Raw genomic sequence first — 144,179 nt, forward strand, 5'->3', positions numbered from 1 at the left:
AGAAGTCACCTGTATTTATATACTACTCAAAAGAAGATAAGGATCACCTGATTCTTTCATATTGGTAATGTTAATCTGTCATGGCATGAGAGATTAACTATTTTAATATGGAAGAATCAGGTGATCCTTAACTTCTTTTGAGTAGTATATGACCAACATGTTGGTAGCAGTATGGTGAGTCTTGACAGTCACACGAAGTAAAATTTACATCATGAGCGGCAAAGTCCTCATTCCTAAACTTCAACAACTCGACCGAAATGGTGTTCGTATATGAAAATAAAACTGTTTGTGGTTCTTGAAATTTTAAATATTGTGGGACATTTTGGGAAACTGATTTTTATCTCATAATGTTACTTAAATTTACGGCATCAATTTCAAATTCAAAGACATGCAGTCTTTGTATGATTTACTGGAGTCTGTTTCTGGTTTGGACAGACGTCTCAAACCAATATCAAGAAAACAATACTCTCAGGTCGATACTTTGGGGTCTTACTGTTTGTAAACCCATCCATTAACAAAGGTTGCTTTCAACGACACAAAGTATAGTATTGTTCTTAATCCTGTACAGTCCATGTGGTTCCTGAAGGACAGGCATTACATCTCCCAAAGGAAAAGTAACATTTGACCTTCGTCCTTTCTTGATACCATGACAGCTAGGACAACTTTGGGATGCCGGATACACGCTCAATACATTGACGTTGGCAGTTCGACTTGGCATACACAATAGGAAACATTTCTCTTGATGCCTGATCTATACATGTCATGTACGTAGGTGGAATTGTTGTCTGCTGCACATCGTTGTACAGAGTTCAATGTTTAACATACCAGGATGCAGAGTAAGGAGTTGATAAAATGGTCTTCACGCGTGGGCTGTGGGTTAGGAGTGTGGAGTGCGGAGTTTGGAGCATGGGGTTGGAGTGTGGAGTGTGGAGCGTGGAGCATGGGGTGTGGAGTGTGGAGCATGGGGTGTGGAGTGTGGAGCATGGGGTGTGGAGCATGGGGTGTGGAGCATGGAGTGTGGAGCATGGGGTGTGGAGCATGGGGTGTGGAGCATGGAGTGTGGAGCATGGGGTGTGGAGTGTGGAGCATGGAGTGTGGAGCATGGAGTGTGGAGCATGGGGTGTGGAGCATGGTGTGTGGAGCATGGAGTGTGGAGCATGGAGAGTGGAGCATGGGGTGTGGAGCATGGGGTGTGGAGTGTGGAGCATGGAGCGTGGAGCATGGGGTGTGGAGCATGGGGTGTGGAGCATGGAGCGTGGAGCATGGAGTGTGGAGCATGGGGTGTGGAGCATGGAGCGTGGAGCATGGAGTGTGGAGCATGGAGTGTGGAGCATGGGGTGTGGAGCATGGGGTGTGGAGCATGGGGTGTGGAGTGTGGAGCATGGGGTGTGGAGCATGGGGTGTGGAGTGTGGAGCATGGGGTGTGGAGCATGGGGTGTGGAGCATGGGGTGTGGAGCATGGGGTGTGGAGTGTGGAGCATGGCGTGTGGTGCATGGAGCATGGAGTGTGGAGCATGGGGTGTGGAGCATGGGGTGTGGAGTGTGGAGCATGGGGTGTGAAGCATGGGGTGTGGAGCATGGAGCGTGGAGCATGGGGTGTGGAGTGTGGTGCATGGAGCGTGGAGCATGGAGTGTGGAGCATGGGGTGTGGAGTGTGGAGCATGGGGTGTGGAGCATGGGGTGTGGAGCATGGGGTGTGGAGCGTGGAGCATGGCGTGTGGAGCATGGAGCATGGAGTGTGGAGCATGGCATGTGGAGCATGGGGTGTGGAGTGTGGAGCATGGGGTGTGAAGCATGGGGTGTGGAGCATGGAGTGTGGAGCATGGGGTGTGGAGTGTGGAGCATGGGGTGTGGAGTGTGGAGCATGGCATGTGGAGCATGGGGTGTGGAGCATGGGGTGTGGAGCATGGCGTGTGGAGCATGGGGTGTGGAGCATGGAGTGTGGAGCATGGGGTGTGGAGCATGGCGTGTGGAGCATGGGGTGTGGAGTGTTGAGCATGGCATGTGGAGCATGGCATGTGGAGCATGGAGTGTGGAGCATGGGGTGTGGAGCATGGGGTGTGGAGCATGGAGTGTGGAGCATGGCGTGTGGAGCATGGAGTGTGGAGCATGGCATGTGGAGCATGGAGTGTGGAGCATGGGGTGTGGAGCATGGGGTGTGGAGTGTGGAGCATGGCATGTGGAGCATGGGGTGTGGAGCATGGGGTGTGGAGCATGGGGTGTGGAGCATGGGGTGCGGAGTGTGGAGCATGGGGTGTGGAGTGTGGAGCATGGGGTGTGGAGCATGGGGTGTGGAGTGTGGAGCATGGGGTGTGGAGCATGGAGTGTGGAGCATGGCGTGTGGAGCATGGGGTGTGGAGCATGGGGTGTGGAGCATGGGGTGTGGAGTGTGGAGCATGGCATGTGGAGCATGGGGTGTGGAGCATGGGGTGTGGAGCATGGGGTGTGGAGCATGGCGTGTGGAGCATGGCGTGTGGAGCATGGGGTGTGGAGTGTGGAGCATGGGGTGTGGAGCATGGAGTGTTGAGCATGGCGTGTGAAGCATGGGGTGTGGAGCATGGGGTGTGGAGCATGGGGTGTGGAGTGTGGAGCATGGCGTGTGGAGCATGGGGTGTGGAGCATGGCGTGTGGAGCATGGGGTGTGGAGTGTGGAGCATGGCGTGTGGAGCATGGGGTGTGGAGTGTGGAGCATGGCGTGTGGAGCATGGGGTGTGGAGCATGGGGTGTGGAGCATGGGGTGTGGAGTGTGGAGCATGGCATGTGGAGCATGGGGTGTGGAGCATGGGGTGTGGAGCATGGGGTGTGGAGCATGGCGTGTGGAGCATGGGGTGTGGAGTGTGGAGCATGGAGTGTGGAGCATGGGGTGTGGAGCATGGGGTGTGGAGTGTGGAGCATGGGGTGTGGAGCATGGGGTGTGGAGCATGGGGTGTGGAGTGTGGAGCATGGAGTGTGGAGCATGGGGTGTGGAGCATGGGGTGTGGAGCATGGGGTGTGGAGTGTGGAGCATGGCGTGTGGTGCATGGAGCATGGAGTGTGGAGCATGGGGTGTGGAGCATGGGGTGTGGAGTGTGGAGCATGGGGTGTGAAGCATGGGGTGTGGAGCATGGAGTGTGGAGCATGGGGTGTGGAGTGTGGTGCATGGAGCGTGGAGCATGGAGTGTGGAGCATGGGGTGTGGAGTGTGGAGCATGGGGTGTGGAGCATTGGGTGTGGAGCATGGGGTGTGGAGCGTGGAGCATGGCGTGTGGAGCATGGAGCATGGAGTGTGGAGCATGGCATGTGGAGCATGGGGTGTGGAGTGTGGAGCATGGGGTGTGAAGCATGGGGTGTGGAGCATGGAGTGTGGAGCATGGGGTGTGGAGTGTGGAGCATGGGGTGTGGAGTGTGGAGCATGGCATGTGGAGCATGGGGTGTGGAGCATTGGGTGTGGAGCATGGTTTGTGGAGCATGGGGTGTGGAGCATGGAGTGTGGAGCATGGGGTGTGGAGTGTGGAGCATGGGGTGTGGAGTGTTGAGCATGGCATGTGGAGCATGGAGTGTGGAGCATGGGGTGTGGAGCATGGGGTGTGGAGCATGGGGTGTGGAGCATGGAGTGTGGAACATGGCGTGTGGAGCATGGAGTGTGGAGCATGGCATGTGGAGCATGGAGTGTGGAGCATGGGGTGTGGAGCATGGGGTGTGGAGCATGGGGTGTGGAGTGTGGAGCATGGCATGTGGAGCATGGGGTGTGGAGCATGGGGTGTGGAGCATGGGGTATGGAGCATGGGGTGCGGAGTGTGGAGCATGGGGTGTGGAGCGTGGAGCATGGGGTGTGGAGCATGGGGTGTGGAGTGTGGAGCATGGGGTGTGGAGCATGGAGTGTGGAGCATGGGGTGTGGAGTGTGGAGCATGGGGTGTGGAGCATGGGGTGTGGAGCATGGGGTGTGGAGCGTGGAGCATGGCGTGTGGAGCATGGAGCATGGAGTGTGGAGCATGGCATGTGGAGCATGGGGTGTGGAGTGTGGAGCATGGGGTGTGAAGCATGGGGTGTGGAGCATGGAGTGTGGAGCATGGGGTGTGGAGGGTGGAGCATGGGGTGTGGAGTGTGGAGCATGGCATGTGGAGCATGGGGTGTGGAGCATGGGGTGTGGAGCATGGCGTGTGGAGCATGGGGTGTGGAGCATGGAGTGTGGAGCATGGGGTGTGGAGTGTGGAGCATGGGGTGTGGAGTGTTGAGCATGGCATGTGGAGCATGGAGTGTGGAGCATGGGGTGTGGAGCATGGGGTGTGGAGCATGGGGTGTGGAGCATGGAGTGTGGAGCATGGAGTGTGGAGCATGGCATGTGGAGCATGGAGTGTGGAGCATGGGGTGTCGAGCATGGGGTGTGGAGCATGGGGTGTGGAGTGTGGAGCATGGCATGTGGAGCATGGGGTGTGGAGCATGGGGTGTGGAGCATGGGGTGCGGAGTGTGGAGCATGGGGTGTGGAGTGTGGAGCATGGGGTGTGGAGCATGGCGTGTGGAGCATGGGGTGTGGAGTGTGGAGCATGGGGTGTGGAGCATGGAGTGTGGAGCATGGCGTGTGGAGCATGGGGTGTGGAGCATGGGGTGTGGAGCATGGCGTGTGGAGCATGGGGTGTGGAGCATGGAGTGTGGAGCATGGGGTGTGGAGTGTGGAGCATGGGGTGTGGAGTGTTGAGCATGGCATGTGGAGCATGGAGTGTGGAGCATGGGGTGTGGAGCATGGGGTGTGGAGCATGGAGTGTGGAGCATGGCGTGTGGAGCATGGAGTGTGGAGCATGGCATGTGGAGCATGGAGTGTGGAGCATGGGGTGTGGAGCATGGGGTGTGGAGCATGGGGTGTGGAGTGTGGAGCATGGCATGTGGAGCATGGGGTGTGGAGCATGGGGTGTGGAGCATGGGGTGTGGAGCATGGGGTGCGGAGTGTGGAGCATGGGGTGTGGAGTGTGGAGCATGGGGTGTGGAGCATGGCGTGTGGAGCATGGGGTGTGGAGTGTGGAGCATGGGGTGTGGAGCATGGAGTGTGGAGCATGGCGTGTGGAGCATGGGGTGTGGAGCATGGGGTGTGGAGCATGGGGTGTGGAGCGTGGAGCATGGGGTGTGGAGCATGGGGTGTGGAGCATGGGGTGTGGAGCATGGCGTGTGGAGCATGGGGTGTGGAGTGTGGAGCATGGGGTGTGGAGCATGGAGTGTGGAGCATGGCGTGTGGAGCATGGGGTGTGGAGCATGGGGTGTGGAGCATGGGGTGTGGAGTGTGGAGCATGGCGTGTGGAGCATGGGGTGTGGAGCATGGCGTGTGGAGCATGGGGTGGTGAGTGTGGAGCATGGCGTGTGGAGCATGGGGTGTGGAGCATGGCGTGTGGAGCATGGGGTGTGGAGTGTGGAGCATGGGGTGTGGAGCATGGAGTGTGGAGCATGGCGTGTGGAGCATGGGGTGTGGAGCATGGGGTGTGGAGCATGGGGTGTGGAGTGTGGAGCATGGCGTGTGGAGCATGGGGTGTGGAGCATGGGGTGTGGAGCATGGGGTGTGGAGAGTGGAGCATGGCATGTGGAGCATGGGGTGTGGAGCATGGGGTGTGGAGCATGGGGTGTGGAGCATGGCGTGTGGAGCATGGGGTGTGGAGTGTGGAGCATGGGGTGTGGAGCATGGAGTGTTGAGCATGGCGTGTGGAGCATGGGGTGTGGAGCATGGGGTGTGGAGCATGGGGTGTGGAGTGTGGAGCATGGCGTGTGGAGCATGGGGTGTGGAGTGTGGAGCATGGCGTGTGGAGCATGGGGTTGGAGTGTGGAGTGTGGAGCATGGCATGTGGAGTGCAGTGTTCATGTCCTGAAAGTACCCCTACCATAAGTAAAAGTATAAACATATAAAATCCATCCACAAATGACAAAGGATTAATCCTTTTATTTGCTATTTTCCAGAAGTACAGCAAAGACATTCAATACAATGTGAAGCATAATTCATTATGTCAACATAGCATGATAATAATATTAGTTAGATATATCTCTGCGGTCAGGTCATCTGGTTTGCAAGTATGCACATATTTCAGTATGTAGCAGTATTAGCATTGTAATAATAAATGTCAAAGAAGTTTGATCTCAATGGGTAACACTATCAACATCTACAAAAGGTAAATGCCAGTGGACGAGGCCTCGGATGAACCTAAAACAACATAGTCATTGTCACACATGCAAAGTTTTAACTTTCTTTCATGTTGATTTTCAACCATAGCACTCTGAATAAACCTGCCGCCTCCTATGGTAATACTGATTTACACATAGCCTTAAGGTTAAATCTTAAATATACAAATTAAGAATGACATAAACTAATATTGCCCTTGGCAAATAAACTCATTTTTCTTTGCACATATCAAAAGATTTGTAAGTGGAGCCATGATATTCACACTCTTGAATCCATGTTTTTTAAGCAATTAACAAGCAAAAACAGACAATGTAGCATCAACATCAATGCATCAATCATTCAACTTAGATAAAAAATGACTCAAGACAAAGCTCACATAGAATCAGTTTTGCATGTTTATCAGTAATGCTATTTGTTAAACAAAGCAAATTAAACCTATTTCTGTTTCTAATTCTTAAACTTGGTTCTAAAACTAGTATTGAACATCAAGTCTTCATTAATCACAAAAGGGAAGTCCCAAATACTAGTACAAAGAAGAAGAAAGCTGGTGCTTGATGGAGAAGATGGAGACATTGGACTCTAATTGTAATTTGTAAAGTAATTTGTAGTGAGAACAATGTCTGCATGGCTGTATGGTGTGTGAACCATGCAGATGATTGGTGACATTCAACAACAGCGCTATTGGCCTAAGACCTGGGAACGATGCCCACATGACAACATGTGCAGGTCCTTAGTGTCCCGCATTGTGATATGCCTGGATATTGTTTGTTTGTTTATTGATTAACGCCACACTCGGCAATATAGTGCAGCTACATGACGGCAGTCTGTAAATAATCGAGTCTGGACCAGACAATCCAGTGATTGACATCATGAGCATCAATCCCCACAATTGGGATCGATGACATGCATCAACCAAGACAGCTAGCCTGACCACCCGATCCGGTTAGTCGCCTCTTACGACAAGCATAGTCGCCTTTTACTGCAAGCATGGGTTGCTGAAGACCTATTCTACCCCATGCATTGATCTATGTATTGTTTATTGTTTAATGCCACACTCAGCAATATTCCAGCTATATGATGGCAGTCTGTAAACAATCTAGCATATGGGATACAATGAAATGCATCAACCAAGTCTGTGGGTCTGACCATCCAATCCCGGACTGGATATTGAGAGCTGCATTGGACCATGACGTGTTGCAAATTGAATGTGGTGTTTAATAATATAAGTGGAGTCGAAGGTTGTAGGTACAACAATAGTTATAGGTCATAGTACAGAATACACACATTATCATATTTTGAAGTGATGGATAATCATATAATCATAAAAATAAAACATCAACATAAGATAAGAACCAGTCTCGATTATCTTCCTAAACAGATTCCACTAGGTGGGGCACATCACACAAACGCACAACTGGAAATCAGCTGACACCCAGGAAAGTTAATCAAATTTAACATATAATAACAGACATTCTGATCAGAACAAAAGAAAGACAACACTACCAACAATTTGTCACATTTTCAGTGACATTATGTAAAAATGTAAAGACTGTGTCAGTGCATCCAGAAAAAAGCAAGAGAAATAAAAAACTAATTATATTACAAAAAATCAGTCCATTGTTTTTAAAAACAATTATTTTCTCTCAAGCATATATATTTTAATTAAATATTTATATTTAAAAAATGATCAAAGAGGAATCTCACATACCTGTAGGTAGATTTATATTTGGTGAAAGAAGCAAAGCTATCTTACATTTGCTATACTTTGTTTTTGAGTCATCAAATAGGGGGTCACGTCACTCATCTGCAGCTCCGATTCATCTGGATCTTACAATCTTCGACAAAATAACTCACATTATCAAGGAACAAATTCAATCAACTTGATAGCAGTTTTCTGACAGTCTATTTCCTTCAGTGATAAAATCAAATCTCTCAAAGTAAAGAAAGGCTTTCTCTGCAGTAGATCATTGATGACTCGCATGCAGTAATCATAGTCGTCTTGTCCCTTGTTCATCTTGTATTCCAATTTCAAATCTCTAAGTTTTTCGCCTTTCATTTCCACCTCTACAGCCAAATCCATCCACTTCGGACCAATGTCATCAGCGATCAAGTTAACATGGTCAAAATCTATCTCTTCCCCTCTCCCTACTGAAACATAAGAATTATAAGGAGAACATTAGAACATCATATTACATGTATTACATATTGAATATATTACACATGTATTACATATTGAATATATTACACATGTATTACATATTGAATATATTACACATGTATTACATATTGAATATATTACACATGTATTACATATTGTTTGTTTGTTTGTTGTTTAACGCCACACTCAGCAATATTCCAGCTATATGACGGTGGTCTGTAAAATAATCGAGTCTGGACCAGACAATCAAGTGATTGACATCATGAGCATCGATCCACGCAATTGGGATCGATGACATGTATCAACCAAGTCAGCGAGCCTGACCACCCGATCCCGTTAGTCGCCTTTTACGACAAGCAAAGTCGCCTTTTACGGAAAGTATTGGTTGCTGTAGACCTATTCTAACCCGGAAACTTCACGGGTCGTATTACATATTGAATATATTACACATGTATTACATATTGAATATATTACACATGTATTACATATTGAATATATTACACATGTATTCCATATTGAATATATTACACATGTATTACATACTGAATATATTACACATGTATTACATACTGAATATATTACACATGTATTACATATTGAATATATTACACATGTATTACATACTGAATATATTACACATGTATTACATACTGAATATATTACACATGTATTACATACTGAAAATATTACACATGTATTACATATTGAATAACAAATCTATTTTTGTACATGCCATTTAATCATCAAACTAAAAGCATAATACTTTCAACAAGGGCACAGAGGCTTGTATGTTGGATAGGTCTCATGGAGATTACTGGTATTTATATTTGTTTCAAGATGATTTGCTAAAAGCTGTATGTTCGGTGCATTTCATCCTGTGAGACACTCCCCTCACCAATGAATCATATCCGAGCAGTATAACTATAACTGAAAAGTATGTCATCTGTTGTTGATGACGTCTCAGATAACTGGACGTTGTTATAATAAATATTGTTTTTAATATAAGACTCTTTATTTATGGGTGAACCTTCATTTTTTCATATTTTATAACAAAGAGATACAATGGTTACAAAAAAGAATAAACATCTTGGAATACAGGATTAAAGATTATCTCAACCTCAAGAATTAATGTTGAAAGTACCAAAAATACACCAAAATACCTAAATTGATGAACTAGGCTAAAGCTATTAAACAATATTTGAACGTACTAGTTTAGCTTTTCCATGGAGATTCATTTTCGATCTTGTGGACCTACAAGATAAATTTTTCTTTTGAGTTACATTCAATCATATAGAAACCAAATTGAGGGTATATGAGTCCAGAGCATGCGAGTCAGCCATGACTACTTATTAATGGACTTATGATCAGTTGAGAGTACATCTAATTCATGTTCATAGCAATGACTTGGAGTTTCACTGTTCTTTGATTATGTACACAGAAATGAAACTAAATGTGTAAAACGAAATAATGGAGTCACAGGCCCTGTAGCTCACCTGGTTCAAACTACATATATGACAGAAAGTCAGCTCAGGAGGCATTTTCAGAAGAGATAACATTTACAGAGTCAAAAATGCATTTTGGGAGTGTTTAGGAGACCACTACTAACTACATACATACTGAAGCTGATTTCCGTTTGAATTTTTGTTGTCTGAATAAAATGGATAATGGCCAAAAACATTTTGCTAAATGTGGCTGCCAGGGTGGCCATTTTAAAAATCAGCCCATAAAGTCCAAAAAGGAGAATAAAGAGTGAGTGAGTAAGAGTGAGTGATGGAGTGAGTGAGTGAGTTTTCAACACTGCTTTGAACAGTATTCCAGTTCTGTTACGGCATGTCAGCTTAATGTGGGAAGGAAAGCCTGAAGTGATGTAGGTCTTAGACGTTTAACACTTTTGTGAGACCCACGAGCACGGGTATGGTGCTGACAAACCTAGAAACATACCGTAATCGGGGAACTGTGATTTAAACCCATGATCATAGGTTTCAGGGCGTACCCAAGACGACTGGGCCCCATTTCAGTTGAGTCTAACGATTCAGTCGAGTCCAACAAATCAGTCGATTCGAACAATTCAGTCAAGTCTAACAATTCAGTCGAGTCTAACAATTCAGACGAGTCTAACAATTCAGACTATTTGAACAATTCAGTTGATTCGAACAAATCAGTCGAGTCTCACAATTCAGTCGAGTCTAACAATTCAGTCGATTCTAACAATTCAGTGGATTCGAACAATTCAGTGGATTCGAACAATTCAGTCGAGTCGAACAATTCAGTCAAGTCTAACAATTCAGTCAATTCGAACAATTATTAAAATACATGACAACAACCAAACTTACAAACACTTCTATGTTTCTTTGACATTTTCTTGAACTTTGACCTGTAATCCGTGGACCTCTTGCGGGTACTCCCAGCACCACTGATGTCATTGCGACTCACATTGCCGTCGTCATCACAGTTCAATACCATCACATTGTTCTCTCCGAACTGAACCCCCGCCGGGAGAGACAGGGGGTTGAAGTCGCCCGACATCGAACCATCAGCATCTACAGGTTACAATAACATCTGTACCTCTAGGAGAATACTCAAAGTTCAAGTTTACTTGAAACATTTTCTTAAAGTAAACAAAAAGTAAACAAAATGATTATTTATGTTGAAAGTAATGTAAATGTGTTTGTTGAACAACAAAGTACCAGGGTTGCATGGTTTTAAGCCCTGGGATTAATTACAGATTTTTTAATTTTAATTGAGTAACATTTTATCCAAATTTAAGCCCCGTGCTTAAAAATGAAAAAAGGACAAATACATGATACGATGAATGAATATCCCAAGTTTAATGAAACAAAACTCACAAATGGAATGAGAGAGCAACATTCTTAACATTCGAAATGATTTTCTTTTTCAAACTGAAATTATAAGTCAAGAACACCTTTAAATTGAAATGACAGCTGTCCAAAAAGTGACAACGAACTAATATCGAAGTTATGCAGGTCTGTCATATGTGTTTAAATTGTCACACTGAGTATCAATAATATCACCTATGTTAGGGGTCCAGTGTGTCTTGTAAATGAGCACCATTGGTGCTAATTGGCCATGTAGAAGCATGATACAAGATGTGATAAAGAACTTCCGATGAAGGAGATCACTAAGTCTATCAGTGCCATGACAGTGTTTAGGGGAGGGTAAGCTGTACTTTGGTGGATATGACAAGTGGAAACTAATTTATTTTCCTATGAATTAAAATTGGGGGGAGTGGAGTGGAGGTTCAGCTACATCTGCAGAACCAAATATTTTTTCAAATAAAACTACGAGCCTAGTGATAAGCATCTTGCAACAATGTATTTTTTTGTGGCTGACAATTTCTTTCTTTTTTCAACAGTCTCAAGCATACTGATTTTTTCATTCCTCAATATTTTCCAATGGGATTACACACATATAATGCTCAACCAGCAAAGGACTATATTCCAGCAAAATATATAAACATACAATATTTGGCTTATATTCAAATATCATATTCAAGTAGCAGATAGCGTTTATATACGTAACATATATATATGTAACAAGAATATATTTATATGTATATACAAAAGAATTATAGTTAACACTTGTTACAATGAATGCTATATACTTACTGAGTTCTACATGGATGGAGGTTGGATCATTAAAATTCTGAAAAAAGAAATTGTGAGAAGTTAATTCTGGAAGTCATACCAATATTTCTGACTGGTAGATAGTCATATCTGTTCAGGTAAAAGTTGAACATTAATTTCCATAGGCAACAGCTAGTTTATTATGAACCATTATCACTCTATATTGTCTAATATGCTGAACAAAAAATAAGGGGGTACTGAATATTATTTGGGGATACTTTTATGAAATTGTGTGCTCAGTCTTCAAGACTCGCTAAAGCTCGGAACTTAAAACATTAATTTAACTCGTAATCACTCGTACCTCGTGGGTTATTCTATAATTAGTCATGATCCCTAACGTTTTTGTTCCGTATATGTATCAATATGTGAAATGAGATCATACACAAGTAACTAATATGCTTGTTTTAAGATTGTCAAATGAAGTACTTGGAATATTGAATATAGCTTATATATAAAGCTAGTAAAAGTTATTTCAGTACCTGAAACTGGGGCTGTGCTCTAAATGTTGTACCACTGCCAGGTTGTGCTCCTGATGTTGTATTTGAGCCTGGTCGCTGACCTTGACCTGAACTGCTCTGACCTTGACCTGAACTGCTCTGACCTTGACCTGAACTACTCTGACTTTGACCTGCAGACGAATTCTGGGTACCGCCTGATGCTTGACCTTGTGTTGTAGATGTTTGACCTTGACCTGAGGTCGAGCTGGCAGCGCTTGTAGTTGAACTTGCAGTCTGACTATTGCTTGCATTTGTAGTGGGCGTTTTTGGAACGCTTTTAGAATCTTTTGGTAAGACAAATGTGTTTCATAAAAATACAGAAAACATCATTATTCCATTCTACTGCCGACTAGCACTTACAACATTCATGCTTTCAATAACATTTGTTCATTTCAAAATTTCGAAATCAGTGCCAACCTGTATGTGATTTAATCAAATCTGTACTTGGTTTGTCCTTAAAAGACTAAGTGCTTTATAATTAACTAATGTCATTAAGGTATTCTAAGCCATTGTGACAGAGACAGCTCATAGAGTGACGAATTGCTTACTTGTTTGATTGAGGAAACCTTTTGCAAAGCCATATGCTGTCTGTAATCTGCAATCAGATATAGGATATCACATAAAAAAACATATTATTTAAAAATCTATATTACTTAACATTAACTCATTTCATGTAAAATGGATTAATTCAAATTTGCATTTTAAAAGTGAATGAGTTAGTTGGACACCACTTAGAAAAGCTTATATCATGGCATGTTAGCTTGATGTGGGAGGAAAGCCAAGGTGATGTAGGTCTTAGATGTTTACCACTTTGGTGAAACCAAGAGACCGAAATATTTTTTTATGGTCTCTGGTGAAACCAGTGCTATAGTGCTGAAAAACTTAGAAACATAAGTGTGTGTTCAGTGTCTGTGTGTCTGTATATACATACGGTTCAGTGTCTGTGTGTCTGTACATACATACGGTTCAGTGTCTGTGTGTCTGTATATACATACGGTTCAGTGTCTGTGTGTCTGTATATACATACGGTTCAGTGTCTGTGTGTCTGTATATACATACGGTTCAGTGTCTGTGTGTCTGTATATACATACGGTTCAGTGTCTGTGTGTCTCTGCACCGGCATCTTGATGTTCTCCTGTCGTTTCACCAGGTGGTCATCAGGTAAGCCCTTTATCTCACGCTGTTTATAAATGAATTTAAAAAACAACTTGAATCATTTCACATCATAAATATCTTATTAAACATCATATTGTCTTGTAATGATTTAATTTCCAGTAACCCCTCCTGATCAACTATTATTGACATGAATTGAGAAAGAAGTATAAAAGGTAAGGCATTAACAGTATTTTGGGTGAAAGTAAACTTTGTGAACTCCAAACAAATTGACTTGAAGTTGTGTTTTTATGTCTGTCTGTTCATGCCGTCAAAGTCTGTGAACATTGGTAGCTTGAATTAACATATCTATATACAAGGGGCGGTCGGGTAGCCTAGAGGTTAAAGCGTTGGCTCGTCACGCTGAAGACCCAGGTTCGATTCCCGACATGTGTACAATGTGTGAAGCCCATTTCTGGTGTCCCCCGCCGTGATATTGCTGGAATATTGCTAAAATCGGCGTAAAACCATACTCACTCACTCACTCTATATACAATCTCATTCAAATCAGATATTAGTTCTCGCTTCCGCCAAACAAAGATATGATGACATCCCATGATAGGTCAAATCAGAACGACCTTTTCCGAACTTTGACCGACCAATGAAATGACTGAATAGAAGCCAACATAAGCCAATCAGGCCAGCTTTCTTGAGCTACGGCACTAGTTTTGGACTGGTGACTTCCATTCAAGACTACGCTTGAAAAATATTTTGTCAAGCTTCTTGATTTAAAATTTGAAAATGGAACAAAGGAACATTCTGGAACCTCTGCTAGATACCTGAGATATTATGGCAGATTTCCCACAGGCTATGCAATATTGATTCTATTCAAATGTTTATCCCAAAGAAGCAAGAGATAGATGTTGATTTTGACCCAATCAGTCGTACAGCTGGTAACTGTTGTTATGGATACCCTGTACTAACCTTTTCGAGGTTGCATGATATCGAAAACACACTCTTGATCTCGTATATGGCACTCTGATTGGTCGAATGAAAATCGTTCTGACGTAACGGATAATAGGGTTGAAATGGGGTTTACCATCGTGTCCAAGATTATTGCACTTTTATTGCACTTATATATATCGTGTGTGTGTGGCTGCATGTACTAGTCCGGACTGATGCCGATTTATAGTGCTAGCTCACAGAGATACCATGCCACAGTTTAACATGAATAGCCCATTCAGACACAGTATACTGACTACGAGCCTACCAGTCCTTGCTTAAGCCCCTTAATGCTGAGCGCTAGACAGGGTAACAACAAGTGCCATCTTCTAACGTCATACCATATTGGTAAGATGTGGTCGGGGATCAAACCCTGGACCTTCCGCTCCCCAGGAGAACGCTCTACCACTAGACCACCGAGGTGGTCTACCAGTAATAGGATGTCCTCAGATCTTTGTTGAGTTGTAGCGAGAACTAAGATCTGATTTTAATGAGATTGATCTACATACAGAATAAAAATGAAACTTTGAGTGAATAATAAAGTTATTAGACCACAAAAATACAATTAACCCTCAGGAAGAGGGGTAACAGGAAACTAGGTTTTTGTTTTTTCTGTGTATTGTTTTACTGCACACACAACAGTATTCTAGCCATATGATGTCAACCTGTGAATAACTGACCCTGGACCAGACTAAATGACGATTGATATTAAGAGCAAAAGTCAACACCATCGGGGTACAATGTCATTCAATGAACCACCATATACATTAAGTCATGTTGCATGACAAAGATTAGCTGCTCAGCACCAAATTTAACCCAGAATCCCCATAGGGAGACAAGAATAGAATGCTGGGGACCAATTCCAACCTGGAATTCCACAAGACAAAGGAGGTGGCATCCCTTGATAGAGTCAAATCTACATGACGTCATCACATCAGTCAAGACATTGCAGGATGCAGAGTAAGCAGTAGTCAAAGTTCAACATTGGTCAATCACACAATCAAAAACTGATTAATATGCTGCAAGCAGTCTGGTACTGTTACAGTAATTTTTTCATTTTTTTTTATGGATTTAGGTTCATCTAAAGTTCATTGACTGAAATTGTTGTCATGGAAACCTGAAAAAATATATATTTCCAAATTTCCTAAATAGCAAAGGGCACCAGTTCATGGTTAGGCTGATTTCTGTGAAAGTATTATTGAGAAACATTGAATGCTTTTTGAATATGCTCTGGAAATAGAATGCTGGGTCTCAATTCTTATCTGGAATTCCCACATGGGTATGAACTACACAATGAACCACAAGACAAAGGGGTGGCATCCCTTTATGAAGGCAATTCTACATGACGTTATCACATCAGGCAAGGCAAGTGTTGAGAAATCAGTTGGGAATCATTGGTTATGATTGGTTTGTCCCAACCAATCAATCATCAATAATAATCTTGATTTATACATATACACATGATTAGATATAGAACGTCAACTCCAGAGAACAATCGGTCCTGATTATCTGCCGAAAATGATTCCACTGGCCGTAAAAAGCAAAATAACGGCAAAGATTATATGAATGGATCACTGAAAATCAGTGATGACACCAGGTGTTCGCAAAAGAGGGTAAGCATGTCCTGCCCTACCTGTAGGGTGTTTGTTGCCTGACGCTGTACAGCAGTACTCCTACCATATGACACGAACGACTATTTTGAAAAAATATACAGATCAAACATTGTTTTTCTCCAAAACTGACACTGGACAATTAAAATTTCCATCAATGACTTACCCTTTCTGGTTCCTGGGGTTTCTGATTGTCTGCTCCAGCAACACCTGCACCAACAACACCTACGACAGCAGCACCTATGGCTGATCCTCCAGTTTGGGAGATGTTGGTCGTGGCAGACTTAGAAGCATCCTTGCTCTCTGTTGCTGAGGATTTCAAAGGTATTGTTGCAGCTTTGGTTGGACTTGGACCTTTGGATCCAGGTCCAGGGGTGGTGTTAGAATTGGCGGCAGTGTTGACTTTACTGGGGCCAGTGTTGCTGGCAGCAGTGTTGGTGGCACTAGCGGCTGCTGAGGTTGAAGCTGGGGGGGTATTTGGGGGTCTGGACACAGTGCTGGGCCTTGAGGATGAACTTGATGATGAAGGGTCCATTAACGAACTCGGCAACCCTGGATTCTTTAACATGTCCACTGAAGAATGAAGATATAATTAAGATGAAGAAGTTTCATTGAAATGAAACACAGCATAACTGGTAGTGAGTGAGTGGCTGGTCAGTATGTATGCTTACACCGATTTAACACTATAACGGCTACCGGATAACAGTTGGAGACAGCAATAACTAATTTAATGTAACAAAAAAGAAATGTCACAAAACATGTGGTGAGGGGAGGAGAAATGGGGTTTAAGTCGTGTTCAAGATCGTTGAACTTATATAGCGATGTGTGTGTGTGTGTGCGCAAGCATGTGTGTGTGAGCGTGTGTATCTGTGCTGAATTACCATGCTGCAGTTTAACATGAATACCCCACTCAGACACAGAATACTGACTCCGAGCCGACCAGTCCTTGTTTTTAGCCCCTTAATGCCGAGCGCCAGACAGGGTAACAACAAGTACCATCTTCGGACCTTCCGGTCTCCAGGAGGACGCTCTACCGCTAGACCACAGAGGTGGTCTACCAGTAATAGGATGTCCTCAGATCCTTGTTGAGTTGTAGCGAGAACTAAGATCTGATTTTAATGAGATTGATCTACATACAGTATAAAAATGAAAATTTGAGTGAATAATAAAGAGGTTAGACAACAAAAATGCCATCTTTTGGTATCGCATGGTCAGGGATCGAATGCTCGACCTTCCACTCTCCGGTTGGATGCACTACCACTAGACCATGGAGGCTATCCACAAAAACATGTGTCTTCTAACTGATTTGTTTGCAATTTGATTCTGCTCACTCAGCAGTGAATTTGTACCTGGTAATGTGACTGCCCAAACTTCCAGCATCTTAACAGAAAGCTTGGGTTGCATACTCCCTAGGGAGGCGAGATTGCACTTACAATGTTGACCTGGGTAATAATAACATGCAGTTTATGCATGCTGCTACACAAATTGACCCTGGTGAAGACCTGGATTATAATTGGTTGCCAGCAACCCATGCTTGTCATAAGCGGCGACTAACAGGATCGGGTTGTCAGACTCCCTGACTTGGTTGATGCATGTCATCATATTCCAGTTGTGTAGATTTGTGCTCACGATGACAATCACTGGATTGTCTGGTCTAGACTCGATTAATTACAGACTGCCGTCATACAGCTGGAATAAGAAAAGCATTAAACAAAAAAAACCACAAACAATATACAATACTGGAAATCAGAGACAATGACGTACTGAGTTCCCTTGTCTGCTTGTGGCGTTCATATCTGCCTGGGTTCATCATCATCTCGTCCTCCAGGTCCATGTCCATCATGTCCATCTCAAGGCCTCGGTACATCCCCGGCATCCTGCGCAAACAGAGACAGCAGCTGTCAACATTCACGACCATCTTATGTTAATGTGGGACAAGCCGAACAGCGACTCGTGCCCCTCTAATGGCCATATTTGCAACTCGTAATGGTTCACATATATTTCCCCATATATTATATATATTTCAGATGCAATGTAAAGCACATCGGGACGTGCGGAATTATACAGTATGATTGAGCACATTTAACTGTGTCTTGGGTATATTTTTAGATGCCAGAGATATGTGAAATCAAAAATTATTTCTGAGGGATTCTTTGACGAAGAACTTGAAATCATACGCGCATTCTGATTGGTATGTCGTATTTTCGCACATAACATTCATCGAGTCTTCTTGCAGGTTACGGAAAGGGGCGAGTGGCGACGAATGTAGCTTTCAACAGTATTTCACTTAAGAGTTTCAAATTCCTAGTATTTAGTGCTGATGGCATGGTTAAAGCCGTAATGGCACAATAAAAATATCTTCCTAGTGCCTAATGGGTACGATTCTTTCAAACAACAATATTGTTAGGCTTAAAAAAATAAAAGAATTTGGTAATGGCAATGGTTTTTGAAAATATAGTGCGGGCGGGCGGTGTCTTTTTTGGGGGGGGGGGTTGTTCAAACTAGTATGTAACCAAGAAACAGTTGTGCAATCAATAAGCAATTGTGTTAAATTAACCTGGGAAAGGGCATCCCTATATAAAGGTATTCCTTTATGAGTGAGATACTGGAATACAGTATTTGACTACCGTTGGACTTGGAATATTTAAGGATTATTTCCTTTTTTTTAAAAATGGAAATAAAAACGAAACATGCAGCGAACTTTATGATGATGTGGGCGGTGCCTGAGAACCAAGACTATTTTTTTTTAAGCCTTATATGAAACCTGGGAGAAATGTACATTGCACAAATGTACAATGACAAACACATCAAAACTGATGATCATATGAATGAGTTCAATGCACGGTAAGATACACAAACTATATTTGGGTATTATCAATCTTAATGAGATGGAAGGGGGCATATCACAGCCTAATAATTAGACTTAGTGAGTGAGTTGGGTTCAACAGTATTCCAGTCATATCACAGCGTGTCACCTTAATGTGGGAGGAAAAGTTTGAAGTGATGCAGGTCTTAGACGTTTACCACTTCGATGGAACCCACGAGCTCGAGTACGGTGCTGACAAACCTAGAACCATAATCGGAGTGAACTGGGATTCGAACCCACAATCGTAGGTTTCTGGCATGCCCAAAGGATTTAACTCTGCACAGGGAATTGCGGTGCCTCAGACGACTGGGCCACCCGTGCCCCCAAACTTAGTGAAATGACATGACGGATCCAGGTGGTATACTACCCTCCTTTCAACCTAAATCCAACTTGTTGTCATGGAAACAGGAAAAAACAAAAATTTCCCAAATCCCAAAATAGCAAAAGAGGCAAGTTCATGCCAATAATGACATCTTTGAAAAGTTTGATGAAGAAATACTGAACGGTCAAGAATTTAAGCTCCAGAAACAAAATGTGATGTGCGGAAGGACCGGCAAACAACAGCCCATTCCATTATCCCCTCCGGGTACATCTTCCCAAGACAAGGGAGTTAACTGACTATAAAAGTCCAGTTTCCACCCTTGCCCAACTAGGCTTAAATTATTGAGCTACATTTTGGCTGGACTAACGAGTCTATGCATAGTCCAATCAAAATCGCTTACCGGTAATGTACAAGACATCTGTTTCCTAAACAAAATTGATTTCAAAGTGCAGATTTCAGTCGACTGCAGGATTTGCAAAGCATGTGTACCGCCAACTAGGCATCGATAGATATTTTGCGAATTCTTTCACGCTTTTAATTAAGGTTCTCTCGTGATTTGATGTACTTTGTAGGGTAAGACCCGTTTTATTACAATTATAGATCTTGATTATTGAGCAAATTGTCTTGACTGGGTCTATGATTGGTCTATAGGAGGAACATAGAAGGGACATACCTCATAATAGCCACTAGTGGCGCTACGATCAGGCCTGGAAATTCCAGCCTAGTTCGGCAAGGGTGGGAACTGGACTTTCATATTCAGTTAACTCCCTTCCCTCGGGAAGATGCTCCGGATATGAGAGGTTAACACATACAGGACATAACTGTCAAAGAAAGGGGGTTTGCATATCCCCTACCCCTATTAACCTCATCCCACCCCCCACCCGTGAAGATCTGGGTTAGAATGAAGTATTGATCTTCAGCAACCAATGCTTATGATGTCATAAGACTAACAGGATTGGGAGGTCAGGCTCGCTGACTTGGTTGATGCATGTCATTGGATCTCAATGGCATCAGTGGGTTTCTTAGCTGAAATATTGTTGAGCGCAATGATAAACAACAAACAAACAAACAAAATTAACCTCATCCCCGCCCTGATCTGTCAGCGAGCGATTCTTACCTCCGAGGACCTCTCATGTTTCGCATGTGACGAGATTGAGGTCCTCTTGACCGAGCCACAAGCTTCATCAAAGCCTCTTTGTCTGTGGCTACAAGAATGTCCAGAAGTTTTGGGTCCTGCCTCATGTATTCGAGCAGCTTATCAGGGTCTCGGATCACATCCATCACTTCTCGATCCACCGGACTGATCCTTGGGGGTGTCTCCTCACGTAGGATGTATCTGCAACACACACAGTTCTTATTATTTTCTAAATATTGAAATGAATAAAAAAGAATTGTCAAATCCACAAAAGCAAGTCTTGCTCCGAAACAATGTGGAAGGTGGGGTGCCATCTATTCCCAAGGATGGGCAGTCGGGTAGCCTAGTGGTTAAAGTGTTCGCTTGTCACGCCGAAGACCCAGGTTCGACATGGGTACAATGTGTGAAGCCCATTTCTGGTGTCCCCCAGTCCCTGGAATATTTCTAAAAGTGGCGTAAAACCATACTCACTCACTCACTCACTTTTCCCAAGGGGACTGCATACATGTCATTAAAGGTTGCTTTGGGTGCAATCCTTTCTGAATATATTGTGTTAATATTCTTTATCACAAAGAGATTGGGATCAAAATAATATTATGTACTACCCAAAAGCGAAAGTGTATAAAGAAGGTCAGACCAAAATAATTATTTGCTTTATAGATATTTCTGTCAACAAAATACCTGAAGGCAGGAGAAATAACAGGAAATCTTCATAAAATACAGACATCAATATTACTGCATTGTGCCTATTATTACATTTTCTTGTGATTAACAGTGATTAATACAAATTCTGATTTTGGGGATTCAGTTTTTTTTAAAACAGGCCATCCTACTCCTCCAGGCAGTGTCTCTGCTGGAGAAAGCAGGAGACAAACCCTTCAAAATGTCAATGGAATGGAATGGACAAAAATTAAGTCCGTAAAACAAGTAATATACTTGGTCTGGCCTAATTCAATTAAAACAGAAACTATGCAAACCTGATCATTTGAGGATCTCGAAGAGCTCTCTTGAGTTTGTAACTCATGTCGGGAGCCAAGCTTCCCATCCCCATGCTCCGCCGCATGTCCATCATGTCACTGTAAGGATCGTGGTAAGGATCCATGTATTTGGACATAGGATCCTTCTCCATCTTCTTATACTTATCCTTCTTGAACAGTCCCATTAATCCAGATGCTATACCAGAGCTTTTCTTTTCTTTGTGGTCAAAATCCATCTTAGGAGTGTTCTTGCTCTCTCTCTTCTGTCGTTCCTCTCTCAGGGTCTTCATTCTGTTCACCGCCTCAGGTTTTGGCGTCCTATTGGGCCTCTTCCTCCTGATTTCATCCTTCATCCTGTGGGGAAAGAACAGCCAGCCTACATGTTCTGCTCCCTTCCTCTTAAGTTCCATCCTCAGGAGTGGATCCTTCTCCAGGAGCTTCAACAGTTCCTTGGGGTCTTTAATCTTCTTCTGTAGCTCCAGGTCAACTCCAAACACTTTCTTACATAGCTGAGCATCCTTGTGCATGAGAAGCATTCCCACCGGATCCCGTAGTACACGTCGAAGGGCCTTCTTCTGTTCTTCAGTCATCACAAAAGGTCCTGGTGCAGCTGCTGGTGCAGCTGCTGGTGCAGTGGTAGCTCCTGATGTTGAAGACCCAGATGTTGCTGTTGTTGTTGCTGATGTTGCTGTTGCTGTAGCTGTAGTTGAGGCTGCCTGGGGCTTAGGCTTGGCTTGTGATGCAGATCCAGCCCCTGTTGCTGCAGGGGCTTTAGATGTTGAGGATGAGGCAGCAGTTGTGGATGCACCTCGACTAGGTCCAGAAGGTGCTTCATCCTGCAGTCCTACAATGGGCAGACTCTGGCCATTAGGAACAGGGGGTCCTGTTGTTTTGGGGACATCCTCTTCTTCACCTATGTCCTCCATCTGAACACTCTGAGGACTTGTGGTGGAGAGGTTCGTCAGTGGCTTAGTGAGTTTGGTTGCAGCATCAAAAATACTTTCAGAATCAGCTGTAGCTGCAGTGTCACCCCCAAGATCTTCAGCATCCTGGACAAAATGGAATACAGTTTTGATATTGAAATAATCATCTTAAGTTTTAGATTGTATGTGAACAAATTCGTTTCTGTTGTATGTAAACATTGTGTTTTCAAATTTGTTTTTTTTTATCTTAATTTGTTCATAATATATTTCCTGGCAAAACTGAAAATGAAAGATTGGACAACTTCTTACAATCACTAGCTGAACTTGATCCAGGATTCTGGGGCCTTAAACAAGTGAGATGATTCACACACAGAAGATGTCCATGTTTGGACACATGAAACTAAAGAAATGCATCAGTGTATAATTAATGTGTTTTACTCACATATAGGCCTGCAATCTCCTTCTCCAGTTTTCCTAAGGCCTCTGGCACTGCAGGGGCAAGTTTCTCAAACAAAGCATCAATTTCCACCTTCATTTCTAGAAGGATAAGAAAAAATTTGAATCAACCTTTCATGTATTATTTAAAGCAGATAAAACAATAATTGAGCTGACATAAAATCTAAACATATTGAGAAGGATAAAACTATTTATCATCATAAACAATCATCCCCATAACTATCAGTGTATCAATGAACAGTACTCAAATTTAGGCCACAGTTTCTGTTGTAAATGTTACTTATTTATTTTCAACCTGTAAAACAAAATCTTCCGGAGGCAAGGGAGTTAACTGACTCTTAAAGTCCAGTTTCCACCCTTGCCAAACTAGGCTGGAATTATGGAATTATATTTTGCATAGTCCAATCAAAATCGCGTAACGAAATCAACATCTAGTTCCTTAGCTGGCGTGCAGATTTTGTCCGATTGCAGGATTTGTAAAGCATGTGTACCACCATCTCTGGGTCAACAGATATTTTCCAAATCCTTCATGTTTCTAATCAATGTGCTAACATGATTTGATGCACTTCGTGAAACAAGACACATTTTATTACAATATAGATCTTGATTATCGATCTGATCATCTTGAGTGGGCGCTGCCATTTTGTTTGAAGCAAATGCAAGTGATATGAGAGTTGGAATCTGATTGTCTATAGGGGGGACATAGAAGGACAGAACTTGTAATTACCACTGGTGGCGCTACGATCGAGCCCACAAATTCCAGCCTAGTTCGGCAAGGGTAGAAACTGGACTTTTACAGTCACTTATCTCCCTTGCCTCTGAAAGATGGTTAAACAAAATAAAGCATATAAATGCAAAAGAATTTATCCTTGTCCTACCAATACTTTTCTTGAATCTAATATTAAAGAAAACAAACAAATGCAAAAGAGTGATGCCATATTTTCAGCACTGGTTAACCTGAGGAGCTATTTGCCCAGGGGCCTGTTCCACAAAGCAATCGCAGCACTTAGGAGATTGTAACGCCCATACTTTAACATAGACTTACAGCTATCGTTGCGCTACGATTGTTTTTTGGAATGAGGCTGAGGGTTCTTGGATGGGTGTACTACCTGCAAATGTTGGCCTCTTGTCTGACTGCTGTGTCCAGCATCTGGTCATCATCTCCATCACTTCCCGAGGACACTGAGATGGGATCATGGTCATGTCGGGTCTCTGGCCACTCAACACAGCCTTGGGGATGATGTCATCACTCACTCCTGAAATGACAGTGTGGCTTGTCTGACAGAGCATGAGTGTGTGTGTATATTCCAGCACCTGTCTCATGAGTATTATAAGGGTAACGCTATTTTTCAGGGCATTATCATTTGCAGAAGCCCGAGGTCTTCCATTAACTGCCCGACAAAGGAGGGCAGTTGAAAAGACTGAGGGCTTCTGCAAATGATAATGCCCTGAAAAATAGCGTTACCGTTACTATAGCTAAAATGGATGGAATTTGTTATCAAATAAAAAGAAACAACAATGTCGATTTTGAAACATTTACTGCAATCAACACGAATGTCACTGACCCACTTTTACAAATATGGAAACGTCATTGAACAAACCAGATGACGTCACTATTGAACGTTACATCACCTATCCCTATCCTATGACGTCACCTAACAACGGGCGTGATAATGGCCCGTCGTCAAGTAATATGAGGGCATTATCAAGTTACAGTGGCCCGCTCATTTCTGATAACATGCGGGCGTTTTTATGATAATTCTATCCATTTTAGCTATAATAACTATTAGTGACAGCTGTACCAAAAAATTGCCCTTGAATTTCAGGGTCCTTACAGGAGTATGAGGGCCCTGTGTACTGTACTGTCAAATTTGATAATTACTTTAATCACAGGACTTTCATATTTCTTGTCAAGAATTTGGTACAATGAATATAACCCTGCATCCCCGGGATGCTCTATATTTTTTGCCTGCGTCCATTCTAGACATTTAGGTGTACTGGGTACACATTTCAGCAGGGGTCCGGAAACGGTCATATGCGCCGGACATGTCCGATTGAGAATCTCAAATGTCCAGTTGAAAATATTGCTTACCGGACATTTAAATTTTTCTGTCCGGACATTTTAAAAAACAAACAATGCTACCTTCATGGTCCAAATAATTGATGAGCGTTATCGTATCCCTTCAGCGAATTCAGGTGAATAAACAGGTATAACAAACTTTGTCAATAAAAGTATGAAGTTTGATATGAAACATCCCTAGACATGATGGTTTACCATTTAAAATGTATTTCCTGCTCTCCAAGTCATTGTTTTATATGCAGAGATTATCGTGTGTATTTTCTCGCAAACTAAGCCGGAAATAGCAATCAGCTGTGCACACGTTTCCTCCCAATCTACCGGTGATTCAGTTAAAACGTACCCAATGATACAACTTCAAAGAATTTTGATGCATTGGTCGGAAGAAATTGTATCTCAAATTATTATTTTATCAGGAATAATATATTCCAATATCGTGTTATTTTAGTTGCAGCTTCCACCATATATACTTATGCTAAATGATTTCAGCGTTGTGTAAAACCCTGCCTCAGTTGTCTGTTGTGAAAGTTAGGACTTTAGTGCTTGTTGTAAGCTGCAACAATTGGTTTGGGTGTCAGACTTGGTGACTTGCTTGATTGCATGTCATTGTGCCCTGATGGTGTAAGCAAGGATTATATCTTACCTAAATATTAACCCGGGGGAAGTTTTACTCTAGAGTAGAGTATAGGATAGGATTAAACACACAGGTATGGGTTCAAATTCACTAGGGTATATCATGACACTAGAGAATTTCATTCCGGGATAAAAGATAGGGTAGGATAATATTCACTCTTACAATGGCGTGGGATGTGGCACCACAGTCAGTGATATTCCATCTATATCACGGCTGTCTTTCCGGCAGTTTGGGGTAGACAGCAGCAATCTCATTAAAATCAGATCTTAGTTCTCGCTACCGCTAAACAAAGATCTGAGGACATCCAATTATGGGTCACGTCAGACCGACCTTGTGCGAACTTTGACTGACCAATCAAAAGGCAGCTCTCTCGTGCTTTAAGGCACTAATTTCAAATTGGAGACTATGTTTCGGAACATATTTTGACAAATTCTCGATTTCAAATTTGAAACCTGAACAAAAGAACATTCTGGAATGGCTAATAGATGGTCTAGATTGTATGCATTCAGTCGTTAAACCCGTAACTATCGGTCGGAATACCCCGTGTTAAAATTTTTTGAGGTTGCATGATTAGAAATCACATTCCGACTGTCACTTTCATAACCTGGTAAGCGACGCTCTGATTGGTCGTTTTGACGTGACCCCTAATGGGATGTCTTCAGATCTTTGTTTAGCGATAGCAAGAACTAAGGTCTGATTTTAATGAGGTTGAGACAGCAGTGGCCACATGCTCCAAGCACATGATGCTAATCATTCAGCTTTTTTAAAAATACATCATGGGGGCCTATAGTGCATGGAATCCACATGGGGAATCACATCAGGGTAGATGGCATATGAACTCACTGGCAAAAGGCCTATCTCCAACCACTGTCTCCCACAGTACGATGCCAAAGCTGTAGACATCATATCCCTTGTTGGGGGCAGTGTTGATGTTGTTCCACACTTCTGGGGGTACATGGGTGACTGTACCCTTCCTCCCCTTCTCCTCCCCGCCCTGGCTCCGAGTCATGGTACGCGTCATCGTCTTCCACTGAGACAGGCCAAAGTCGGTGATCTGTTCAAGGAATGTACAAATGTTTAAAGGTCATTAACATAATCTGGCTTATCCGAGCTCTCACATAGATGAGAAACATCAGAAAAGAAAGAGCTTCTTCAAGTGTATATAGGTTATTGACATACCCTGGTCTACCGCCCCAGACACATGACATTGTTTCAAAGTTGAAATTGGGTTGATCTAGGTTCTTATGTTGAAAAACATATTTTCAACATGGTTTCAATGTTGGCCGTTCGATATTTGAAGATATGTTGAAATCTGACATTATTTTCAACGTTGTTTCAACATTGATTTCTGATTTCGACATTTCTTCATCATTTAAACTCCACATAAAATCAATGTCATTTCAACATTTAAATCCTACCTTAGCTCGGATCCTTCTGTTGATGAGGATGTTGTCCGACTTCAAGTCAAGATGGAGGATCGGTGGATCGGGTCCATGAAGATACTCCATGCCATGGATGACATCACGGATTACACTGACCAACAGTGACCAGTCAATGTCCACAAAGTCGGAGCGGAAAGCGGTCAGACTGCCGAAATGCATGTACTCCAGAATGAGTGAGTAGTTGTTCTCCTCCATGATAAGGCCGAGCAGACGCACAATGGAGGTATGCTTCAGCTCCCACAGCTTCTTGCCCTCGGCCTTGAAGATCCTTTGATGCCTGGTCACAAATGTGAGTGTCAGCAGCGAACATGGTAAAAACAGAATAATATCTTCTGAAAGTTAGTAGGGGTGAAACGATTCAGCAAGGTTACAATACGATACGTATCACGATACAAAGGTAATGATACATATTGCCTTTTGACTATGAATATTTCAAAGCAGGTTCCAAAGGAAAAGTTAGCTGTAGACGTATGTTTGTAGTGACTATTTTTAGCTGTGAACTTGAACATCTAATTACTACACATTTTGGAATATTTGACAGACAAAAACACTGGCATTGGGGTCATAAAACAAGTAGTAAGTAAGTAATTTAGTCAGTGTATTGTCTTGTATTGATACAGAAAAAATTGTATTTTGCATTGTATTGTCCCATGAAAACACACGATGCACTGGTGCCTTGATGTATTGTTTCCCCCTAAACATTTGAATATAAACTATTTCAAAATCATCATATAAATATGTGTGATGACTTTCATATTTAACATTCTAAAATTGTCTGAAACTTAACAGTCTGTCCCAAAGACATGTGAGTCAACTAGCTTGAACTAAGCTCTTGGATCATTTTCAGGGGATTTCAGTGTTATAATATAGATTATTTTTGGCTGAACTGAATTTTACTTGACTTAGTCTTTCGATTATTGGCTAAAGTCACAGACTGACTTCATAACTTGCACTTTTCCAGTGGGGTAGGATCCTTTAAATTAATACTGTTACTTTTGCCTTAATGCATATTCATGGTTATGTAACCTTTCCACTTCCTACCTGGATGGCAGTAGTCCATCAGCAATCATTGTTTTGATGGCGACAGTCCCAAGGTCCTTGTGGACGCCGCGGTACACATAGCCATAGCCGCCACGGCCTATCGGTGTTTCATCATATTTGATGTCCTTGGCTGATACCTTTGGAATCTCACCAACATCACTGCTTGATGCCATATTGGAAAGTCTTTGTCACCAAGCCAAACTGGAAATACAACAATGCTCGTGATGATCATGATAATCGACACATTCATTTATTGAACTTTTTCATAAACAGTTCAACAAAAGCAAGCTCTAGAAACAGGGATGACGAGGTAGCCTTGTGGTTAAAGCAGTCGCTTGTCACACCAAAGGCCTGGGTTCAATTCCATTCAATTTTTGGTGTCCCCTGCCTTGATATTGCTTGCATATTGCAGAAAGTGGTGTAAGACCACACTCACTCTAGACAGTGACTGAGGGAGTGAACTGGGTTAAAAGCTGCTTTGAACAGTATCTTAGTTCTATCATGGCATAATGGAGAAAAGTCTAAAGTGATGCAGGTCTTAGACATATACCACTTTGGTAAAACCCACAAGCAAGGGTACGGAAGCCTAGCTGTGTAATGCCATCACTGTTTCTTTTAAGTACAACTTGAGAATGGATGCATATAATTTACATTTATCATAGAGAAGAATTTGTTTTCCTGTTAAATAATCAAAACTATAAACAAAGTATAGATGACATGTTAAATGTAACCAACATTTCTATTCTGGTGAGAAATAGACTTGAAATCTAGATCTCTCCTTCCTATCGCAGGGCCCAATTTACCATCTGTATTCTTGAAAAATCTTTATCATATTAACATGATTAATACCAAGGGTTTGTCTTAGTTATATAGTCAGAGGAAAAGATTATAATCGTGGAGCACTAGATGTGCACTGGCTGAGGGCCTATTTAGAATATGTGTGTGCCTTGCAACGCGCAACATCATCCTGCAATGCCCATATATCCAAAAATATCAATCCATAAGTCGGACTTACTTTCACTACTGAAATCTGTTGACCAGGAAATAGTGAAAATATATCAGACTTAGACAAATCACTTGAAATATTAAATCTATCATGTTTGGGGGATGAAAAAAACCAAAAGCTTTCGTGAATTTCTCTTGTTGAAGAGTGACAATGGGCAAATGTAAAACAGCCACTGTCTCTGTTGGGCAGGAATTCCTCAATGCTGGATTCGGGCTGAATCTCACAAAATTATCAAAGACATTCACTGCAGAAACTTGTAAACAAGAAACTTACCAACGCTGTAGCGACTAATTAACACTGGATATGTAGAAAACGCTTGATTCGATGCCTGTTACAACGCATTCTGCAAACTGCCCATTTTGTGGTGGGACTTTCCAAAGGTACTTCCCCTTCTAAAAATAAATCCCGACTTGAGCTGTTACAAAAACTACAATCCCCTGATGCGAACACACGGATGCTAATCATGGCGAATTAATATTTCTTGGTGTTAAAGTGCCTTAATGTACATATGAACAGAACCGAATGAGTATCTTGAATGTATGTTATAGGATGTTGATAATTATATTTGAAACTAAAGCCCTGCAAAATGTGTATTTTATTTCTTTGCTCGTTGTAAAACAATTTCCTACTTTATGTTAATCAGTAACAACATGGCGGTGCAGGGAGATTTGCGTATCCAAAGAGAATTGGTAAATCCACATTTTGACGGATATAAGCTTTCCCTGGATCATTTGCCAGTTTACACAAAGACATTAGATAAAGGTAAAGCGTTTTTAACTTGAAAATATATTTGCTAAGTGTTGTTGAGTTTGAGAATGACGCCATCTTTTTTCAATACAAAAAGTGACATGTAAACTCGGACACGTGTTCGAAATGACGAACGTGTATCTGTCGTAAGCTGTAGGTGGCATGGGTATTTACGGATTGCTCGCAATAGCTCAGCATATGTTGGTGTCGCTTGCGAATCGTTAGCATCATGGCAGATATGCAGTCATCTCATATGTTGCCATATATAAAAAATATCTTGATGAATCCATATTTTGATGGATACAAGTTGTCATTTGATAAACTGCCTGTAATTGCAAAGCAGCTCGGCTATGGTAAGTTTTTCAATTAGGTAAACCTTATGATGATTAAAGGAGAGATAATTTTGTCTGATTGTAAGTGTGCGTGTTAAATAACTAATCATTAATGCTTTCAACATGTCTGGTATGCATTGTATAAGCATGGTAAGGCTAACTTATCATGCTTAATATTTTAACTATTTATTTTGTAAGCTGTTAATCATGTTATAAGTGTTATCATGACCACTCCTTGGTGATTTGTTATCATGGTTTCCGTTCTTAACCATAATTTTATGTTCCTTTATGATGCATTGAATGATTATCCCTACTTGAAGTAAGATAGTATAGTCAACCTTTCTCTTTTCAGGCATTGATGTAAGTAAGTTGACAGATGAGCAGTTCTCGTACCACCACGCAAAGCTGCTTTCTGTACACAACCACTTGATCTGTGATCCGTGGCAACCAGTGTCAGTGTATTTTGTTGATAATGATTGGGCCATTCACAGAGCATTCGGTACTGATGTAAGTATGTCATTTATGGTTGTGTTACTTTCTTAGGTTCTCACAGATATATTTGATCGCAAATACAGTATGATCTATTAAGACCAGTCTTTGTCTAATGGGGGCACTTGTTGTTTAGGGTGCTGCAATTTGCTGTGCAGAGTTGTGCCCCTTGGGCTTATGACCATTTGGGTTCAAATCCAATTATGTTTCCAGGTTTGTCAGCACTATAACCAAGCTGGTTAATGTCTAAGCCTTCGATTTCACCAAATTGTTAGAGCAGGTGCAACACCAGTGACTCATGATAATTAATGTTAAACATGAGAGACGTATGAAACAAAATCAGTGTAAAAATGAGGTACCCATATTATTATGAGCATGATAAGGACCTTAAGAATGTGTTAAAAAATCATAATATGATAATAATTTTCCGCTTTTTAAAAAAAAAGTTTTATGAAGTATTTGTTTGGCCAAATGTCAGATGCTCCAAGTTTGGTATTTGATGTGTACTTTCAAAAAACTGCTATTCTCAAAATGAACATGATATCATCAATGTACTACAAGTTATCACATTACTGAAGAAAGGTAAAATCAATTTCAGGGAAACCGTGTTGACATCAGTGACTCGTTATTTGGGATCCCCGAGTCAGCCAATTTGAGACTGCAACATGGTCGTTTTAATGTGACCCTGACCTTCCCTTCAGAACAGCTTGCTGTACTGTCTGACGGGGCAGGGAACCTGTATCTGTTTGACACGGAGGACAGGAAGGGAGCACCAAAACAATGGAAGGTAGGTCCTGAGGGATGTTCTGATGATTGATTGGATACTTTATACAGATGCAATGACCCTTTGCAATGAACTTTCTTACATCTATACATCGTCACTAAAATTACATCTAACACATGCATCAGTAATTTTTAACCAATAAGACATATTTTCTGCATGGTTTGCTGGTGTAGAAATATGATATTTGAAAAATTAAAATCAAGATAGATAGACATGATAAATGAATTAAAAAATGTGGTACTTTGATATGTTGTGTCTGACAATACATCCCAGTTTTGTTATTGATTACATGCTCATGCTATCAACCACTAGTTTGATCCAGATGCAGTTGTTCACCAAGTCTTAGGTCATTTTGTAGGTATTGATAACTGTGGCTTTAAACAATAGCCCCATCATCGCTGGAATACTGCTGAGTGTGACGGTAAACGACAAACAAGTGTAAGCAACATTCACTCACTCCCCCACATCAGTGACAGTTTTTCTGAACTAGTTAATATTAAATATTAATATTAATAGTAAAAGTCATATTCATTACAGTAGAGAAAGGAAATTATGAAAATGATAACCTTATCTAAAACTGATGCCTCTCTTATACACTTTCAATCCATTGGATTTCTGGGTTAGAATTGGCCCCCAGCAACCTGAGCTGGGCATAAGAGGTGACAAAATGGTGATGGCACTGTCAACATACCTTTATGATGTGGATCATTGCTGGCAATATCAATCACTGGATTGTCTTGTCCGGACAGATTATTTTCAGGCTGCTGAAATGTTGCTGAGTGCAGAATAAAACAACAGACACAAACACATACATGTTACACTTTCATTGTTGTGTTTGGGCAACACCAAGACATCCTCCTGACATATACTTGAATGAACTTCCTGTAGAGATTTAGGGAAACAATCCACTCTGAATGCATTGGCAGAATAGGTGATTACAGTGTGACATGAAACTTGCCCTGATGACAATGATGGTTGCTCCTAGGGCTGGGACGATACACCAACTGTGCAATCCAATATGTATCACGTTACCTTGGTCGCGATCCGATACGTATCACGTGACTTGCATGTGCTCTCATAGGTCCCTAAGCTATATTTTTCATAGGCAGGATGGTCAGGTACCTGGTTCACTAATGATTTACAGTTGGCAGTGTCAAGTATGGTGCAATGGATGAAAATATTTACTTTTTCACCTCTACATTTTACCACTAATAAGTGTTTTGTGTAACAGCCATTAACATTTAAGGTATGAATGGATATTTTTTACTCAGTGTGCGACTGTGATCAATACTTGTATCGTGAAGTAAAATATTGCGATCCACCAATGTATCAGTGTATCGTCCCACCACTAGTTGCTTCTGTTGTCAAACACTACTTTTTCCTGGTCCTGTGAAGATCCAGGTTAGATTTGACCTCCAGCAACCAATGCTTGTCCGCTGTGAAGATTCAGGTTAGATCGATCCTCATGATATCAATCATCTATTGTCTGGTCCAGACTGCTGTCATATAGCTGTAGTATGGTGTTAAACAACAAACAAACATTTTCCTTGCCTAGACTGGTTATCTAATGTCCTACATGACAAAAAATGGTTGGAGTCTTTTTTTACCGTGACCAAAAACAACATTCACTCACTGAATATGCTTACCTTGATGCACACCAGTTCTTATGTTAACACACCAAGGAGAAATATTGGAGGCACAGAGATGAATCTGAGAGCTCCTGAATATCTCTGATGGTTCTGAGATGAAAGAATAAAGTGGCAAATGGAACACTTGGATGATGGGGATATTGTGAACATGCAGTTAATGCTGGTGATGCTTATGGCTTCAGATTCTGTACTCCAAGCCAGTGCTGGGTGATGGGAAGCAGTTTGTCATCGTGGACTCTGTGCACCACTCGGACAATGAGACGGACCGTGTGGAGTGTCTTCTCATGCACGTGGAGGAGAGGGAGGCTGAGGCTGGAACCTCCATGTCTCCTTTCCTCACAGTCATTGACTGGATCACCATAGCTTCAGGTAACCATGGTCACTTGTTTAGGTAGGAGATAAACCTATTCTGTTATAAATTTGAGGTGGTACATGGTTGATTAAACACTGCTAAATGTAACTATGAAACACCTCAAAATTTAAGAATGGAATAGGTTCATCTCAATTCTAAAATGGGTTTCTTAAAACAGAATCCTTTTCTTGCACACATGTTCTGTGTAGTGATGTGTTCAGAAGTTTGGTTATTGCTTATTGTTTAGCAATGTTAGCATATTCATGCCTATTACCCCTCTTTTCAACTGTCTGGGAGATGGAGTAGACTAGTGGTTAAAGCTTTAAAGCTCATCGACATCACACTGAGAGGTGGTGTTGGATTCGCCACATGGGTGTAAAGCATATGTCTGGTGTCACTGCACCCTGATCTTGCTGGATTATTGATGAAAGCGGCGTAAAATCTCACTCATTTTTCATCTGTGACTGCATGGGAATTCGGTGTCAGAATAAATGTCCAGCGCCACATGCTTGTCAATCTCATTAAAATCAGATCTTAGTTCTCGCTGCCGCTAAACAAAGATCTGAGGACATCCCATTACGGGTCACGTCAGACCGACCTTTCGCGAACTCTGACCGACCAATGGAATTACTGAAAAGAAGTCGACATTGGCCAATCAGAAGGCAGCTTTCTCGTGCTTTATGGAACTAATTTCAAATTGACGTCTATGCTTCGAAACATATTTTGACAAATTCTCGCTTAAAAATGTGAAACCTGAACTAAAGAACATTCTCGAATGGCTAATATATGTTCCAGATTGTATAGATTCAGTTGTTTAGCACTTAAAGGGCAAGTTCACACGGAAATGAACCAATTTTTCTTGTACTTTTTCCACATTAAAAGTGTTAACATAGAAGTGTCATAGACAAAAATATAAAAACATCATATTTAATTAACATATTTTTTGCATTAAAACGATTTATATTTTTCACATTTACCAAGTGTTCTATTTCCATAACAAAAACACCATGGCTTATGCCCCTTGCAATATGACGTCATTGGTGCCAATTGATAAACATTATGACGTCATCATGCTTTGTTAGAGCCGCTTCACGTGGTGTAGGTACAGTTTTGTGATTCTAGCGACTCAGATGCCAGCCAGAATTGTGTTATGCTGAGTCACCACTGCGCCGGAGTGTGTCGTAGACCATGTTGTTTTACCGCAAACTGGTCCTTGATATCTTTTGCGTTGAGAATAGACAGGGACCCAGTTGAATTGGCACCAATTACGTCATAATCTAAGGGGGATAACTCAGGCCTATTTTGCTCGTAAAACGAAGGCCTCATAACGACATATCATTTTAACACTATTGTGAGCTTCCTACTTTCACTGTGAAAAAAATGAGCATATATTTTCAAACACAGATACTAACTAATTCTAAAATTGCGTTTTGTTTTAGAAAAAGAAAGAAAGTGATTTTTGCGTGTATACTTCCCCTTTAACTATCTTTGGGAATACCCAGTTTTAAAGTTTTCGAGGCTGCATGATTAGAAATCACATTCCGACTGTCACTTTCATGATCTAGTAAGCGATGCTCTGATTGATCGGATGAAAGCTCTTTCTGACGTGACTCTAATGGGATGTCCTCAGATCTTTGTTTAGCTGTAGCGAGAACTAAGATCTGATTTGAATGAGATTGCATGCTTGTTGTCGTGTGGTGACAATTTGTGATCTAGAATATTGTGTGTTGTCATGCCATGATGTCATTGATCTTTTCTCATGCTATCAGTTTTGGTTTGTCATTGTGTTCAACAATGTGATGGCATTGTTGGTGATTCAGTTGACAAGAAGACCTGGTGTGTGGAGAGGAGTAGGCGTCTCGAGGGAAGCAAGCCCTATGACTATGCTGCTTTAGACAAGGGAGGTAACTCTGTCCTGATCTCGGCCAGTCAGCGCTACAAGTTGGTGTCTGACTCTGTGAAGCCAGTGCAGCCTGATACAGATGGAGACTGGGAAGTGGTTGGGAGAGATGGTAAGATCACTAAAATATGGGACAAAATAACAATTTTGAACAGTCTTTCTGAAGTGACCACTTTGAATGTGGTTGAGACATTCAAGTTCATATGGCACAGAGAATCGTTACTTGAACTTGGTGTTGGGCACTCAAACATGGTTTTCCTAAAATGTCAGCAATATTTGTAAGTTTCAATCTGTACATGTTGATAAACTGAATGTTTGTAATAATCTGGCTGTACCATGGCCAAAGTTTTAAGATTGACATTACACTATATTAATAGTTATAAGTATAAACAATACAAATGGTACATTTGTTGTTATGTTAAAGGTTTAGAATGACTTGATATTTTTACAGGTGTTCCAATAAACAAAATAATTTGAAACTGTCAAATTGATACATCTGTTGTTGCCTTTGCTGTTGAAGTTGGCCAGAGTAGACACAATGGAATCTGGGCATCTTAATGTTATAATTCTATGGGATTTGTACAAGACATTGTTGAGCATTTCAGTATTCCAGCAGTTTGCTGTTACCATTGTTATTAGCATGATTCGTATGTGATAAGTATGAACATCTTAGAGAAAAGTATATTCCAATGTTTCACTATAGGCATAAAAACAAGATGTTTATGTTCAGTCTTATAAAATCCAACAACTGCTGTTATACGTTCATTAGCCAAATTGTTGAAACACATTCTCTGTCAGTTTTTATATATCATGTATATCACATGATTAAACAAATGAAACTGAAAAACTGACAAAGATAGCAATGGGATTATCTACACATTACTCTATAATGCCAGGCAGTGGTAGGGTTCACACATGCATTAGGATTACCATGAGTTGTGAACAGTTTCATGCAGTTAGCTTATTTTGAATACATGTGTGTTACAACTTTGCTATAAACCTGAGAAATACTGACAATGAAAGGGACGTAACTCTTGCAAGCGTGTGTGTGTGTGTGTGTGTGTGTGTGTGTGTGTGTGTGTGTGTGTGTGTGTGTGTGTGTGTCGGTCACAGAAACACAAGTTTCACATTTTCTTTTTTGTTCTTTTGGCTTTTTCAATTTTATTTTACTTTCTTTGACTTTTATGAATTGGGACATATTTAAATCTGTAAACTTTGTAATCATGGTGGTAACATCCCATAAGTATACATGTATTTGCATATGTTTAAAACTTGTTGACAGACAAGCTCCCTGAATACACCTGGACACAGGACAACGAGGACATCCATGTCCAGTTCACCGTGCCCACCACGGTCAGCAAGGTGGACATCTATCTGACCCTCAGTGCAGACCATGTGGACTTCGGGGTCAAGAACAGCACTGTGCTCCTGAAGGGGGCGCTGCACACCGAGGTGGACGTCGAGGCCAGCACATGGACCATAGAAGGGCAGAAGTGAGTAGTCTGAAACGGTCAATATTGGTCTTCATATTTCAGTGGTACATCAGTGGTATTTATGGGTAGACTGAGTGCTGGATACATGTAAATGTTACCCCATGTATAGACAATCCTGACTGAGTGTCTTTATATCAATACCTTGCAAGCCTTGGACTTTTATCCTTTTATTGACGAGTGTTAATATATTTGATATCAGAAGACATGAGGGTTAGATACTATTTACTATTCGACGTCATTCTTCTGTTTGTAAACAGTAATTATAGTAACAAGTGTCTTGAGTGTAAAAAGTACTGCTAACCAGCTTCAGTAGCAGAGAGATTGGTGATGTCATGTGATTGTGACGTTGTGGTAGCAATTTTAAAGGTGCACACTGTTTATTGTTTTTACGGACATGTTCTACTCAGTACTAATAAGTAGTGCTATTTGCTGTTTGATTTGATTAAGGTAAGGATATATATCATTCCACTGGGGATGGGGCAGGGGATTCACATTGATAGTGAGTCACATTTTTTGCTAGGGGTCAGCAGTTGTATTAATTTGGAGATTCATTAATTTCCAGATTTACAGTATGTGGGACATAAGAGGAAAGTTAAATAGGATAGGACTAAATTATTGCTGGGTAACATTAAGTGTTGGTTCGTGGACAGATTCATAAGCTGCTTGGTCTGTTTGTTTCAGATTGGTTTTGTCCTTATCCAAAGAGAACCAGACTGCTTGGCCGACTGTGGTCATCGGAGACAACAGAGGAGAGATGGTCTTGGATCCCGACCAGATCGACCAAATACATGAGAGACTGGCCTCATATACGTCTGATCAGATGGTGGGTGGAAGATTTGTGTTGTATATATGAGAGGTGATGTGTCTGTGTTGCAGGGGTCTGGAAAATTTGAAATCCCAATCGGACATTTGCATTTAGGCCACGTCCCCTTCAAATAGCGTATTTTAGTACGACTTTTCTCACACATTACAAGTTGTTACGTATTCATAATATGATGAATTATGAATTGTTTCAATTTAATTTGTTTAATTCACCGGACAATTAATAACAAATAATATCATTTTAGATGTACATGGAAAACATACGTTTGTTTCTGTTATAATAACGATCTGTTAACGTAGTGAACGGTCTAATTAATATTCATGAGTTATATTCATGAGTCTGCTCAAGTGTACACGTTGTAACATTTGGATCAAGACTATTATCCAATATTTGGTTATCATGTGAACTCACGGGAAAAGGTTTTTTTTAAATTAAAGATTATTTAAAAACAAGACAGATAATATAATCACAAATACTAAAATATCGTTGATAGCAATAGTTATTTGAATACTCTTTCATCTGTACTTAATTATTGACCATAAAAAAATTTGATAGCGATCGTCACAGAAAGCAAAATGGCGGTCAATCAAGATTCAATATACCCTCGGATTGGTGAGTACCACGGATTGATGTGTCGGCAGGATACGACTAGCTACTGAAAACAATGAAATCTGCAAATCCTCATTGTATGTCAACCAAGTGAAAGTCGTTAGCCACGACTTACAAAATGATCGTCCAGACTTTGAGGGTTTAGCAGATCCGCTCGACTGATCTGCATCGGTCGACTGGCTGTCGTCACGCTTTCGCTACTTGTCTGAGGTTACGTATCGTAGCATTGTGAGGATAATGAGGTACATCGATGATGCAATGTATTTATGTACAGTTGTAAACACCTTTCACTCAAATTAACAAGATGTTTCTCAGTAATTAATCCTTGATTAATCAGTGTCAACTCAGTTTATTGCCTTTTACAGTGATTGACCGATTGGACTATCATGTAGGTACGATGTATTTACAGCAATCAAAACAAACAAAGCTTGTCAGTGTAGATAATCTTCATTGTGTTACAACTGCAGACAGAAACTGCTCAGTCCTAACTGTTGATCATGTCCGGTCAAAATTTAAGAATGTCCGGACAGAAAAATTTAAATGTCCGGTAAGCAATATTTTAAACCGGACATTTGAGATTCCCAATCGGACATGTCCGGCGCATATGACGATTTCCGAACCCCTGCTGTGTTGTGATGGCAGTGTTGTGATGGTGTTGTTGGTGAGTGAGTATGGTTTTGCTCTGCTTTTAGCAATATTCAAGCAATATCCCAGCGGGGAACACCAGAAATGGGCTTCACATATTGTAGCCATGTGGGGAATCAAACCCGGGTTTATGGCGTCATGAGCAAACCCTTTAACCACTAGACTACCCCACCACCCCGGTGATGCCTGTGTTGTAATGCCAGTGTGTGTTGCCTCCAGAACCCCGCCCCCGAGGAGGACCAGGAGAAGCCGTTCAACACCCAGGACCTGGAGGACTGCGACGCCAGCAGCGAGGACAGTACATGGTTCATGCGGATTGACGGAGAATCTCACAAGATTACTAATGAGGTAAAGAGTAGATTATTGAGCAGTACAGTATGACTCTTTATTATCGCGGGTTCTATATTATCGCAGTATCAGTAAATCTTGTAATCCACACCCCCTGTCAATTGTTTACTTATGCAAATCTAAGCACAATATTTCATTGCATGATCGAATATAGGACTCGTTGCAGTATGTCACAGCTACTCGTAGGTATTCACGTTAACATTTTAAAGATTGTTTCTGGAATGTTTTTGAAGTGGAATTACCCCCACCTCAATTTGAAATTGATTAGAAACAAAACATTTGTGTGGACAAAGTTCCTTATCCAAAACAGGTAGTAATGTAAGCACATATTCCACATGTATCATACCACAAACTAGCCATACCGCGATAATATACACTGTAAAGGACATCAGTATCGATCAATCCTAACTGATGTGTCATAAAAGTTGAACGAAGAATAAACATTTTGCGCATGTCATTTAATAGGTTAGTAAGCATGCACCATAACGATGCATTGTCAATTAACTACCACAATGATATAGCGTACCATGCTTAATGACCATGTCAAATACAGCACTTGATGCAAATGACCCGTGAAGATTCCGGGGTAGAATAGGTCTTCGTAACCCATGCTTGCCATAAAAGGCGACTATGCTTGTCGTAAAAGGCGACTAACGGGATCGGGTGGTCAGGCTCGCTGACTTGGTTGATGCATTTCATCGATCCCAATTGTGTGGATCGATGCTCATGATATCAATCGCTGGATTGTCTGGTCCAGACTCGATTATTTACAGACCGCCGTCATATAGCTGGAATATTGCTGAGTGCAGCGTTAAACAACAAACAATCCAAACCAAAACTTGATGCAAATGCTGTACAACTCCTTGAGAATAATAATTTGATATCCCCTGTGAGGAATCCAGGAATCCAAGCACCCCCCAGGAGCAGACTCAATTCTAGGCTCACATGACCTGGGGTTAGTGTGCGATCATACCCTGATGGTGTAGATTGTTGTTCATATTATCAACCTTTGGATTACCTGGGCCGCATGCCATTATTTATAGGTACCGGTAGCCATGATATTACTGGAATACTGTTGATTGATGTCAACGAACATTCTTTCGTGTGATTTGATATGTACCTGTGTCACTGATATTGCTGCCATGCTCCTAGAACACGCCTCACTTGAACCCCTACATATGTTGTTTACAGCCTTTGATATTGCATTTTCACAATAACTTTTCCCGTTTTTGATTTTTTGTTCTTAGGTTTTGTGAAATATTTGTTGGGTCAGTGTTTGGTATTTGAAGTATACTTTCAAAATTGCTCATCTGAAAATACATATATCACAAATGTAATAACAGCCGTCTGAGGCACTGCAATTCTCTTTGCAGAGTTGCGTTACTTGCGCATGTCAGAAACTTATAGTGGGTTCGACTCCTGGTTTGCCCTGATTATGTTCTAGGTTTGCCAGCATCATACCCAGCTCGTCTGAGACCTGCATCACTTCGGACTTTCCTCCAAAATTAAGCTGACACACTGTGATATAACTTGAATACTGTTAAACATGTTAAAAGCAGCTTGAAACCCAACTCACTCACTCTATTATCTTCCAGGTGTATCTCAGCAGCCATCAATGGCTGTTCAATGTGCGTCTGGAACCCAGTAAAACCCCCGCTGTGTGTCTCAGGTATGATTGTGATGGGTCGCTATGGCAACCAGGTGAAGCTGCAAAAGATGGCACACAGATTCTCGAACATGTTGGAATGCTACATGCGTTTGGGTATGTGCAAGCATCCAAAGTCCAGCGAAAGTTTTCGTCCTGTTCCCCGGATATGTCGTATGCTGTGATATGTGACTGTACACGACACCTGTACATTTACAGGCAGCATATGCCGATTGCCTCCCCTTTGAGAAACAGGAAAACGGGGCGGCAGGTTAATGCTGTTGCCAAGCAACAAGTGGTTGCCTTGGATACCACTGATGACATTTTGGGACTGCGGGCAACAAATGACAGAATATTTGTGATGACGAGTAATTCGCTGTTTGTGGTGAGACTTCTTATTGAAGAGTAAACAAGTATGACATTGTTTTTCTGGGATGAACAGTTGTGACAATATCAAGATGCTGTCAGGCATGTACGGGCAGAATCAGAAATACTGGCTGGCTGACTAAGATGGACTGGAATTCCCAGGAAAGTATTCTCATGAAGACTAATGCACAATTATAATGACTAAACTGATATTTGAAATATTGAACAATATATTGTTTCATACCTGATATTTAAAAAAAGTACACTTATCATTATAGAATGTCTTTGATATGATATTAAATATTTTTAATTATCATGGTTGTAGTTTTCAGGGTGATAAGCCATTTTCTTCATGTTGTCATTATTGTTATAGAAGTTGATGAAGTTCATTGGACCCTTTGGCTAGTTGTCAAACCCCTAAATTGTTTTGGTTAGGTTGAAAATGGATGTGAAAAGTACTCAGCTGATAAAATGTGGTTGAATCATAAATAATGTCAGAACTGTATCTATCAAGAAACATAGGTGTCATGATTTAGAATTGAGTTTACTGAATGATTCCATGAACCAGGAAGTCCAGTGACCAACATTCCACTCTGTATTTGAAAGTGTCATCAACCGTTGGCTTGTATTAATTTTATAAAACCAGGGAATTAACCAGAAAGTTATGTGAATTGGAGCAAGAGGATTGGGGCCTACACCATTCAATTCACTTCGGGATGTAAAATGTGTAATTTCTTGTTACTCAGAATGAGTATGTTAATAATGCTTTAGATTCCATACACTAGTATGCTCAAAGTGCTACCTAATTTTTTCCTTGGCCAATAGATCAGTGTGCTGTTGGGTATTATTCTCTCTGGGGTGTATACAACCGAACTGCAGCCCATTCGGCACTGGAATGTTAACAGTCACATTACCATCTCACGACTTTCTACCGGGTACCCATTCAGTGCTGGGTGCTTATAGTGAAAGGGGAAAGGGATGCTGACATGGCTTGCATGTTGAAGCAGATTTGCATCTGACTCGAGTACCCCTTGTTATAGCAGCCCAGCCTGTGGAGTTTCTGGGTTAGAATAGGTCCCCAGCAACCAGTGGATCAGGTGGTGACTTGTTGGGCTGCATGACATTGTACTCAGTATGACATTGTCGGTCTTAATATCGATCACTGGATGGTCTGATCCTGCCTTCATATAGCTGTAATATTGCAGAGTGTGGCGTTACAAACAAATATAGGAGCCGAGAAGTGAGGATTGGGTGGCTGCACTGTGTCACATGACTGATTGTGTGTCATCATCGTACCTCACCTGTATAGATGCCTTCTCATGTCAACACCACAGGTTTGCTTGGCCTCGACCACATAACTTACGGCAGCATTAATCAACATCCACTCACTGCAGATCCTTTCTCGAACAAATCTTTGAGATTGTTTGAGAAGTCACCTTGATCATTTAGTGCAGATTTGTTTAATTCAATTAGCTTGAGCATGCCAATATAAAATCCAATAAGTGTAGCTCAATATTGTTTGATTATGTTTGGTATAATTTTGTTGTTGATTTAGTGGGAACAGATATAGGCTGATTCTGACTGAAGTTAAGGATGCAATCTCATTAAAATCAGATCTTAGTTCTCGCTGCCACTAAACAAAGATCTGAGCACATCCCATTAGGGGTCACGTCAGAACGACCTTTCATCCGACCAATCAGAGCATCGCTTACCAGATTATGAAAGTGACAGTCGGAATGTGATTTCTAATCATGCAAACTCGAAATCTTTAACTCCGAACTATAGTTACAGGTTTAACGACTGAATCCATACAATCTAGACCATCTATTAGCCATTCCAGAATGTTCTTTTGTTCAGGTTTTATATTTGTAATCGAGAATTTGTCAAAATATGTTTCGAAGCGTAGTCGCCAATTTGAAATTAGTGCCGTAAAGCACAAGAAAGCTGCCTTCTGATTGGTCATTCCATTGGTGGGTCAAAGTTCGCACAATGTCGGTCTGACGTGACCTGTAATGGGATGTCCTCAGATCTTTGTTTAGCGGTGGCGAGAACTACGATCTGATTTTGATGAGATTGGTTAAGGATGTTTGAGTCAACTATTTTGACATGTACATATTAGGTTTGCTTCTGTCAGAGGTGGTGTCTTGTTAGTATTTGCAGCACCACAGATTATGCAGCATACATTTGATGAATTATTGCTTCAGAAGTCAATGGTTACTATACCATTTATTTTTTGTCATTGTAGGGTTCTTTTGCAGGATAGAATATTTGATTACATAAAAACAAATATACAATCAAACACCATTGTGTCGAAGTTGAAGGGACCAAAGTAAATACTTCGAGTTATCCGAGGTTTGATACTACAGAAAATCATGAATATAGAAGGGCACTTCGAGACAAGTGTAAGTTTGACACTTCAAAGTCTGACACAATGATGTTTAACTGAATATATATTTTTTGTATATATACTTCTTTTTTTTATTGTGTAATTTGGCTCTGATAGGCTGAATCTGTAATCTGAAAAATATGAAAGAAATGTAGACAGACACTCCGAAATAAATGCTTACATAATATAATGTTTGTTGACTATAAATATTTCAGTTCTTTTGTACAGATTATTGCTACGACATGTTATTGTGTTATCATGATGATGATGAATGTTATGATTGCATATCAGAAAAAGCACCTTGAAACATTCTGATGTAGATGTTTACGACATTTACAAATTATGATGTTCTTGATTGTCTCCTACATTTTAAGTTTTGACAAAAAATATGTAATGTAAAAGAAATAAACAGTGATAAAGAAAGATTTTAGTTGTACTGTTCTTCACAGCTGGACTCTTGTATGTTACCATGGTTACTTACATCATGTACATGTACGTGTATTATGAATGCCATGTCTGTATGAACATGAATGCTTAGACCCCAATGGAGATTGGGTTAGAATTGTTCTTCGGCTACCCATGCTTGTCGAAAAGTGCGACTAACGGATCGGGTAGTCGGGTTCGGTTCCATGACGCAGTTGGTGCACATGTTGTATGTCATGGTATCCCAGTTGCTTAGATGAGTAATAATCCCAGGGGAATTCTGGGTGAGAATCGCTCACTAGCAACCTATGCTGGTCATGTAGGCGACTTAATGTTGATGGCGCTGATGGCGCGGCAACGTACCCTGATGGTGTGGATCGTTCACAATATCAGTCAATGGATTGTCTGGTACAGACTTGATTATTTACAGGCTTCTGGCGTGTTCACAATATCAGTCAACGGATTGTCTGCTACAGACTTGATTATCCCCCGCCGCGCGAAAGCGCGAAGCGGGGGATATAGTATTCACGACCGTCCGTCCGTACGTCCGTACGTCCGTCCGTACGTCCCACCTGTTTGTTGCCGCGATATCTCAAGAACTAAACACTGGATTGTCTTCATATTTGGAACTATGGTGTATATACAGACTCCGCAGACACCAGTTGGTTTTGGTGACCTTGACCCCATTTTCAAGGTCACAGCAGGCATATCTGCTTTTGGAGTTGGAAAACGGTGTTGCCGCGATATCTCAAGAACTAAACACTGGATTGTCTTCATATTTGGAACTATGGTGTATATACAGACTCCGCAGACACCAGTCGGTTTTGGTGACCTTGATCCCATTTTCAAGGTCACAGCAGACAAATCTGCTTTTAGAGTTGGAAAACGGTGTTGCCGCGATATCTCAAGAACTAAACACTGGATTGTCTTCATATTTGGAACTATGGTGTATATACAGACTCCGCAGACACCAGTCGGTTTTGGTGACCTTGATCCCATTTTCAAGGTCACAGCAGACAAATCTGCTTTTAGAGTTGGAAAACGGTGTTGCCGCGATATCTCAAGAACTAAACACTGGATTGTCTTCATATTTGGAACTATGGTGTATATACAGACTCCGCAGACACCAGTCGGTTTTGGTGACCTTGATCCCATTTTCAAGGTCACAGCAGACAAATCTGCTTTTGGAGTTGGAAAACGGTGTTGCCGCGATATCTCAAGAACTAAACACTGGATTGTCTTCATATTTGGAACTATGGTGTATATACAGACACCGCAGACACCAGTCGGTTTTGGTGACCTTGACCCCATTGTCAAGGTCACAGCAGGCAAATCTGCTTTTGGAGTTAGAAAACGGTGTTGCCGTGATATCTCAAGAACTAATCGCTGGATTGTCTTCATATTTGGAACTATAGTGTATATACAGACACCGCATACACCTGTCAGATTTGGTGACCTTGACCCCATTTTCAAGGTCACAGCAGGCAAATCTGTTTTTGGAGTTGGAAAACGGTGTTGCCACAATATCTCAAGAACTAATCGCTGGATTGTCTTCATATTTGGTACTATGGTGTACAGGCGGGGGATATTTCGTCACTCTGTGACAAATACTTGTTATTTACAGGCATCTGGCGTGTTCACAATATCAGTCAACGGATTGTCTGGTACAGACTTGATTATTTACAGGCTTCTGGTGTGTTCACAATATCAGTCCATGGATTGTCTGGTACAGACTTGATTATTGACAGGCATCTGGCGTGTTCACAATATCAGTCAACGGATTGTCTGCTACAGACTTGATTATTTACAGGCTTCTGGCGTGTTCACAATATCAGTCAACGGATTGTCTGGTACAGACTTGATTATTTACAGGCTTCTGGCGTGTTCACAATATCAGTCAGTGGATTGTCTGGTACAGACTTGATTATTTACAGGCATCTGGCGTGTTCACAATATCAGTCAGTGGATTGTCTGGTACAGACTTGATTATTTACAGGGTACTGTCATTTAGCTGGAATATTGCTGAGTGAGTCGTTTAACAACAAACAAACAAACGAACACAAAAGCTTAGCCATTACCTTAAACATTTGTTGAAGAAGTTACAAATTGGTTATTAATATCTAAGGCTCCAAGTAACATGAAGGATGGAGTTTTCAAGTTTACGTCTAAAGCTTCATCAGAACAAAATTAATGACTTTAGACTGGAACGTGTTTAGGCTGGTCATTGTGGGAGCTAGAGGCCAAGTACTTAAATCTGGTTCAAGGTTGTAGAAAACATGTTCTTTTTCTAAAACGTAGTATGCTTGCGCTGGAAACGACAGTGTGTGTGGAAATGTTTTGGCAACTACATAATTTGCAAGCGCTACTGGTTAAAGAATAAAATGTTCTTAAAACTGGAAGAATTATTTCTGTATTAACAACCACGATTACGAATAACTATCCAAGGAGCCTACAGAAAAACCTAAATTGTAGACACTGATGACCACAAGAATTTGAAGTTCCTGTCAATTATTATCTTCAGTAACCATGGTAACCTGATGTCATTACGAACATAGCAAACTTTCCATCTCAGAAACGTCTGCTGTGACATCACTTTCACCTTCATAATGTTCCTCGAGGTTTCATTGGATAAGATTAATGAAATACTGTCTTTCCACATTAAGCAGACCATATTACAAATAATAAGAAAAGCATTTCAAACCTACACAACATTGATGAAAATTTAACTATTTATAATCCCTTTGGGAATCCTGGTTCGAATTGGTTCCCAGCAACCCATGAAGTCGTAGGAGGCAACTTCGTAACGCGACGGTGATGATCATTGCTCACAATATCAATCAGGTATTGTCTGGTCCAGACTCGATTTTTTATGGCCACCGTCATATAGGTGGGATATTGCGTTCGTCGTTAAACAACAAATTTACAAATAAACAATACATATACTCATATGATAATCAGAATTGCCATTTCTGGTGTCACCCGCCGTGATATTGCTGGAATTTTGCTAAAAGCGGCGTAAATACACACTCACTTACTGGGAATCGCTAAACGCTATTGTTTTATAAAGTTTTATGCAGTCGTCAATATTTCGAAAATACCTTCGATATCGTCTGCAGACGGTCTAGGGGCATCGAGTGGCCCAGTCGTCTTTGGCACCGCAATTCGTTGTGAAGAGTAGCGTCCCTTGAGCACGCCAGAAACCTATGATTGTGGGTTCGAATCCCGGTGCCCGTGATAAAATGCTGAACGTCTGAGACCTGCATCACTTCAGGCTTTCCTCCCACATTAAGCTGACATGCCGTGATATATCTGTTTACTGTTCAAAGTGGCGTTAAACTAAACTCACTCACTCACTCCAGAAAGTTTAGCATCTAGCAAATATTAGTCAGCATCATGTGACTTGTGCAAGATGGGCACAACTGCAAATCCTAGATTATACTATACATTCAAACAATCTTATCACAGCAATAAACTGAATAATGTTTAACTAAATACAGAAGGGTCACTCTTATCAAGACCAAATATAAATCGCACTATGTGCAAAATAGAAGTAGACATAGCTTTGTGCCGAGTTGCAATGACACGTGAAAGACGTTCTCATGGCGACCACACGGGATTTCGTATTACTATCAAGACCGGACACCATGGGTTGCAACATAGCTTTTATTCTTCACAAAATCTTCTCATATTGAGGCATACACGAGTACAGAAGTTTCTATAACACGCTTCGATTCTACATATACACTATTTTTTCACACTACGATAGATAATCTGTCATGGCATGGAATATTAGTTATAGGGACAAATCGGGTGAATCTAAAATTCTTTTGAGTGGTGTAGAAATAATTGGAATTTCAGATTAATTATAGTTATATGGACAAATCGGATGAACTTAAATTTCTTTTGGGTGGTGTAGAAATAATTGGAATTTCAGTAGGACTGCTGAGAGCGTTACAACGTTTAAGGTAAAGACATGTGAGAAGAAAATCAAGTATTTTCTTTTATGTTTTTTTTCACATAAATGTTTGTACTTCTAGTATGTCTTTGTTATTACTCGTGATCACTTCCAGCTATATGTTTGACCCGTCGCAACCCCAATATGACGCTAGTTGATGTGGTGTCACTTAATATTCAGCTTACAATTGACTCAAATGCTGTTTAAACCTGAAGCTGGCGAAAATGTTCTCCTTTGACCTCGTTATTTCTATTTCCTCCACACTGATATAGATAACTCCACACCCGATATCGACAAGAGCCACCAACAGGAGCCTCTATTTGCTCTCCTTAATAGGAACATGTTTACATAAATGTTTGTACTTCTAGTATGTCTTTGATATTACTAGGTTTGACCCGTCGCTAACCCTAGTGGCGCTAGTTGATGTGGCGTCACTTAAAATTCAGCTTACAATTGAATCAAATGCTATTTAAATCTGCGTTAAGCCCAACTTTGTCACAGCAACATATAACTCGGTTCGCACTTTAATTTTACTGACTGTTCGCTCCTACCACTTACAGACGTTTTGTAAAAGACGTTTTGTAAAAGGCGTTTTGTAAAAGTGACTTTTCATTATGACGTGTATCCTTGCAGCTGGCATCTTCCCGAGGCAAGAGAATTAACTGACTTTAAAAGTCCAGTTTCCACCCTTGCCGAACTAGGCTGGAATTACTGGGCTCGATCGTAGCGCCACCAGTGGCTATTACCAGTTATGTCCCTTCTAAGCCTCTCCTATAGGCCAATCAAGATTCCACTTCTGTATCACTTGCGTTTGCTTCACACAAAATGGTGGCGCCCAGTCAGGACGATCTGATCGATAATCAAGATCTATATTGTGATAAAACGGATCTTACATCTCGAAATGCATCAAATCACGTGGGCACCTTGATTAAAAACATGAAAAGATTTAGAAATTATCTGCTGACAACGAGTTGGCGGTGCACATGTTTTGCAAATCCTGCAATGGATCGAAATCTGCACGACAGTTTACGAACCGGATTTCGATTTTGGTGCGCGATTTTGATTGGACTATGCATAGACTCGTTAGTCCAGCCAAAATGTAACTCCATAATACCAGCCTAGTTCGGCAAGGGTGGAAACTGGACTTTTATAACAGTCGGTTAACCCTCTTGCCTCTGGAAGATGTGCAGCTGGCGACTGCCGGTATGTAGCTGAACACCCATACAGTTTATTTCTTCTAACAGTAACACTGCTATATGTTTTCCTTCCGCTAGCAGTTCAGTCACTCGGAAACTCCCTGGCACTCACTGGACTTCTGCAATGGACCTCCGCGATGGACTTTGGTCACTCATTTATAATGAATTGACGTATTCAGAACTGATCAATACACACTTAATCTTTCATCAAAATATTTCGTATGTCTGATACATTTCCCACGTGGCCATATCGAACACATCTGTGTGCATCTCACTGTTTCGTTAAACTGATTCGCCAATTCATGTCTGTAACTATATCTGAAGGACTATCGTTTCGTATAGTTATGCTAAAAGCATGTGAAAGGGTATTCACAACACTAATCCATTCAATCGTCATATGTTATACATATGCTGCACCTCTTGTATAATCATGTCCAATGCATCTTTGTGCGCACGTGGTTGGTCACTCGCGTTTGAGTCGATGGCACTGTACTGTAACATCCGGGCCACCTTTAAAACATTCTGGTGGAGTCTCTTAACCTCATCCTGGGGAATCGCGTTTAATATATCACGAATCAGCTCCTGTCGCACCTCTATCCGCCCTGAATCGATCGTCACAGTGAAGTCCGTATAATTCAGTACCCGTTGGAAGGGGTATTCCACGTTCTGATCAGCAAATCTGAAAATGACTGGAATACATCCACTTTGAATACTGTCATAAAATGACTTCCTTGTGGGTGAATCTCCTGGAGGTTGAAGACAGAAAACTGACTTCTGCATCCACCCAATCGTGATGTTCTCATGACCAGTTTGACATTCTATTGTGTTCAGAAACACCCCGCCAGGTAGTTCATCTCCATGCTCATTCAAAAGATGAATTACTCTCTCAAAACTAACACCAGTGACTTTATGTGACATCTGATCCAGAACGCTTCGTCTGAATTCGTTGTTCTTCACGCTAGCAGCAACAAAAATCAGCACCTGCCTTGCCCCTAATCCAGGTGAGGATATTGCCTGTGATGCTGAGTTAGAGTTGTACTGGTGCACATACGAGGGGTAGGGAGCCACTATCACTCTCTGGTTCTCGAGACCTAAAACCTTTCTGTACTCCGACAAAGACTCCTTTTCGATGACGATGTATGTCACACTTTTACAGTTTGGATTCATAAGCAAAGGGTATTCTTTTTCTGCTTGTTCCCTTTCAATTCTCGCCAGTGATGAGATGTGAGGCTTCCCTTGCTTTAGGTAGGGCATAGAATGTATGATCTTGAACATTTCGTCTTGTAATTGTGTGACGGATTCTGATGAATTACAAAATCTGAACATTCCTAGGTAGGCGGGTATGTAGAAGATGTCAGCTTCCTCTGGATTCATGGTTCGGTATTGACTCTGCAGAAGCTGGTTGTGAAGAATCACCTCAAGGGAGAACTGACTGGTATGAAACACTCCCATCTCCCCTTCTCTATACAACAGCGTTCCCATCCCTCCGTTTTCTAAATGAAAACAGAAGTGTGGTACCCTTTCTGTACCCACACACATGGCTACATCTTTATTAAACTTTGGTGGCAGCGGATATATGAACACCTTTGGTTTTCTTGTCATCATCGAAACAACATTTCCTTTTAACCTGAAGCTACTGATAATGTTCTCCTTTGACCTCGTTATTTCTATTTCCTCCAAACTGATGTAGATGACTCCACACCCGATAGCGACAAGAGCCACCAACAGCAGCCTCTTCTTTGTCCTCCTTGACAGGAACATGTTGTATCGGAGATGGAAATAATGCACAGCCTTCACCTCGGCAATCCCACTAGATGAAAATCTGTATTTATCTGAAAATACCAAGTAATAACACTTAATGCCTGAACTACATTCAGTCTGCAGCATTGAAACCATCTGTCAACCTAATGTCAATCAGAAAATGCATCTTAAGTAAAAGAAGATTACTTTTCTTGTCAAATAATACGTACACTCGTGACCTGAGAAAGATGACATTAAATTTCTTTATTCTTTATTCCATCGTTTAACGCAGTACAAACTGCTTTGTGGGTTAGGGAGGAATGGAGGGGTGGGGGTGGGTGGGTGTTTGTGTGTGTGTGTGTGGGGGGGGGGGGGGGCTGGGTCATCAGGCAGCGGGATTGAATCGATTCCTCATATGGGTATAAAATACTATGTGCGAGGCCCATTTTCGGTCTCTGTCGTGATCAGGATGGACTGTTGCTTAATGCGCTGTATCATTCTACTCATTGACTCGCAGTTAACAGTTATTTGACGCGTAGTTTGTTAAACCTGATGATAAGCTGATATCAGCACAATTCAAACCAATTCAGAAGACTCAACACAACCGTCGAACCGACGGAGACGTAAAGATGAACGTCTAACTTCATAGAGAAAGACTATGCATTAACGTATGTACCGTTCACTTAGCATTTGACCTGAGGGAAACTCAGGAGCGCTGAAGAAAGGTTATACATACGAGTTCTGAATGGGTTAAGGAAAGGACAAATGTTTTGATACACCTTTGGCTGTGTTCCTTAATTCACTCACTTAGAGCAACAACACACTGATGTCTTCCGAGACAATGGTGTTAATTTGTTTGAAGGTGAATTTGTGTATGTTGTGAATGTGTATGAAGGTGTATGTTGTGAAGGTGTATGTTGTGAATGTGTATGAAGGTGTATGTTGTGAAGGTGTATGTTGTGAATGTGTATGAAGGTGTATGTTGTGAAGGTGTATGATGTGAAGATGTATGTTGTGAATGTGTATGAAGGTGTATGTTGTGAAGGTGTATGATGTGAAGATGTATGTTGTGAATGTGTATGAAGGTGTATGTTGTGAAGGTGTATGATGTGAAGGTGTATGGGAGTGTATGATATGAAGATGTATGATGGTGTGTGGTGTGTAGGTGTATGATGGTGTATGATGTGAAGGTGTATGGTATGAAGGTGTATTGTGTGAAGGTGTAGAGTATGAAGGTGTATGGTGTGAAGGTGTATGATGGTGTGTGGTATGAAGGTGTATGATGTGAAGGTGTAGGGATATGAAGGTGTAAGGTATGAAGGTGTATGATGGTGTATGGTGTGAAGGTGTATGACGGTGTGTGGTGTGAAGGTGTATGGTGTGAGTGTGAGTGAGTTTGGTTTTACGCCGCTTTTAGCAATATTCCAGCAATATCACGGCGGGGGACACCAGAAATGGGCTTCACACATTGTACCCATGTCGGGAATCGAACCCGGGTCTTCTGCGTGACGAGCGAACGCTTTAACCACTAGGCTACCCGACCGCCCCGTATGGTGTGAAGGTGTATGATGTGTAGGTGTGTGACGTTGTGTGGTGCGAAGGTGTAAAGGTGTACGGTATTAAGGTGTATTTTGTGAAGGTGTGCGAAGGTGTATGAAGGTGTATGGGGGAAGGTGTATTGCGTGAAGGTGTTTGGAGTGAGGGTGTATGAAGGTGTATTGCGTGAAGGTGTTTGGAGTGAAGGATATGTTGTGAAGGTGTATGAAGGTGTATGGACTGAAGTTGTATGGAGTGAATGTGTATGGGGGAAGGTGTATGGAGTGAAGGTGTTTGGAGTGAAGGTGTATGAAGATGTTCTGAGTGAAGGTGTTTTGAGTGAAGGTTATGGTGTGTAAGTGTATGAAGGTGTACGGAGCGAAGGTGTATGGGGTGAAGGTGTATGGTGTGAAGGTGTATGAAGGTGTATGAAGGTGTATGAAGGTGTATGGGGTGACGATGTATGGTGTATAGGTGTACGGAGTGAGGGTGTATGAAGGTAACGGAGCGAAGGTGTATGAGGTGCAGGTGTATTTAGTGAAGCAGTATGAAGGTGTATTTAGTGAAGGTGTATGAAGGTGTATGAAGGTTTGCGGAGCGAAGATGTATGAAGGTGTATGGAGTGAAGGTGTACGGAGCGAAGGTGTATGGAGTGAAGGTGTACGGAGCGAAGGTGTATGGGGTGAAGGTGTATGGTGTTAAGGTGTATGGAATGAAGGTGTATGAAGGTGTATGGTGTGAAGGTGTATGGGGTGAAGGTGTATGGAGTGAAGGTGTATGGTGTGAAGGTGTATGGAGTGAAAGTGTATGGGGTGAAGGTGTATGGTGTGAAGGTGTATGAAGGTGTATGGAGTGAAGGTGTATGAAGGTGTATGGAGTGAAGGTGCATAAAGGTTTACGGGATGAAGGTGTATGAAGGTTTACGGAGTTAAGGTGTATGGGGTGAAGGTGTATGGTGTGAAGGTGTATGAAGGTGTATGAAGGTGTATGGAGTGAAGGTGTATGAAGGTGTATTGAGTGAAGGTGTATGGATTGAAGGTGTATAAAGGTTTACGGGGTGAAGGTGTATGAAGGTGTACGGAGCGAAGGTGTATGAGGTGAAGGTGTATGGTGTGAAGGTGTATGAAGGTGTATGAAGGTGTATGGAGTGACGATGTATGGTGTATAGGTGTACGGAGTGAGGGTGTATGAAGGTAACGGAGCGAAGGTGTATGAGGTGCAGGTGTATTTAGTGAAGGTGTATGAAGGTGTATTTAGTGAAGATGTATGAAGGTGTATGGAGTGAAGGTGTATGAAGGTTTACGGAGCGAAGATGTATGGGGTGAATGTGCATGGTGTGAAGGTGTATGAAGGTGTACGGAGCGAAGGTGTATGAAGGTGTATGGAGTGAAGGTGTACTGAGCGAAGGTGTATGAAGGTGTATGGAGTGAAGGTGTACGGAGCGAAGGTGTATGGGGTGAAGGTGTATGGTGTGAAGGTGTATGGAGGGAAGGTGTATGATGGTGTTTCGGGTGAAGGTGTATGGAGTGAAGGTGTATGGTGTGAAGGTGTATGGAGTGAAGGTGTATGAAGGTGTATGGTGTGAAGGTGTATGATGTGAAGGTGTATGGTGTGAAGGTGTATGGTGTGAAGGTGTATGAGTGAAGGTGTATGAAGGTGTATGGTGTGAAGGTGTATGGTGTGAAGGTGTATTAAGGTGTATGGAGTGAAGGTGTATGGAGTGAAGGTGCATAAAGGTTTACGGGGTGAAGGCGTATGAAGGTTTACGGAGTAAAGCTGTATGGGGTGAAGGTGTATGGTGTGAAGGTGTATGAAGGTGTATGGAGTGAAGGTGTATGAAGGTGTATGGAGTGAAGGTGTATGGAGTGAAGGTGCATAAAGGTTTACGGGGTGAAGGTGTATGAAGGTTTACGGAGTGAAGGTGTATGAGGTGAAGGTGCATGAAGGTGAATGGTGTGAAGGTGTATGGGGTGATCGAGTATGTAGTGAAAGGTGTATGAAGGCGTATATATTCGAAAAGTTTATAGTTGTATTTTCGTTGAAACGTTGAGTCCAAAATATATAATCTATTACCTGACTTGCTTGATAAGAATTCTAACGCAAATACAATTTGATTGGAGCGAACTCAATCTGTCGTACAAACATTCCTGTGTTCCCCGAAATACACGGAAGGGCGCCATGCTCCCTGATAACAAACCTCCTTGACATTATGTAACCGAGGACGAGCAGCATATTTTTATTCCGGCTTGCACCCGTCAGGGTGTCTGTCCCCTGCGGCAAACAACCTTCCACTGTTTGAGAACAAGTCCCCCAATCACGTCAACGTGTACATCTTCTCTTTTATCTATTGTGTCGGTGCACTCCTATTGTGTCTACTCCCAGTGTAACTACCAAAATAACACCGGATTAGAACAGGTCTTCACCAACCCATGCTTGTAAAAGGCGTCTATGCTTAAAACACCACACCAACGTTTTTGTTGACATAGTAATATCTGAGGGACGCAGCGACAGAGTCAGTAAAATTATGGGCGTTGGCCCGCAGTTTGCTGAGTGCGACGTGCAAACTAACATAAGATTTAGGTCTACACAATGACTGTGACTAATGACATAAAGAGTGAGCAATTTAAATAGTTTTCAAATGCAGTAAGCCTGTCCTTAACTTACTTGCTGAATGACATTAAATGGCATGTGTACCTTGAAACGGATAAATAAATAAATAAATAAATAAATAAATAAATAAATAAATAAATAAATAAATAAATAAATAAATAAATAAATAAATAAATAAATAAATAAATAAATAAATAATAAATAAATAAATAAATAAATAAATAAATAAATAAATAAAGAATTTCTTTTGATAGGAGATAATTAGCAGTCAATGAACCAGGAAGTATGTGTATTGAAACAGTGGACATAATGGGAAGACACCGTTTTGTCAACCCTTCTTTCGAATATGCACCTTCTCATGCGCATACAATTTCAATTGCTTATGTGATGCTCATATTTATTCTCACTTATAGTGGGCTATGAGTAGTATTCTGCATCGAAAATAAAAACTCTCTTCGTCTAAATTAAAGTTCAAGTAAAACAAAAGTAATAAAACTATGCCAAAATTCAAACCAATCCGAAGACTCCTCTTAACCGTCTAACTTCAAACAGTAAGGCTATGCATTAACATACGTGTGTTGTGTACGTACCGAGACTGAGTACACTAAACGTTTGACCTGAAGAAGGATTACTCACACGCAGTTGTGAATGGGTTAAAGCAACGACATTCATGCATAGAGTAGCGCGGGTTTTCAGTACAAATAGGACTGAGGTCTACTTACAAATGCTGTGAATAATATACAGTCATAAAGTACTTAGGAGACGCTGTGACGGCCGGTATCTTTCAGCTTCACTAGATCGACTTCAACAAAGGTATGATGTTCAAATGTGAGGGATGAGGCTTAAGACCAACACAGGTGAACCGTGTTTCTGGGATATTATAATATTGTGTGATTTGAGTGATGATATTGATAATAGATGACGCCAAAGTCTCAATTATCCGACGAAACAGATTCATTTGGGCATAAAACCTTTCATAGAATGTCAAATATGATATGACAAGTTCCTTACACAGTACTTTATACAGTGTAGTTTATACGACTCAGGTCACAGACATCATGGTATAGAAAGTACACAATGGTATGTTATAATTTGCTTGCTCTTTAGAAACATTTATCACAAACTGCGTACATTTTAAAGTGGAAAGCCTCATCCTCGTATTTTTCATGATGTCCGAACTTAAAATACCTATGTTATAATATGATATTGATATAATTTCGATCAATGTGCAATGCACCACCAATTTCTACTAAAAACCTGGGTATAGGGGTACTGTATGTTTCTTCAGATGTTACTGATACTGAGTCACGTATGATGCAAAGATGCAAAGAAGCGGAGGAAGCATTTGTAGGGATAGTCAGACAACTATTGCCATGGATACAATGTCATATGTAGGAAATCGATTTCAGTTTCTGTATTCAGTATTTAATATGTCTCTTTGTAACAGAAAATTAAATAGGATACGACTTAAATGCTATTTGATGTCGAAACATATAGTAAGCCGTGCTTAAACTTTTCCCGCATGTACAGTTAACGCTTCTGAATAGGCGTGTCTGATCATATGATGTGGTATAATGTCAATATTGACCGAAACCGCCTTCAAAACCCTATTTTCACGGTCCTTTCTCTACACTCACAACCGTCAACTGCAAGTTTCCCTGAGTCTATTTCAGCTGTTTGTGCTCCCATCTCGGGGATCAGCACATAAATCCAACAAAACGACTAAACTAATTGCAACTTTAAACATATCAAAATGAAATGGAATTACACAGCTGTATATAAACACCTACCTGTAGCCAGAGTCGTGTTCAATGTAACCGCGTTAGAATAGTTGCCTCAGGATTATGTTCACACTCTCAGACCTTTCCGATGGCCCACATGCAGGAGCAGGACTCTAGGCGTGACACCATGAAAGACCTAACCGGGTTAAGGTTAGGCGTGTCTCAATACACGGTGTCGTATTGTGTGCATTGGGTTGGGGGGGGGGGGGTTAACAAAACGAAAACCTGTTTTGCTCACGATGTTTCTATTTATATCGATACCTATGAAAGTATCGATTACACAAAGACAGCAATTGTGTAGATTTTATCTGTAAATAATACCGTGTCAAAAAGATTAGAAATGAAATTTATATTGCAGTTTTTTTTAATCAGGGAAGACTTGGCAAAGAATGGAAGCGTATTACGCAATACACGTAGTCATATTAAATAGCGTTTCGTGTACATGTGGCGGCTTGCATAGATGCGTAGAAAACGCCTATGTATTCATGATTATATATCGACCCACTCTGATATAGACAAGGTTAAAACGCTAGGGTTTGAATGATACCGGTGAAATGTTTTCCGTATTCAATGAATATAAGCGTAAAGGCTAAACCGCTTAAATATGTTGTGGAACAAATGAATAAAAAATAAAATAATTACATGACATGGAATGGTTTGCTTATTTTAATAATTGAATTTTTAAATTAAGCGGGTATACATGCTGACATTTTAATGAACATACTTTGACGTTTGTACCCGTGAAGATCCGAGGTGGATTAGGTCTTCAGCGACCCGTACTTGTTGTAAAAGGCGATTGTGCTTGTCGTAAGAGGCTACTAAAGGGATCGGGTGATCATGATTGGTTCATGCATGTCATCGTATCCCAACTACGTGGATCTGTGCTCGTTATATCAATCACTAGATTGTCCGGTCCAGCCTAGATTATTCACGGACCGTCGTCATACAGCTTGAATATTGCTGAGTGTGGCGTTAAACAACAAACTCACATGGACGTTTGACACAGTATAAAACAGATGCACATGACAATTCGTTCCAAATGAAACAGAAATATGCAAAAGTAAGCACAGATATTCCCAACACTCTCGTAAGGATTCCGGGAAAGAATTGGCCCCATTATCATATGATTGTAGTAAGAATCAATTAAAGAGGACTGGGTGGTAAAGCAAAGTGGATTGGATGATTAATAAGGCGGAAAAGTGTCCCGATTACGTGGATAGAATTGCAGGTTTATCTGACCCAGAGTGGATTATTTCCTTCTAATTAATATTAATCAAAACGTATTTCTGCTACGAAGACATATTCACATGAGGCTAGCCGCCTTTTTCGTCCTTTGTGGACATGCAATTTATACAAAGTGTTGACCTGATTTGTTGGTAGAATAGTGCAGAGAGTACCCGATAGACCGCAAGAGCATACATGCACATGGTTGGAGATGTCATCTACTATGTGAAAACATAAATCCAATCATGTTATATACACTTCACCTTTTTCTCTGTGTGTGTGTGTGTGTGTGTGTGTGGGTGTGTATGTGTGTGTGTGCTTGAGGGTATGTCCATGTGTGTGTATGCATGTGTGCACACGTGTGTGTATGTGTGTCCGTGTCAGTGTATGTGTGTGCGTACATGCATGTGTGCACACACATGTGTCTGCATTTGTGTGTATGTGTGTGTATGCATGTGTGCACGTGTGTGTATGTGTGTGTGTGCATGTGTCTGTATGTGTCTGCGTGTGTGTACATGTGTGTGTGTGACCATGTGTAGGTATGCATATGTGCACATGTGTGTGCATGTGTGTGTGCATGTATGTCTGTGTTTACATGTGTGTATGTATGTGTGTGTATGTTTGTCTGTGTGTGTACATCTGTGTGTGCGTGTATGTGCATGTGCATGTGCATGTGTGTGTGCTAGTGTGCATGTGTGTGATGTGTGTATAGGGATGTGTGTGCATGCGCGCATGAGTGAGAGCAGCGTGAACGTTACTGGCAAGTAGTTCACAACAAAGGAAGACTGCAATTAAATTGAGACTCTCTAGCTCTGCGTGGCTTCTTTTCAGGTCGATTTAACGCACATCTACACATGAATGGGTCACATGCATGACGTTCATAGTATGGAGACGGATTCAATAGACGCACAACATAATATATGCATATAAATACAATGAACACTGGGTACTGGTCCTCCACTTACAGAGACGTTGATTTGACTTGTATACACTTCTATGGACGCACAACGTGTACATGGATATAAAGATAAAAAGACAATGCAGGTCCCAGGATGCAGCGTACATATTCAATCAAGGTCTAGACGTTTTAATGAGTGTTATGTGTGAAACTTAGTTTAAGCTCTGACTTTTTAGAACAACCATACTAAAATCTGGATTGTCGAACAAACAAATGTTTTCTTAATTACTTGACTCAAATTATAATTGCTGGGACAACCAGTTGGTCCGAGCATTGTGCCTATTTAAGACGGCCACACTAAGGAGAGGAGATTGCCTAAGGGTAACCTGTAAATAATATATCCTTGCAAAGACAAATCGCCCTCTTCCCGGGATATTTTGTAATTTTCAACCCTTGGGCGACTCACCCCCCCCCCCCCCCCCCCATTTCCTCCTCCTCCCTCTCTCTCTCTCTCCCTCTCTCTCCATTTTTGGAACACTGAATATTATATAATATGAATAGTAAATGTACTTGCGTACCGTGACTGTATCCCCAGCGTCAAGCCGCTCCTTTACAACACACTCTCCGTCGTCATAGCCTTAAACTGTAACTATCTTTATGCAATCTGGGTATCAATACAGGCTGTTTTCTATGGGTCTTTTGCAGTTGACTCCACATGTTCACTATTCGGTTTCCACGTCATGAGCCGACAGACTTCGAGACATAAAGGCCACGATTGTGCCTTTATAAATTGGTTGCTTAAGTTGAAATTTAATACCGTGCTAGGAGCACCTGTGGGTTGTGAAAAAAGAATAATATTTTACCTGTTTTACAACCTGTTCATTTACGCTGTGGTTGAGATGTTTAAGTAGCTGCAATTCGCGGTGCAGAGTTGCGTCCCTTAGGCGAATCATGGGTTCGAATCCCGGTTCGTCAGCAACATACCCGCGATCGTTGGTTTCACGATCGTGGTTAGTGGTAAACGTGTTGGACCTGCATCACTTCGGGCTTTCCTCCCACATAAAGCAGACACTCTGTAATATAACTGGAATACTGTTCAAAGCGGCGTTAGATCAAACTCATTCACTCATGCACTTAGTACTCTTTGTTTTGTTTTTTAACGCCACACTCAGCAATATTCAAGCTACATGACGGCAGTCTGTAAATAGTCTGGACCAGACAATCAATTTATTAACATCACGAGTACATATAGATCTAATCAAGTGGAATACGATGAAATGCATCAACCAAGTCAGCGAGCCTCTTACGTAAAGCATTAGTTGCTGAAGATCAATTCTAGAATTGCAAAACTTTACATGAACCCACCCGCTATATGCCACATATTATGACAAGAGGCGACTAACGGGATCGGGTGGTCAGGCTTGCTGACTTGGTTGATGCACGTCATCGTATCCCAATTGCTGAGATCGATGCTCAGGATGTCAATCACTGGATTGTCTGGTGCAGGCTCGATAATTTACACACCGCCGTCATATGGCTGGAATATTGCCGAGTGTGGCGTAAACCAACCAAAAAACAAATTAACATATTATGAAACTATTTATCCAACTTTAACAGATCTTATAGCAATATATTCTTGGACCCTTAAATTGTTTTGAGTAGCATTTATATTTAAAAGTATATAAAAGCATTTTATCTCTCGACTGCCATGAAGGCTCCACTGTATTCCGCGTTCTCATCAAAGTCGAGTTAACGGGTCACGATATTGTGTGGTTGCTCAATGCATACTTCTGCGTGGAGGTAAAGATGCATTCAAACCGAAAGCTTCTAAAAATAATGGCCCTGGGTTTCTGTCTTCTTTTCTTTGAATTGGTGTATTCATGATCTCGTCTGCTCACAATATAACAGTGAATAGACCACAGACTCCCTTGCCGTGATCACTATTTCGACCTCCTGAGAGTACATGTACGTTCTCAACTCTTGAAGCGTTGCTTGAATCGTGAATGATTAATGGCTTCTCTGCTCACTTCACCGTGAATAGAATTATGATTCGTTTTGTAGCAATAACCTGCTAATATGACAACAGTAAGGTTGCACCGTTTATCTTTAATCGGATTCAACGCCAGGCATCCAATAGGGCATAACGTATTTCAATGAAATGAAAATAAAATGCGAATAAAGGGATTATTTGTAACGCTGTCATAAATGTATTTGCCTTACACGGTCGGTTGATCACAGAGGCAATAACTCGGAAATTATTTAATATGAGCTATGATCATATTGACAATAAAATGATTAAAAAATAGATATAAAACAGAATACAAAGATTTGTAATGGGTGGGGGAAATACGATTATTGTGAGTATGTTTTCCTCCGCTTCCAGCAGTATTCCCTCAATATTATCGCAGGTGGACACTAAACATGGACTCCATACAATTGTCCCGTATTGGAAAGCAACCCGGGCCTTTGGCTTGACGAGACGACGCTTTAACCACTTGGCTACGTCCTCGCCCCGAACCTGATCCTAGATAGATGGCAACCATTGCCTCAGGACTGTTACACCTCCCACGCCTTCCCCCGACCCCCCCCCCCCCCCCCCCCACACACACACACACACCCCACACGCACTATTCACTCCTTTAAATGAAACAAAGTCCAAAAATGAAATATATTACAATAGTTGACTTAAGCGTTAACGTTGATTTTAATTTTCACCCTACAGGATGAATATGTAATTAACATATCCAGTAGTTCTATGATGTTCTGCCATAATGTTGACCTTATTGTACTTCAGTTCGGATAGGCAGGGTAGCCTTGTGGTTAAAGCGTTCGCCTGTCACGCCAGGAAGACGCGGGTTCGATTCCCCACAATCTATTTCTATTTAACGATGAGAAAGTACAAATGTTACCACAGAAATGGTATAGAACAGTTGATGCCATTAATCGTTAGCCTATCCATCGTTAGGTCAAATTGAAGTCAGATGCATGAACATTTAACATTTTAAAATGTTGTACAATGTCAAGTTCATACTCTATGGCATGCAAAATTATAAACATCTGACAATCTAAAATGAAAACTATATATTGAAATTATAATTCGAGTATTTAACAATGTCCATAAGAACACACAATGCCATTTAGAAAGTGGTCAAATGTAACAAATGTTATATTTGGGATAACACTTTCTGAGTGAACACTCACACTCACCCACACTGACAGTGTGAGGCGCCTAATCGCCAGTCAGCAATCTAACCCACTCAGCCACCGAGGCTTCCACAAAACTCTGGCAGTGTGGGTTCGAATCCCGGACGGGACTCAACCGAAAAAAGTACGAGAATCTGTATTTTACTCAGAAAGTGTTATCCCAAGTATAAAATGTGTTACATTTGTTACATTTGACCACTTTCTTAATGGCATTGTGTGTTCATAGCTTACGACCATGGAAGCGGTGCCAATTTACAGGGGTACAAAAAGTACGTGATCTAGACAACCAGTTGTCAGACTTTAAATTTTGTGGAAGCCTCGGTGGCTGAGTGGGTTAGATGGCTGACTTTGTCTGCTGGCAATTAGGTGCCTCACTCTGGCAGTGTGGGCTCAAATCCCGGACGGGAGTCAACCCCGAAAAGTACGAAAACATGTACTTTAGATCAGAAAGTGTTATCCCAAATATAACATGTGTTACAATATCCTTAACAACAGACTGTGAAAATAAATTCTTCAAACCAATCTACAGATGTTAACAAGGTAAACAAATAGACCAATCAATGACCAAACTCACGCTTGAAGTTGAAACTATAGTAAAGGAATAAAGTTATGAAGTATAAAAACCTCACGCAAAAACAAAAACAATATCCTCCCGAATCTGCCTCCATCACAAACGGGCACTTGCTCAGATTTGTGAGAGACAAGAATTTGGATCAAGAAAAATATAATATTTCCGAATATTTTCATCTACCATTACTTTTCATAAAATAATGATAGCAGAAATTATTTGCAATTTAGATGTATAATGTGAACCTTACTTATGAATGTTTAACTCCTTTGGCCATTCGTGGCATAAGTCCCGGGTACTCAATGCTCATCGTGAGAGGCAACTGTAGGATCGGGTGGTTGTATTGTGCGACTTGCTTCAAGCTTTTCGTTGTATACCGTCGGTATTATCATTGCAGGTTTTCGTGTCTTAAGTCGGCTAGTCGGCTATTCACATTCCGCCGTGATATAGCTGAAATGTAGGTGACTGCGGTCTAGACATTACCCCTTAATCCCCTCGGTGAAATATAGTGATTGTTATATATCTAATCAATACATGTCACACATTCTATTCAACGGCAGAACTAGATAAGCCTGCACTGAATATACGATGAAGTTAAAACATTCTGTAATTCTTGAAGCAGCTACACACAAATATAAATCCATTTATAAGAAAGACTATATATATTAAAAAGGTCTGTCTGTTACGGTCTTCAGATCTGTGTCAAATGTTTACTGCATTTATGCTTTTTTCGATGATCTTCATAGAGTTCTTTGTTTACTGCCACACCCACCAAATACAGTGATATTGTAATATATAATAATCAATACATGCACCACATTTATATTTTACGGCACAAGAAGATTTCCCTGGTCAAGTGTCAGATGTCACACCTGCTGAAAAGCTCCATAGCCAAGGAGTATTTGCTTAATCATCGCACAGCAAATCAATAGTTAACAAATATATGTTACAGTAGCATAGCAACATGATCAATGGAGCTAGTTCATGTGAATGGCGACTTGCAAAGATGCTACAATGTGGCTCTGTCATACCTGTGTGACCAATCATTTCACCGTTTCGTGTCTTCAGCGTGGTATGTTCCCACACCCAAACTATTTATTGACACAAGCGATAAAAGAGCGTCCCATGTCAGCCCTTTCCGTATGGCTTTGGACACCCCACAACACTTAAATCGGGTATGTAAATCAGTCTTTTTTTTTCCTTTTCGCTTGTGTCTATTGTTTCCTATTGACATTAGAAACAAGTGCTCGTCTCGCCTTCAATTTTCAGTTTTATAACCAACGAAATAAAGAGCTTCGTGCTGTCAAGCCCGTTAAATGTGCCTTGAATAGGACGTCCTACACACATAGAATACTCAGAACAAATAGTATCTGTACGTATGCACTGTTTGTCTGCAAAAGTGCAGGGAAGAAGGTAATGTTTTTCTTGAAGGCTTGTCGATTCATCAACAAAGACCCACAGAAAAACGGTGGTTTTAAACTTACGTTGAATTGAGCGGATAATTATACTGCCTGTTTACACTAGGGTCTGTCGAGGCTTTAAATGGGGCGTTATGAATGAATGTTAGGTTTAGTTGTCGATGAGGCTCACTCTGTACAAGGTATAGTTCGGTAGATTTAAGGTGAAGCCAGTCGAGGGTTTCATTTTCACGGTGTGTTTGAATTCAATTCTGTGGTGAGTATATTTTGTACAAATTTTGCCATCTAAATTAAGCATGTAAAATACCGTTAAACTTGTCACCGTCAGTCCAGAAAATTAGCCTTCCGGACGATCACTGTTGGGAACATCTTAAATGATGAGAGGGCCGTTGCTATATACCAATGATTCGTTAGTCCAAGATGTTTTGTTTGTGTGGACGATTTCACTCGTAATGATACTGTCCGGATTAACGAGGTTCCATTGTTCTTGCCTGTCGTTATGAAGACGTTAAAGTGTGTGTGTGTGTGTGTGTGTGTGTGTGTGTGTGTGTGTGTTTGAGGGGGGGGGACTGCATCACTTGCCGTCCTAGTAGAGTCGATTCCCTTAAGCTCCATGTGTCCGCCCCGTGGGGATGGGATAGATTGTGTCCCAGGCTCCCCACTGCTAGTGGGAATATGCGCCTAAATTGGGACACCAATGGGGACCCGGTTTTCTTGTAACCGATGTTAGTCGCAATGGGCGGCGGCCAGATGGTCAGGCTCGGTGACGTGGTTGATGGGAGTGTCAACGCATCCGACGACGTAGATCGTTGTTTAATTGCAATCATATTATATCAGTAACTGTCGATTATTGTCGATTATATACAGGCCTCGTCACATAGATTAAAACATTGCTTAAACAAGAAACACACTCCTCCCCCGAAATGGTGTTTGTTTGCTGGTTGAATGTTATCATGTCTATTAATCTTCCAGTAAATACTTAGTCTTGTTACACAGATGCACACCCAAATGGGAGCAGTTGCCCCTTTACACTCTTCACAAAAAGAAACGCACTGGTAGATTTTTAGTAAATTTATTGTACCTAATCAAGTCGATATATTTAATTTCATAGCATAGATACAAATATGAAATATTGGAGCTCGATAGCCACATGTTTTACAAAGGCATTGAAACCCAAGGCGATGTTCCGATCGGCAGCGCTGAGTCTCGGCATTTTCGAACTTGAAAAATGTTGACAATTGAATGACAAATTATTGGCTCATGCTTACCTTTTTATAGTTACGAATGCCATAACTTGCACGTGCATTTTGCTGGACTGTTTCCCTCCGTGACATTTTTTAACAAAGTATGAGTGAGTTTGGTTTTACGCCGCTTTTAGCAATAGTCCAGCAATATTACGGCGGGGGACACCAGAAATGAGCTTCACACACTGTACCCATGTCGGGATTCGAACCCGGGTCTTCGGCGTGACGAGCGAACGCTTTAACCACACGCCTCCTAACAAAGTATGAAAACAAAGCCGTTTAAGACATTGCAAATCGACAATAGCTGCGTTTTGACGCACTGTTTGTCGAATATCAGGCCACCAACATTTCCCAATAACATATATCGAGTTTGTACATCGGATTTTTTGTGTAGTCAGATTCAATGAACTACATACTACCTGTCCGTTTCTTTTGTTGAAGAGTATATGTGCTCTTTACGTGAGTAAATGGTTTAATAGCTCTTGTAGCAATATTTCAGTTATTCGATTAATTTCTGCTGACTGTAGAAAAAAGCCCAGACATTCAGCGCAATAGAGCGACAATAGGATTTGGAGACATGGCTACCCATTTACGAATATCATAGACACCGCCTCCGTGGTCTCCTGAAGAGAGCGTCGGCCCTGAGAGTGGTTCGATCTTCTGACCGCGTCATACCAAAAGACATTAAAAGATGGTCAGGCTGTCCCTCTTTTTTTCTGTGTTCCCCATCTTCCACCCGGTCTGAATTTTCATTCGGACGTGAAAAATAAAAAGTTTTCTTATCTCAATTTCCCCCGCTGCTGTTGATATTTATGCCCCGTTGTGACAAAACAATTACTCCTACAGTTGTATTTTAAAAACACCCAGGTCAGCTTGATCTTTCCTCAGCTATATTTATCAAACCAAGCAAAGCAACTCGATCTACTCTTTTTTTCAATTCCGCCACCCACTCTCTTGGTGGTTGAGGCTGGAGATAAGAAAGGGCACGGGTGGCCCAGTCGTCTAAGGCGCCGCGATTTGCTGTGCAGAGTTGCGACCCTTGGGCACGCCAGAAACCTATGATTGTGGGTTCGAATCCCGGTTCGCCCCGATTATGTTTCTAGGTTTGTAAGCACCATACTCGTGCTCGTGGTTTACACCGAAGTGGTAAACGTCTGAGACCTGCATCACTTCGGGCTTTCCTCCCATATTAAGTCGACACGCCGTGATATAAATGAAATACTGTTAAAAAAGCGGCGTTAAATCCAACTCACTGGAGATGAGATACACATAAAAACATATGATTGGCCTAACTGTTTAACCCTGTCTGGCTATCAACATTGAGGTGATAAAACAAGGACTGGTCGACTCGGAGTCAGTAAACTATGTATCTATGTTAAGCTGAGACATGGTAGAAGGCTTGTATTTTACATGTAGAACCGCCTTTCACCTCACGTCATCCTTTACTATACCTGTAGATACAATACAGCATGATAGTTACCATTTTTCAGTGTGCAGTGCTTCTGGAAATATTTACATTTATAGGTCAGTGGGACATGTTCACAGCTGCATTTAAGATGTGACCATTCATGTAAACTTTGCTTTTGGTTTATGTTTGTAGACACTCCCAAGGCATACATCATTAGTTGTTTGGATAATGTTTGGAACGAATTATGACAATTTACATTGAACTTATTCTTTTGCCGAAACAAAATGAGTTCCCCCATTCACAGCAAACATTTGTTTGTTTTTATGCGTTCAAATTTTGTGTTGGGTAGGACAAATCTGTTATAAAATACTGTGGCAGTGCACACTTTATGATAAAATATTTCACATTTTTATATTAATTTGTATGTATATATTTTGCACATATTTGCCATATATTTCATGTAATTATTTCTATACTTTATTTGTATGTATATATTTTGCACATATTTGCCATAAATTTCATGTAATTATTTCTATACAGTTACTTACATTGAAATGTCACTTCAATTACCCATCATGTCAAGGCCAAGCTTACCTAGCAAACCTAATTATCATCAACCATATGCTATCTTACTTACTTACTTAAATTAGGAATTTAACGTGCGCTTACCGACATACGCGTATTTCGCGCACGGGCCTGCTAGGCCATTTGGTGTTTGGTCCAAAAGGGTATGTCCGAAAAGGTGAGGCAACCTAGGTGGGGCTCTTTAGGGTTGCTTACTTAATTTGGAGAACAATTTTGGAATTTTGAAATATGTCTACTTAAAATCCAATCTATTGATTTCTTTACCTGTAAATGACCATTGTAGACATCCAGGCAGCAGCTGTAAAAACAAAGTTTACTTAATCTGACGTTATTATCGCAATTACCATCGTGTGACGGTCACGTGACACATTCTCTAAAAACTCATGAGACATCCAGACAGCAGCTGTAAAAACAAACTATAATTAATCTGATGTAATGTACCCAATTACCATCGGTTCACGGTCACGTGACACATCCTATAAGAACTCATTCTTATTAGCAAATTACCTAATCTATTTCAACCAACCACAATTGTAATTAAAGGACACATTGTATGTTTTGGCCAATCAAGAGAATTCCGACGTTGATCAGTGTAGTTTCTAGTACTTTTTAGACGATAAAAAGAGGTCCGTGATTTCATATCAACACATTGAACCTCACAGTAAATACTGGAACCATCACTGACTCACGGAATTCTCCCTTCTAATGTAAGGTAGGCTCACTTGTACAAACTCTATTATTTATGTCAAATAATGTCATGATAGAAATTTACTGTTTATGATGATTAGAATGCGGTAAATATTATGTATTTTGTGTATTTCCAAATAATCTCTGCATGAATATTGTCGTGCATAATATCTCAGTCATTATTGAACATGTAAATCAATTAGATCTATTGTCATGAATAGTTGTGTATTTATTGCACTCATGTATGCTGATAGAGAACCAATGCACATATTGGTTTCAACTGCAAATGTCATAGGATTTATATGACAACCTTTGAGGTATAAGTGAGATATGAGTAATTGTATGAATGGTTCCTGAACGATTATTATCCAATGTTGTGTTGAAAGAATGAAATATTAATTATAATGATGTATACAAACTCTACCATGTGAAACGCTAATATCCCCATCAAAGTGAAATGTGTATTTAATATTATTGTTTGATTAATATATTATGTATAACACATTGAACCTCACAATAAATACTGGAACATCTCTTTGACTCACGGAATTCTCCCTTCTAAGATGAGAATACGTCTTGTTATCCCATAAATAACGGGGTAACACTGAAAAAATATCTTTTTTTCTCCAAAAACAATTGAAATTTCATCTTGGACTAATCGCTGGACCATTGACAGTAGACTAAACTGCCGGGCAAGAACAAGTATGCATCCATGTTTGATGGTGGTAAAAAATGAAACAAACAAGAAATGGTTATTCGATGGTGAATTATTTGATACGGGTATCATGGTAGTGCTTTGGCTGACCTTAAGTTTGCAGTGTTTCGGCGACCGTGTTTTTAGCAACGTACGCTTGTATTTTTTGTCAAATCCAATTTTCAAGTGTACACTTCTTTTTCCCCTTTGAGATAATATTTTGATGACCTCTCCCTATTGTATGTAACATTTTTTCCAACCCATGTGAAACTACAACTACTCGGGCCACAAATCGCGCCATTGATGGTTGCCAAATATAAATAAACTATGATTAGGATTATCCGACTGAAAAGTAGTGAAAGACCAGGTTCACACTGAGAAAGGAGATAAATCCGAAAAAGGTTCACAATGAAAAGGCGGTAACCCTGAACGCCAGTAGCATGCAGCGTAAGTTCATTTATTATAGCGTAGTATAGCCGACACAAAACCAACCCGCAACACAACACCCAAGTGCTACCTCACACCCGCGGCCACGCCAGACACTAAGATCAAGCTAATTAATTAAATAAATAAATTTACATTTACTACATCTCGATAAAATTACCCGACACGCAACACATTATCAGTGAACGCGCCCAGCCCTTTTGTCGCTGCACAGCATGGTGGACTCTCTCCCACGTGTACCATGTTCTCTCTAATGCCAGGATCTGGGTATGCGTCACTATAGTTCCACCAAGCCTTTCATGCGGTTGGTCAGCCTGCGGTAATGATTGTCCACATCCCCTCGATCTTACCTGTTTCTCTTACATCGTGCCAGTAGCGCCTGGGCAGCATGTTGAATGATATGACGAACATATGATCCATGGTGGGAAGATGGAGCTGCATCCTTAGTTGTTATGTCCACCATGCCAGGGTAGGGTAGAGCCATGTATGATTGTTAGATTGTTAGATTGTTGATGATGCATGTCTAGGACCTGCATCACTTTATCACTTTGGGTCGTCCCCTACATTAAACTAAGAGGCTGGTGCATATGTTATAGTTACAGTGTTTTCTCTCTCTCTCTCTCTCTCTCTCTCTCTCTCTCTCTCTCTCTCTCTCTCTCTCTCTCTCTCCACCTCCATCCTGTACGTGGGACTATCAATGTGTTTCAGTGTTGTAACTGTTCATTGTATCTGTGTTCTCAGATGTGACGATATGTTGCTTACAAGGAGACAAAGAAAGAGGCTGTGGCTGGTGACGATTGTAGCTCTCACTGGGGGAGCCTTTCTGACATGGACGCGGGAAGAAACATTTCCACATGACACTGGGTAAACGTTAAGCTTATTTAATATTCATAATCAACACTACACTTATATACTGTACAACGCTTTCCAAGAGACAGTCGACTGCGTTGTCTACAGTGCACCTCGACCCGCCTTGCCTTCAGGCCCATTAATATTCTTGCATTTGGCGTGTGTGTGTGTGTGTGTGTGTGTGTGTGTGTGTGTGTGTGTGTGTGTGAAGAAGCCCATTTGTGGTGTCCCCCCGCCGTGATATTGCTGGAATATTGCTAAAAGCGGCGTAAAACAACTCACTCACTTGCATTTGGGTCTTTTGCATACCAATAGATGTAGTACATTACTTGTGTCATGATGTTCCAGGTTCAGGTTCTTTATTTGTACAATTAGTAAACCACTGTGTGGTATCCTTTTAATCAAAATCACTCAAAGCTTTCTTTGATCGATGTTAAACTGTCTATTTTCAAGTAAAAAATGTATGTTTTTACTTCGTATATTTTTGTATGTTTTCAGATTACAATTTACTGATGATAGTGGAACTCACAATACCCATGCAACAGAACAGCCAAGCGGGATACGTACAAGATCTGTTGAAGACAAAGGCCAGAACAGACAAATGAGAACAGCAAAGAAAATACCAAAGGTTTATATTTATTCACTACCACCAAAGTTTAACAAAGACATAGAAACATGTGTGAATGTTCACAACCGGCCATATCTATGTTTTCATTTACTAAATGGAGGCTTAGGAAAAGTTATTTACAGGGAAGGGGAGATGGGAGTGTTTTATACCCATCAGTTCTCCCTTGAGGTGATTCTTCACAACCAGCTTCTGCAGAGTCAATACCGAACCATGAATCCAGAGGAAGCTGACATCTTCTACATACCCGCCTACCTAGGAATGTTCTTCTTCTGTAATCGGCCTAAAACTATGGAAACATTACAAACTGAAATGTTCAATATTGTAAATGCCATGCCCTACCTAAAGCAAGGGAAGCCTCATATCTCAACACTTGCCAAAATTGAAAGGGAACAAGCAACAAGTGAATACCCATTACTTCAGAATTCAAAATGTCGAGATGTGACTTACATTGTAATTGAAAAGGAAGCCTCGGATTGGTACAGAAAGGCTCTAGGTCTTGAGAACCAGAGAGTGATAGTGGCTCCCTACCCCTCGTATGTGCACCAGTACAACTCTAACTCAGCATCACAGGCAATATCCTCACCTGGATTAGGGGCAAGGCAGGTGCTGATTTTCCTCGCTGCTAGTGACCGGAGAAGCAACCCATTCAGAAACATCATTTTGGATCAGATTCCACAAAAAGTTGTCGATACTACTTATGAAATATTTGCCGAACATCTGCATGTTCAAGGAAAGGATGTACCACAGCAGGTGATTTTGAACACAGAGGAATGTCACTCCGGTCATGAGAACATCACGATTAGGTGGATGCAGAAGTCAGTGTTCTGTCTTCAACCTCCAGGAGATTCACCCACAAGGAAGTCATTTTATGACAGTATTCAAAGTGGATGTATTCCAGTCATTTTCAGATTTGTTGATCAGAATGTGGAATACCCCTTCCAACGGGTACTGAATTATACGGACTTCACTGTGACGATCGATTCAGTACGGATAGAGACGCGACAGGAGCTGATTCTTGACATTTTAAAAGAGGTTCCCCAGAACGAGGTAAAGAGACTGCACCTGAATGTTTTAAAGGTGGCCCGGATGTTACAGTACAGTGCCATTGACTCAAACGCGAGTGACCAACCACGTGCGCACAAAGATGCATTGGACATGATTATACAAGAGGTGCAGCATATGTACGATATATGACGATGCAATGGTAACCATTTTATATGGCTTTATACAAACTGTATAAGAGTAATCGCCAAGCGTTATCGAATTGGGTCCACTAGATAACAGATGAGCGCAAGTCATTGCGTTCGAAATGATTATGCTCGACAGGCGGCAATGAAACAATTTGTCTTTCCTTTGCTGTTTAACGCTGCCCTCAGCAATATTCACGCTATATATCTGGACCAGACAATCCAGTGATCGATATTATGAGCAGCGATCCACGCCGTCGAGAACCAACCAACATCAACTAGAACATTATATGATATATTCAAAATTTATCTATAGAATATGAACGGTTATCAATAACCTTATTTGGCTCAGCATTGGAATTTGAATATGCTTTCCATGTCTCATGTTTCCCTATATAACTTCATTGTTGTGTTTATTTGTTTTACGAAACATCCATCAATATTTGTGTTATTGCGACGACCTTTAAATAATCGAATCGAGATCGGAAAATCCATTGATCGATATTGTGAACAATGATCCATGCCGTCGGGGTACGATGATACGCATATATAAGACAGCTGCGCGATAAATCGCAAAGAATAATGAGGAACGAAGCGTGGTTTATTTGACGATAAAACATAGTTCTATAATGACGTCATTTCTGGAAATTCCCCATAGATATACCTGGGCTACACAGATAAATGCAGTGGCCGAACGATTGCATCAAAAAGTGGGAGAAATATGATATGAATCGGTATGTCGAGAAGAGGTGCAGAAGATCGACCTAAGGATTGTGAGAATATGCAGGAAATACCAAACTTAACTCCCCTGTTCGTAAAATGGACTTGTCCCACATCCCCCCCCCCCCCCCCCACCTAAAGGGGCTGCACATAATGTTGATAGCTCATATAAGAAATGAAGGACCAAGTCACCGAGCCTGACCACCCGATCCACTTGATTTGTATAGATCAGAAGTTCAATTTAACCTGTCGTATTAAAAATAGAGGCTGCAGGAAGTATATGTCTTTTTTGATGACATGATGTAGTGTGTTTCTTCTCGTCCTTCATAATATGGGACCGCCTCCGTGGTCCAGTGGTAGAGCGTCCGCTCGGAGAGCGGAAGGTCAGGGGTTCGATTCTCGGCCACGTAATACCAAAAGACATTAAAAGATGGTACTTGTGGTGAACCTGCTTGGCGCTCAGCATTAAGAGTCAGTATACTGTGACTGAATGGGGTCTTCATGTTAAACTGTTTTCGCTGGAGTGTGCTCTATCCACACTCACGCCATAACTTACCAAGATTTAATCAATACTGGCCGAATAAAATGATTTCTTGTTTGCTTCTATACCTCTGTAATTTTGTGTCCCGTTATAGGAAAGTGAGTGAGTTTTGGTTTAACCTATAGTCATAATCAGGGCAAAACGGGTTTCGAATCCACGATCTTAGGTTGCTAGCACGCCCAAGGGACGCAACTGTGCACTGCTGCATATGCAAGCCGAACAATTTTATGGATAGAGTTCACGGTATCTTTATCGCATCTAAAGCAAGGTTAAATTTGTTCCAGTCACTATAATTCACATTTCATTCTGTCCCCACATGTGGGGATATCGTGAAAGTAATATTTATTACTCCCGCTAAATTATACGTTTGGAGACACTGGGTGACCCAGTCATCGAAGGCACCGCAATTCGCAGTGCAGAGTTGCTTTCCCTTGGAAACGTATTATTGTGGGTTCGCCCCGATGATGTTTCTAGGTTTGTCAGCACCATACCGTGCTCGTTGGTTTCATCAAAGTGATCCCACATTAAGCTTAGACGCCGGAGTACTGTTCAAAGCAGCGTCAAACCCAACACTGTCACTCACTAAATTATCAGGACAAGTTGTTGACCATACCAGCTACCAAGCATTTTAGGCAGCTTCAAATACAATTGCACTATGAAAGCCTAGAAGGGACACTGTCGCTTTACAAAACCAAGCGAAACATGACCATAATCAAATCATGACAACGCGACAACGATATTTTGAGCAACTGTCGCCTTTTGAATACTACTACTACTACTACTACTACTACTACTACTACTACTACTACTACTACTACAACTACTAATACTAATCTTGGACGCGACGTTAAACCCAATTTCACCTCACCTTTTATGTTTGTCTTAGCACTTCTTATATCACTTAGACTGCTTTGTGTTTAGCCTCATGGATGGTGATTTGAAATGGGGTTTAACGTCGCCTTAAGCCTTATACTGCGACGTGTATGCATGCGCGCATGGCTGCTTGTACTAGTCCGGACTAATACCGATTTTATTGTGCTAGCTCACTGAGATACAATGCCGCAGTTTAACATGAATACCCTACACAGACACTGTATACTGACTCCGAGCCGACCAGCCCTGCGCCGGGCAGGGTAACAACAAGGACAATCTTTTAACATCTTTTGGTACGACGAGACTGGGCATCGAACCTGGACCTTATGCTATCCTGGCGGACGCTCTACCACTAGACCACGGAGGCGGTCGCCTCATGGCAGCAAATCCTTTGTTTTTCACATTCGTACTCGAACCAAGATTTTTGCTTTTTTTAGTGGCATTGTCCGCAGCACGCCCATAACAAGTTTCTCACACAGAATGTTGCACGTGCACCGTCGATAAGTTTTAGTCGACAATAATGTTGACACAGATACTATACTCAGTGGGATGGGCATATCCAGCATATTTTTCATTGATTGCAACCAAGTACCTCCTGATCTTTTCAATGATGTTGAAGGTAATCGGAAAACCCTCAAGATGTCTATAATCCATTACATTGGTTCGGGTTTCTTGGTAACCTATGATATCGATAACCACAAATCTGGAGTATTCAAATCCTCAAAAGTCGTGTTGTGGGAATAGAGCTATCTGTGTTTATACTCAAGGGGAATGATTACAACACTAATAATGTTTGTTTCTTATTTTGCACCACACTCAGCAATATTTCAGCTATATCATCGAGTCTGGACATCGCGAGCATCGATCTACGCAATTGGGATGCCATGACATGCAACAACCAAGTCAGCGAGCCTGACCACCTGGTCCCATCAATCACCTCTTACGGCAACCATAGGTTGCTGAAGACCATGTCTCCGTTTCAATCCAATTAACCAAAATATTTCTTTCTGTACAACCAAAGCAACACTGACTGTAGATTAGAACTGACAATTGTGTTTAGGTATAATGTTTTCGCTCGTCTCACCGAAGACCCGGGTTCGATTCCCCATGGCTATATCGGTACAATGTGTGAAACCCATTTCTGGTGTCAATTGCCGTGATATTGCTGGAATATTTCTAAAAGCGACTTTAACCATCCACACTCTCACTCACTCACTCACTCACTCACTCACTCAATGAGGTATAAACGGACTAATTGTGCAAGGTAATACAGATACTGGCTTTATCTGGGCTGATCTAACAGAGAAATACATCACAGAGTTCAATGAAATATATCCTTATTTGAACACGAGAAGTGTCACAAGAACAATTGCGGTATTAAACATCACTGCACATGTCCTGTGTGCAGTTAATGTAACCAGTGAGACCGCCTCCGTGGTCTAATGGTAGAGCGTCCGCCCGCGTCATACCAAACGACGTTAAAAGATGGTACTTGTTGTTACCCTGTCTGGCGCTCGGCATTAAGGGGCTAAAACAAGGACTGGTCGGTTCGGAGTCGGTATACTGTGTCTGAGTGGGGTATTCATGTTAAACTGCGGCATGGTATCTCAGTGGGCTGGCACTATAAATCGGCATCAGTCCGGACTAGTACAAGCAGCCACACAAACATACACACGTACATGCACGTCGCTATATAAGTGCAATAATCTTTGACGCGACGTTAAACCCCATTTCACCTCACCTTATGTAACCAGTGAACATGTTGGCTCCGTCGGTTTTAGTGCCCGAAAATGGCATCTGGATGAAATGTAGAAGGCTTTCTTTATATCCATAGTTTTTTTTAATATTTTGCTCTGGAAGGGTTCATACGTTTGATTTGTGTAATAATTTTCTGGTATATAATGAATAAATTGTTATCTGTACCCCTTACAACAGCCGCAGTCCGGCTGAAGCCGCTGTCTGATATAACAAGAGTATCACAAGTCGTCAGGACATATTGATCTAAAATACCTTTCTCAAACCCCGAACAATCATTACGTCCACTTTGGTCGATATGAGTGATATTGCCTTTAATGTCTAAAAAAGTTAATGGAAAGGCGTCTTTAAACTGAAACCTGACCTCATCATTGTCTGTGGCTATGAACAATTTACTTGAAGGAAAATCTTGAAGCTTTTTCTTCAGAAACTGGATTAAGGTAATCGGATCTGGTCGATCATCAGTTCTAAATCTATCAGTAGGCATGTTTTTAGATTTCCCAATTCTCAGGTGTGCACAGAATAGTTTTCCAGACTCCTTCCTGGCTTTGTCATTGAAAGATTCATATTTACTCATGGTACTTGGCGATAACTTAAATAACTGTGAAAATGCAATTCTGTATATCTCATGATGACTTTTGTTCTGCGCCCATTGCACTGTACCAAAGAGAGGATTGTCCATGAGGAAAGGCACATAGTCAATATTACCTTTATAAAAAGTCACATCCTTGTCAAACATCTTTTCCAGGTCACTTTGCTTCATCTTCCTTCCACAAGCGAGGCCATTCATGCATACTTTCTTTTCCCGGCTCCGGTTTTTAAGCATGTTCTCATCTATTTGCCACTCGACCAAATTTGGAATAACATAATTTGAAAAATTACATGGTCTCTCCATTGACAAGCCAAAGTTCCGTTTCAACATCTGAGAAAGAATATAAGAGGTGATAATGCCCTCCTGTCTGTCTGCTAGTCCACCGCAGCTTTCGTCGTTACATGTGTATATGATGTATTTGTCAACTTTATTAACGTTTTCTGGATGGGTCGCATCCCGAGGAACGCCGTATTGAGCCATTGTAAGGAGACCCTTAGTGCTGACTGCCTGATCATGATTAATAGGTGACTGATTTTCTGTTCCGGTAGTTTGGAAAAACGTATATCCTAGGACTAGTAGAAGCACTGTTTCGGCAAGGAGCAGATACAACCGCCTCGAAACCATCTTCTGAAATGGACACGCACATTATTAAACAATGCATACATTTGTACTTTTTTTAAAACAATGTATACATGCATACTTCCGACCGGAAGCCATATAACCAATCAGAACGCTGCTCTCCTTTACTGAATAGCTTGTCACTAGGGCGCCATCTTGTCCCCAAAGCGCTAACGTTATCCAAGGCCTTGAAAAGCCACGTGATGTATTGGGGTCTTCGCATGAATTCGAAATTTTTATTTTAGGTATTCGCATGAAGGCGAATCACGATGCACTTTGAAGTTTCTTGTTGTTTTGGGGGGCGGTCGGGTAGCCTAGTGGTTAAAGCGTTCGCTCGTCACGCCGAAGACCCGGGTTCGATTCCCGACATGGGTACAATGTGTGAAGCCCATTTATGGTGTCCCCCGCCGTGATATTGCTGGAATATTGCTAAAAGCGGCGTAAAACCATATTCACTCACTCACTCACTCTTGTTGTTTTGCTTGTGTTTATTTAAGGGAGCTGAAAAACTAATCTGCGCGCCCAAAATCTGAACCATGTTAATTTAAAAACTGATTACTAACCTTCCATAACCTTACCTTAACAAAAAAACAATAGCGTATATATATTTATGATTTAGATATATAGTTTTCTTAAGTTATGTGATCACATTCGAAATTTCTTCCACGCCCCGATGTTGCAGTTTTTTGTGTGATGGTGGTTTCACGTATACAAGCGGCAAGATAAAGGCAGGAGAGTTTACGGTATTGGAGATGCGGGATGCACAACGAAACATGGAAAAGGATCCGCGAGATCTGTCAGCGACATACAACGCAAGAGGGAGCAAAACACGCATGTCAGTTTATGAGCAGCGTTCCGTATTCCCCGTGACTACTGTTAGTGAACGTGTATGTAAGCGGTGTTTTTTTGCCTGTTACGAAGTACAAAGACTCTGTCATACACTGTAGCGCTCACTTACACATATCAATTGTTATGTATTTGTATTTTATGTATGTTATGGTTATCGCCCATGTGCAGTGAATGTGACATGACAATAAACTCCGCTATGTAACATAGTTAATGTAAATACTAACAAGAGTTTGCCATTAACGTGGCTATATCCCCCGCCCCTGTAGCCGAATTTATGACATAATTAAATCTACACAAACCCTAACCTTTTTTAACCGAGGTGGAACTTGTCATGGAAATTGTAAAAAAAGAAGGGTTTGGAACCTAAGTCCATCTTGTTGCCATGGAAACGTAACAATAAAAGTTTCTACATTTTCTAAATAGCAAAAAGGCACCAGTTCAGCATGTACCTGACAGACCTGCAAAGTTTGATGAAGAAATATTGAACGGTTTATGAGTTATGCTCCGGAAACGAACCCTACCCCAACAGAACAAGTCCATCTTGTTGCCTGGAAACGTAAAAAATTAAAATTTCTAAAATTTCTAAATAGCAAAAGGCACCAGTTCAGCATGTACTTGACAGACCTGCAAAGTTTCATGAAAAAATATTGAACGGTTTCTGAGTTATGCTCCGGAAACGAAACGTGACGGACAGACGTGCGGACGGACGGACGAAGCCCGTTTCTATATCCCCCGCCAACTTTGTTGAGCGGGGGATAATTAGTCTAGTTGGGAGACGTCAGTTCGAAGAAACACCACTCCAAATAAATACTGCCTACAATAATACGAGACGCTAGCGTTATATTTAGAGGTATATATAGTTTTCTAATATCACAATTTTTTAACCATTCGAACCTTACTAGTTCTTTTTCATGCAACATTTAAAGCTAATGGTGCTTTCTTGGAGAAATGTTACACGGTAAAGCGATCGACTGATTCAGCATAGGGGGTTTCCGCCATTTTAACCGCTCAGCATCCCAAAGCTTGAGGGACATAGCAACAATATCCACGACAGGCGTGGCTTGGGGGACATAGCAATAGTATCCGTGGCAGGCGTGGTTTCGTGACGCCAGTCGGAACTATGCATTCACAGAAGCCATGTCATATCATGATGCATGCATTATATTATTCATATTCAAGGCACAAATAAAGGTGATCATGTAAATGTAATGATAACCTAACATAAGTGATGATTGCGAGTGAGTTTGGTTTGGCTGGACGGCTTGATATGGCAGGGAAGTCTTGAGTGATACAGGTCCTAGATGTTCACCACTATGGTGAACCATAACGAGCATGGATATGGTTCTGAGAAGCTTGAAACCTTATCAGGGCGAACCTTGGATAGAAGCCCACGATCGTAGGTTTCTGGAAGAACGAATTGCGGTCTTGGACGACTGTGGAACTCGTAACCTCCTACTAAAAATCAGGTCACACACACACACACACACACACACACACACACACACACACACACACAATGAACAAACAACACCTATACACACGTGTCACTCTAATGTGCAAAACGAATCTAAAATGGTGACAGAAATTGACGAAAACACTTTAAATGTTTTGAAAATTAGTGTGTTGCCCAGACCAATCTTAGTTACAATCGACCTGAGGCGGCTACAATCATCTTTACAATCACAATGCAATTGTCCTATTCCACTTGCACAAACCGATCTGAACACGATTATAAGACGGCTTGGATTTAAGATCGCGATCTCAGCTAAGATTGAAATCTTCAACGGTGGAGGTACGAATATCTTTAACTCGACTAGGAAATAATTGACGGAAGTAGTTCTTACGCAGACTGTGTCAAAGATTATGTTATAATACGAATGACAGTTTGGAATATATATCTTGAAGAAGTCCCGGTTACGTCCATGTAGGTTTCAGTGTCCGTGATCTTTCATTAGTGGTAAAAACAACTCAGGGGTATTTGAAAAAAATTTGAAATTCGTTGAAACGTTTTCATGGGCAGCAAATCTATTCAACAAATCTATTTTCGATCACTCGTAACTCGGGCGCCGTATGCCATACAAGCATTGCTTCGTGTGCATTCACAGAGACCGCTTATTTATACTTCGGGTGTTATGATGTGTTCTTAATGGTTTAAACCTAACTTATAAAAAGCTTGAAACTAGATGTAATTTTAATACTTGAATTTGAAAGTTAAGAAGCATAGAGTAGGCAATATTTAATACAAGGAAACGAAAACTTGCACAGGTGAAAGAAGGCAATATTAATGTTTTTACGGTATAATTATAAGTAATATCTAGGTTAAGTGAAAGTGAAAATTATTAAAATATGAATTACCTCGATTAAAGTAGTGTTCAATGTATAATACAGTTCATGTGCTCAAAACTCTGAACAAATTTGTTTCACTATGACCACTAGAAAACATACATCCTCGTCTCAGCATGTATTTCGCACTCGGCTGCCTCACTTAGACCTTTGCTCAAAACATACTTGTATGGTCAGTCCTTGAAATTCAACCTTTTCTTTCATATTGTTTTATAAATACGACTTTAGAAGCGAATTTTATACCGAGGTATGTACATGCACATTCTAAGACATACGTGATAGTTTATTTTCAGTACAGTTTTCCATTTCATCCCATTCTACAAAAGGGAAAGTTTGAAATGGATAATGATCGCCGGTGAACGAAAGCAATGGAATTATTTGTCCTAAAAGGAAAAGAATATTCTTGGAATTGAACTTCGAAAATATAACTAACAAACTGTTTAGTATAAATGGTTTTCAATTCTTATATATGTCCTTCCTTTTTTCTTTTGGTTGTGAAAAAAAGAAGAACGCATTCATTTTGCTCTTAGACCAGATTTTTTTACAAATTTTATTTGTTACTAAGGATGCAAAACAAAGTAATTATTACCAAAATACGTATGTCACTGATCGAAGTATTGGATAATTTAGTCGATGCAGAGTGAAAAAACCCCAAATGAAAACAATTGAAAACATCAAAACGAAACGACATTTAGTCTACACTGAAACCATTTAGTCATTCAGAAATCAATTATCTATATATTGTGTGTGGATCTAATTACATTTACTGTTAATGTTATAACTTGAACCATGCGAGATTCTAATATACTGAACCGCAAAAGAAACGTCACCATGGATAGATATATGAGAAACCTTATTTGTTCAAACACTGTAAACATACTTTGAGCCATATTAAAAAGATGAAACTTGACAAAACTGATCATCAAGGTTGAAATTAAAGTGTCAAATGTTCTTAAAGTGAAACACAACACAAGTGTCTGAGAAAATGGCACCACAAGTCAGTATCTCGTGTGTCCGCCATGTGCATTGATTACTGCCATGCAACATCGATACATGGAATGGTTGAGGCGGTTGATGAAGGCCATAGGCACTTGAGCCCACACTCTGAGGAATGCCTGACGCAGTTCAGCTGCAGTTGTCGGCCTTAGTCGGACGTCATTCAGCCGTCTTTGAATCTCGTCCCACAGGTGCTCAATGGGATTTAAATCGGAACCGAGAGCAGGCCACTGCATGGTTCGGATGCCATTCTGCTGGATGCAGTCTCTTGTTGCTCTCGCAGTGTGGGCAGGGGCGTTATCATGCTGAAACTCGCAGTTGCGGCGACGTGTCAAATGAGGTATGGCGTATGGTCTCAAGACTTGATCAATGTACCGAGCTGCTGTGGCACCATTGCATCTCCCTGGACCGATGTTCTGGAAGACCACAGGGCCGACCATCTGTGCAAGACCAATTCCACCCCACACCATGATGCTCGGACAACCCCACGAGTCTCTCTCAACAACACAAGCATTCGAACAACGTTTCCCACGTCGTCGCCAGACTCCCCTCCGCCATCTGCTGTTGAGATATAATAACGGCTCTAGTATGAGAAGAGGACTGTTCTGCACTGCTGGTGGCGCCAATGCTGGTGCTGTGTTGCCCACTGAAGACGGTCCCGACGATGACGTGGTGTCAGAATGGGTCCTCGGTGTGGCCTGTGACAGTGGAGGTGTCTGCTCCTCAATCGTCAACGCACGGTGTCCGCACTAATGTGTCGCTGGTGTGTCCCGATGGTCTGTGGAGCAGTTTCCGCAGCAGTAACAAAGCGATGTTGAAGATGCTGTCGCACAAACTGACGATCCTGACGTCGGGTGGCGACCCTTGGTCTTCAACTACGTGGTCAGTCATCTATAGTGTTGGTGGTCTGGTACCGTTGCTGGAGCCTGTATATGGTCCTTACGTTGACTTGAAATGCATTGACTACTTTCCGGGCGGTTTGTCCAGCTTGCAATCGTCCAAGGGCTTGGTGTCGCTGATTTCTTGTCAATCTGGGCATGTGGTAGCAATTCAATAACGAAGGAATGTTATCCGATCTGGGTGGTTTTTGTAGGGCAAGAAATGGGGGAACGCATGTGCATTTCAATTTGCACGGAACTCACGTGCATCGGGTTACCATGGCCGTTGCCGTGATGCGTTTGGGCTATCGGTTTTATTGTCATCTGCTTTGTTTTTTTATCACCAAATTTCATTTTTCCGGACAAGGTAATGTTAAATTTAAGAAACTTTGACAAAAATTACCCAGATATTTAAATGACAACTTTCCATGCAATGTTACTCGGGGTGACGTTTCATTTGCGGTTCAGTATATATGAGGCTAAAATATTAAAAAGGTGTTTAATTTTATATCCATTTTGACAGATTTCTCACTGTAAAACTTTCTGGTCCCTTACTCAACTATATGCACATTACTTTCTTGGAATATCAACCCTCCAAACAGATATTAAAGGAACATATGTCAACATACCAAAATTAGAAAACGGCTCCAAATATTCTAATAGTGTTAGTCAAGTGATCAACGGCCTCATCACTTCGTCGGTCGCCGTGGAAATCTTCCCATTCGTGATGTTCTCGTCTACTTTTTTAGTTCAGTCAAAGAGAATATTATTATTTGGAAACTGAAACCACGTGTATCCATTATACGACCACACCATTAGATCAGCTGTTTGACGTGGCGTCATCCACGTCACAACACGCGAGGTCAAATCACGCGCACATGTCCAGACGACAAATTCAGAGCGGCGGGAAATCACCGACCGTCTACTAGCCTCCACAAATAAAATTGAAGATTGTAACGTCATTGAACGAAAACAGATGAAGCGTTTACTCATTGTTGACTTTTCAGATAACATATCTAATAAGAGTTGAAGACTTGCAATAGGTTATCATACGTTAATCGAGAGTAGAGTCTACATCAATAAAATTTGTAAATTTAATATTAATTAGATCTTATATCCATGGCGAGTGTTGGAGATACGAGCTGTCGTGCAATGATAATATATTCCATTTTCTGGGGAGATTTTGATATGTATTTGATGATACATATTCATACAAAATTGATTATCAATTACTAGTATCTTGTACAATCACAGCATGTACCATGTACATTAGACTAACGGAAAATTCTATTTCAGCTCCATTACCACAGTTTCAAAGAAAGGAAAAACAAATCGAAATCGAACATCGTATCCATAAACGGTTTACCCAAATGCAAAAAAGGGTATTGCTGTCATCATTTTAGAAGTTATGTTCATGTTTCCAATAGTTGTATCGCGTGTAGCGTCGACATGTGAAACCGACCATGACACAATTTGTTTGCAATATGGCGTCGACTAACGTTAGATGTCGTGGCCACACTTTTGAAATCTCACAAAATGTGAAACGTTTAGGGCAATTCATTCACACGGTCAGGTAGTTTGAGCAATTAGACATGACTTTTCATATGAAAAAAGCAGCAGTTATTTGTCGAAACGGGTGAGCATGCAGGACAACTGGTTGACAAGAAATCGCGGCACAGTGATGATGTGAATGTGCCCTGTCGATTACTTCGGTCTTGTCCATTCAATGTTTTCCTTTTGATCACGAAATTCCTGTCCGTAAACATACACTATCAATGATTTAGTATTGAATAATAATATTTCCTTGGTATCACAAGTACGCTCATTGATTCCAGCCTGCCAGGTTGATGACATTCAGAGAGGTTTGGAAACAGTGAGTTGGGTTTAACGCCGCTTTTAACAGTATTCCAGTTATATCGCGGCGTGTCAGCTTAATGTGGGAGGAAAGCCCAAAGTGATGCAGGTCTCATACGTTTACCACTTCGGTGAAACCCACGAGCACGGGTATGGTGCTGACAAACCTGGAAAAAATAATCGGGGGCGAACCGGGATTCGAACCCACAATCATAGGTTTCTGACGTGCCCAATGGAGGCAACGTGTCCCCGGTTTGGAAACAGATGTTAGTGAAGGTAATACTTACAATGAAACAACACCATTATAATGCTGAAAGCTACTGGTGTGTTATGTTTAAACATGATAATTATATGTTCTTTTACTTTGTATATTCGTGCTTATGTATTAATTTCTAATATACAAGTAGTATGAATTTTGTATTTAATATTTCATTTTTAATGTTTATTTAAAAAAATAAAGAACACATTCTCTTTTTTTAAGTGTCTCGTGAGACAAGTAGGGTCACCATGCCAACCAAACCTACATTGGGAGATGAGCCTGTCCTTCCTAGCCTTCCTTATGAGGAAGCAATCGCTGAAGCAACAGTGCATGCAGGTGAATATTGTGGTGAAAGATGGATATAAGAGTATTATCCAAACATCGTTAGGTATAGTAAGTAATACACACAACAAAGTATATTATTCCTCATAAATAGACAAATAGTGCATGTACTTTAAGAGCATCTATTACATCTAGAGCAAGTATAACCAAATGTTTCCTTTCAATGTCATTATCAGCTTTATCCTAATTCAGATCAAAATGAATCAGGTAAGTCGATAAAATTCGTGCTGCACATCACGTAAATTGTCAAGATCAAAACTGATATTGTTGATAGAGCGGCAAAAGGCGTCTATAGTCGGGTGAAACACCCGAGACACACTAGACTTCACAGTACCGTGATGGTCACCCAACTCAAGGAAAAAAACACCTTACTTAAATATCTCAAAGTCAGGAGTAACTTCGTTTCTGGGTCACAGGGAGTGCGAACGCTGGGTTGTTGGTGTAACAGACGGAGAGACAGCTTCTAGCAGTTTCAAGAGGGCGTGTCGTGGCGTGTCGTGGCGTGTCGTGGCATACGATATCGCGCCTGTAGTTCATCGTCAGATAACGTGTTCAGCTGCCGGGTGCGGTCCCTAAAAAACGTTTCTTTGTGTAAGACACGATCCATTTCCTTGCACACACTAATAAAAGTCGCCATCTTTGTTGTTATGGTACACTTTAAGATCGGTTTTAGCGATCCTAAGTTGGTCCGGAGCAACTTAGCATTATGATCTTAACTTACTACTCTCTTAGTTAAGATTGTTTTGTGGCGGCCGATCGTAACAAAAAAAATAAGATCGCGTACTTAGTGATCGCTTTGCGGAACGGGACTCTGATATCGTGTGACATTTTAATATTGGCTACGAATAATTATTAGGATAAATAATAAATAATATATAAAGTTAAACATACTTGGAATAGGAATAGATCGAACTCGGTCATTCGTATTAGAAGACTTTTATTTATTCGCTAGTGCCACATTTAATGTTAATTACGTTTGTAATGTTCTTTTTTTTCTTTTAATAATTTATTCAATTTTCCATCATATTTACATTTCAATATCATACATAAAGGGTGCATGGATTTATTGTGACATTATTGGCATGTTTGTAGCATGGACAGATCAGATATCATACTTATACAGTGTCTCTAAGTAATACATGTAGAGAAGACCAGATGGCATGGAAACTTGCATAATTACAATTTGAATATGCAATACATTTTGTAATTTCATAACATCGAATTATTTCTTTTTGAATTAGTAAAAAGATTGTTTTGACTTTTTTGTGTAATGTTCTTGTATGTTTGTTTATCAATAAACTGAGGTATTAGGCTGATGTAACCCAAACTTCCTTCGGGATAATAAATGAATTTTCCTTCCATCTATTTAGTTCACTGCACAATGCCATTCCATGTTTGTGACTGTTAATTATGCACATAGGAATAGGGGTCGATATCCTTGTGTAACGTCTTGTCCAGCAAATGACCACTGTTCATGTGTCCAATGGGATTTCATTACATATCTGTCGATTTGGCACATGAGTATTCTTCTAATGATTGTTTTTGGTAAACATATTGTTTATTTGAACATATTGTTTATAAGCAGATGTACCAAATATATGTATATATACTGTGATGTTTCATCGATTCACAAAAATAAATACGGTAGATAGTGTTGTTATTATCAATATTACTTGGAAAGCATTAGTATGAGAGCTTACCTTTAAAATATAATTATAACTTATGTATGAAGTATCGCAGAATATTACACTTGAAATGCCATCGTCTATCACATATCGTTTACCATCGAATGGCGACAAGTCTACTTTATTTGTTTTGCAAGTTGATAACTGATTGTTGTAGCTTCTAATTAAATGAAAGGTAGCCCCGGACTGTTCATGATAAAAAAGGCAATATTTAAACATCTTATGGCGCATGTGCTTTTGAATGAATGTGTTTGTTTCAAATTTGATTTTTTTTTAACCGTTTCAAACTGGTTTGCTTGTGTAATTTCTCAATCTTTCTTCTGAGGTAATTAATTCTACTTGTTCATAATTTCTCACATTTTGTAAATCATTAATTTTTCGATTTCAGAGTCTGCATAGAGCATAAAAGGGCATTTGGATCGTCTTTGATAATTTACTAAGTCCAAAACTTTGAGTGGCCTTATCTGGTTCTGTTAAGTTAATGGATTGAAGCATTTGAAATGGTTTATGAGTCTCCAACCTCTCTATATCCCCTAAATTTCGAATATTTAAAGTACTGCGTTTTCTTTCTAGCTCAGGAGGTAAAGAAAGGTAAGATGAACCTCTGAAAGTTTGAATGTTAAACTCACCTGTGCACTTTCAGTAAGCTCAATTACAGCAAGCAGGAGTAAGTCCAAAACGAACAATCAGACTGTCAATGTTCCGACAGATGTTGGTCTCAACCACTACAATCTCTTTAGGTCAACCTCATTTTAACCAACCAAAGCTACAGGTTTTCAGATCGACACGTACGGGTTGTTGCGGTGTTGACATACCACCCGCTCATTGTTCAAAATGGTTGCTTCTCGCTACACCGACAGCATTACATTCCTGTCCAGTAGACTAAGCGGGTTATCTGTGTCTGGTATATTCAGTTACATGGATTGACTGGTATGAATGAAGGTATACAGTAAACTACGGTTATAACAATCACGCTTATAACGAACTGACGGATATAAAGAACTAACTTTTTTGGTACCGACTATTTGCTGTAGTATATTTGCTGTATATATGCTTATAACGAACTACGGTTATAACGAACTAAAATTAGTAGTCCCTTTGAGTTCGTTATAACCGTACTTTACTGTATTTGCCTAATTTGTGTTCAGTTATGGACAGAATTCACAAATAATTGATATTGTTTCAGTTCGCGACACAACGGTGAACAAATATCAGTACTTAATAATGACTTGATTGAGTAGTGCCATCCACAGAGTATAAAATGAAACTTCACAAATGACCACATAATTTAGAAATGCCACATACACAGGGGTGGTCGGGTAGCCTAGTGGATAAAGCGTTCGCTCGTCACGCCGAAGACCCGGGTTCGATTCCGGATCCCGACATGGGTACAATGTGTGAAGGACATTTCTGGTGTCTCCCGCCGTGATATTGCTGGAATATTGCTAAAAGCGGCGTTAAATCATACTCACCCACTCACCCAAATGCATAGCTTAACCATCGCTACATTACGAATAGACTGGTCGGTCCGAAGAGCAGGAGAAATAACACAACAGAATGTCCAGCGACCATCAACACCATCGACAACATCATCCACATCGACAACCATAACCATTGTACACAGGAGACTGCAATTTACCAGGAATATATATCAGGTGTGAAACATAATCCTGAGTTAACTACTAGTAGTCTAACGTGGTTGTATTGAAAACGATTCAAAGAAAGTGGTTGCGGGGAACTCAAACAGCTGAAATAGACTCAGGGAAACTTGCAGTTTACGGTTGTGAGTGTAGAGAAAGGATCGTGAAAATCGGGTTTTGAAGGCGGTTTCGGTCAATATTGACATTACACCACATCGTGCGATCAGACACGCCTATTCAGAAGCGTTAATTGTTAATAAGATTAAGCACGGTTTACTATATGCATCATATATATATATATATATATATATATATATATATATATATATATATATATATATATATATATATATCAAATAGCATTTTTTAAAGTCGTATCCTGTATTACTTTTCTGTTACAAAGAGACATATTAAATACTGAATACCGTGAGAAACTGAAATCGATTTCCTACAAATGACATGTTTGTTTCCATGGCAATAGTTGTCTGATTATCCCTACAAATGCTTTCTCCGCTTCTTTGCATCTTTGCATCATACATGACTCAGTATCAGCAACATCTGAAGAAACATACAGTACCCCTGTATCCAGGTTTTCAGTAGGTATTGGTGGTGCATTGCACATTGCTCGAAATGAGATAAATAAACATAGGTATTTTCAGTTCGGATATTATGAGTGAGTTCACGTCACGTCGGCAATATTTCTGCCATACCGTGACGATCGGATATTATGAAAAACATGAGGATTTGGCTTTCCCTTTTCAACATTAAAATGCACGTGGTTTGTGATTTAAAAATCGTTATTTGATCTTATTTTTTACAAAAACAGCAACTGAAGAATAAAATGGTTTGGTCTATAATGTTTCTAAAGAAATAGCAAATTATAGATTTCCATACCATTTTGTACTTTCTATACCACGGTGTCTATGAACTGTTTAAACTACACTCGTATAAAGTACAAAATACTTAACGAACTTGTCATATCATATATGACATTATATTAATGTTTTATGCCCAAAGGAATCTGTTTCGTCGGATAATTGATATTATTCTCTCGCTTTGACGTTATATATTTATTATTAATATCATCACTGATACATATTATAATATCCCAGAAACACGCTTCACCTGCTTTGGTCTTAATTCTCATCCCTCACGTTTGAACATGATACATATCTTTGTTGAGGTCGATCTGGTGAAGCTGAATGCATGTTTTGTTAGAAATTTAACAAAGGATACATTTTTAAGAAACAACATTTGCATATAAACTGATGAAAAAGAAAGTATTCACTTGAACATTGGATTTGGCCAAAAAATTCAATGTGTTATCAAAACGTTACTAGGCTGAAAACAGTCGCCGAAGCATTTTGAAGTTAATTATAAGGTCACAAGTATAATATACACTATTGAATGACTACTTCTTGTTTGTTTCAATTAAGCTAACATCGAAAGAAGGTGTGTACATTCTTTTGTCCGGCAGTTTAGAAATATGTAGTAAGCTTTGCTTAAACGCTTTTTTCCAGGTGTCTATAACACACAATTGTACGACACACAGATCAACCCTGTATTGGATTGTCTTATAGTCGGGCCGAGCCAAATTTATCATTGGCTAATTACTCCATTATCGACCATACCTACATATTTTTGATGCAACAGACACACATGCCATAAATGAACTATCAGAAACCAAAAACGTGCAGCATAATTAAGTGATTGCGAGTAAATCGCTGAGCTAGGTTACATGTATAAAAGCAATCGTTAAGCGAAATAGGATTTGAAACGTATCAAATATTTCTAGCTATCGTGATACAAATTTCCATCTGTCGGCATAGCATTTACATCTATAGGATAGTATCATATCTAAGTAAAAACACTTTATAATGTCTGTGTTCATCGTATTTAAAGCAGACACATTGGTTAAAGTAGACCTCTTCTCCCCATACTCTCAACAGTCTCACAAGTGTTCGGTCTGACTTCACAGAACTCCCATTGAAACTAAGAAGAGAGCAGGCAATATTATCGTTCTGGGGACGAACATCAAACCCTTTGGTTAAAAAGATATGGCAAGACAAAAACACTCGAGATGAAGCCCTAGCTCGATAAAATCCATCACTAAAGCCATATGGGATATTAGTACGTGAATTCATCCGAAGTCACAATTGTGATGGCAAAACTTTTATAAAGGTACTTTGATAACGAAGTTTCAGGACTACGTCTTGTCCTTCCAACTTCAATCATTCTTGTTCTTCCAACTTCCAAATGCCAATCAAAGACATAGGTGATTCTAGACATTACTCAACATGGTATTTTTTCTTTGGTAAACAGTTAACTACCCTCATATGCCTGGAAACGCAATATGAAAAAGATCCATACCCTCATATGCCTGGAAACGGAATATGAAAAAAATCCCTGAAAACTCCCTTAATGGCCAAAGGTGCCAGTCCAGTGCATGTCTAATGTGTATTAAGTTTAATGAAGAAATATTGAATGGTGTATAGGGTAAATACCTAAAAAAGTGAAGGGCGTACATTGCCCTTTTCTATATCACCTACAGAAATCATTTTGGGCGGCGGATCATTAAACACTCTCCAGACTTGGAGAAATGTTTACTTCCTTCTGTAATTTGGATTTCAGGGCCAAAACTGAGGCAATCATGACTTGCCAAATCATTCTTGACTTGAGTTGGAGTCCTTTTCATATTTATTCTCTTTGGTCTGAGAGAATCTGCTCTATTTTTTTTACTTACTTACTTTGGAGTATTTTTTTTACCATTGTTAGTTTTATATACTCTGTTATCATCTGGCGCTCCATCGTTACTATGGATACCGATTAATGAACAATGTTAAATGGGCCGGTGGCCCCCTTACGAAATTAAGTCATTCATTCATTCTGGGAGACACACAACGCTGTGAGTATCGGATGGAGAACTGACCAGTAGCGAGAATCCCGCTTGGGTCAGACTGGGCCAGTGTAGTCGGTATCCTCCCATTTGTCACACACAACTTAAAACAACATAGGTCATGGCGGCAGTATTAGAATGGAGTGATCCAAGAAAAGTAGAAACGTAATCTTGTACTTTATGTATATAAAACTGTAGAAAAGTAAACTTGTACTTTATTTATGTGTTGTATACACACACAATGACATTACCATGTTATAATAAACATTCTTTATTTGCACTGGTAGCAGCACTGATTAATTAATTGAATTGATTGTCTCTGAATAGTCTTTGTGTACTCCAACCCTGCATTGAATCCTGCAGCAAAGTCGGTGAAGAACATGTTCCCTTCAAACAAACACAGGCATATTTTGATAATTAAAACATCTTCTTGTGCATAAATGGAATCTAAAATGTCTACTTCGTTTGCAGAAACCGTTCAATATAACAATACTCTCAACATGCGTTCAACATGTAAATACATTTCATACCTGACATACTGACATGGTCCCAGCTGGCAAACAAGACTTCTAAGAGCTTACTGTTTCAGCATAACTTCATCTATTCATCTGAGGCAACAACATCTGTTTGCCAACAATCGCGTCATCATTGATTTTCAGTGATCCATTAATATATTTTACCGCTATTGTCAACGTTTACGCCAAAAGGCATTCGTTTCGTTGGAAAATCGAAATTTGTTATTCTCTAGCATTGATGTTTCACATTTCTATGGTTGTTTACGATATGAGTATTGGTTGATAACAATATCTGGTGTCACATGACACGAAATAATATGTGTATGCCTGAAGTAAATATATTTTATTCAGGAAACAATAGCTAGAATTAGTTACCCGAACAGACTAAATGTTTATATTTTCCCTTTAATATAACACGTGTTTCAACACACAAAAATGTTAAACAAATACACGTTTGTTTTTACCGTTATACTTGCCCAAGTAGCCGTCGTATACATGTAAAATATATATATGTTGTGTACAGTCATGGGTGGAATTGGATACAATATTGAAATAAGGAACGCGTTCATGAGGCGAGACATTTCAAAACAATATACAATCTATAGTGTTGAAGATCTTCTTTGGTTGACTACAAACTACAGTTTTTACACGTGCACGTACCTCAGCTACATCATAAATTATATATATTTCATATTTTTTTGTTATCTTTAAATACCCACATCTAAAATCAACCAACTTCCCAGAAATACAATTGTCGTAGTTAAAATTATAAATCTATTCAATAGAATACAAATGGATCCCAGAACGACGCTTGATTTCAGGACCAGAGCTTAGGCAATCTAGACCTGTCAAATCATTCTTTACTTGGACTCCGTTTCAAATATATTCTCTAGGATCTGGGGACAGATAGAGTAACACGTAGTCAATGAAAACATTTCTTTAAAATATATTTCTTTTATTCGAAAGAACCTTTCTCCTTCTGCTGTTTTGGAATCAACTAAACTAGACTTGGTTAGTATGATCTAGACTTGCCTAGGATTTTAGTAAAACAGAATACCTAAAAAATATAAATTTCACAGTCATGGCGCAGGACCAGGGGGCAGACCACGGTGTGAGTATCGCATGGAGAGATTAAAGCATTACCAACGCACAATTCGTCTGTTTTAAAAAGAAAATGTGTTCTTCTGATTTCATATTCATAATAATGCTACACTACACAATGGCGACACAAAATTGTACCAGTACCACATACATGAATATAACCGATACACACAGTTCAATTCCACTGCAGACCGCCCGATAAACGGCCGGTGTCCCGGTATAAACTCTCCCCCGTACAAATTCTCCCCCCGGAGATTTTATACCGGTACAGATTCTCCCCCGGAGAATCTGTTCTGAAATAAAATCTCCCCCGGGCGGATATATTTCGCGCCCCCCTCAGTATAAAGTCTCCCCTCTGATTATTCGGTTTGTTGCAATGTCTTTAAGTAGTATAGTCTTTAAATAGTTATCTTTAATGTAAGGAGGGTTACTTTAAAATATAGACTATGAAATATGGTCATAATGAATTGATATTTCAGCATATTTTATTTGGTAACTGTACCTTCCATCCTAAAATAATTATAAGACATAATCATACCAAACAAATTTGAATGAAATGACTTAATGTGACAAATACATGTACGGTTACTGTCGTAACTGAAATTCAGAAATCTTATTAATCCTCGCAAACATTCGGTTTTAACACTAACTACGTAAAAACTGTCAACATTTCCACGCGCGCCTCAAGCTCACGCTCTCCGTTATACTCTGATTTAAGATCTAAAATATATTCCTTAATACAGGCTACGATTTGAAAATGGTATTAGTGTAGGTGAGGTGAGGTGAAATTGGGTTTAACGTCGCGTCCAAGGTTATTGCACTTATATAGCGACGTGCATGCACGTGTATGTGTGTGTGTGGCTGCTTGTACTAGTCCGGACTGATGCCGATTTATAGTGCTAGCTCACTGAGATACCATGCCACAGTTTACTGTATACTGACTCCGAGCCGACCAGTCCTTGCTTTAAACATACAACATCATAACTATCTAATTCAGCACTGATTAAATCTACTTTGTCTTTAAGACAGCGTACGTTTAGATGTATAAACTTTAAATCTGGACTATGCAAAGGTCCTGGATTCGGATGGATATCACCGCAGCAAAAGAGAAAAAGTAAAACTAAGAATGATAATCGGAAATTATATAAGCAAAGTAACCCAAAATATAGAGAAATGTGTATCATCTTCCCGAAATGATTAGCATGTAGAACAGATTAAAAAACGCCCACCGCCAGCCTGTATTGAACAACATCAACCGGCATCGTCAAAGCAAAGTGCACATGTAATTGTTACAATCGGGCTGGCGGTGAATCTTAATGAAAAACACCTTGTTAAAAAGACACAACGAAACTGATTTGCTTAACTGATGACCACAACATATTGCAAAATATCAAAACAGTAAAGATGATACAGTTTAACCTCATACTCAATCGCCAGCTGTCAATATACAAAACAGAATAATACATCAAGATGACAGTTTTCATGTAAAGATTAAGTATTTCTAAGCAAATTAAAGATACACATATCTAGATATTGTGCATATCTTTAAGTTGCTTAGAAATACTTAATCTTTACATGGAAACTGCCATCTTGATGTATTATAATGTATTGTATATTGACAGCTTGTGATTAATTGTTACCAGGTGGCTCCAGCTGGGGTAGCAGACGACACACTTTCCAACAATGGGGAAAAGGGTAAAAATATGAGTAGGCTGGTTATCATCGAGCAGAAGACTCACCAGTCTAAGATGTATTGAAAAAACACACACTTTATTCTCAACCTTATCTGATGTTAATTCAACAATTTATCATATACTTAGCAGTGGGATATTCTGTTAATAATCTCTCATAATTCTATTGAATGGTTCTGTACATTCTATCAATGTTTATTTGTACAAAGCTGTTTTATGTATGTACAGAAGTGAGACATTAATAAGTTATTGTCTGTCTGTCTGTCTACAATGTATACCGTACAATTTAACCGATTACACAAGCATGGCAAGTATTTATAAAACGACCGAAATGGGGGGGGGGGGGGGGGGGGGGATATTCTTGGGGGAGATTTTATTTCGTAGGTAGGGGGAGAGTTTATTTCGAGAGGGGCGGAACTGTACCGGTATAAATGCGCCGGGGGGAGATTTTATTCTGGGGGCGAATATATTTCGTGACACCGGCCGCAGGACGCCTCCCTGATTTGAGGAGGATGTCTGTTCAGACTGTCAGGAACCATCTTCGCAAGGCTGGAATCCGACTCTGAAGATCAGTTATCGTCCCTGTTTTGCATCAGATCCATCGACAGCGATGCTTGCGTTGGTGCCATACCTTACAGCCTTGGACTTTGAGAAACTGGAGACAATCGGGGTTTAGTGAGGAATCACGCTTTCTTCTTCACTGACGAGATGAAAGACGACGTGTTTATCGTCGACGAAATGAGCGTGGGCATATCCTACACCACGAGATCTGACTTGGTTGTGGTTCAGGGAAATTTGACAGCAAATCGCTACATGAATCAAATTCTTCAACCTTACCTTCTTCCAATTATTGACCGCCAAAGGGAGCTGTTTCAACAGGACAACGCTCCACCGCACACAGCTTGTGTCTCGGTAGACTACCTTCTTATGCCAACATCAACGTCTTGCCCTGGCCGCCGAGATCTCCAGATCTCAACCCAATCGAACAACCCTGGGATGAACTCGATCGACGTGTACGTCAACGTCAGAACCGCCGCAGACACTCCACCACTGGCCAACGCGTTACAAGCAAAATGGCGCCGAATTCCGCAGGACAGAATTCGCACGCTTAACCAGTCAGTGCAGAGGAGATGCAAAACCCTGATTGCTCCCCCGGGCGTTCACACGAGATACTGAGTTTGGCGCAAAATCGTTGCCTTATATGACATGACAACAGTTTTCAATGCCTTTGTACAACGACAACATGTGACTATCGAGGTCCAGAATTTCATATTTGTATCTATGATATTAAATTAAATATATCGACTTTATCCAGTCACAGGATTGTAACCGATGGCACCCGTCACAAACACATGCAAAGACATGTCAATCCACGGAAACATGATGGTACTATTAACACGAGAGTTGGGAAATCAGCTCCCTTAGCAGAGGAACCACCTGAGTGAATAAACAGTCAGTTTATTAGACAGCCCCAGAATGATATGTGACTGTCTGTCATCCGTATTTATACCTATTCTAGCAACTACAGATAATCTCATTGACTGATTAAACTGACGATAAAGTTGTTATTGGGAACTTTAGTGACGTTCTCGTGTTTTTGAGTCAATTGCCTATACAGTTATATGTAAATGTTTTCAAAAACGCGAGATCGCGACACTTTACCAATGGCGCGATCTCGCGTTATCGTGATTTCGTGCTTTTGTGTCAATTGCCTATACAGTTATGTGCAACTATTTTCAAAAACGCGAGAACGCGAGATTGCGACACTTGACCAATGATGCGATCTCGCGTTCTCGTGCTTTTGTGCCAATCGCCTGTACAGTCATAGGCACCTATTTTCAAAAACGCGAGAACGCGAGATTGCGACACTTGACCAATGTCGCGTTCTCGCGTTTTTCGGCCAATTACCTATACAGTCATCTAGTGGCTCAGTCGTCTGAGGCTTCGCAATTCGCTGTGTAGAGTTGCGTTCCTTGGGTGTGCCAGAAACCTTTGATGGTGGGTTTCGTCCCATTTCAAGCTGACAAGCCAGGGTATAACTGAAATATAAATACTGTTCAAAGCGGTGTTAAGCCAAACTCACTCACTTATTCAGGGCCATGCCGGTCCCTCAGGCTGGATATCGGGGGTACTTTTCCAGTATAAGCAAGCCCACCATGTGGATGTCAAGGCCGCAATGAATTATCAGTTCGAGTTTGATTGAATTTTAAAATACATGGGAGACGGAACGCATTTTACTTGACCTTATGTTAGTACACGAGAACGCGAGATCGCGAGAACATGAAATGTCGCATTCTCGCGTTTTCGCGATTTCGTGTTTTTTAGGCCTAATTTGTCGAGTCGCGATTGCGAGATTGCGAGATTTTGCATCATGTCCAAATGTCGCATTCTCGCGTTGTCGACTTTTGACAAAAAGTGCCATGTACCAAAAACACGAGAACGAGATCGCGAGAACGCGAGATTTTGGCCAAATCTCGCGTTCTCGCGATCTCGCGATCTCGTATTCTCGTGTTTTGGGCATATTTAGCTCGTTTCCAAAGGTCGAGATCGCGAGAATGCGAGATCGTGAGAATGTCCCTTACAGTATTCCATAGAAATGTATGCTGTGACCGGCTTTATGTAGTGTTTTCCGATATGAATTAACTTTGGGCGTTTATTTCATATGGAGCTTCAACTTTGAGACATATGATCACCGTGTTTTGTTGTATGCACAAGCACAATTGCTCTGACCGGATTCTCTGACATTTCCAAGGCATGAAATAAAAAGTTGATACCCCAGTAAATACTTGATCATAGAGTATTCGAATGCATTCCTTTTAATTGTGATTGGTGCTGAGCTTTCCTAGTCCTTTCTAAGTGTACTAGGGTTTGAAATATGAACGTTTCCTTAGGTGGAGAAACATTTGTAAATATATAATTTTCAAAAGTTTTCAAGCCTTAGAAAGTTATGTATCATTCCGGATATCAAGGGTACGTATGTGAATAGTTTACGCCCATATTATCGGTACTAAAATAAGATGATGATACGTTTCCAAATTTTAATTATTGGGTAAACTATAATTTCACTTACGCGGAAACCTTTGCCATCAAGGTTCATATGCCCCCATTAACCTTTCTGTTAAGGTTCTGGTTAAATAAAACTCTATTATGCAAGCTGAAACGTTCCCATTGGGTCATCAATTTAATCGCAACGCGTTAAACACGGGTGTGCACCCCGTTCGACACGCGTGTGCAACGCGTGACACAATCATTACAGTGGGAACAAACTTTTGACCAAAGGCGGACCCATGTTAAGCTGCACTTGGACGTGGTAATAAGGAGAGAAATATTTGTTATCCTGACGAAAAATGTCAATACACATGTTATTATATGTACTTGCTGATGTCACATTTTTAGATGTGATATTGTTGGATAGCATGAGAACTGTTTCGGCTTCAACATGATGTAGAGGCAGTCAAGCACCTGTATCAGAAATGTAAAAGCAGCAATGTCACATGTAGTCCCAAGAGCTGGCAACTATTTCGTCTTAATATAACTGAAAAGATGCTTGTGTGACGTGACATGTAAACTTACTCACAGAAAATATACTTTTCACGAGAGTGTAGCACAATTTTATTTAAGCTTTATTTACAATTTAATAAAACTATAATAATATGAATATTAAAATTCATCATCACTTGTCAAGTTTACTAAAATGTCACCAGTTGGAAGATAAATAAAGATTCTAACTAAGTTTGATCGTCTTTGACACAGAGGTTTATCCACACTTTGCCAGCACACAGCAGAGGATTAACAGCTTATGTGAGTGAGTATGGTTTTACGCCGCTTTTAGAAGTTACTAAATTTATACAAGCATAGAAGTCATGCCAAAAACGCTCACAGTAGTTAGTGAGTGGACTCAATTTAGGAATTTACAAATATCCTTCACAACCTATGAAAGCTAACATGTGAATATACTCAGTTCACTGAAATTTAAATAATTCAGGCACTTGCAGTGTTGTTCTGTGTTGCTGGTAATGTATGCAATATAGTATTACGTCTGTGACTGATTGAGGTTGGGGATTTAACGTGCGCTTTCCCACCAACAGCGTATGTCGCACACGGGACAGTATTACGTGTTCAGGCGTTTCTTTTAAGTAGCAGTGGGCATTTACCGGTTTGGTGTTTTATAATTTGGGGTAGGTGGAAGTTTAACTAAGTGTGGCTTGTTTGTATTTTTTTTCTGTCATTTGTTTGAATTTTATGGTGGATTTTTGTTTTTTTAAGTGGCTTTTGTAGCAGGTGTTTTAGTTTGCAATCAGATTTCTGATAGTTATTTTGCCACTTTTGGAAGATTTTCTCCTTTGTGATACGTTTAATTTCGTTTTTTTATACTGGTAGGTTGATGCTTACTTCTAATTTCAGTGCTGATTTGGCTGCTTTGTCTGATCTGCGTGTTCGTTGCCAAACACTCCAACGTGGGCAGGGATCCAGACTATGTATGGCATCCATAGTCTATTTTTGCTCTAATTAGTGATTTTTAAAGTGATAGTAGGGTCTCCTTGAAAGTTAGAATTTTATTGGGTATTCCCTCGGATAGGTAATTAATCATAGCGTTGAAAAGTTTTGGGCTTAGAATGCTACCTTGGGGTGTGCCATTTCCTAAGGGACACTGGTCCGATTGCGACCCTCACAGACCAAACAAAATAAAAATCTGAGTCATAGTCGTAAAGGAAGGTTTCTACATTCATTTGGTTATTCAAAGTCGACATATACAGCAGAATATTTAACGGGTACTTACGTGGAGAATATCAATGTTGTGCTTTCTGAATGCCTCGGTACATATATAACAATATCCCACACAATACTAACTGAAATGTACTAAGGGCAGAAAATCGAGGTATTGATCCACACGAACATCTGTACAGAATGCCATTATGTGCTGAGGTTACATATCTGTTACATTTAATATTTGAATGAAGTAATGGATGAATGTCCCCAAAACGCTTGATTTGATACCAGTTTGTACATGAAAAAGTCTTTGGATTTATTTATCCCAAGATTGTACGTAATAGCCCGTGTGAAGGCGATGCACGCAAATTCAAAATTAAAATATCGTTTTAAGTTTCAACAAAACCAGTAAACGCCCTATCGTATCACTGGGTTGTCTCGCAAGACTCGTTGCTTTCAGCCCACCGTCATATATCTGCTGCGCGGTTATAAGCAACAAACAAACATTTTTATGGCAAATTGTGTGTGTGGCGGATGCTACCGGTAGAGCAGGATATGCTTACACCTGGTGTCTTCACTGATTTTTATTCCATATTATTTTCAACACCATTTGCGTTAAACAAAACTTGATGTCTTCAGTTATATGAATAACAACTGGTTCTTCGAAACTTATAATAGTACATATATGCAAGTGTGTTATAACTGAAATCAGTTGGTGCTGAGAGCAGCACAATTGTTGCTCAGCTATTCATTCCTCCCATAATGCAGCTGTCATGTATTAATTGCATACCAATCAATTATATGCACTGCACCAACCGTAAATGTATGTATGGCTCAAACTTTAAATGCCAAAATGGCTTTAACACATGCTGAAATGAACCTTTGATTAAAATTTGAAATTGATTGAACACACACAGGATAGTTTTGTTTGTAGCGCATTTATTAATTGCATTTGATTAATGGGGGTTTGGCGAGGGCTTTAATCGATATATTTATTGTCCCAGGTGCATTTGATTGAATATACGCAGGATAATCTTGTCAGTAGCGCATTTATTAATTGCATTTGATTAATGGGGGTTGGAGGGAGGGATTTAATCGATATATTTATTGTCCCAGCTGCAGCTGCAAAATATCTTATCTCCATACAAAATCCCAGCACGCACGCAGTCAGGCACGCACGCAAGCACGCACACATGCACGCAGGCACGCACGCACACACACAATATAAGATGGTCGGTCTCTTATTTAAGCCCTGTACGTTCTTGTAGAGGAAACTCTAGACAACTTCTAGCTGTGTTCCATCCACAATGTTGTTGTTCATAAACTATACCATTAGGTGGTACAATTTGTAAAAGTTTTTTAAAAAGCAAGTCGGTGGATTTTCTCCATATTCTTAAATCTATTTGTCCCCCAAATGTCAGATGCGTACAAAAGAATCGGACTTGCCTGACAATCAAATAACTTCAAGAATACTTCTGGGTCAGTAATACATATTTTTCTAGTTGTAGTAAGTAACTCAAATAAAGCCTTTTTGGCACGTAGAGCTAGATCACCAACATATTTACTTAGAATAAACTTACAAGTGGAGGCTACTCCTAGATATCTATAAGTATTTACAACCCCAAAGACTCGTCCCATATAATGCCATATTTCTTTAGTTGATAAGTTTCCTTCTAAAACACTATAGATGTTTGTAAGTTAACAGTTATTCCCACGTTATTCTGACGCTGTGAACCCCATATAGTATCAGAGAAAAGCGAACTTTGCAGTTTTCGTACTTACTGTAAGTAATATTCCTTTTCGGTGGAATGGCTTGTTTTCACTAGGTATTAACACAGATGCAGCTATCTTGGTTATTTAATCATTGCAATATTTCATGATCATATTTCAAGTGGCGACTATAGTTTGTGTTCTATCTTATTAAGCTATCTTCCTTCGTGTTTTAGACACTCGTGAAGAAACTCATGTATGAAAATCCTAAAGGTAATGGTATTGAAGATCTTGATGATAAAATAGCTGCCATTACGTCCAAACATGATAGTGACATAGACCTACTCCTATTTGGAGATTTGAACGCTCGAGTTGCACTGCGGGAAGATTTTATTATTGAGTGAGTGAGTAAGTGTGGTTTTACGCCGCTTTAAGCAATATTCCAGCAATATCACGGCGGGGGACACCAGAAATGGGCTTCACACATTGTATCCATGTCGGGAATCGAAACCGGGTTTTCGGCGTGACGAGCGAACGCTTAAACCACAAGGCTACCCGACCGCCCCTTTTATTATTGAAAGTGAACAAGATGTAGATTTGCTAAATCTAGGTGAAATGTATAGCTCTGTATTATTCTGTATGCCTAGAACTTCTCTGGATGAAAAGGTAAATAAGTTTGGTTTATCACTTCTTTACATCTGTAAACTTTGGGGTATCCATATAGGTAATGGAAGAAAGCTTTGGGACAGTGTTTTTTTTTTACGTTTATCGGCTTAAATGGTATGAGCTTGATAGACAATTTTATAGCATCAACTTCTATATTTGCTCATATTACCAACATGTTTGTGCATATTCGTACAGAGAGTGATCACTTACCAATGTCATGTCATTTTAGTTATTGTCCAAATCATATAACTTAGTACCCAAAGATAACGTACAAACAACGAGTATTCCAAGATATATTTGGGAAGAAGTAGGAAAACAGCAATTTAATGCCAATTTTTCTTCGGATAAAGTACAATCAATTATTCAGAAATTCTCTAACTTAGTGAATGAGAACATAGATGAAGCTGCAGATGAATTAACAAATTGGTTTTATGTTGCAGGATCTTATTTGAAAAAGTAAGGAAAGTACAATCAGATTCATTTCAGGTTCATAATCAACCTCATTGGTTCTTAATGAATGTAATGTATTAAAAAAAAGAAGTTGAAATACAACTGTTTGCATCTTCTTCGAACAAAAAAAGTCCCCAAAATGTGAGTGAGTGAGTGAGTTGGGTTTAACGCCGCTTTTAACAATATTCCAGTTATATCACGGCGTATCAGTTTAATGTGGGAGGAAAGCCCGAAGTGATGCAGGTCTCAGACGTTTACCAGTTCGGTGAAACCCACGAGCACGGGTATGGTGTCCAAAAAATGTGAGGTTGTACCTTGAGTCTAAAAGAAATTTTAGAAAATTATGTCTTGAAAAACAATAGTGTTTTAAGAAAAAAACAAGCGATTGAGTCCATAAATTCTGCCCTACTAAATAAAAACTGCCAAACTTTCTGGAGTACTGTCAAACAAACGTTTATTACAGTATCGCAGTCGAAAATCTGGGGTGTCAACGTCTGTATGGGTTACTTACTTTCAGGAACTTATAATCCTGAACAAGTTTCTGATAATGAGTGTGATAAATCTGTTGCAGATTTTATCAGACATCATGATCCTCTGAATTGTGAGAAATGTAACGATACTGAGGTGCTTTCAGATATGATAACAGACGAAGAAATAAAATAAGTATTGAAAACTTTAAAATTAGGTAAGACATCTGGATCGGATGGAATACCACCCGAGTTCTTCAAATATTGCATGAATATCGTCCCTTACTTAAATATACTTTTCAATGCTATTTTAAAGACAGGGACTTTCCCTTGTGCCTGGAATATTGGCCTTATAATTCCTTTGTATAAATCTGGTGAGTCCACAAATCCTAACAATTATAGAGGAATATCCCTCCTGAATGAAATAGGAAAAATATTTCCATCTGTTGTTGAACATAGATTTAGATACTGGGCTGAAATCAACGAGATGTTATCGGAATCCCAAGCTGGATTTAGAGAGGATCATTCAACAATTGATAATATTTTTATTTTGCAGGCGTTGTGTCAAAAGTATTAAGAAAACCAAAACATCGCTTTTATGCCGCCTTTATAGATTTTCGAAAGGCGTTCGATTTTGTTGATAGAACGAAACTGTTGTATGTTCTTCTCCAAAAAGGCGTTTATGGTAAAATGTAGGAAGTTATTGAAAATATGTATAAAAATGTTTGTGCATGTGTGAAGATAGGTAGTAGCAGATCGGATGTTTTTAACACCTCTTGTGGTGTAAGACAGGGCTGTATGTTGAGCCCATTATTGTTCATCCTCGCCCATTATCCAGGCCACATCTGTTACATACAAATTAGACAGCAGAAAGAGTGCTATAACATCTTAATTAATAGAAACAGAGATGGTAAATATTAACTAGACTAAGTTAATATTTTGTGGGGATTAAGTAGAACCTAATATAGCCTTGTTATGCGCGGGATGACCATCTACCATAATGCATACTGGTATGTCGTCTCGCATTCAATCTATTTCACCATATTAAATCATCGTGATATCTGAAGCTTGGGTGAATTCCCGTGTTGTTTATTTTGCCAATACAAGCAAAAACACCGATTCATGTGCATTACAAACGATAAGCAAGGAGGGGAGTACAATAGGTGCTCATGTTGATGCCTTTGGTAGAGATGTCTCACGAGTATGGTTATGAAAATGGTTTCATGTCTCTTATTTATGTTGAAATAAGCCGAATCTGATTGTGCTGCCGGGTCTTCTGTTGAAAATCATGTCCTTGCAAGCAACTTTACATGTCATCAGTTGAAGCTATTTTGATACAAAATGCATTGTGGAAATCGATATATTATTCAAGGAAACTGCTTCGCGCTCTTGTACAAGGGAAAGTAAAAACAAAAACATTCTTCATGAATATCTTAATGGCACAACGCTTTTGGAGTGATATTTGCAGACTGGATCTAGTCGCGTCGACCGAATAAGTCGTTGCTCATTCAATCTAACACTGGATTTCTGGTCCTCGTCGATTAATCCTTGCTTTTGCATACATATAATGGCAGTCGAGGCGCAATAGGTTATGGAACCTAGGAAATCATATACATTCAGTACTATATCAAGACATGACTTTGTATCGATTACATATGAATAATAGTATCATAAGACAAAAGGTATATTTGCTTCTTTTAAGACAAGCACAAACAAATCACCCAGCCTGACCACCCGATCCATTATATAATAACGAGAAACTGTACAATATGACGTGGATCTCTACACACTCATTCGCGCTTTGACAGATATGTATTAAAATGTGACTGATCCTAACCTCGACAGATATGAATCATTGGGTGACTGATCCAAATATCGTCGGTTGTTTCGCCTTTAAGCTTGGAGACGAATTCACTCAGAACAGATAATCCGAAAATTCTCGTAGCTCGTGACTGTTCGCGTGGTAAAAATGACCACATCATGCAAAGGTTGAAGAATAGTTCCTCTGAAAACACACCATGGTGATAAACACGAGACCAATATCAGGTGTAGGTCATAAACGTTGTAAAATTCAGATGTAATCACGTTCTCAAAATATCTGACATGTACAAATAATAGATACATGTTTTAAGCACAATTCTTTCCTACCGAGTTCTTCACATTGGACATGACTCGGGCTGCAGACGTCATGCCACATTTTATGTACGCTAGCCAATTCATAAAGCGGTCGTCACGCCGACGACCCGGGTTCGATTCCCCACGTTTCCCTGTGTGAACTCATCCGTAATGCCCCATCTTGTGATACATGTACTTCTTAAATATCGATAAAGCGCCATAAAGCTCACTTAACATGAACAAACAGGTGTCATTTCTAAACAATCACAGACACATTACGACTCTTAGGGTTATTATCTGAACTATTATCTGATTATCGTTTGGTTTGATTGGATGCAGTATATGGAATTACTTGACTTCTTCATAAAACAAGAAGGCGTATCATACAGACAATAGCACTATCAAGTTAGAGGGTACATGAACTCCACGAAGACAATTCTGGACCAATTGTTACGAGTGGATCCAATGAACAGTTTCCATACATAACAAGGAGAGACCACACAATTTAAAAACAATTTAATACTGGCAGTCTAATCAAGCTTCATATTATTCACAAACAGCAATAGCAAATTTTATTTATCACAATAAAAACAGTCTTACTTTATGCTGTGATATACCTTCATTTCCCCAAAAGATCCATTGAATGTTTCACATAATCCAATATTATCCATAGTTCACGCATTGCCGACATGGCATACACAGTTAAAGGTTGGAATCTCGTCGACATGGCACGTCAGTTTACACCATAATCCCGACCTGGGAACTGACCACTTTGTCTTCACCCAGTTTGAAGAGAAATAGCCAAGCTACAATTGCGTACCATCGGCCTTTACTTGGCTGTCAGCTTACCAGGGCTTACATATAGACAATGTGAAGGTATGTCATTGCTGAGTGTTAGTCACTGGCAATCTCTACACAAGCAACATGATATATAAAAAGGTTTGAATATAAATTTCATGAAAACTCAGTATATTTAATATATTCTTCATGAAAAGTAAATATTTATAAAAACATGGCGGCAAAAGAGAGTATAGGTCGAGTTCCATGATCGATAAAAAATAACAAGAAGAGGTTTTGTTGTGAATTATAATATAATCTAGGGAGGGGTAACAAATGATTGATCAACCACAGTTTGAATGAAATTGTGCAATCACAGGTAATGTAAGCTCAAGGTAAACAATGGTGGGGTAAGAAATTTCATTTTCAAAAGTTGTCTGAAATGTCACCAAAACATTGTCAGACACACTACAACTTCATTGTCGACACAGTTGCATTCAATAGCGAGTATGACCTCCAGCCGCCTCAATGCATGCTGTGACACGCCGCCTCATCGATGACGTCAATCTTCTGATTACGTGGACTGGAATCCGTTGCCACTCGTCTCTCAGGGCCTGCTCTAACCTGTCTGTCAAGATGGTCCCAGAGATGTTCAATAGGATTCATATCGGGTGAGTGGGCAAGCCAGGGCAAAACGTCAACGTCTGCTGGTTTAGAAAGTTCCGAGTCAGTCTTGCAGTATGGGGCCTGGCAATGTCGTGTTGAAACAATGTCCCCTGCTCTTTGTTTTGTAAGAACGGAAGCACAACTGGCTGCAACACTTGGTCTCTGTACTGCACAGCGTTCAGGTTTCCCTGTATAATCACCAAATCAGTCTTCTGATCTCAACAAATAACGCCCCACACCATGGCACCTCCCCCGCCGAATGGATGGACCTCTCGAATACACGCGAGCCAAACGTTCCCCTCTGCGTCGATAAACTCGTCCTCTGCCATCATTTCGAAACAAGTTAAACCGACTTTCATCAGTAAACAACACTCGACGCCAATTTCTCACTTGCCAGCATCGAACCTGCCTCGCCCATCGCAGTCTCATGCGTCGATATTGAGCAGTCATTACCATTCCTCGGAAAGGACGATACGCTCGGATTCCAGCAGCACTAAGTCTTCGTAGTACTGTACGTTGGCTAATGGCATGTCCCAACGCTGTTGCTGCCGTCGCCGTCGCCGTCGCCGTTACGAATCTGTTTCGCAGGTGAATGAGCCGTATCTGACCGCTTTCCAGTGGTGTTGTCACTCGGGGTCGTTCGGTGTCCTCCCTGTCTGCGTGTACCGATGAATCAGCCTTGCTACTGTCAATGGTGTACAACCAAACCTTCTGGCAATTTGGACCTGTGTTGCCCCCATTTCGGCCATACCGATGGCTCTCTCTCTCTCTCTGCTCCTGTGACAGTCGTGGCATTTCTTTTGTGTGGCATTTCATCACGTGTGGTTATACCCTGCAGACGAACGCATTTATACAGCTAACATGCACGTGCAGTTTATGCAATAGGCGGGAAACCTGTTTCACCATTTTTTTGCACTGCACGAGCGCCGTCAAAGTTAGCGCGTTCGGGTGAGGTGGTTTTTTTGTGGTACCTGTTCCTGCGCAGTCATATTCCCAATACCCACTTTCCACTAGTTATCGCTGTTTTTAGGAAAATTACAAATTGCCAACCTATACATTCTTTTGACGCTTAGTTTATAATGGATTCTCATAACACAATAAAAACTGTGCACCTCTGTCGGTCCATTATCATCACGACACCAAGGTCCATTTAGGCCCTCGTCCTTTTAAACCGGATCTTCTCAATTGGGTAATCTGTTTCATCACCTTCTGTACCTTTGACGGCAGGTCAGCTTCGAATCTTAATAGTGACTCGTCATTGGCGGAACCCGGAGGAAAACAGTCATTCTCTCTGTGCTCGCAGATACGGATATGATGAATTACCCCATCGTCTGGAGAAACTCGCGGCCTGAAACAATAGATAGCAGAAGAGTGTGTGTGTGAATGTTGAAAATAAAGGCCATTTAAAAAGAAAATATGTATGACGTCACCAGCTTAATGCATGAGGAAAGTGACACAAGATGAAATCAAGGACATGTGCTGACATTCAAAGATGGCAGAGACGGGTATTCAAAACTACTATCATCGGATCCTGGCATGACTAAGGGATGCTACTTTGCACAGCGGAGAGGCATTAGACAGTTGTATATGTGCACCAATGAAAGCAAAACATACATATAGTACAGATACAGCTGGTAACATACAGACAGGTGATCTGTGAACATGCAGGTTCTGATCGACACAATTCAATTATGTGTTTTCTAGTTCGAGGCCTTTTGGGATTTTGAGATGAACATTTCACTTGACCCCATGCTTGGCGTAACGGGAGACAAGCATGGGAATGTCTGGTTGAGATGGCTGACCTGGCTGATCATCGAGTATAATTGTACCCTTGAAACAAGCTTTCTTACTGATGCTATTAACCATCGAAGGGGGCACGGGTGGCCCAGTCGTCTAATGCTCCGCGATTTTCTGTTCCGAGTTGCGTCCCTTGGGCACGCCAGAAACCTATGATTGTGGGTTCGAACCCAGGTTCGCCTCAATTATTTTTCTAGGTTTGTCAGCACCATACCCGTGCTCGTGGGTTTCACCGAAGTGGTAAACGTATGAGACCTGCAACACTTCGGGCTTTCCTCCCACGTTAAGCTGACACGCCGCGATATACCTGGAATACTGTTAAAAGCGGCGTTAAACCCAACTCACTCACTACATAAACCATCGGTTTGTCTGGTTGTCGATTATGTAAAGGCTTCTATAATATAGACATGACGTTGGTAGCTACGTTGTACAACTTTCACGTTAAGCCACCCACGATAGCCACATATGAAATTAACACGCAATTGTATTTAAATACTAGTATCCAACAAATGACACAAAAACTATCTTACGCATTACAACCTTTTCCATGAAAGCCTCACTGACTTTTAACTGATAGTCCCTTTAAATAAAACTTTTATCATGAACAGTTTGTGTTTTATCAATTAAGGTGACTGCTGACCGCAGCACTATCTATCTATATCCAGCTTAATCCCTACCAGGTGAGATGTTAAGTGATACAATTATCATGTAATATCAAATATGAAACTGTATCACAACTTACACTGTGAAAGGGCGTCTTGGGTCCACGAGGTGAGTGATTGGCGAATCCACTCTATGAGGAATGTAGATGTATTTGTAAGCCTTCCATTGTGGTGGAGTAGATCTGGAATATTCGAAGTGTTCGATGCCAGAAGAATGGTTCCTGGTTTTACCGAAGCTGGTGTAGTGGAACATCATGTAGAAGTGAAAGCCAGCAGCAAGAGGGTGCTTAGCAACAAGATCCTGTAAAACAATATACACTTCATATGTATCTGATAACGATACAACTTGCAAGCAGCAGATTTGTATTAATTGTTTCAGGGACTTTCACAAATGCAGAATATTGTTTCAGTATTTGCATCTGATAAAAATACAGACCAATATAAGATGGTATGTAATCCTTTAATTTCTCAATCTCATTGTTTTATTATAATTTTCTTATTTAATTTCTCCTGACTGAAATACTATTTCGCGTCGAAATAGTAACACGTTTTTTACAATGTATTTATCTATCTATTTGTTTTCGATTACCAACCCTATGATAATAGCAAAACATCGGTAAACCAAATAAGTACAAAAACATAATTATTCAAATTATGTGCTACATTATAAAGACTTGAAACTTTTCTGTGAATTATTTGTTCTTCAGTATTTATGCTAAATGTGAGAGAAAGAAGACAGAATTACCTACTTGGCCTAAAATGAAATAGAAAACGTAGGTTACTTTAGCGGTGAACAAAATACAAGAAATAGAATTTGAGCAAGTCACATTTCCTTACCTTAATAAAAGCCTTTAAGGACATGTTTTTCCTGGGAAGTACAATCTCATCTACATCGATACCCATGACCCATCTGTAACCGGATAGTCTCTCTCTGCAGTCAAGCAGGGGGAAGTTGTCATCATTTTCAAACTGGTCATCGTGGTCATGGCGGTGTTTATACAAATCCCGGGAGGAAGCACCTGCAATCAAAGCCAAAGACTGAGGTCCTGCAGAATTTGCGTGGGTCCCCAATAAATGTTTCGTACCACCTTTCAGAGAACTATTTTCTAAGTTTTGAAGCACTTACTGATAAATATTCTGTCTCAAGCAAAAATACGTACCCCAATAATTTTATATAACCTGTATCTACAGGCGATATTTCAGTATCGAATGACAAATCCTAGTGATTTATTGTCACCAGACGTTGGGCACAAGTTTCAAGTTTCGATCTCCTAGTATGCACATCCAGTCCATCTGGGTATTTAGCTTTCCATAAATTTTTAAGGCATTATTTTGATTGAGCTGTAAAGTGTACTTGATCCTATTCTTTAACCACTAAGTCATTCTCATGGACAGGGACGGGGCAAGTCTGCAATGAAACAATATTATACCAGGCATGTTGACTGACAACATGAGCAATGATTTACGCCATCGGAGTAGGATGACATGCAATCTGCCGTTGTGTCTGAACACCCGATCCAGTTAAGTCGCCTCCTACGACCTGTAATTTGATTGTGGTGGAATTGAAAGTCTGGTCCTTGATCTAAGAATCAAACATACAGTGCGACTACATGGTTGATCTGTGTGTCGTGCATGTAGCTGTTTCTAGCTGTTATATACAGTCACCTGGAAAACGCGTTAAGCACACCTTACTACATATTTCTAAACTGAATGGCAAAAGAATGCATATACCTTCGTTTGATGGTGGCTTATTTGAAACAAACAAGAATTGGTCATTCGATAGTGTATTTCATACGGGTATCATATTTGTGTTTTGGATCTTAACTTCGGCGACTGTTTTCAGCCTAGTAACGTTTTGATAACGCTTGTAATAGTTTGGCCAAATGTAATGTTCAAGTGAATACTTTCTTTTTCCCAGGCAGTTTATATTCTTAAAATTGCACCCTTTGTTAAATTTCTGACAAAACATATTTGTCTGTTTACAAAGTGACATCCTCATATTGAAATCGATTGTCAAATGCCATCTCTTGAAACTGTTCAGAAGGTATTAGTAGTATATTAGACGTATATGCCATATACGTAGGTCATTCCTAGATAAACGCGAAACTTCGGGATTTATCAAATATAATGAAGGGGTTGAGCTCATAATTTATTTCAGGCATATACTATTACAGGTTAATTATGATTATGATTAATTACAACAACAACATTTACACGAATCCGATAAAGCATAACGGAATACCTTTAATTCTCCCTGGCAACTCAAAAGGCTGTACTTCAAGAAATCCTTGTTTTATGTAATGTTGGAAAACAATCCGAATACTGTCTGGGTTGTCCAAATCAAATATTAGAATTTTATCAACTCCCAGTAGCTTTTGAATCTCTATCCATTCGACCAGACGCCGCGGTTTGAGTTCCTTCCCAAATAAGGTCTTTCCACATATGGCTAAACCATTCCGCAGTTGAACTGGTTTTTTGACTGGAACGTAATCAAAGACGTCATGGCTGCACGTGGATATCGTCAGAGAGACTTTGACAACGTCGGTATCAATTGGGATTGAACAGCTGTACTTTGTAGGGTGGAAGTGAGCACGGCCGCCATATCTGTATACCTCTATAGCCCACGTCCTTAGTAGTGTTCTGTTTCTTGTCAAAATACAACATTTAAGATATTCATATGAACCATCCATTGTGTTCAGAAGTATATTTAAACGACCCTTCTGGGGTCGATTTTCACTTGCATAAGCTGTCAACAAGAAGTTAGGCAAATACCCAGTCTGTTTGAAGTAGCGCAAGACTTCTTTTGTTTCATCAGACGAGGTGATTTTGTTTCCATGAAGTGACCAGTTCCTGCTTAGCATTTCAACTGAAAGCTGGAAAGAGTTTAATGCAAATGTTAAGATGGAAATGGGCTAGATATGAAATTGGGTGGAAAAGTACAGATAATCGACTACCCGTGAAATACCAAATGTGACCCCTTGGTTATAAAATGGACTTATCCGACATTGGCGAGGTGGGATCGTATTCAGGAAGTCATCATTATCAAAATACGGGTAAATGTTTTTAAAGCGTTTACATTACATTGCCATTAAAAAGAATGTACAAAATGTTGATATAAGAAATAAACGACTCGTGGTCGTTGTTTATCGTACAAAAAGACACTGCCGGGAGAATAAACCACTCGGGGCTGCGCAACTCATGGTTCATTCTCACTGTTTTATTGTACCATAAAAATGACCCACTCATCGTTTATTTCTCAAATATAGTGAGTGGGTGATCATTTGGGTTTGATCAGTATTGCCCCTGTATCAGGGCAGGTCAGACTGGTATGGGAGGATAGAAAACAGACAATTGAACGAAACGCACAGGGACAGATGAAGGTTAGAAGTCTCTGCACTTGTACAAACCAGACGTAATTCAAAATATACATATTTTTTATAGTTTCAACAGATCTTTAAATGGGCTATGGTGTCACTGTTTTTTCAGGTCCATCGATTGTCTGCTTTGTCTGTAATTACACGCCGCCGTCGCATGGCAGGAGTACTGTTGCGCTGAGCCGGGCAGCATGCACTTACGATTTCATGTAAATTGTGTGAGTGGTTGGTGCTACATGTGGGGCAGGCCAACCTTTTGCCAAACACAAGGTGTCATCACTCTTTTTCAGTGATCCATTCAAATACTTTGTACCGCTCTTTTGCTTTTTACGCCAATGGAATATGTTTCGTTGGGTAAGCGAGACTGGTTATTCTCTGGCGTTGACGTTTTTTTAATATATAAACAAAATAGAAAATGCATCTTCTTCATTTAACACATTAGCGATGCATGAGGTTCCAAACTTACATCTTGTTTTACGGAGGTCCATGAGAGATAGATATAGATCAGGAATAACACAAGTATCGGTATCATGAGCAAATGTCTTTTTTTCAGGTTCCCACCGAAAAGGTGAGACATCTTTTCAATAGTCGACATGATTCGCCCTCTTGAGTACGCCATGTTCAGGAAGCCACTGAGTGTCGTCAGAGGTTGGAACACTGAAAATAATGTAGAATATTGTAGAATGTATTGTTGGGTTTTGTTTTCCGTCAGAGTGGTGTTTTTGAGATTCATTTTTGCTCGTGGAAAGTAGTGTAAGAGTGTAATACTTGATACACAAATAAGCATATTTTATATCCTCATATTGCATAAGCTATGTAAAAATCACTGATCAATATTAATTATAGCAGTCACTCAACCGCGTGGAAACCTGCCGATATTTACAAATGCAAATTGTTCAGATAACGTACATATAATATGACCCCTCACCGTTGAGAATAGGTCTTCAGCAACCCGTACTTGCCGTGAAAGGCGACTGTGCTTGTCGTAAGAGGCGACTAACGGGATCGGGTGGTCAGGCTGTTGTTGTGATGATGATGTTTAGTCCGTGGTGAGAGGTCAGAGGTCTGTAGTTCATACTTCATGTAATACAGATGAGACCAGCTGAATGCAGGGAAAATTATAGCAATGAATTAGTTCACAAAATATCAATATATATGTATAAATCAATCAAATGATACTTCATTTCTTAATGTGAGGGGACCCGTGAAGATTCCGGGGTAGAATAGGTCTTCAGCAACCCATGCTTGCCGTAAAAGGCGACTATGCTTGTCGTAAATGGCGACTAACGGGATCGGGTGGTCAGGCTCGCTGACTTCGTTGATGCATGTCATCGATCCCAATTGCGTGGATCGATGCTCATGATATCAATCACTGGATTGTCTGGTCTAGACTCGATTATTTACAGACCGCCGTCATATAGCTGTAATATTGCTGAGTGCGGCGTTAAACAGCAAACCAACCAACTTAATGTGAAGGATAGAAGAACATGTTTTGCTAAGTTGTAAATGACCGAGATGCCTTTTGATGTCATTTGCTCTTAAAATGACTTCATTTTTGGGAAGGCTGTATACATAATAGGAACATAGCTTTCTCTTTAAAAACATTACAAAGGGCATTCGCGAAGGACATGGAATGTTCTTCAACATTTAGTTTCCTAGATTTGAAAAGTTTTAACTGTTTAGCTGTGTTTGGCCCTCTACCTTTTTCTATTAGAAGTTATACCAGAAGCTTGATGTGTAGTGATAGTTGATATTACAATGAAATAAAGATGTTTCTGTATTCAAGGAAAATTTGTATTGACAATCCAATAATTTATTTGACGAACTACACATATCTCCAGCATCCCAAACCATATTGAAACGAAAGAACAACTTTGAGTCCCGCCGCAGCAGTTTCTTTGTGTCAACGCTGTAATATTGCCCAAAGCGGTTCAAATTCAGACTCACAACTTGAAAAGAGAGACAGAATCTATAGCCAACGAAAGTCAGTTTTTTAAAAGAATGGACCAAACTCTTATTGGCTGATTTATCCAAAACGTTTACTTAAATTTTCCATCCCACTCACCCGACCACCTAACATGCACCTTCCATCCTACTCAACCGAACACCCAACATGCACCTCCGATCCAGTTCACCCGACCACCACGCATGCACGTTCCATCCCACTCACCCGACCACATTGTATACACCTTCCATCCCAATCACCCGACCACCAAACATGCACACCTTCCATCCCACTCACTCGACCACATTGCATACACCTACCATCCACCTCACTCGACCACCCAGCATACACCTCCCATCTCACTCACCCGACCACCCAGCATACACCTCCAAACCCACTCAACCGACCACCAAACATGCACCCACCATCCCACTCACCCGACCACCCAGCATACACCTCCCATCCCACTCACTCGACCACCAAGCATGCAACTTGCATTCACTCACCCGACCACCCAACATGCACCTTCCATCCCACTTACCCGACCACCTTGCATACACCTTCCATCCCACTCAACCGACCACCCAACATGCACCCACCATCCCACTCACCCGACCACCCAGCATACACCTACCAGTCCACTTACCCGACCACCTTGCATATACCTTCCATCCCACTCAACCGACCACCCAACATGCACCCACCATCCCACTCACCCGACCACCCAGCATACACCTACCAGTCCACTTACCCGACCACCTTGCATATACCTTCCATCCCACTCACCCGACCACCCAACATGCACCTTCCATCCCACTTACCCGACCACCTTGCATATACCTTCCATCCCACTCAACCGACCACCCAACATGCACCCACCATCCCACTCACCCGACCACCCAGCATACACCTACCAGTCCACTCAACCGACCACATAACCAGCGCCTTCCATTCCACTCACCCGACCACCCAGCATACATCTTCCATCCCACTCAACCGACCACCCAACATGCACCCACCATCCTGCTCACCCAACATGCACTAACAATCTCACTCACCCGACCACGTTGCATTCACCTTCCATCACACTTACCCGACCACCTTGCATACACCTTCCACCCCACTCACCCGATTATCCAACATGCACCCACCATCCCACTCACCTGACCACTTTGCATGCACCTTCCATCCAACTCACCCGACTACCCAACATGCACCTTCCATCCAACTCACCCGACCACCTTGCATGCACCTTCCATCCAACTCACCCGACCACCCAACATGCACCCACCATCCCACTCACCTGACCACCTTGCATGCACCTTCCATCCCACTCACCCGACTACCCAACATGCACCCACCATCCCACTCACCTGACCACCTTGCATGCACCATCCATCCCACTCACCCGACTACCCAACATGCACCCACCATCCCACTCACCTGACCACCTTGCATGCACCTTCCATCCCACTCACCCGACTACCCAACATGCACCCACCATCCGACTCACCTGACCACCTTGCATGCACCTTCCATCCAACTCACCCGACCACCTTGCATGCACCTTCCATCCAACTCACCCGAATACCCAACATGCACCCACAATCCCACTCATCCGATCACCTTGCATGCACCCACCATCCCACTCAACCGACCACCCAGCATACACCTCCCATCCCACTCACCCGACCGCCCAGCATGCACCCACCATCCAACTCACCCGACCACCCAGCATACACCTCCCATCCCACTCACCCGACCACCCAGCATACACCTTCCACCCCACTCACCAGACCACCCAGCATACACCTTCCACCCCACTCACCAGACCACCCAGCATACACCTTCCACCCCACTCACCCGACCACCTTGCATACACCTTGTATCCCACTCACCCGACTACCCAACATGCTCCTTCCATCCCTATTACCCGACAACCTTGCATGCACCTTCCACCCCACTCACCCGACTACAAAACATGCACCCACTCACCCGACCACCTTGCATGCAACTACCTTCCGACTCACCCGACCACGCAACATGCACCTCCCATCCCACTTACCCGACCACCTTGCATACACCTTCCACCCCACTCACCCGACTACCCAACATGCACCTTCCATCCCACTCACCCGACCACTTTGCATGCAACCACTATCCCACTCAGCCGACCACCCAGCATGCACCTTCCAACCCACTCACCCGACCACCCAACATGCACCTTCCATCCCACTCACCGACCGTCCACCATACACCCACCATCCCTCTCACCCGACCACCTTGCATACACCTTCCATCCCACTCACCTGATCACCTTGCATACACCTTCCATCCCACTCACCCGACCACCCAACATGCACACCTTCCATCCCACTCACCCGACCACTTTGCATGCTCCTTCCATCCCACTCACCCGACCATCCAACATGCACCCACCATCCCACTCACCCGATCACCTTGCATACACCTTCCATCCCACTCACCCGACCACCCAACATACACACCTTTCATCCCACTCACCCGATCACCTTGCATACACCTTCCATCCCACTCACCCGACCACCCAACATGCACACCTTCCATCCCACTCACCCGACCACTTTGCATGCTCCTTCCATCCCACTCACCCGACCACCCAACATGCACCCACCATCCCACTCACCCGACCACCTTGCATGCATCTACCATCCCACTCATCCGACCAACCAACATGCACCTACCATCCCACTCACCCGACCACCTTGCATACACCTTCCATCCCACTCACACGACCACTTTGCATGCTCCTTCCATCCCACTCATCCGACCACCCAACATGCACCCACCATCCCACTCACCCGACCACCTTGCATACACCTTCCATCCCTCTCACCCGACCACCTTGCACGCACCTTCCACCCAACTCACCCGACCACCCAACATGCACCCACCGTCAGTGGAACATTTTCCCAATTATTAAGCTCAATCCCGGAACGTATTCTAGGTGGAAGCGCTTATCCAGTTCACCGGTTCTGTAGACTTCACCAGCCGGTAACATTACACATTGGATGTCGATGTCTGTGTCTAGCGACACATTCTGTGTTTGTTTCAACATGTAGGATAGCTGAGGTTCTGTTCAGAGCACTCTGGAATGCTGTGACGTCATGCTACAATGGTGAGGTTAGGTGAGGTAACATGGGGTTAAACGTCGCGTCCAAGATTATTGCACTTATATAGCGACGTGCATGTGTGTATCTGTGTTTGTGTGGCTACTGTTCTAGTCTGGACTGATGCCGATTTATAGTGCTAGCTCACCGAGATACCATGCCGCAGTTTAACATGAATACCCCACTCAGACACAGTATACTGACTCCGAGCCGACCAGTCTTTGTTTTAGCCTCTAATGCCGAGCGCTAGACAGGGTAACAACAAGTACCATCTTTAAACGTCTTTTGGTATGACGCGGCCGGGGATCGAACCCCGGACCTTCCGCTCTCCGGACGGACGCTCTACCAATAGACCACGGAGGCGGTCCATGCTACAATAAATAAGGTAATATGCTTCCATGATAACTAACCTTCCTGGCTAGCAGAAAGAGGAATAACCAAATAATTCAAACTTGTTAAGTATTGATCATTATTGATCATCCTCAATATCTAATTATTGTGATATCCATTTCGACAAGCAGAATTGCACGGTATTGGTTTCAAATTTGGGATGAGAAAAAGAAATCATACCAACAACACTATTCATACGCAGTGAAATGTCCGCAAGATTTCCGCAAACCAATCCCATTCAGCAATGTTTCAAACCATTGAAATCGCAGCAGACCAACTCACATTCATTTTTCAATAGTAGTTAATACTAGTATACATGTATGTCGTGAAGGTATTATATATTTCAAATGCTGTTCTATATTCACAGATTTTTGGATTTAATAAATATGATGTTTTTAGATAAATGATCATGAGTGAGAGATTGGTTTAACCCCACTTTGAAACTAATTTCAGTTATATCACTGCATGTAGGCTTGACGTGGGAGAAAAACCCAATTTTGAAGGTCTTACTCGTTTACCACTTTGATGAAAGCTAAGAACACGGGTATGGTGCTGACTAACCTAGAAACATAATCAGGGAGAATCGGAGAATCGAACCCACAATTACAGGTTTTGGGCACAGCCAATTGCGGCGGCTTAGACGACTCGGCCACACGCGCCGCCTTTTGTAAAGATAGGTCGTGAAATCTACAAACATAACTTCCTTGAACCAGGAACAAATCTTGCTTTATACTGAGTTTGATATGCAAACAGTAAGTTTGTGTCATTGTCGCGATTAACGTATGAACTTTGATACATATGAATCATGACATCCACTGGTTTGCTTTGTACTCGCCTATATGGGTGCAGGTCGATGTGGTCTTTGTTATATAGTCCTATAACAACAGTGACTAACCAATTCGATATATTTTACGTGCCGTTAATAACGCAAAAGCCTCATTCAAATGATGTTAATGGACGGGTATATTTTATGAAGGCTTCACAAGATACAATTGTCGTTTGTCGGATACGTGCTATCGTATATTGTCCGCCAACCATCATTTTGGAACCCGGTTTTGCACATTAATTTTCTTTTAAACACACAATAACGTGACGAAAGTTTGTTATTATCTAAAACTAATCAATCCCCGAACTAAAAATAATAGTTTTGTAACATTTCATATTTATGTGAGTGAGTTTGGTTTAACGCCGCTTTTAACAGTACATCGCGGCGTGTCAGCTTAATGTGGGAGGAAAGCCCGAAGTGATGCAGGTCTCAGACGTTTACCACTTCGGTCAAACCCAGGAGCACGGGTATGGTGCTGACAAACCTAGAAACATAATCGGGGCGAGTCGGGATTCGAACCCACAATCATGGGTTTTGTCGTGCCCAAGGGACGCAACTCTGCACAGCGAATCGCGGCGCCTCAGACGACTGGGTCACCCGTGCCTCCTTCATATATATGTACATATCAGGATTGGGCCGCCCGCTCCCCCATTCATTTAACAAAACGTGCCTCAAACTGATAACTACATTATAACATAAATGCCCTCACTGTCAAGGATGCCCTCAACAACGGCAATACAGTCACAGGAGCATAACATAATAAATAATAATAATAATAATAATAATAGTAATATAGTTTATTACAGTGTCATGTGTTACAAAGTAATACAACATTTAGCACATACTTAAAATACAAACACCAGGCCTCAGAGGGCCGAAATGACACCTTAAGATATTACAAATATTAAAATACAATTAGATATAAAAAGTAATCATGCACATTCTTAATATCTACATATACACATATTCACTAACACAATCACATAATGCATGCATGCATACACACATATATACATACGCACTCACGCACGCACGCACACAATCAATCATTCTAATATTCTCCCGCACATACTAAACAGACACCCAAACACATTCAGATATCCCCCACCCCCTCACTCGAGACATACACGCACGCAAACACACACACACACACACGCTCAACCTCACTCACAAATATACCCATATTCATAAAATTCATATTGAATAGTTATTGTACACCTTGCAGACTTTTGTGATACATTTTCTGAATACATCTCGCCATTTTCAACTGGATACATTCAGTGTTCATCAACCACTTATATTTATCTAACGTGGTCAGTTCACGGAAACTTCTGAACTGATTATTGCATGTATCAAATAAACATTTCCTTAAATCCTTGTAGAATTTGCACACCACAACAAAGTGTACTTCATCTTCGATTAACTGTTCCTGACATAGTTGACAAAGTCTATTTACCAAAGGAGTCACAGGCTTGGTATACCTGCCACTTTCTATAGCCAGAGGAAGGTTTCCACAATGTAATGAGGCTAATATACTTCTTTGTTGTCTGGGTAGAGACATTTTCAGATAGTGAGAAGTTTGGATAGTTTCTTTATATTTCCTATATGTTCGTAATTTATTTCCATTGCAATTACTTTTGTCATTAAATATATCCGAGAACCACTTTTGTAAGTCTCTTGTATCTAACACTTCAAGGCATGTTTTGAGAAATGAGGCACGTTTAGTCTTGACACAAAAATCTAAAACGTCCATATTTCCATGAATATCTATTTTTTTCACAAATTCACACACCTTATTTTAGTATCTTGGCTTCTCCACCCCATCTCTCCTCTGACGGCAACATTAGAGGCATTCTTTCTCACTCCCAAGAAGAATCTGGAGGCTTTATTCTGAATATAACTTATTTCTCTGTACATATTTATGCCCCACACACTTGCACTATAGTTAAGAACTGGTTGCACATAACTATCAAATAATTTTGTATACACTGCATGGCTTAAACCTCCCAAATGGTTGAACTTACTGAAAATAACTCCAAGTGCTCTGTTTGCCGCTTTGCATATTTCTTTAACTGTTTTCCTATAGTCACAATGTTCGTTGATCCACATTCCTAGATATTTATATTCTGTACAATAATCGATATTGACATTTCCACATTTGAACTGAATATCACATCTAGGCGTTGATGCTGTTCTACAGTGCATGATGTTTGTTTTGTCTCTATTCACTGCTAGCTTCCATTTGGTAGACCACTGATGTAAACGATCGCGTAGCTTTTGTAAGTTATCTTCATTAGGTGCGATGAGGACAATATCATCCGCATACATTAGGAATGAAATGTTGAAAGAGTCAATGTTTATTCCACACTGAAGTTCACTTAAAGCATCTACTAGATCATTTATATACATAGAAAATAGTGTGGGTGACAAGCAACAGCCTTGCTTGACCCCAACAGTAACATCAAACCAGTCAGTTTTGTCAGTATTCATCTTGACAGAACATTGCACATCCTGGTAGAGAGATTGAATAGATCTCAAAATATATCCTTGAACTCCAAATTGATGTTGTAGTTTATGCCACAACATATTTCTCTGTATAGAATCAAAGGCTTTACGCATGTCAACAAAACATACATAAGTAGATAGTTTTGACATCTTCCTATTGTATATTATTTTAGTGAGAGTTTCTAGGTGATCCTGACATGATCTACCCTTGCGGAAACCATTTTGGTAAGGTGTAAGCAGATAATTAGTCTCCAGCCAGGTGCTGATTCTGTTGTTGAGGACTTTGGCATATGCTTTATAAGTCACACATAGAAGAGTGATGCCTCTATAATTAGTTGGTAATCTTGGGTCACCTGCCCCAGATTTGGGGATTGGATTAATGACTCCCTTCTTCCAAATATTGGGGACCAGACCTGATTTAAAGATCACATTGTAAAAACGGGTTAAAATGTCTATAGATGGATGATTCTTTATCAACTCAGCTGGAATGCAGTCCATACCAGAAGCTTTATTTGATTTCATTGAGATTACAGCAGTACTGACTTCAAACCTGCTAATTGGTTGATTCAAAACATCACAATTGACTACATTGTCACTGATATTAATGTCATTTGTCACACTGAGTTCACACTGCTTACTAGTATTTATACAAGGATTTTACAGATCACTGAAGTCATTCTTTCATTTCTTCATTATCTCCGCATGGTCTGTGCTGATGTCCTTGTTGTCAAGTATTACCTCATTTGGGATGATAGGCTTCCGTTCATTTTGTATTCCGATTTTTCCTATGTCTTTCCAGAATATTGATGGATTTGATAATGATTCAGTGAATCTATCTTGCTTAGTCTTTTGATGCATTCTCTTGTGTCTTCTATGCAATCTATCAAACTGTTTCCTTGAATTACAGAATTGTTCCCTTAGTTTTCTTCTTTCTTGTTTTGAACTGTGTTTACTTTTACTTCATTCTTACAGACTAAGTCCCATTTATGTTGCAAATCATCACACCAGTAGGGCTTTCTTCTGGACTTATTATTTCTTCTGTTTCAATTTTGGGTGACATGCTTGTGGTGTAGAGAGTTCTTCATTTCTTCTTTCACTAGCTCAACAAAACTGTCATACATTCCATCTAAATCAGTCTGTTGTAACATGTTATCTTCTATATTTCGTATCCATTTCTGCAGCAGTGTTACATTATCATTGCAAGCTAATAACCGGGATGGGATATTTGACACATCATATTTTGTACTGTTTAATAGATGTTGGGTTGAGTGAAGATTTGATTTTGTGGTGGTACTTTCATGTTCTAGTTGCAAGTTCACATCAATTACACATGTTACCACTGAGTGGTCAGGCGTGCTGCTTGGTACTTTCAGATTGTTCACATTGATCAACTCAGTCATCCTGTGTACAAGGAAATCACTCACAAACGGGAGTTGTTCATATGGTGTCACAATGTAGTCAATCACAGACGTGCCCAGATTACTCACATATGTATAACCATGTTTACCTATCCGTCCATTTGACATGCATAGCCCACTTGCAGACAGGAAGTCTATGAAAGATTCACCATTGTTGTTGACAACACTGTCTACCACCTGCCTTAGCTTCACTTCATCAACACCCTCAATGATATCTTGAAGATGCCCACATCGTGCATTAAAGTCTCCACAGAGATATATTAAGCCCTTATTTTGATAAGTGTAGAATTGCTTCTAAAGTTCAGAGAAGAAAAGTTCACTGTCAATCATTCTACTGTTTCCACTTTAGGTAAATAGCACACACATAGATAAATATCATCTGTCTGTTTTCAGTTTACTCTTAACCATAGTAGTCCTTCATAATTAAAATCATCTAACTTGTCAACATATGGGGCTTGGTAGTTTTTAACTAAGAATCCAATCCCTACAGATCCTCTTTTGGACTTTTTGTGCTGATTTGACCTGTTTTGACCAAACCATTTGTAATTTTCAATATTTATGGTATCTTCTTTATGTAAAAATGTCTCACACAATCCCAAAACATCACAGTCTAAAATATCAACAACATCACATCTAAAATTAAAATTGTCTATATTTTTGTCATTTTTCGTGAAACCTCTACAGTTCCATATACCAAGCCGAAGGCCCTATCTGTGCTTTACTTGTGTTGTCTCATTTGCTGTTCTCAGCTGTCCATTTCTGGTTAGTTTTAAATTGTTTTCCTTGTCCAAAGTTTACAGCATCAATCTTATATTTCCTTCCATTTTCAATTCTTCAATGTCAATGTAGACCTTCTTCATATTCGCTGTGTTTTTTAGTTTATGTTTGTTTTTCAGCACTGTGATGTTTTGCTCTTCATTTTCTAATTCACACATGATATGTCCAGGGTTGTCTCCTTTATAGTGAGGCTTCCTATTGCACTTCTTGACTTGTACATCTTTTGAATCAAGTGTTTTATGAATCAGAGCTTCAACATTCTTGGTCAATTCTTGCTGTGTTTCATTTTCTTTTTGAGGTTTTGGGAAATAAGGCTGCAATCAGTGATCTCGGACTCCAAGTAAGACGTTTACGTAATGGATTATCGAGGTTGATATGGAGGCCCGTTTGGATGGTCTATCATTTGTTTATACAGAAAACAAAAGCACTTAATGTGTGTGTTTGTGTTTGTGCAAACTGTACTCTGAAAATCTTTAATCCAATATGGCCGCCTTACCAAGTTACTTTTAGCCAAGAACAACCAATGTGAAATATTTGGCATCAAACTCTGTAGAACCTTACAAGATATTGTTCTTAAAGTACAATTAATGAGAAAGATCCATCAGAAGTAAAATCGAAGAGGGCCGCAACCAAAAACGATTTGAGAAGACGGCAACATTCTTTGGTGTATAAAATATGGATACAATTCTTAGAAAGTTTGGAAGCAATCCAAGAGCAAGAAATATAATTTTAGAAAATCTTGATTTTGTTGATATCTGGAGAGATCGAAATGAAGATGTAAGGAAATTTACTTGGTGGAAAAAGAATCCAAGGCAACAGGTTAGACTTGATTACTTTCCTGTGTCAGATGATATTGCTAATTTGACATTAATTACCTCAATCTTACCTGGCTATAAATCTGACCACTCTGCTATTACTGTGACTTGGTCAGATTCTTCACCCAAAGAAAGGGGTGGCGGCTATTGGAAATCCAATTCTCTTTATTGTATAACAAAGATTATGTGGATCTTGTATAAATTAACTTTGTTGAAACAAAAAGGGAATATGCAGATTTAGCACTTGATGAAAATAGTCTCAGAAATAGTAATAACTCTGAATTTAAACTGTCCGTCAGTGATTCTCTATTTTTGGAAACCATCCTTATGAAAATAAGGGGAACATCCATTTCATTCTCATCTTTTCCGAAAAACAAATTAAAAAAGAAAAAATACAAAATTTGAAAAAAACAAACATTTTATAATTAGAAGAAACGATAAGAAATGACTTTCAATCAGTAAGTGAGAGAAGCTTCTCTGATCTGTCAAAGTATAGGAAAGAATTAGGACAATTAAAGGAAGATGAAGAGAGGAGAAGGCAAATAAGAAGTAGGATTCAGTGAGATGAAGAAGGGGACAAACTGTCTAAGTATTCTTGTCACATGGAAAACAGAACTCACACAAATAAGACTGTTAAAAATTTTATAAATGCTTATGGTGAAGTCATCACTGAAGGTGGCGAAATACTGTCTGAACAGAAAGTATTTTACAATCACCTATGCTCATCTGGAAGTTCTGATAGGGAACATACTTTGGAAATCAGACAAGTATTAGATGATGTTGATATTTCTGTACTTAGTAGCTCACTTGCGGATAGCCTTGAAAAACCTATTGAAATGTGTGAACTTGCAAAATTCGTTAAATCATTTAAGAATAACAAAAGCCCTGGCCTGGGTGGGTTTCCAGTTGAATTTTAAAAATTATTTTCGGTGCAGGTTCTAACACTGTTATCAAGTAAGTGTTCTGGAGGAGGGTGCGTGCTGCTGTTGAGTTGACAGGGCTTCTTAGCTGTAGGCCTCTAGTCACGAGTTTGTTGTCTCTGCATCGCATCAAGAACGTAAAGTGGTTGGAAGAGTGGATGTACTTGTTCTCAAAGTTGTTGAGTAGGTTGATGGTTCACTTGCTTGATAACGGTGTTAGAACCTACACCGAAACGTCGTTCTTAATTGTAATTAAGAAGTTGTTCATCCATAAATTCTTTTCCTTACTTAAACAAAGTTTGGAAGAAATTTTATCAGAGCCAATATGGTTCAATCACCAATTTAAAAATAAGTTCATTCTAAAACATTGGTTTAATAAGGGCATTCATAGTTTAAAAGATTTATGTAGCAACAACAGATTTTTAACATTTGAAGAATTACAAAATACTTTACTTGACTACAACAGAGTAATGCTAAATATCCCTACATCATTGAAGAAAGCAATAAATGGCAGATTTTGTATCACAGCTAATTTATACATAAATAACATTTTGAGAGACGTGTTGATAAGAACAGAATATGTTATGATAAACTCATAGCTATAACTAACTTTCCTCTGATGTGTGTTAAATGGGAAAATGAACTTAAACAAGCATTTTATGGAATAACGTTTTCTCTAATTGTAGAATGTGTACCAATGATGTTAAACTAATAGATTTCCAGTACAGATTCATAAATAGAGCTCTATACACCAAAATGGAATGATAGAAAATGAAGTTAATGGATGATGATATATGCTCTTTTTGTGTCTCTGAATCTGAACATTTATACCATGTGTATGTAGAATGCATTTTTGTAAAGGATGCTTTGATAGAAATTGAAATGTACCTTAACTTGCATATAATATTCATATTACCATTCTGGATAAGTTATTTTGCAACACCTAAAACAACTATCTTTTCAACCATTCTTCTTGCAAAAAAATACATTCACCAGTCAAGCATTTAGAAAACTCCATTATGCTTTCCTTTTTTTCATAAACATATTGAAAGATATTGTAAAATCGAAAAAATTATCGCAATGAAAAATAGTAGTATTAATAGATTCGACAGAAAATGGAAAGAATTATCAGCCTACTTAATATAATTTCTCAGTCAATCCAATATATGTACATAACCCTTTCTGATCATGTTTTAAGATTCTATGAATTGCTACACTTATATACCTCATGTACCAATTTTACATTCATGTCTACTGAATTGAAAAACACATATTAATTAAAAAACAATAACATTGTAGTGTCTACATCCAGTTTGTCTTGACAATCATCAGATTATTGTAATACAGATAAAGCACATTCTTAATTTCATTAAGCCTTGCTTTATATGTTTCCTAATTTAAACTGATGTTTCAAATTCCCACATTATTCTTTTTTCTCTTTACACCAACAGATACCTGCATTGCACAATGACTTTTATTATTTTATTTACTATCTTGGTATACTTGTGCATGTGTACTGGTATTAGATTACACATGCACGAATTGTTAGCAGTCATTATGTGTTACTGAACTGTATGTTATGTTAATGGAGATAAGTAACATAAAAAGGGTCTCTAGTATTCTTTCAATTCATTGTGGAAACATTTTTAATAACATACATACGTTACTTTGATCTTTGTTATATCAAAATATATCCAAATTATAACGAGGAGATTAAATTAAGGAGTCTAATTCATTTCAGTCTCATTCGTATGTCTAAGTCAGTCTCATTTTTTCAGGCAACATGTATATTGACTGAAAATTTAAGTCAATATATAGGTCTCCTCCCATTAGTAAGACAGCCCAGTTGTGAGACACCTTAAAACAACAATGTCATACCTGGTTGCACATGATAATCAGGTAATTAACCCCTATTATGAAAATGGACTTGTCTTATTATAGACAAAAGAAATGACTCAAGATGCTTGATACCCTCTTTTACATTATTTCATTCAACATTTTCATTCATCCATCCCTTAAATCCATTGTTTTAACATATTCGCCACTTAGAGTTCAGTTAAAGTTAATATCACAGTTCACATCACAGTTCACATCGAGGTTGTCACGCTGACACAACCTTAATCCATCTTCAGAAGTTTTCCAACAGCATCCAAGAACTGGAGTGGTGTCTTGACACCCTGGGATAGCTGATCCTTCAGTCTGGAAAGTCGATTGTCAATCTCCTTGTACACACGCTTTCTTGCTGGTGGAGCTGCACCTAGGTCTAATTGAGATAGCTTGGTCTTCTCAGATTTCTCAATCTTCTTAAAGATCTCGATGAACCTGTAGAGATTAGTCAATCCATGCATCCTGAACCTGTTGAAGAGGCAGCAGAGGCAAGGCAGCAGCTCGTCGGATCCACTGGAAGAAACACCCCAAAACACGCCGACTGAGCTGAAGGAGGGAAATACAGCTGCAGCCTCCGGATCATGTCACAAGACCTCGTCGTTGTAGAGGGCTGGCATAGGAGTGGTTGGTTCTTCTCTTGCTCTCTTCCTTAAGCTGCCAAGGAACTGGATTCTGCTGGTGTCTTCTGGTGGGTGGTTGTGTACAGTGAAATTTCTGACAAAATTTCCAACTGTTGTACATTTGCCAATGCAGGTCATTGCTTCAGTGAATCAGTCAATATACACTACTGCCTAGAAGTTCATTCCCCTTACACGCATGGGCAACGCGTTACGCAACCCGTATGCACCCCGATGGTCACTCGTGTGGAACCCGTCCGCCACGCGTGTGACAACCGTGTGCAACGCGTTAAACACGGGTGTGCACCCCGTTCGTCACTCGTGTGCAACGCGTGACACACTCATTACAGGGGAACAAACTTTTGGCCAAAGGAGGACCCATGTTAAGCTGAACTTGGAGGTGGTAACAAGGAGAGGAATGTTTGTTATCCTGACGAAAAATGTCAATACACATGTTATTATATGTACTTGCTGATGTCACATTTTTAGATGTGATATTGTTGGATAGCATGAGCACTGTTTCGGCTTCAACATGATGTTTTGAAATGGTGTTAAGAGAATACATGATCCTGGTAAGTGTTATTGTTATTCAAATGCTTTTTTTTGTAATTTGACATTAAACGTCTGTAGAACGACTTTCAGTTATTATGGTTTTATTGGACCCTAATTACTTGATGGTTGGGTCTCTCTTTGTCCGTGACGCTGGGAAAGGGCAGCATTTGATTAATGAGAGTAGGTTGTATCATGGAGGATACACTTGAGGGAGAGGGTTCTACAACAAATTACCATACCACAGGAAGAGACCTGTAGGCGTGCCGCAAGGAGAGGTAAACATTGAGCTAAAGCCGTGGAAGTTTTCACGGGCTTGTTGAATAAATTCCTAGCGCTACTGTCAATATATCTTCTACTTGATCTTTGATACATCATTTTGGCAGTTACAATATATGTGTTTTAATGCACATTAATAGTTTACTTATCATGTATTTTAGAGTATTTGTCAGTTGTGTTTTACGACACGATACTGTAGCTATCTGCATGAACTATTAAAAAATGGGCATAAGGCCACGTAGACGAAGGCTATAGATACTATACCATATTCGATTTTTTACATGATAAAGTACATTATTTGGTATAATATATTCAGTTATTGATATCTACAGATTAATTTGCGATATCATTAAACATTTCATGATATAATAAAATCAAATTGGTGATGTAAATTCTTTCTTTGGTATCCATAAATGAATTATTGATATCAAGTTAGGAATAAATAGTAAAAACGCGCCCTATATATTGTTCTTTGTGGATTGTATTGAGTAACGCGATTGCATCACGGTTATAGTGTTAAATGCGAGTTGTTGTTATTTGCGCCATCATTTCTTTCACCATGAAAAAGTGTTTAAAAATCAACTTATAATTAACCAAGGAAATAATACTAACCCGACCTGTGTTTATCTATCTCTCTGTCATTATTATTGTTAACATGTGTTTACTTTTAAGTACTGATTAAGGAATGACACATCATTGTAAGATATATGTATCGTATACATGTAGCACGCCGGTACTTTGATTCTATAGCACCCGTTACCCCGAGTTACTGTGTAATGGTTCACCCCTTGTTTACAGACGTGCCATTCAGACACATAAGTCAGGTGTGACAGTTATCACAATCTCACTGGTTACAAAGATTTGATACATGCTGACTGACAGTCTTGATGGGCCAGTGATTAAGAACAGATCAATACACCCGCTTTCTACCTATTTGGTATGTACGTGTGATAACATGGCTGTATGTGTGCATGGTATGTATGGCTGTATGTACCATTACATGGATGTATGTATGTAAATTGTGGGTGTGTATTTATGTTTGTATGCGTGTGTAAATTGTGTAAATGTATGTAAGCCTAGATTACAAAAAAATGCCTCGGTCGTTTGAAGCCAGAAGGCAGGGGTATTCCCGGGAAGGAAGCCTACTCTCGCAGTAGGTCACAAGAGGAGAAACTTCTCACGCGGAATAAGGAGAGTATAGCAGAGTAAGTTTGGGGATTATCGGCTGTTGTGTGAAAAGTACGCTTCAGAAAGATCGACGTCCTGTCCCTGTGTTCCACCGTTGGTGTTTTGTTTCAGAGAAATAAACTGAAACTGAAACTGTGAACAAACCTACAGATTACGGCGTGTCTTAAGTTGTTAATCGGTAACTGCGGTCCAAATTAATCAACTTTTTCAACTATTGTTACAAACTTGACTGGTTTGTTTACACAATAAAAAATCTAATTGATCATGAACTACAGAGGCAGTCAAGCACCTGTATCAGAAATGTAAAAGCAGCAATGTCACATGTAGTCCCAAAAGCTGGCAACTATTTCGTCTTAATATAACTGAAAAGATGCTGGTGTGACGTGACATGTAAACTTACTCACAGAAAATATACTTTTCGCGAAAGTGTAGCACAATTTTATTTAAGCTTTATTTACAATTTAATAAAACTATAATAATATGAATATTAAAATTCATCATCACTTGTCAAGTTTACTAAGATGTCACAGATTAAACAAAGATTCTAACTAAGTTTGATCGTTTTTGACACAGAGGTTAATCCCCACTTTGCCAGCACACAGCAGAGGATTACCAGTTTATGTGAGTGAGTATGGTTTTACGCCGCTTTTAGAAGTTACTAAATTTATACAAGCACAGAAGTCATGCCAAAAACGCTCACAGTAGTTAGTGAGTGGACTCAACTGAGGATTTTACAAGTATCCATCACAACCTATGAAAGCTAACATGTGAATAAAATTTAATAATTCAGGCACTTGCAGTGACCAGTTAACAAGTAATCAGTGAGATAGTATATAAATACTGTGAACGCCAAACAACTTCATTATAAATAGACAAATGCACCTGTGAATGGCATGGTGACCGTAGCCTTGACTGACTGACTGACTGACATCGGAGATTTAACGTGCGCTTTCCGCATGTAATAAATTACATTTAGCGTATCTCGCACACAGGGAAGCACTTATACTATTGGGGGAAAAAAAGCGTAATGAATAAAATAAAGAAGTGCAACCCAAAATAATATAAATTTATAAAGTCTAATCTAATAAAGCTAAGGGGGTTGGGGTTTGGCTGGGTTGGAGTGGGTGATAAAAGAAAATTCAATAATATGGAAAGTTTGGGCATGGGTGGGGAGGGAGGGGAGACAAATGCACCTGTGCAAGGCATGGTGGCCGTAGCCGTGTATATCAAGGTTTTAAATACGGAGTGAAACCAAGGCGAGGTGCCCGCACTCACTGGAATGTTGTATGCTGCATGTCTAGCCACAATCAACACCTCTAGCGATTTTTTCCCGATCATGACCTGGTTGAGTGACTTCCTTCCACCAACGTGAAAGGATTACCCACAGAGAAAGAAAGGATTAAAATCCTAAAGATATCCTACCGTCTTTAAGCATTTTATTGCAGGTTATATTTAGATATTATACCCTGAATGGGTGGCCATGTTTTATCTTGTGGTGTTATGTATTTTGTGACCATGAGTGAGACAAAAATAAACAATTTTTCTTCTTCTATATGGTATGAGTACTCACAACCAATTTCAAATTAAATTAAATGTCGAAAGAAAATATAGCAGATATGAGTAAGACAAAACTTCATATGATTTGTTTGTTGCTGATCACATATAGTGTCACAGGCAATTACATTTAGTCGCGCATATTTTGCGGGGGCGTGAGAGAGACCGTTGAGAAGTGAATAAATATAGATCTATGGTCAAAGACGCATTCTCTCACATTTAATTTTTTTCATGACTAGTTATTAAAATGTTTTAAAACGTTTTTGAAAATTTATCACAAATATGTATTGTTTTTGACATGTTCTTAAAACATTTGTAAAAACTGATATCACCAAAATGTTTCGAAAACAATTTTAAAATGTTGTGACAAAATGCCTTGTTGTCTCATGAAATGACGTTACACTATTACGTCATATTTTGCACCCGCCATCATCTATTCAAGTTTACTCTACATCCAAGTGACATTGTGCAGCAAGAGCTGGATCGGCGAACTCCGATTTCTAAGGGGGTAAGTTCATTTTCAAAAGCAGTATCCGCTTATCTAAGCAGTATCTAAATGGCATTGGGTAAATATAACATTTGTTACATTTGACCACTTTCTAAATGGCATTGTGTATTCATAGCTTTCGGGCATGGTAGCCGTGCCAATTTACACTTGTCAGAGGGATACACAAAGTACGTGATCTCGGCGTGCTTTGCAAAGCGCGAATCGCTTGCAAGCGATGTACAGCGATTCGCCTTACAACCGTGCGCTAATTTTCAGCCGCTTGCAAGCGAAACAATCGCTTATGGCTTCGTTCTCAAACCAAAATGGCGGCTGACTTTGACAGCTGAACAAGAAATTCTTGACTGGATCAACGAGCAAATGAGCAAATGTAGCTGACACCCCATCATCCTCAGTCTGCTTCACATCTTCAAAGTAGTCATAAATTTCATCAGCTCATCATCGAGCCACTTTTATTACGTGCTTCTACGTCAAGGCAACCAAGCGGTAGTTGCGCCGCCATTTTGGAAGAGTGCGCATGCGCTTCGAAATGTTGTACCGATTAATTTGCTTTCTCTAAGCGATTCGTGGCTTACAACGCGCCCCTACACTACAAGTTGTCGGATTTTCATTTTTGTGGAAGCCTCGGTGGCTGAGGGGGTTAGACAATAACATTCCCGAAAGCCTAACAACTGCACCAGACACCAACCAACACATCACGCAATGATCGAAGTGAAAACTTCAATGTGCATATGCGGAAATTATATTCCCTTTTGTACTTGAACAATCAAATTCACATCAGCAATGAATGACTTTTACCCGTGTTGAATGCAGAGTGTAGCGTGTAGCGTATAGCGTATAGCGTATTCCAGAGGTGAGCCTGTGGCATATCATATGGTGTTGAAATACAGAGGGACACTGTTGAGATTAAGTTGGCGAATACAACCAGGTGTTTCTCACGGCCTCGTTATGTTAATGTCACGGTTTGTATGATACCAAGTTCTTTTCAAACATGATCTTTCGTTGCAATCTATTGTTAGTAATAGTCGCATTGTTAAATGTAGCATTGAAATGAAATGCATAAACGCCCTGGTGTAAACAATCATGAAAATACGGGATTGCCTAAAAGTCGGGCCGGGCCAGCGGGTAATACTAAAAATGGATTGCAGAAATATAAAACGAAACGTGCATATCTAGGCAGATCTCGGTTGTCCAGAAACGTATAGTTTTGCTCATTTAATTTAGTTTGAATCAAAATGCATCTTCAGCAATACTTACTTACTTACTTTGGAGATTTAACGTGCGCTTTCCGACTGATGCGTATTTCGCACACGGGCCCGGCCAGGCCATTTAATGTGTTTCCGAAAGGGGCGAAAGTGGTGTGTGCAACCCAAGAGGGGGCTTTAGGGGTTGCTTATATAGAATTTGGGAATTTTGAGATTTGGAATAGATGCCGATGGGGTTGGGGAGGAGAACTAAGGGAGCTGGGTATGGTGGATGTTTGTTTGTTTATGTGATTTTGATTTGGTAGATTATTTTGTTTTTAGATGCGTTTTATTAGTTCCGTTTTGATTAAGAATACGCCTAAGGCCTTGAAGTTTTCTAGTTTATTTTGTGTGTTTTATTAGGTGGTTATTTAGGTTGGTGTGTCCTGTTTGGAGTTAAGTGATTACTCTGTCGATTTGTTTTGATGGATGGAGAATTTTTGGTTTGGTTAGTGGTTTGCTGAGCACTTTTTTGATTTGCAGTTAACGCAGTATGGGGCCCAGGAGCATTCCTGGAAGGCATGATTTTCAGAGCCACATTTAGGGCACAGGGGCGGTTTTTTGCAGTCGGAGGACTTATGTTCGAAAGAATGGCAGTAGATACATTGGGGAGGGTTATTTCTGTTTTGGTGAACTTTGTAGTTTAATGCTCCGAAGGTAATGTAGTTTGGTAGTGAAGTTGCTTTGAAAGTAAGAAAGATGGTTTATTTGGTGAGTCTACCCTGGGTGAGTTGGCGTTTGTTTATTGCTCTGAAGTTGGTAATTTGGGGTTGTGTGGGAAATTGGTTGGACATATTGATGTAATCTTGAATGTCGTCTGAGGTGTATACGTAGCTCCTTGTATTTCTGTTTGCCATCGGGGAATTTGCCAATTGATAATTAGACCATCAATGATGGGGGTTCTGATAGCCAAGTTGAGGGAGGCTTGGTCGTGAAAAGTATTTCAAAACCTCTCCCGCGGGAGTTTATAAATTTGAAGTTTAGATTTGATTTTTTGAGGCAGACTGCGAATTTGTTGGCTGAGAAGGTTTCATTTAGTGGTGTAGTGGAGTTTGCGTGGAAGGCTAGGAGAATTTGTTTTGTGGGTGGGTTTTGGATTGTGTTATGGGGGTGTGTTTGTTTGTCACAGTTTTTTTGTGTTTTGTTGGATTTCTGTTTGGGAGTCAATGGACCTTTTGTTATTTTTGTTGATGGTTTTTTTTTTTGGGGGGGGGGGGGGGGGGGGGGGGATAGGTGTTTAGTGATGGGTCGGGAGGGGTTGATGATTTCCAGGTCTAGTCCAAAATTTGGGGGTATTATATTTATGTTTTGGGTAGTGGGGAGGCCTGGAAATTCTTTGGGGTCGGGTGTGGAGAAAATGGAAGTGGACAGGAGTGGGGAGGGGAGGTCCATGGGGGGCGAGTAGGTAGTGTCCATGAATTGGGGAGAGGGGGGTAGGGACGGAGGTAGGGGTAGGTGGGTATATACAAGATAATGGGTAATACACAAACAATCAATGAAGTAATTTACAGTTGGATCAAAATTGATGAGTATTTACAGTCTATTTACATGGTTTATACGTTGAAGTACAAACATTGCATTGGGGAACATAAAAGTGGGAGGATAAATATAAGTTTTGATGAAGTAGGGGAGATCAGGTAGCAACTTATCTATGCTTTGGTTCTTTGTATCGAGAGTCCGTGGGGTAGGCTTGGGGGTGAGGCGTTCGGTTGCAATGGCGGCCGGCCGGCCGGCTTACAATGAATGTCCGAATCCCTGGAGTTGGGCTTGTGTGTTATGGTGACGTTCGAAATCCCAGTTTGCGATGGTGATTGCTGTGATCTTGGATGTAACGACGTTTGAAGTGTCTTAATGACTGGAGATGGCCTAGGACGGCTGTTTGGGTTCCCGTGCCGGGGACATAACTTTCTTCTCGAACATGAAAACTATGACGACGCGAAAACTGGACGACGACCGATTTTAGAACCTCCCAAACAAATCTATACCATCATCATCATCATCATCACATTGGAGATTTAACGTGCGCTTTCCGACTTCAAGCGTATCTCGCACACGGGGAAGCACTTATACTATTGAGGTAAAAAAAGCGTAATGAATAAATAAAGAAGTGCAACCCCAAAAAATATAACTTTTACAGTCCTAATCTAATAAGGCTGAGGGGGTTGGGGTTTGGCTGGGTGGGAGTGGGTGGTAAAAGAATATTCAATAATATGGAAAAATATGGGCATGGGTTGGAGGGGAGGGGGTCAAGCGTGGGAAGGCACGGCGTCGGCTGGGGAGCGTGTGGCTAGAAGTCTAGCGGCGGTGTCCTTGAAGGAGTCTCTTGGTCAGCTTCTCTTCCTGGGGGTTGGGATTCTGGTAGAGACTCTTGGCAAGGAGGGCGGTGGTGTTGGCGATGAAGTGGTCGGAGGATCGAGCGCCATTACTTTGGAAAAAGTGGTACAAGTCTGTGAAACTTGTAATGTCGTATTCAAATTCCTGACCCGGCTTCTTGTGAACCATGGCGAACGGAACTCCTTGCTTGGCGTAGAGCTGCTCCCTGGGGGTGGAGACGAGCTCTGCATGGAGATCCGGGTGCCTCTTGCAGTGGTTGATCAGGATATCTGATTTTTCTACTAAGACGTCCCTGAAGCTTTTGACCCTAGGGGGGCCTCGACCGGGGTGGTCGGGGTCTTGGCTTCGCTGAGGGATGTGGGCTGCGGTGCTATGGTCTGGACGCTGGAGTCGTTTAGGGCGGGCTCCGTGGTCTGTGACTCTGTTGACGCGGTGGTGGTGGTTGGTCGGGGGGAAGGTTCAGGTGAGGGGATGTCTATCCTCTTCCTCTTCTTCCTCCCGTGGCCGGTGCCCTCGGGCAAGCGGAAGGGCTCCTCCCCTCTGGATTCGAGGGGAGCGAGTTCCAACGTAGCTGCCAGGGGAGGCGGGGTGGTAGGGAGGGAAGCCTCTATCTCCATGTCGAGGACTGGAGGAGGGGTCTTCTTTTCCCGTGGGGGCCTGTTCTTCTGCACCTGGCGGGGTGCAGGATGAGCTGAGGCCGGGTTGGGTACATTTTCCCTCTACATTCTCAACATAGTCTCTATCAGAAGTGTTTGGGTTGTGTTGGGTCCGACTTGGCCCGGGCGGTTAAAATCTTCTATAAACACATAGGTGTATCTTCAAATGTGTTTACATCTATAGATTAGTGCTATATCTACCTATATACCCTTTATAATGTCACAGTGTATCGCATTCAAAGATCGCATATTTGAATTTGTGACATTTTTCTCAGATATAGAGAATCTTACTTAATGAGTAATATCTGTTTTGCGGTGTTTTTTAAATATTATATTGTTTTTTTTCAGAGCTGAGAACAACTGAGGCTGATGACATCCTGCAGACCGTTCCTACCCTCTACAGCGTTGGCGCCAGTCTATACCGTGCCAGAGCCAAGACCCTTCCACCTTTGCCAAAACAACGCCAGGATATCCAACTGCCTGACAGCTACCAGAGAACCATCAGCGGCCAAGATTTCCTGCTTCACACCAAAGACGACAATAAGCTCATGATCTTTGCCACATCCCAGAATCAGACAAGCAGTATGGAAGAATGTGCAACGCTGTTGACTTCAGGTAGCATTTCAGAACAATCCATCTGTGAATCGGTCTATACGTCATGCAGCAGCACTTCCACTTCTCCGACTTTGTGACATCGAAGACTTCTGGCTCCATGCTTTGGAATCGGTTGATATGGACATTCCTGGTGTAAGGAACTTTGCTGACTATGTGACTGAGCAGTGGGTGGAGGGTGGAGAGAGATTCATGTGTAATCATTTCGACACTGTAGGTCCAAGGACAACAAACCATGTAAAAGGATGGCATTCGAAGTTGTCCAAACTTGCTGCTTGTCACCCCAACATATTTAAGTTTGTGAACCTGATCAAGTCCGAACAGAACTTTGCAGAATTGTCGGTGATGCAGCTGAATGCAGGTGGAAGTGTTAGACCCAAGAAGGTGTACCGCCAGCTAGAGGAAAGGTTAGAGCAGCAAAAGAGACTACTTGTGACAGGTGTCACAACCCCCCTGATCTATGGAGACAATGTCTCACATCTTGCCGGACTATAAATTGGATGATATGTTTCATGTATTGTTTGACTTTGGAAGCTGTGTGAAATAAAATATGAATGTAAAATGTTGCAAATATATGTGTGAAATAAAAGATGAATGTAAAACTTTGTTTTTTGGTTTTTTTTTAAGTTAATATAACATATTTATTGACTGTTGAATGTGTTGCAAATAATACTTGAACCTGACATTCTTAGGCTAGATATAGTTCATGGTTGTACACCCCGGATAGAATTACACGGGGAATAAATTGGACCTGCACGCTCAGTCAGGTGTAACCACTAATCCCTTCTGTAAACATCAAGCTGCTGGCAAAGTGAGGGTAAACCGGTGAGACACTTTGGATTTCAGGATAAACCTCTCCCTCAACCCTGCTTAATGCTTCTATTATCTATGTGTGTGTTTATGAAAACAGGATTATCTCAGACAGTTGTAATCTGCCATACCGCATCTCCGAGCAGCCTTTTCCGACAAAGCTCGTACTGTGAAAACGCACTTCTCCTGAACCTGACTTGGACCACTCAGTATTATTGTCGTGATGGTTAAAAGACGCCGTAAATTAAAGTTCTCTACTAATTAGATCAAAACTAGACTACGGCTGCGCCATATACAACACCCTAAACAACTCTTTATCTAAAAAACTTGACTCAATACAATATCAGGCTCTCAAACTAATTACACGCACCCAACATGGCACCTCCTACACCTCACTTCAGGCCTTAACAGGAGAAATGCCACTAAGTCTACGCAGGGAACAGCTAAGCTTAAATTTCTAGGCCGCGTCCCAATCAAACCCTCTCATCCAAAACTTAATAAACCAAAACATCAGCCCCAAAAACCAAGCTCTAACTCGTAAACACCCCTTACTTACCCCAATATCCCAAAGAATACTAAATGATCACCAAATTAAAAATCTTAAACAAAACTGCAAACAATCAAATATCTTCACCCCTAAACTTAAAATACACAAAATAGACACAACACTAGCTAGCCAAATAAATAAACAAACCGACCCAAACATAGCTAAAACTACCACACTAGCATACATACACGAAAATTGGCCAAATTGGTGTCACATTTACACGGACGGATCCTCAGATCCGACCTCCAAACACACAGGTTTCGGAGTCCATACCACACAACCAACTAAAACCACACAATCCTTCCGACTCCCAAACAACCAATCAATATTCACGGCAGAACTAATGGGCATGGCCTCAGCCCTCCATAATCAAGAATCCAAAAACCACAAAAAAAATCCTAATACTTACCGACTCCCTAAGTGGACTGCAAGCCCTCCAAAACAAAAATACCAAAAACCGACCTAAATTAATAAATCAAATACTTAAAAGCTCCAACGACCTAACTTAGGCAGGCAAACAAATAACCTTCTTGTGGATACCCGCCCACGTAGGAATATACGGTAATGAAAACGCCGATAAAGCAGCTAAACTATCCCTCAAAATCCCAGAAATAAGCTTAAACTTACCCATCTCAAAATCAGAAGTTAAAAGTGTAAACAAGCAAAAAATCACAAACAAATGACATAACCTATATCTAAACTCAAATAGCCAAATCAAAAAAGTGCTCAGCAAACCACTAACCAAACCAACAATTTTCCATCCATCCAAAAAAATCGACAGAGTAATCACTAAACTCCAAACAGGACACAACAACCTAAATAACCACCTAAAAAAAATTAAAAAACTCACTACAGGTAACTGCCCACACTGCAAACAACCAGAAACCCCAGAACACGCACTCATCCACTGCACACACTACCTAACACATCGAACCACATTACAAACCACCCTCAATCTAAACAAGGCTCTAACTCTAGAAGCAATACTAAACCCACAAAATAAACTAGAAAACTTCAAGGCCTTAGGCGTATTCTTAATAAAAACGAAACTAATAAAACGTATCTAAAAACACAATAACCTACCAAATCAAAATCACATAAACAAACAAACATCCACCATACCCAGCTCCCTTAGTTCTCCTCCCCAATCCCATCGGCATCTATTCCAAATCTCAAAATTCCCAAATTCTATAAGCAACCCCTAAAACCCCCCTCTTGGGTTGCACAGACCACTTTCGCCCCTTTCGGAAACACAATGTCATTAAATGGCCTGGCCGGGCCCGTGTGCGAAATACGCATCAGTCGGAAAGCGCACGTTAAATCTCCAAAGTAAGTTAGTAAGTAAGTAGGTAAGTAAAGTTCTCTATATATCTAGCAACTTTGCGTGATGTTTCTGGGCCGCGTCCCGATCAAACCCTCTCATCCAAAACTTAATAAACCAAAACATCAGCCCCAAAAACCAAGCTCTAGCTCGTAAACACCCCTTACTTACTTACCCCAATATCCCAAAGAATAACAAACTACCTAAATGATCACCAAATTAAAAATCTTAAACAAAACTGCAAACAATCAAATATCTTCACCCCTTAACTTAAAATACCAAAAATAGACACAACACTAGCTAGCCAAATAAATAAACAAACCGACCCAAACATAGCTAAAACTACCACACTAGCATACATACACGAAAATTGGCCAAATTGGTGTCACATTTACACGGACGGATCCTCAGATCCGACCTCCAAACACACAGGTTTCGGAGTCCATACCACACAACCAACTAAAACCACACAATCCTTCCGACTCCCAAACAACCAATCAATATTCACGGCAGAACTAATGGGCATGGCCTCAGCCCTCCATAATCAAGAATCCAAAAACCACAAAAAAAATCCTAATACTTACCGACTCCCTAAGTGGACTGCAAGCCCTCCAAAACAAAAATACCAAAAACCGACCTAAATTAATAAATCAAATACTTAAAAGCTCCAACGACCTAACTTAGGCAGGCAAACAAATAACCTTCTTGTGGATACCCGCCCACGTAGGAATATACGGTAATGAAAACGCCGATAAAGCAGTTAAACTATCCCTCAAAATCCCAGAAATAAGCTTAAACTTACCCATCTCAAAATCAGAAATTAAAAGTGTAAACAAGCAAAAAATCACAAAAAAATGGCATAACCTATATCTAAACTCAAATAGCCAAATCAAAAAAGTGCTCAGCAAACCACTAACCAAACCAACAATTTTCCATCCATCCAAAAAAATCGACAGAGTAATCACTAAACTCCAAACAGGACACACCAACCTAAATAACCACCTTAAAAAAAACAAAAAAACACACTACAGGTAACTGCCCACACTGCAAACAACCAGAAACCCCAGAACACGCACTCATCCACTGCACACACTACCTAACACATCGAACCACATTACAAACCTTAGGCCTTAGGCGTATTCTTAATCAAAACGGAACTAATAAAACGCATCTAAAAACACAATAACCTACCAAATCAAAATCACATAAACAAACAAACATCCACCATACCCAGCTCCCTTAGTTCTCCTCCCCAACCCTATCAGCATCTATTCCAAATCTCAAAATTCCCAAATTCTATATAAGCAACCCCTAAACCCCCCTCTTGGGTTGCACAGACCACTTTCGCCCCTTTCGGAAACACATTAAATGGCCTGGCCGGGCCGTGTGCGAAATACGCATCAGTCGGAAAGCGCACGTTAAATCTCAAAAGTAAGTAAGTAAGTAAGTAAGTAAGTAAGTAAGTAAGTAAGTAAGTAAGTAAGTAAGTAAGTAAGTAAGTAAGTAAGTAAGTAAGTAAGTAAGTAAGTAAGTAAGTAAGTAAGTAAGTAAGTAAGTAAGTAAGTAAGTAAGTAAGTAAGTAAGTAAGTAAGTAAGTAAGTAAGTAAGTAAGTAAGTAAGTAAGTAAGTAAGTAAGTAAGTAAGTAAGTAAGTAAGTAAGTAAGTAAGTAAGTAAGTAAGTAAGTAAGTAAGTAAGTAAGTAAGTAAGTAAGTAAGTAAGTAAGTAAGTAAGTAAGTAAGTAAGTAAGTAAGTAAGTAAGTAAGTAAGTAAGTAAGTAAGTAAGTAAGTAAGTAAGTAAGTAAGTAAGTAAGTAAGTAAGTAAGTAAGTAAGTAAGTAAGTAAGTAAGTAAGTAAGTAAGTAAGTAAGTAAGTAAGTAAGTAAGTAAGTAAGTAAGTAAGTAAGTAAGTAAGTAAGTAAGTAAGTAAGTAAGTAAGTAAGTAAGTAAGTAAGTAAGTAAGTAAGTAAGTAAGTAAGTAAGTAAGTAAGTAAGTAAGTAAGTAAGTAAGTAAGTAAGTAAGTAAGTAAGTAAGTAAGTAAGTAAGTAAGTAAGTAAGTAAGTAAGTAAGTAAGTAAGTAAGTAAGTAAGTAAGTAAGTAAGTAAGTAAGTAAGTAAGTAAGTAAGTAAGTAAGTAAGTAAGTAAGTAAGTAAGTAAGTAAGTAAGTAAGTAAGTAAGTAAGTAAGTAAGTAAGTAAGTAAGTAAGTAAGTAAGTAAGTAAGTAAGTAAGTAAGTAAGTAAGTAAGTAAGTAAGTAAGTAAGTAAGTAAGTAAGTAAGTAAGTAAGTAAGTAAGTAAGTAAGTAAGTAAGTAAGTAAGTAAGTAAGTAAGTAAGTAAGTAAGTGATGTTTAAGATTATTAACCACCCGGGTCAAGTCGATCCGACAGGTAGAATGATACGCAGGATGCAAAGGAGGTAAGCCCAAGTAAAGTACAGAAACTGAAGTAAGTTGGGCTCTCTTAGTTTTCTGTATGCTTACACATCATACTGTATTTAATTATGTTTCTTATTCTAATACTGCTAATGTTGGTCAGTGGCCAGTGATAGTATGTTTTATGGAATAGTATTTTTCATACCAATATGGCGATATGTTACAACTTTATTTCGTATTTGCGAGGGACACGACACTATCATAGCTTACAAAAGTATTCTGGAAGCATTTTAGGACAAACATGTTAACGGAATTTCAAAAGAAAATAAATGGGTTTTGTTGATTAGCCTCACCAAATGCATAAGTTATCAATGAAACGGTCTGCTATTAACTACCACGAAAACTTACTTATATTGGAGATTTAACGTGCGCTTTCCGACTGCAAGCGTATGTCGCACACGGGCCCGCCTCGGCCATCTAATGTGTTTCCGAAAAGGCTTTGAATTTTTCGAATTTATTTTGTGGATTTAGGATTGATTCTAGTGTAAGTGCGGTTATAAGATTTAGGGTGGTCTGTAGTGTTGTTTGGTAGTGTGTGCAGTGAATGTGTACGTGTTCTGGTGTTTCTTGTTGTTTGCAATGTGGGCAGTTTCCTGTTGTGTGTAGATTAGCTATTTTACCGTGATTATTTAGTTTGGTGTGGCCTGTTTGTAGTTTAGTAATTATTCTGTCGATTTTTTTTGACGGGTGTAGTATTTTTGGTTTAGTTAGTTGTTTTTTTAGTACTTTCCTGATTTGGCTATTTGAGTTTTGGTATATATTTTGCCATTTTTTTGTTGATTTTTTGTTTAGTGACACTTTTGATTTCTGATTTTGAGCTGGGTAAGTTTGAGCTTATTTCTGGGAGTTTAAGGGATAATTTTGCTGCTTTATCTGCGTTTTCATTTCTAAAGATTCCTACGTGGGCGGGGATCCAAATGAGCTCTATTTGTTTACCTGCCTTAGTTAAGTTGTTTGAGCTTTTGAGTATTTGATTTATTAGTTTGGGGCGGTTTTTAGTGTTATTTTTTTTAGGGCTTGTAGTCCACTGAGGGAGTCGGTTAGGGTGAGGATTTTTGGGTGTTTTTTAGATTGCTGATTGTGTAGTGCTGAGGCCATGCCCATGAGTTCGGTCGTGAATATGGATTGGTTGTTTGGGAGTCGGTAAGATTGGTTTTTTGTTGTTGGTTGTGCAATGTGGACTCCGAAACCTGTGTGTTTTGAGATCGGATCTGAGGATCCGTCTGTGTATATGTGACACCAATTTGGCCAATTTTCGTGTATGTATGCTAGTGTGGTGGTTTTAGCTATGTTAGGATCGGTCTGTTTATTTAGTGTATCGGCTAGTGTTGTGTCTATTTTTGGTATTTTAAGTTTTGGAGTGAAGATATTGGATGATTTATTGTTTTGTTTAAGATTATTTATTTTGTGTTCATTTAGGTAATTGGTTATTCTTTGGGAAATTAAGTAAGTAGTGGATTTTTCCGGGCTAGGGCTTGGTTTCTAGGGCTCATATTGTTTTTTATCAAAGTTTCGATTAGAGGGTTTGATTGGGACGCGGCACAGAAGTTTAGGGTAGGTTGTTCCCTACGTAGTTTATAAATTAAGGGGCATTTCTCCTGTTAAGGCCTGGAGTGAGAAGGAGGAGGTGCCATGTTGAGTTCGTGTGATTAGTTTTAGGGCCTGATACTGGATTGAGTCTTGTTTTTTAATGAGAGAGTCATTAAGGTGTCGTAAATGGCACTGCCATAGTCTAGTTTGGATCTAATTATTGATATATAGAGTGAGAGGAGGGTGTTTTTAGAGCCCCAGCCCCCCCCCACCCCCCCACCCACCCCCCCACCCCCCACCCCCCCCCCCAGTTGGAGCCGCTTAGGCATCTTAACGTGTTTAGGCCTTTGCTGCATCTGGTTATTAGGTTTTTAATGTGAGCATCCCAGGTGAGATGTTCATCGAAGATTAATCCTAAGAATTTGGTTTGTTTTTAAAATTTGATTGGTTTGCTGTTTAGTTGGAGGTTTAGGGAGGCGGGTTGCATATTTTTGTGTTTTAATACTATTCCTGTGTTTTTTTTCTGACTTTAGGGAGAAGCCCCATTTGTCTGCCCATTTTTGTATTTTATTTAGAGATTTTTGTGGTAAGTTTTGGGCCATTTTAATGCTTTTAGTGTGGATCCAGAGGGCTCCATCATCCGCGAATCTCTAGTATAAATCAGTGTAATCGAATAATCAAATTAGCGTATTGTGAGATGATGCTTGAACTGTGAAACCAAATATTAATGTTATCAACTCAAGTTTGGGTGCAGGAAGGTGTTTTTCTTGCCAAAAAAAGATGTACATGTGCATATGTTAAGGTACGAAAACCTGGTACCTAAGTGGTACCTCTGATGTAAGTACATATACTATTTGAGTAACAGTTCACGATTGATCTAATGTTCAACATTGAGATAATTTTCTACGCATAAACATTTTGAAGCACATGCTTCCTAATAGTGGTAAGTTACAATGGTTATTTAAAATGGTGATATCTACAGGTGTAGGATAGAACATATTCTTAAGATAAGATGTACGAATATCGTCATAAAAGGGACAGTGTAAAAGAAAGTGGGTTTCGTCTTCAACTTGGTCTGTACAATATTTACAAAAGCGTTGTGTAGCCGGGATAGGAGGGGAGCAGTATCGGCCCGTTTCAATCTCCAGTTTTAGGGAACCACATCTCAGGGAAGCAAGTATCCATCGCTGGTATCTTGGGAGTCGAGTGTAACTCTCAGTGAACAACTCAGTCTTAAAAAGTTTGAAAGTTCTTAACTTTGGTGTTGACTGGACGCTGTTTTTCCATCGCTGTTTGTCAATGGAGACAAGTTTGGATAAAATGCTATTTAAAACCCATGGAGATGACTTATCAGAGGTATTTAGCAAATCTGTCAACTCCAGATCACTGTAGATACGTTGTAGCATTTTCTCCCAGGACCTTCCTCTTGTAAGTGACCACTGGTGGATCCTGTAGGTGTGGTCTGGTCTGGTCAGTAACTGACAACCTGCTGATGACAAGTGTCAATACACCGGGTCAGTAAACTGACCACTACAATGATCGAACGATGTGTGACGTCCATTCATCTAACAGTTGAAACATTTGTACATCAACGCATTCGTTTTCTCTTTGTTGAAGTTGACGCATGACAAGGTAGACACAATTTTATGGATAACGTCTACCTCGTCATTTGTTTTCTACCAAGGATTTACGATTGGGAGGCTTCTAAACGTGTAAGTTATTTTCTTTTACAAAAGAATAGGATTTCAATCAAAAGGTTACAGTTAAAATGACAAATACAAGGTTTAAATCTATAAGGTTATGGTGAATTTTCGGCTAAGGCGAAACAACCACTACTTTGAGAGTAGAAGTTGAGCGTATGCGACAAAGTGCGTCACTTTGTATACATGTAAATACATTTGATGATACATCTGTTGATTTTGACAGCCCAGGCCAAGTCGGACCCAACACAAGCCAAACACTTC

At 40.5% G+C, this 144,179-nt stretch overlaps 6 protein-coding genes across 11 annotated transcripts; 2 read left to right on the forward strand and 4 right to left on the reverse strand.

Annotated features, from left to right (window-relative positions):
• Nucleotides 1-5,885: 5,885 nt before the first annotated feature.
• LOC124148256 lies at nt 5,886-29,438 on the reverse strand. Of its 2 annotated transcripts, XM_046519256.2 has the most exons (17): nt 29,293-29,438; nt 28,014-28,214; nt 26,949-27,249; nt 26,374-26,584; nt 23,929-24,075; nt 22,806-22,900; nt 21,441-22,489; nt 20,446-20,664; nt 17,905-18,017; nt 16,307-16,713; nt 13,528-13,616; nt 12,985-13,031; nt 12,419-12,720; nt 11,922-11,958; nt 10,629-10,835; nt 9,504-9,546; nt 8,147-8,285 (listed from the first exon to the last, which is right to left on the reverse strand). In XM_046519256.2, the coding sequence occupies exons 2-16, from the start codon at nt 28,184-28,186 to the stop codon at nt 9,527-9,529; spliced, it is 3,417 nt and encodes a 1,138-aa protein (XP_046375212.2). In that variant the 5' UTR covers nt 28,187-28,214; nt 29,293-29,438; the 3' UTR covers nt 8,147-8,285; nt 9,504-9,526. The 2 variants fall into 2 exon arrangements, with proteins under 2 accessions (XP_046375211.2, XP_046375212.2); XM_046519255.2 differs by lacking the exon at nt 9,504-9,546 and having other exon boundaries at nt 5,886-8,285.
• Nucleotides 29,439-29,543: 105 nt separating this feature from the next.
• LOC124148257 (nudC domain-containing protein 1-like) lies at nt 29,544-43,107 on the forward strand. The gene is made up of 9 exons (XM_046519257.2): nt 29,544-29,781; nt 30,451-30,605; nt 31,186-31,374; nt 33,203-33,389; nt 35,193-35,384; nt 36,555-36,765; nt 37,447-37,588; nt 39,062-39,190; nt 40,786-43,107. The coding sequence occupies exons 1-9, from the start codon at nt 29,652-29,654 to the stop codon at nt 41,242-41,244; spliced, it is 1,794 nt and encodes a 597-aa protein (XP_046375213.2). The 5' UTR covers nt 29,544-29,651; the 3' UTR covers nt 41,245-43,107.
• A 5,923-nt stretch (nt 43,108-49,030) lies between these two features.
• On the reverse strand, nt 49,031-59,656 carry LOC124148259 (probable xyloglucan galactosyltransferase GT17). Of its 2 annotated transcripts, none has more exons than XM_046519262.2 (2): nt 59,529-59,656; nt 49,031-50,993 (listed from the first exon to the last, which is right to left on the reverse strand). In XM_046519262.2, the coding sequence occupies exon 2, from the start codon at nt 50,920-50,922 to the stop codon at nt 49,555-49,557; it is 1,368 nt and encodes a 455-aa protein (XP_046375218.2). In that variant the 5' UTR covers nt 50,923-50,993; nt 59,529-59,656; the 3' UTR covers nt 49,031-49,554. The 2 variants fall into 2 exon arrangements, with proteins under 2 accessions (XP_046375218.2, XP_046375217.2); XM_046519261.2 differs by lacking the exon at nt 59,529-59,656 and adding an exon at nt 56,838-57,026.
• Nucleotides 55,660-73,192, forward strand: LOC124148258 (xyloglucan-specific galacturonosyltransferase 1-like). 4 transcript variants are annotated; one of them, XM_046519258.2, is made up of 3 exons: nt 55,660-55,860; nt 69,944-70,066; nt 70,550-73,192. In XM_046519258.2, the coding sequence occupies exons 2-3, from the start codon at nt 69,954-69,956 to the stop codon at nt 71,871-71,873; spliced, it is 1,437 nt and encodes a 478-aa protein (XP_046375214.2). In that variant the 5' UTR covers nt 55,660-55,860; nt 69,944-69,953; the 3' UTR covers nt 71,874-73,192. The 4 variants fall into 4 exon arrangements, with proteins under 4 accessions (XP_046375214.2, XP_046375215.2, XP_048254881.1 ...); XM_046519259.2 differs by lacking the exon at nt 55,660-55,860 and adding an exon at nt 63,694-63,897; XM_048398924.1 differs by lacking the exon at nt 55,660-55,860 and adding an exon at nt 64,086-64,135.
• Nucleotides 73,193-75,706: 2,514 nt separating this feature from the next.
• Nucleotides 75,707-91,329, reverse strand: LOC124148238. The gene is made up of 2 exons (XM_048398733.1): nt 91,238-91,329; nt 75,707-76,974 (listed from the first exon to the last, which is right to left on the reverse strand). The coding sequence occupies exons 1-2, from the start codon at nt 91,250-91,252 to the stop codon at nt 75,841-75,843; spliced, it is 1,149 nt and encodes a 382-aa protein (XP_048254690.1). The 5' UTR covers nt 91,253-91,329; the 3' UTR covers nt 75,707-75,840.
• A 15,190-nt stretch (nt 91,330-106,519) lies between these two features.
• Nucleotides 106,520-112,060, reverse strand: LOC125381632. Its single transcript, XM_048398734.1, has 5 exons — nt 111,875-112,060; nt 110,277-110,907; nt 108,872-109,053; nt 108,115-108,335; nt 106,520-106,923 (listed from the first exon to the last, which is right to left on the reverse strand). Exons 1-5 carry the CDS (start codon nt 112,025-112,027, stop codon nt 106,707-106,709), a joined length of 1,404 nt encoding a protein of 467 aa, XP_048254691.1. The 5' UTR covers nt 112,028-112,060; the 3' UTR covers nt 106,520-106,706.
• Between the last annotated feature and the right edge of the window lie 32,119 nt (nt 112,061-144,179).

Source organism: Haliotis rufescens, unplaced genomic scaffold (genome assembly GCF_023055435.1).
Source record: "Haliotis rufescens isolate VD_foot unplaced genomic scaffold, xgHalRufe1.0.p SCAF_19, whole genome shotgun sequence".
NCBI lineage: Eukaryota > Metazoa > Mollusca > Gastropoda > Lepetellida > Haliotidae > Haliotis > Haliotis rufescens.

What these genes read in the sequence shown, in the direction of transcription:
- LOC124148256 (XM_046519255.2), bottom strand. Translation starts at nt 28,186, where the DNA reads ATGGCATCAAGCAGTGATGTTGGTGAGATTCCAAAGGTATCAGCCAAG. An exon ending in AACCCCAGGAACCAGAAAGG is followed by an intron (nt 13,617 to 16,306) that starts GTAAGTCATTGA and finishes ATTTATAAACAG; the next exon opens with CGTGAGATAAAGGGCTTACC. An exon ending in GAGCACAGCCCCAGTTTCAG is followed by an intron (nt 11,959 to 12,418) that starts GTACTGAAATAA and finishes TTCTTTTTTCAG; the next exon opens with AATTTTAATGATCCAACCTC.
- LOC124148257 (XM_046519257.2), top strand. Translation starts at nt 29,652, where the DNA reads ATGTTAATCAGTAACAACATGGCGGTGCAGGGAGATTTGCGTATCCAA. An exon ending in CTGGATCACCATAGCTTCAG is followed by an intron (nt 33,390 to 35,192) that starts GTAACCATGGTC and finishes TTGGTGATTCAG; the next exon opens with TTGACAAGAAGACCTGGTGT. An exon ending in CTCACAAGATTACTAATGAG is followed by an intron (nt 39,191 to 40,785) that starts GTAAAGAGTAGA and finishes ATTATCTTCCAG; the next exon opens with GTGTATCTCAGCAGCCATCA.
- LOC124148259 (XM_046519262.2), bottom strand. Translation starts at nt 50,922, where the DNA reads ATGTTCCTGTCAAGGAGGACAAAGAAGAGGCTGCTGTTGGTGGCTCTT.
- LOC124148258 (XM_048398924.1), top strand. Translation starts at nt 64,101, where the DNA reads ATGCACTGTTTGTCTGCAAAAGTGCAGGGAAGAAG. An exon ending in GCAAAAGTGCAGGGAAGAAG is followed by an intron (nt 64,136 to 69,943) that starts GTAATGTTTTTC and finishes CTGTGTTCTCAG; the next exon opens with ATGTGACGATATGTTGCTTA. An exon ending in ACATTTCCACATGACACTGG is followed by an intron (nt 70,067 to 70,549) that starts GTAAACGTTAAG and finishes GTATGTTTTCAG; the next exon opens with ATTACAATTTACTGATGATA.
- LOC125381632 (XM_048398734.1), bottom strand. Translation starts at nt 112,027, where the DNA reads ATGGCGTACTCAAGAGGGCGAATCATGTCGACTATTGAAAAGATGTCT. An exon ending in GGACCTCCGTAAAACAAGAT is followed by an intron (nt 110,908 to 111,874) that starts GTAAGTTTGGAA and finishes AACTCTTTCCAG; the next exon opens with CTTTCAGTTGAAATGCTAAG. An exon ending in GTTGCCAGGGAGAATTAAAG is followed by an intron (nt 109,054 to 110,276) that starts GTATTCCGTTAT and finishes CTTTGATTGCAG; the next exon opens with GTGCTTCCTCCCGGGATTTG.